General features: G+C 44.3%; 1 protein-coding gene across 1 annotated transcript; it reads right to left on the reverse strand.

Moving 5' to 3' along the window:
• Positions 1-45493: 45493 nt before the first annotated feature.
• Positions 45494-49395, reverse strand: LOC134563418 (basic proline-rich protein-like). The gene has a single exon (XM_063421331.1). The coding sequence runs from the start codon at positions 48307-48309 to the stop codon at positions 46222-46224; it is 2088 nt and encodes a 695-aa protein (XP_063277401.1). The 5' UTR covers positions 48310-49395; the 3' UTR covers positions 45494-46221.
• Between the last annotated feature and the right edge of the window lie 94784 nt (positions 49396-144179).

A 144179-nucleotide genomic window follows, 5' to 3' on the forward strand; every position in this document is an offset into this window, starting at 1 on the left:
AAACGTGCAGTTTCTCACGCTGGTGAATTGTAAACACAGGACCATGTTTTGTAAATATTGGCAATGTTATGAATACTTTCTCCAAGACAAGGGGAGGTTGAATGACAGCCTCCTGGACCAATGTGACAGGAGAGGTGGCGATACCCTTCTCCAATCCATGGTCACCTTGCCACAGATATATAATGGAAAAATAAACTAAGGGCAGGGTCTTCTGCCCTGCTGCTGTTGTTGCATCCAGATCTGTGTCCCCGGTCTGTGTTCCTGGTTGGGCCTCCATGGTGATAGGTCAAACTTTAAAGAATGCTTAAATCCCCTCCCCAAAAAATGAACAGTGCAAAATCCTAGTTATTCCTTGGCTTCATCACATGGCGTCAAGATTTTTTCTAGGGTCAGATTTGAACCCTCAGTAGTGGGAAACCCCAATCTCTGTACAGCATTGGGAAGAAATGGCAGGGTTTGCATCATCAGAGTTAAAACAACTTCACTGAGGCAAGTTTATGGACCTGATTATTTTTCCATATGAGTAAGAGATGATTTAGAAATTCAGAAAATAAACCAAAAAGCTATTTTTTATCTTTTAGTTAAAATTATCAGTAAGTTATTAAAAAATATGATTCTTCTCAGTATTTTAACACAGTAGTAGAGACTAATAGATGTGAAAACCACATTTACTAAGAACATAATTAATAACAGATCAAAATCTAGGACCAGACTGACCACCTCTTACACACAGGGGAGAACCTCATATTTGTAAATTTCAACTGATTGAGATCATCTGTACACATGGGCAGCCAAGTAAGGAAGGGTGAACCTATACCTCTATCTTGGCCCCTATTTTAACTTCAGGCTGCTATATGCAAATATAAGTGACAAACACAAAGTCTTCGAAGCATTTAACAGACCTCTATAGGTCACACGCTGTGTTTGGGTAAGTAGGCCTTACATAGAAGGGATCAAATGACTGCCACTTGGTGAGCTCTCCTGCAAGGCACCCTCTTATGATGGAGAGGCCAGAAGGTCTCTGTCTCCCTCTGAATTTATGATCTACCCACACACACTGAGCAGGCCAGCCTTGTCACTGCATGGCTAACTTCCCATCCCCTAGTAAAAGCAATAAAGAAAACTCCTCTGTGTCTCAGAAGTCACTAATGTCCATTTGATGACAATGCTAGCTTTTCCAACAGAACTCCTATTATTAGCCTACTCCCTTCTCTCACTTACAAAAAAAGAACACAACAGTAAGGAATTGACCAAACCTTACATTTCCACAATCAATAAGTTGTACATTCTCCCTTTATATCAATATATGGTGTGTCAACAATAAAGTTTTGATTGTTTGTTTGGGGGTGTTGTTGTTGGTGATGGGGTTGGGGTTTTTGTTTGTTTTGGGTATTTTAAAAATTTGATTGTGTGTGCATTTGTTCTGGTTTGTGTTTAATAGTGCTAAGACACACTTCTGCTTCCTAAAAGGGGCAGAACACTATTTATCTCCCAGAGCAGCATAGATCTTCCTTCATTATTCTTTGGGAAAAAAGGCAGACATACATTGTCCTGACCTTTTTTGTTTTTTATGATAGGAAGGAAAAACAATTATTCTTGCCATGTTCTGAAGTTTTTAAGCTTACAGAAGTGTTTATAGATAGAATGGCTTTTATTTTGATTATGTTTTCTTAATAACAAAGAACAAGCAATAGCACTGCAGATAATGCAAGGAGGTAGCAGAAAAAATCCACGCTGATGAATATGAAAAAATCATATCAGTATTCCTTCCTCACAACACAGGAAACACCTATTGTCCATACCACTTTTCATTATGAGCTCTGAAACAGGATTAGAAGAGTGCTCAACCGGACTATTTAACCTTCACTGAAAGAGATAGACTAACCCAGAAAGTTCCCACTCTGTCACTACCTGTGCCCTCCAAACCATCTCCCTCCCATGGTATGAAATATAACTGGTATTTCTTTCCTTCCCAGTGATTTAATGTTCTGTAGATAAATTTAATCCTCCCACTGTCTCCCACATAGCTTTTTTGCAAAAACTTGAAGCCAGGAAAGACTTCTTAAAAGGAATATAGATTTGCTATTATAAAGGAAGGTAACAGCCCTACTGCCCCTAAAGCTGTGTTCAGAGGGGTAGTTCACTAAACTTTGCATCAGCACGTATTGCTCTGTATGTTTCTTGTAGGTTTAACATTAAAATATTCCTTGGCAAAACAACTAATGGTAGTGGCAAAGAATTGTGATACACACATATTTTGTCATTTTACATAATATTCATAAATGTGTTTTATACCAGAATCTCTAATGTAAGGGGAGAATGAAACAATGACATTTTTTGCTTCACCTTTAAAGATAATGAGACTTCTTAACCCTGCAGAAGTTTTTCTCTCTGATGAGAAAAGAACGGGCTATTTCTTACAATTGCCAAAGGACTGAGGTCTGCCAAGGAGGCTCATTTTGCTTACATCATCTTAAAGGAATGATCCACCATGGTATATACTGGCCAGCACAGCATCTTGAAACTTTGCAGCTGAAATTGAATGCCAGAGCTCACTGTGGCAAAATATAAGAAAGTTATTTACAGTGATAAATATGACAATAAAGATGAGGGCATAGTTTTGGCACAGAAGAAAATTCAACCCTTAACTTTCTTTACATTTGTCAATATCTGGTTTAGTACAATTATTCACTTAACAAGGCTTTTATTTATTCGTTTTAAGAAAGAAGATAAGGGCCTCAAGCATTTAATTACTAAGGCAGACTAAAGGGGAAGAAGAAACCTCTTTAAACCACATCTAAAAAAAAAAAAAAAAAAAAGAAAAAAACCTTTTCAAATATGCTCTTAAACTGTCCCAGATTTTTTTTAATGATGTTTTATCTTTTCTCTGGAAATTCTCCTTCTGTTTCTCCAGAATTTGTACAATACAAACTCTAGACAGAAAACTAATCAGCTAGCAATATGCACCTACACAAATGTATGCACAAGTTCATTACTAGATACTTTAATACTTATATATTCTGTGCCATGGGAAGCACACATTCCATGTACTATGTAGAGGGATAGATAAGCCACTACTTAAGTGGAGAGTACTAAAGAGGAAAATTATGTCTTGAAATATGAATGGGTGATTATATTTAGACTCTGAAAGATCCACTGAAGAAGGAATCATCTGCTTTACTAAGTAAGCTCCTGGAATAAACATTGGATGTACAGTATTCATCTGCAATCTAGCAAATCATTGCAATGTAGGACATTCTGTGGATTATGAATGTGCATTAAATTAAATATTGTTACAGAGTTTTTCTCCCACCTTAGGATGCACTCAAAACTTTCCTCCTTGCTGTCTGACAGTATGTTGCCATGCTATAAAAGCCCTAATGCCCATTTCAACGATTAGCTGTACATCAGCATTACTACTTCAAATCCACAAGTTTCACATCAAGCATTAAATGGGATGAATATTGACCTGCTAAAGAGGATTGAAATATTCCCCCTGCAGCCTCCCGGAGTTCCTAGGCTAGGATGATTCCCCTCTGCAATTTCACCTGGTAAATCAGTGTGTGACCTCACATGCATGATGTAGAACAGATGCTCTTGATGAGAAACTAAATAAATTAGCCTTGAAAGCAATCTGAAGAGATGTTCATTCTCTATTTCTTTTAGCACAGCCTGCTCCGCTCTGGACACTACTCCCGCCATATAGGCAGAGTCAGTTACCAAATTAATTGGTTCTGAGAACCTCTCAAAAGCTCTTACCACTGCAGCCAGTTCAGCCACTTGGGGGGATCCCTCCAAAAACTCAACATCAGCTTCCCAATGCTGAGTCCGTGGGCTTCTCCAAGTCATCACCGACTTATTGGAAGCCCCAGATGCGTCTGTGAAGACTGTGAGAACTTTGAGTGGTCTTCGACTCCTCACGAGGAATGAGGTGGAATTCCTCATTGAAAAACTTGTGGGACGGGGCATGGACTGATATTTGTCTCCTGTAGCCGTCCAGAGATAATTGGAGACTGGCATTGCTCTGGAGCAAATGCTCAAACATCTCTTTGGTCAGTCCCTCAGGAGAGTTCTTCCCTCCTCAGAAAGTCTGACCGGAAGGTGAATACATGCAAAGTCACAACCAGCCAATACACACAATCTCACCCTGGCCTTCTGAATCAGCTGAGCCATCAACTCCTGTGGCTCTGTGATGGTCTTGGATCTGTGGTGAGAGACGAAGACCCACTCTATGATCAAGAGTGACTCTCTCTGCTCCTCGATCCATTGGAAAATCAATCCATGCAAATGTGGCAGCTTTCCTAGAAATGGAAATGGAATGAAAAAGCTCACACTGATGAGCCTGCCTCTCTGACAAGTCCTTCTGTACCTTTTCGATTGCCATCTTTGCCTCTGGGGTCAGTTCCCTGGGAGAAGCCAGATGCCTCTCCCCCTTCAATAAATTGAAGAGGGGTTCTACATCCTCATTTCTGAAGCCTAGACAGGGTCTTACCCAATTCAAAGACCCACACTGGGAGTGGAGATCAGCTAGGGTTTTTGGTTTGCAATCAATTTCTAAGTTCTGCAGAACAACGGTCCTTGCAGTGATTTGCAAACCCAGGTACTTCCAAGGTGGCATCCTTTGAACTTTGTCTTCCTGCAATTGAAATCCAGCAGAGGTTAAAACTTTAACCACTAGGTCAAGCGTGTGTTGGAGTATAGTCATTGGAGGCACACACAAGCACATCATCCATGTAGTGCAGGATGATGGCTTCCTTTCTCTCCGTGGTACTGGGGACAGCAATGAGTCTATGTATTGTTGGCATATGAAAGGACTTGACTCGAGGCCCTGAGGCAGAACTCTCCAGTGATAACGCTTCATTGGGGCTTCTCGATTAACAGTGGGAACCGAGAATGCAAACTGTGGGGCATCGTCAGGGTGCAGTGGAATTTGGAATAAACATCCTTGATGTCTAGGACAGCCAATTGCCAGTCTCGAGGGAGCATTGTTGGAGTAGGCATTCCTGGTTGGAGTGGTCCCATGTCTTCTACAATTTTTTTTATTTCCTGGAGATCATGGAGCAACCTCCACTTGTCCTTCCCCGGTTTCTTTATTACAAAGACTGGGGAATTCCAAGGGCTTGTTGTCTCTTCTATGTGTCCTTGAGCCAATTGCTCCTCCACAAGCTCCTCAAGTGCCTTGAGCTTCTCTTTGCTCAAAGGCCACTGTGCTACCCACCTTGGGGTATTCTCCAACCACTTTAACTTTTGGGTAGGGTGCTCCACAGTGGCTATTTTAAAAAATCCTGGGGTGTCTTAGGAATGACCAATTGGACTCCCTACTGGGACATGGTGTCTCACCCACAGGGGGGCCTTAAAGTCTACTGCGAATGGACGGACACTTGCCAATTTTCCATCTGGTCCATCTGTTTTTTGAAGTCTTTGCCAATGTGATTCCTCCTATGCCCTGAAGTTTGCCAGGCACAGGTTGCAATTCCCAATGTGATGGCCACATGGTCTTAGGTATAAACGTTATGTGTGCCCCCTTGTCCAGGACGCCTTCCACATGGAGGCGGTCTGACTCACGGACTAGGTTGCATGCCATAGAGGGTTTATCCTCTCCCACCACCTCTGCCCAGTAGACTTCTGGTGATTTTCCTTCTGCTGTGATCTCTGCTTGAACGAGAATGGCCTGGGCAAGAATTTGCCCCTCTACCAGGTAAAAGGGTGGGTGCGTGCAGCGTTCTAACAACATGATGCCTGTTATCTTTCCCTTAATGGTCATGGGAGCTACCTCAATCGCCAAGGGTGTGTGTGCTGTGTCCCCAGTAACAAAATACTCACTGTCCAGTCCCATGTGGTAAACCATCAGGTCCTGTGAGATGTTTGACAGGTCCACTGTAATGACTTTCCAATCAGTAGATCTGAAATGAAAAGCTTTGGTAGTCACGAGCCTGAATCAGCCTCATGGCTGCCAAACCTTGTTAGCTGAACATTTGACGTTTTTATTTTTCTGCACTCCCACACCATGTGACCCGTTGTCGTGGTTGAGGGGGAGGTGAATTTTCTAAGAAGTTGTGGGCAAACTAATCAGTGGTCAGGTTTTATGCTGGCACCTGGAGTAGCCACTGGGAGGTTTGGACACGCCTCTGAGGACACAAGGGGTTAAAAGCAAGGACTCCCAGAGGGTCTTCTTCTTTTTGGGTTCCAGTTTCAGCAGAGAAACATCTTCGCCTCCTCCCCTGCCCAGCTTACAAGGCTGGGTGGGGGAGGGGAACCATGCGGCCAGGCTGAGGTAAGCCGGTTCCTAGGGGGAGGAAGAGAGTGAACAGGACTGGAGCTGAGCTGTCCCTATCCAGGATGGAGGGGTAGAGAACTGTAGAAGTGCCTTCCGTCCCATCTCCCGCCCCCCTCTCCCCCCCGGGAGAAGGTGCCCAGCGAGTGTGGGAGTGCCTGAGCCTGCGAGTGCCTGAGCCTGCGAGTGCCTGAGCCTGCAGCCCTGCCGGGAGCCAAGAACTATCAACTCTTTCTGAGGCAGAAGGAAACTTTTCCCAGACACTGATTCTCATGGCTAGCAGTTTCAGAAGAGAGAGACAGCCTGGGACCGAAATGATAAAGGAAGATGAAAAGAACCTCAGATGGGCAGATATGAGGAGGAGTAGCTTTTAGGCTGGACTTTTCTTGCATAATGTTAGCCATAGACTGAACTCAAGTCTCTTTTGAACATAAACTGCATTTGGGTAGATGCAGCTGCCTCTACTTTTGCTGCAGTGACTAGCACTTTAAGAGTGGAGCGAACAGAGAAGAGAGGGAGAGGGTGTGGTGGCGCCCTCTGCCCTCAGGGAAGATCTGTTCTTTGAAACCCTCGGCCCCAGGGGAAAGATGGGGAGAGCTCGGCATGCAAGCGTCCTTAAGAGCCCTATATGCAGCTTTGGCCCATAGAGTGGTGAGAGCACTGGACATGGAAAAGAGAGTGTCACCACGGTAGACTTCTCTGCGTAGTGCCATGGGTGACATAGAAACACATAAGGAGTAGACCTGTGTTTTCTGAAGAGCAGTCTGTAGTGTAAGAGAGACACCTCTCTCCCTTGCTGAACTGAAGATTCGTTTTTTTGAGTAGTGATTGTTTGATTTAAAACCTAAGGTTTTAGTCTATAGAGAGTAACTTGTAAGAAGTAGAAATTGGGGGAGGAGAAGAAATGTTCTGGGAGGTTTTCATTTCTGTGTTTGTGTGTTTAGAGTTTTGGGGTTTTTTTCTTTTCTATTTCTGTTCCTATGTAATGTAATAAAGTTTTGTTTTCTGTTTTCAAGTTTTAGTCCTACTCTGCTCTGTTCTTAATCACATCCCACAGTAGTTGTTAAGAAAAAACACATGTATTCATGGGTGCATTAACATCTGGCCAGTGCCAACCCATGACACTCGTCGTCCCCCCTTTTTTTTAAGAGAGAGGCATTTTCCAGTGTGAATCCCACTATATTTATATCTTTGCGCGTCGTTGTATTAACAGCGGGTACGCTCTGTAAATTCAGTTTTTTTGTTTGTTGAACTTCTTCTGTTTCTGGTTTTGGGGGCAGGTTCTCATGAAGCGTCCTGGTTTCTTGCAACCGAGGCAGATGATGTGCTGCAGCTGGTCTGGTGACATTGCCTCCTTGGATTTGGTACAGCAGCTGCCGTGGGCTGTGGGTGTGCCTGTCCTGGATTCCTTTCAGGTGCACAGAACAATTCTGCCTTCTTTTAACAAGCTTCTATCATCTGTGACAGACTTGGGATGGTTCGAGGGGAAGGCTAAGAATAATTCTACACAGGTCTCATTAGCATTCCTCTGAGCCATCTCCCTAATCAATTCTGCCTGCACCACAGGGTCTTGTACTTGTTTTCCATCTGTGTTCTCAGACGGTCCACAAACTGCAAGAAATTCTCTGAAGCAAATTGCTTTATGTTAACATAACTGCCCTTCCCTTCTATTGCTGGTAGCTGATAAAACATTTTCTCTGCAACAGCACAGATCCTAAGTAATATTGGCTTGGATAACACTCGAGTTTGTTTTTCTGGACAATGCCAGACACCTTCACCACACAGGTGATCAAGTGTGATATCATGTCCATCACTGTCTTTTGCTTCACCAGGAGTTTGTTGAATCTCGTGTAACACTGTTTGCAAAGCTCTTTTCCACATGCTTTCCCACAGATCATACTCTGAGGGAGATAACAGACATCTAAATAAGTCTTTGATGTCGCTGGGTACCATCTCATGTGAATTGAAGGTTGCCCTCATCATTCCTTTGAAAATCTCACTGGATCTCCCAAATTCTCGCTGTATTTTACAGATCTCCTTTTTATCTTGATAGGATAACGGCTGATAAGCCCTTGCGCCATTTCTCCAACCAAGATAAGTGACAGGTGCTGCAGAGGTAATTCTTTCATCAACATTTTTCTGAGTTCCTAAAAATTCTGCTGCTCTCCAAGTGCCCAAGGAAACAGGGGGTATATCCTCCCCCATGCTTCGGGTCTGGCAAGAGGCAGCCCTCTCCCTCTCTCCCAGGGTCCTGGGAGAGGCTGCTCAAGTCCCCTTGCCATGAGGAAACCAGCCCCCCTGCCGGGGTTGTGGGCTGCAAGGGGCCCACCCCCTTCCCTGCTCTCGCGGCAGCTCAGAGGGAGGCACTGGAAGGAGGGATGGGACGGAACTGCCGAGGGCACAAAGGGATTGGGCAAGGGATATGGGGTAGGGGTGGGGATTGGAGGGAAGGAAGGATTATGGGAAGAAGGAGCGAGCATATGGTGTTCGCCATTGCCCTCCAGCACATGTTTTGCAGTTCCCAGGGAGCCTGCCACATTGCCAGGGCTCTGGGAGGAGGGCATTTCACCTTTGGAGCAGTCAGAACTGTGTTCTTGAGAAAAACCAGGTGTGGTAAAAGGGTACAGGGGGGATGTTCCGATATCAGAACCAGGATACTGTGGGGGAGCAGGGGAATCAGAAAAAGGATTATTTGGAGAATTTATCTGTAGCTGTCTGCTTTTTTCTGCTTCTAACAGCTGCTTGCGAGCTTGTAAAAATATTGGAATAAATAGAGAAGCTTTTTTATCACCATTTTCGACTTTCAAAGTCATTAACTGTCCGATTTGATCCCAAAATGAAACAAAATCCATATTTTGAAATGCAGACTCTGGTAGTTCAGCTGAAAGCCAGCAGACAAAATGTGTTAGTAATTTTTTAGGGACTGTAACATTAATTTAAATATTTTAAGCTGTTTTAATACACTTTTTTGGTGAACAGATAGGTGTGCGCCCATATTCCTGATATTTTAAAAGCTATTTGTCCAATATCTACCTCCAGATGTTATGAACAAGTTTCCCGGTCAAAAAAAAAAAAAAAAGAAAAAAAGGCTGGGCTGTCCCTGTCCTAGGGTGTTTTTCCTGTTTAACCCCCCCACACCCCAGCCAGTTTGAGTAGGGAGGGAGCTGTCCTGAAGAAAAGTTGCCTGGCAACTTTTCCCTACCTAACTGAAATGTGAAAAGAAGCTGCCCACGCCTAGATAGCCCTATTGTCCTTTGTAACTACCTCATTCAGCAGGAGTAACCTTGGCTACGACCAGGACAAATGCATATGCATTTGGATATGCAGATAGGGCCGCCTCTGTGGATCCTGGGAGGTTTTTTTAGGGAAACTGACCCCAAGACAAGAAGCTAGATGCGTCAGAGGAGAATTAGATAGTGCCCTAGGCTAGCACGAAGTGGATGCACCCCCTGGCCTGGTTTGAAGATTCACCATGACCTATGAGGAGTTTGGATGGAATGGGAACCAGCCAGACGAAGTGACTTAGGCAGAGAACGGGGAACTCTCGAAGGTTTCCCTGAGGATAAAGAGCTGACTCTGCACCCCTGCAGCAGACTGCTCATCCGCCCTGCCTCCTGATGGCTGACCAGAGAGAACTCCTAGCCGTTCCTATGGGAACAAGGACTCAGCATCTACTGCTTGCAGTGGAATGATGAAGTGGGACAGAACCTGATCCTTCGGATGGCTGCAGCAGCGTGGAGAACTCCGATCGGACTCTGCAATCCTGCTGATAACTTTAAAAATGAGCTGATCACTTTAACAAACAGCTGAATATTAATAAAGGTATATGCCCTGTTCTTTTCACAGACACAAAAAAAATTGGACGACTGTCCTTATCGCCGCCATGCCTCAGTGGGGTTGGGCTGGGGGAGCGAGTGTCTTGCCACTTTTTTCTGGCTCCTTGGCCACAGGGGGGTGTCCCACCCCCTTAGCCTGGCTTCTGCGACTCATCCCGTGTTGTGTTCACCCCAAAAACGCGGACTCTGCCAGCCGGGGCGGCTCCGTATGCACAGAGCTCTGGTTCGGCAGAAAAAAACCGAACTGCGTTTAATACAAACAGGCATCCGCTGGGTCCTACATTTCATATGCTATATATTTTTCCACAAATAAAAATCCCATTTAATTTTTTCCCACTAGTTTAGCTTTACTATGGAAAACATTCTATTTCATAAATATACTGATAATAATTTATTGAGCTGAGATTCAATTTTATCAAGCTAAACTACCCCTAAAAAATAATAAATAGTACTTAATCATTTAAGCTGAAGCCTTTGAACTACTACATTTGTGATAGAAGGTCCAATCTGATGTATTGAGTGAAAGTTTGAATTTCTACATCTTGTCTGCTAAATCAGGAAACATAATCTCAATCTTATGATTCAGAAAATCTGAAAATATGAAGCTTCAGAAAAACCACCCCCCCCACACAAAACATTAGAACAGGTCTTAGATATCTATTTTGCATTATAGCTACTTCTATTTGTTTGAGTTTTTCACTAGAAGAAAATGCTATTTGTTGTGGTGTGGGTTTTTGCTTTGAGTCTCCAGGCTAGCTTTCTATTTAATTTGTGTGTTGTTGTTGTTTAAATTTATGGGGGGGGCCCCGGGGAGTGCCCCCCGGAGACCCCCGGGGGTCCTTGGGTTCGTGGGTGTTCCCGTGCTGGCAGGCAAAGAGACTCAGATGCCGGTGGGATGCTGATGAGGTGAGGGTTTATTCACTGAGGGAGAGGGGAAGGGAAAGGGGGGGAAGGGAAGAGAGGGAAAAAGGGAGCATCAGGAGGCCTCCAGGGGTAGAGGGGCAAGAGGGGCAGAGCCTTCTGCCTTAGCATTCTTATCACAGAGGTTCAAAGGGGCGCGGTAACATTCTCCAGCCAATGAGGTTACAGATACAGGATACTGCAGGGAGGATACAGACTTGGGATAAACCATACATTTTCCAGGGGTGAACCAGAGCAAACCATTTCCATAAAATGCAATCCCACAGTGTGTTATGATTTAAATTATACATGCCGTTATGTGTCAATTCTCTGTATCCCTGCCTCTGTTTCTAGAACCTTCCTTGCCAATCTTCCCTTGCTCGATATATCATTTGCTGTTTTATATCATTACACTGCTTCTGCTATTCCCATTGGATCTAGTTCTGTATTCCCTGCCCTAGACTCCTCCCTGAGTGCATTCTCATTGGTTGTTTGCTTTGTATCGCCCTGTCTATAAAACCCACGGCGGGACATGTGCTCCCAGTCTTTGGGGTCCAGCTTTTAGTTGTTATGCTTCAGTTATACCTGTAATAAATCTCCTTAGTTTACCCCAAGACTCATCTCGCCTCTGATACATCTCTGCGCCCCAAAAGCAACTGCCGAGACCACCGAAGTCCAGAGAGGGGAGGAAAAGTCTCCCCCGGGGGGATGTGTCGCTCCCTGATGCTGCTGTGTGCATCCTGGGAAAAGCACACCGTAACAGCTATTCATATACACTTTGTAACCACTGTAAAATAAATACCACAGTTTGCAAGTACTTATATTTTCCTTCCTGGATCTAAGAACTGATGGGAACTTCTCCCAGGCTTTCTTGGCAAATGGTTACTTGGGCCCCAGTGTCAAAGATTAGATTGACAGCCAGAGAGCTAGGGCCAGTAAGCTGTGAAATTCTCAGAGCCCCTTGGTTTCATTTTGATTGCAAAAGATCTGTCCTCATGCCTACTGCAGTGCAAACTGGATCAGTGTATATGTTGTTTCTTACCATTTCCTGTGTAAACATAAACTACTTAGTCTGTTCAAAGATGCTTTGTAGAGTCATGAAAACCTCCCTATTCTGTATCTAGATAGGGCAACAAAATTCCTGGTTTACTCCAAATTTCAAGATTTTTTGTCTCTTATTCTAACTCATTTGCCATTTGACTCATTGTCATTTTCTAGGACAAGGTGTCATGGGTTAGCACTGGCCAGATGTTAGTGCACCCATGAATATATGTTTTTTCTCTAACAACTCCTGTGGGATGTGATCAGGAACAGAGCAGAGCAGGCTTAAATCTTGAAAACAAAAAAACCCACCAAAACTTTATTAATTACATAAGAACAGGGACAGAAATACTCTTAAACACACACAGAGACAGAAATAAAAACTTCTTAGAACATTTCTTCTCCCAGTTTCTACCTCCCCACCCATCACTCTTCAAAGACCAACTCTTGGGTTTTAGATCAAACAATCACCACTCAAAAACAAACTAATCTTCAATTCAGCAAGGGAGAGAGGAGTCTCTCTCGCACCACAGACTGTTCCTCAGAAAACACGGGTCCACCCCTTATGTGTTTCCATGTCACCCATAGCACCGCCCGGAGAAGTCTGCTAAGGTGACACTCTCTTTTTCCTATGTCCAGCGCTCTCACCGCTGTCTCATAGGCCACAACTACATACAGGGCTTTTTAAGGATGCTGCATGCCAAGCTCTCCCCTTTTCACCCAGGGGCTGGGGTTCCAGGAGCAGGTCTGCCCTGAGGGCAGAGGGCACCACCTCACCCTCCCCCTCTTTTCTCTGCTCGCTCCACTCTTCAAGTGCCAGTCACTGTAGCAAAAGCAAGGGGCAGCTGCATCCACCCAAAAATGCAGTTTATGTTCAAAAGAGACTCAAGTTCAGTCCATGGCTGACATTATGCAAGAAAAGTCCAGCTCCAAGGCTACTCCTCTCATTCTTCCATCGAGTTCCTTCCAATCATGCTTTATCATCTCGGTCCCAGGCCGCTTCCCTCTCTCCGAAAACCACCAGTCATGAGAATCAATGTCTAAGAAAAGTTTCTTTCTGCCAAGCAAGGGTTAACAGTTTCTTCTCGGCAGGGTGCAGGCTGAGGCACTCCCAGGCTCGGCAAACCCCCACATGGCTGGGCAACTTCTCCCGGAGTTTGGGGGGGAGGAGGGGGGTGAGCACACACAGAAGGCACTTCTACAGTTTTCCACCCCTCCATCCTGGACGGGGCAGCTCAGTTCCAGTCCTGTCCCCTCTCTTCTCCCCCCCCGGGGGCTCCGGCTTACCTGAGCCGACCACGTGTTTCCCCTCCCCCACCCAGCCTCGTGGCCCGGGCAGGGGAAGGAGGCCTGACACGTCCCTCTGCTAGAACCAGGATCCGAAAAAGAGGCCGAGCTCCCCAGACTCTTGCTTTTAACTCTTTGTGTCCTCAGAGGCGTGTCCAAACCTCCGAGTGACCAATCCAGGTGTTAGCAGAAAAGCTGATCACTGATTGGACTGCCCACATCTCCCTGGAAAATTTCACCTCCCCCCCAACCACGACACAAGGTCAGATAGATGACTTTGCCAGATGCTATAAATTGCTTAGATTCTAATATTAATTTTACTGCTTTGCAAAGTCTCTTCAGTATTGGCAGGAAAAAAACTGAAAACACCAGGTTGTAAATCTCATTTGTGCCTTTCTTTCCTGCCAGATACTCTAATGGAAGCCACAATTCTTCACATACTGATATTGAGATGTACTAAAAAACAAATCGATAATATTTTGTCCTATTGAATTTTGCCATTGATCTAGCTTATTCATACTTTGTCTGTATATTTTTATTCCATATTTCCCTTTCCCTCTCTGAATCACAGATGGTCTACCATCAGCTGTAGTGCTTCTGTAAATCACTGCAGCTCAGCAGATCTATTCCTGGGACAGGTGGTGTCAAAGCATTCTTCCTAATAGGCTGAATTTTAGTTTAATTCCATCATCATATATTTCCAAGTGATTTACTGTTTGGGTTGAATGTACATGAAACTCAGTTTAATTGTGTAGAGCCTGATTAGCAAGAGAGGTTAGCAAATGTGATACTGATCTACAAGAAGGGTTGGATGGACAATCTGGTAAATTACAGGTCTGTCAGTTTGACGAGGAAGGAACAGATCACCCTGAGAGCCATCACATGGCACATGCAGGACCACCAGGGGATCAGGCCCAGGCTACATGGATTCATGAAAGACAGGTCCTGCTTGAACAATCTGATCTGCTTTTATGGAAAGGTGTTGGTTGGTTGGTGGGTGAGGGAAAGTCTGTGGATGTGTCCACCTGGACAGTAGTAAAGGCTTTGATAGTTTCCCACAGCATTTTCCTGAAGAAAGTGTCTGCTCATGGCTTGGATGCCTACACTGCTGGGTAGAAAACTGGCTTGATGGGCAGGCCCAGAGTTGGTGAATGGAGTTACATCCAGTTGGTGGCCAGTCACTAGTGGGGTTCCCCTGGGGTTCTCTATGTTGGAGCCAGTTGTGTATATCTTGATTGATTATCTGGATGAGGGGATCAAGTGCACCTTTACTGAGTTCACAGATGGCCCTAAGTTGGTTGAGAGTGTTGACATGCTGAAGGGTAAGAAGGGTCAGCAGAGGGATCTGGACAGGCTAGATCTGTGGACCATGGATCCAGCCTTATGAGGTTCAATAAGGCAAAGTACCTTACGTTTGCTTAGGTGCTTTTAGAGTGCTGGCTGCCATGGTAGTAGTCAGTAACAGCCCAGTCCTCCCACATGGGCCAGTTTTTGGACAGAATAGCAAGGTGTCTGTCAGCCAGAATCTACATTTGCTTTGCCTTTTTGTAAAGGTATGATTTACAAATAAAATACTCCTCTCTGAGATGAGCTCATTTTGGTTTAGGAATGTACTACTCCTTTGAGGGTGGGTTTGTTCCCATTAAAATTTGATTATGGCCCTAATCCATCACTGTCAGATGCCATGCTCTCACTCAAATCCTATAAGGCTTTATTTTACAAGCTACTTCTGCAGACTTGCAGTTGTCCTCTTTTACAAATGAAAAAATAAGAGTTTAGAGAAAAGTGCCCTTTTTTTGTCTTTCTAAGAAGCAATTAAAAAGTCTAAAACAGAAAGTGAACTTCCCCCAATAGAGTGGTGAAATGCCTACCCTAAGTGACAGGGTAGTTGAACCTCCCAAAGAGCTTTTGAGACCCCGAGATAGGGGCTCCAGCTTCTGCGTGGGTTTCTAATTAGTCATAAAAACCTACGATGGGTACCAACTGAAATTATCCCCCTGCAGCCTCCCAGAGTTCCTAGGCTAGCTCAGATCTTAGAGGGCTCTGGAGGAATGTTTCAGGGACAAGGCAAAAGATTCCAAAAGAGGCTCTAACCCCCAGATGTAGTACAAGATGTTTATTCTCAATGGTTTCCAGGGGGGGAAAGAGGATGAATGAGGAAGAACAGGGCCTTATCTAGGCTCCTGCCAAGGAAGAGATAGTTGGAACTCAGCCAATAGGGTCAGAAAGGGGAGGAAGGGTTAAACTACATGGTTACAGACTCCAGGGGTCTCTGGGGAGGGAAAAACCATTCCCCAGAGAAATACAACAGAGGATTTATTTATTTATAGCTCTGTTGCTATGGTTTTCGGACGGCACAGAAATAACAACATGACTCTCCATGATGGTAAAGATGAGAGCAAACTTTATTCTTCTAAATTCTAGTTTTATAGAGTAGTTCGGTACAAAGAACAGGATTGGTTATTCAGCATCTACACCCTTTAGTAAACATTTCTTTCCAGTAAACACGTTGGAAAAACACCACCTGCGGATGGTTTCTCACTTCCCAAGGTTTGTTTGAATTCCTCCTTTAGATTTCTCAGGCTAACATGAGAAAGTTGTTCGCCTGCCTTTCACACAGACACTGGAAGAGCCTGAAGCCTAAGTTCAGACCAATGTCAGGCCCACATCGCTCTATCCAAAGATCAACTGCTAGCAGCTTTTGGTGGATCTGTTGAGCTCTCACAGCACAAAGCTACTGCATACATGACACCAGACTTGACATTTCAGTTCTGGAAGAAAACCAAACAGTAAATTCACTGCAATAATCTTAGGTAAATGAGATGATCACTGGAAAAGCAGAGACAGTTAAGTGGTCTATCAGAAAAGTCCAAAGGATGATACTGAATTGTTGCCACATAGTAACCTCTCTCATGACAACATGGCACAAGATCACCATATCAGATGCCAGTATCTTTGCCTTAAAAAAGCACCATGACTTCAGATTATCTTGGAACACTTCACAATTATGTTCTGAGCTGAAAATTTTATACTCAGCATGATTATAATCAGATACATATCAATATCACAATATTTACCCATGCATTCCTTTTTTTGTTCTATTCAGTCAATAACACACTAATAACTGTATAATGCATTCAAGAAACAGATATTTATTTCAACCCTCCCAGCACAGGTAGGAGGTTTCTTGTGATGTTAGTGCTGTCCTCAAAATGTTCTTTTCACTGTATTTCAGTAGGGATAATTTTTTAATCTTTGGCACTGATAAAGTAGGGAAACCTACAAATGACTGGATAAGGACTGCAAGCAGGTTAGAGATGAACTGGTGAATTGCCTTGCCTTTTATACTCAGATGGCAGGGGCATGAGAGCATGCTTTGTTTCCACTAACTTTGACAAGGAGTGTTTAAAATGTCACTGTAAGAAGCCATGACATTTTTGCTGTGTCACACAAGAAGCTGAAAAAGTCAGTCAAAACATTACCTCAGTGTTATGATTTCATCAAGACATATCATTTCAGTAACTAACATCGTTCTAGTAATTTGTTAAATGTTTCACTTTTATCTGTCTGATTTCTCTGCACCAACTTTCCCTTATGAGAGTATTATTTTAAAGAACACATGGAGAAGAAACAGAAACAATGACATATAATGAGAATATTTGCTGCTGTTAAAGATTGCCTCATTTCTGTCTTCTCATACGACCTCAGTTCTCAAAAAAACCTTCCAAAAAAAAAACATCAGGAAAAAACCTGAACAGCATGTTATCGAGTTCAGATCTGAAAACCAATGCTTTGTTTTGTTTGCTCGAACTCTGTGAATTTCTAAATGTCCTTGCCACAAGGAGCACAAGTTCAATTAGGTTTTTGTCTGTAGAACAGTGTCTGCTTCACCAAGGGTAGAGGACTTTGGGCCAGCTCCAGGTGTCAATGAAAGAGGAACAAAATGTATTTCAAAATTAGCCTTGCATCAAAACAAACTCAATCTCTTTTGTTGTTTGGTTTTTTTTAAATATATCTTCCATTTTATCTGTATAAAAAATAAGGCAGACTTCTGAAGGCAGCGTTTATATGTTCAAATATACTTCAAATGCAGAAACTTATATTTATAAAATCAATTAAATTAAACAACTCAAAAGAAGTTTAAGAGGGTAACTTGAAATCTTTCCTGGGTAATCTCTGCTTGGTTAAATATCTTTAATGGGCTATTATTACTGCAGAGCCATCAAAAAGTTTTCTCTTCCAACAGCCTGTTTCATTCTTTTGGAAAAACAAAACAAAACAAAATGAAACTATATAACCATAAGTAAATAGTGTTAGGAGAGTCAGTTTTACATTGCCTGAAGCTTTCAGGCTATTTGTATCTGGAACACATGAAATGACACCAAATTCATATCCTGAGAAGTAAGAATCTTTTTCCTGTCATTCATATTCTCATAACATGGCTCTCTATAAACTACCTTCTAGGAACAGTGTCTACATTTGCAACATGATTTGGTAAAAACTTATTTTAAGTCACTAAATCTTTCAAGTTTTTCCACTACTAAATGAATTGAAAATAACAGAGTGTAATATAAGGAAAGCTTACATATAAAGATCATGTCAATAAATATTTCTGTAGTTTGTTGGGAGTATCTGTCAGAAGGAAAAATATCAGGAATATTTGCTTAACTCTGGTGTAGTACATAATGCTTTTACCTAACAATAATTCCTTTCTTCACTAACAATTCATAACACTTAACTGTCTGAAAAAGCTTGCACTGCTTATGGTTTGAATATAACTGCAAAATTTCAGGTGTGGTGAAACGCTATATTCTATCTTTTATCCTGACATGGTCCTTTTGACATCCTTACAGTAATTTCTGCCTCTGTAACTTGATGTACTATTTAATTTTAAAAGGTGTAAGCTCTTTCTTCTTCCTGACCTTCCCCTCAACCCTTTGCACTAAATTCCCAAACTGTTGCAAAATGCTCTCATTTAAAAATTATTTTATAGTGAGTTTTAAATTAACGTTTTTATTCTCCCCCCCTGCCTCCCCTGGATTTACTTACTCATCCTTAGATCACATCTAATTTGCATGCAGAAAATGAGAAAAACAAAGATGCCACAAAGCAATACTCGGTTGTGAAACAGAGACACTGGTCATCCTTGGAATAATCACCAACAAGGGTATGACCAAAGGCCAAACTCTTCTGCCAGGCTTCCACCAAGTCATGTGAAAAAGAACCTGTCCTGGTTTGAGGGGAAGTGAGTTTTTTCAAGAGGCTGTGGTCAAACCAATCAGTGGTCAGGTTTGAATGTTGGCACTTTTAGTGGCCACTGAGGGGTTGGACACGCCTCCAAGGACACAAGGGGTTAAAAGCAAGGCCTCCTAGAGGGACTTCCTCTTTTCTGGCTCCGCTTTCAGGAGAGGAGAACCTTTTTGCCTCCTCCCCTGCTCAGCTTTAGTCTGAGTGGGGGAGGGGAACCACGCGGCCGGGCTGAGGGGAACCATGCGGCCAGGCTGAAGTAAGGTGGGGCCCCAGGGGGGGAAGAGAGTGGACAGGACTGGAGCGGAGCTGGCCCCATCCAGGATGGAGGGGTGGAGAACTTTGGAGGTGCCTTCCGTCCCATCCCCCCCCCCCTCCCCCAAGGAGAGAGACTGCTGCTTCAGTGTTTCGAACACTGGCAGCAGGCAGCAGCAAAGAAAGAGCGGGGGGAGGGGAGAGGAGAAGAGGAGAAGTTCCCGGCTGTGTAAAGAGGTGCCGAGTCCGGAACCCTGCCGGGAGCCAGGAACTGTTAACCCTTTCTTGGCAGAAGGAAACTTTTTTCCCAGACATTGATTCTCATGGTTAGTGGTTTCAGAAGAGAAAGAGAAACAGCCTGGGTCCAAGATGATAAAGTATGATTGAAAAGAAGCCTGGATGGGCAAAGATCGAAGAGGAGTAGCTTCTGAGCTGGACTTTTCTTGCATAATGTTAGCCATAGACTGAACTCAAGTCTCTTTTGAACATAAACTGCATTTGGGTGGATGCGGCTGCCTCTGCTTTTGCTACAGTGACTGGCACTTTAAGAGTGGAGCGAACAGAGAAGAGAGGAAGAGGGTGTGGTGGCGCCCTCTGCCCTCAGGGAAGACCTGCCCTTAGAACCCTCGGCCCCAGGGGAAAAATGGGGAGAGTTCGGCATGCAAGCATCCTTAAAAGAGCCCTATAGCAGCTTTGGCCCATGGACAGTGGTGAGAGCACTGGACATGGAAAAGAGAGTGTCACCCAGGCAGACTTCTCTGGGCAGTGCCACGGGTGACATGGAAACACATAAGGGGTGGACCCGTGTTTTCTGAGGAGCAGTCTGTGGTGCGAGAGAGGCTCCTCTCTCCCTTGCTGAATTGAAGATTAGTTTTTTTGAGTGGTGATTGATTTATAAACCCAAGGGTTTGGTCTATGGAGGGTAACATGTAGGGGGTGGAAATTGGGGGAGGTGAAGAAATGTTCTGGGAAGGTTTCATTTCTGTTCTGTGTGTGTGTTTAGAGTTTTCCTTTCTATTTCTGTTCCTATATAATGTAATAAAGTTTTGTTCTCTGTTTTCAAATTTTAAGCCTGCTATGCTCTGTTCTTGACCACATCTCACAGTAGCTCATTAGGAAAAACATACACTCATGGGTGCATTAACATCTGACCAGTGCTAACCCATGACAGAACCTCAGTGAGCTATTTATAACAGTGCAACTTATTCAGGCAGCAGCATCTCTCAAATGTGCCATATTAACATGTAAATCACAGATACTTTTGCAAGTCATATTTCCATACAACAGAACATTTTCTGTTTTGGTAGCAAACAACAATTTATGTAACTTTATGTGCCAATTAGGAATTTTGTGAAATGTCAGTCTGTCCCATTCCATCTTCTCACCCCCAAGTACTCAGGTTTTAAAGAATGATCGTAATCCAAACAGCACTGTATGATGAACTCTGTGTAATACATTGTGCTGGTTTGAAAGCAAAACCAGTGAGAGACTCCAAGTCAGAAATACAATTTAATAGGAGAGAAAAAAAAGTAAAATAAAATAATAGCAATAGTACAAAAGACCACTGAAAGAGTCAGAATACAACCTGACACCCTGTTAGTTAGGGTGGTGGTAGCAGTCCAGATGAGGCGGTCTTGTTGAAGCAGTGATCCCATAGAAAGGTCTGGTAGCTCTTGTCCTCTGGGAATCCAGTGGGTAAGGGCTCCTTTGCTGTCCCAAATCCCAGATTATATCCAGGTGGGAATGCTTGGCTCCTCCCTCTGCATGGAGCATCTCAGAATGGAATGATGTAATTTTATGAGTCATGCAGTAGGTCCCTGATTGCCCATTAAACAGAGATATCTCTTGGAGGGAGTTACCTATGAGTCATGCGGCAAGGCATTGATGGCCCAGTAACAGAGGATAGTCCGGCGGGAGGGGACAAGGGAAACACTGCCCCACCTAGTTTCAACAGCTCGTAAAGATGGTGATAGAATACATACTTTGGGCACATCTTACATTGTAACCTAGGACATAATCCACCCCTTATTCTATTACCATCTACATCATACCTGAATCAATACACACTTACAGATATACATATATATATATCCAGAATGAAACCTTACACCCAGTTCTCACTCAAAATTAGGTCTCTTTGTGGTACGCAATGGGTTTCCCCATCTTTCTGCAATACCCACCAAGTGTAACCAGGTCCTTGAGCAAAAACAATCCCACGGATGGGTTTGCCTTTGCCTGAGGTGGAATTAATCCAAACAGCCTTTCCTAAAATACCTTTCATGTGTACCACCAGGACTTCATCCACTGTGTGCAAGGGTTCAGACTGGGCAGGACCAGCTTGGTTGATGGAGCCTTGAGTGTTCACCATCCAGGTGGCTTTGGCTAAGTTCACTTCCCAATTCTTGAAGGTCCCCCCACCAAGTGCCTTTAGGGTGGTCTTCAGTAGTCCATTGCACCGTTCAACTTTCCCGGCAGCTGGTGCATGATAAGGGATGTGATATATCCATTCTATGTTCTCCGGCCCAGGTGTTTATAAGGCCATTCTTGAAATGGGTCCCGTTGTCTGACTCGATTCTCTCAGGGGTGCCACGTCTCCACAGGACTTGCTTTTCCAGGCCCAGGATGGTGTTCCGGGCAGTAGCGTGAGGCACAGGGTAGGTCTCCAACCATCCAGTGGTGGCTTCTACCATGGTCAGCACATAGCGCTTGCCTTGGCGGGTTTGGGGAAGGGTGATGCAGTCAATTTGCCAGGCCTCCCCATACCTGTACTTCAACCATCGTCCACCGTACCACAGAGGCTTCACCCGCTTGTCTTGCTTCATTGCAATGCAGGTCTCACAGTTGTGCATGACCTGTGAGATGTTGTCTATAGTAAGGTCCACCCCTCGATCACGGGCCCATCGGTATGTTGCATCTCTCTCCTGATGACCAGAAGCATCATGGGCCAACGAGCCAGGAATAATTCTCCCTTGTGCTGCCAGTCTAGATCCACCTGTGATACTTTCACCTTGGCCACTTTGTCCACTTGCTCGTTGTTGCAATGCTCTTCATTAGCCCGACTCTTGGGTACGTGCGCATCCACATGTCGAACCTTCACGGTCAGTTTCTCTACCCGGGTGGAGATGTCCTGCCAAATCTCAGCGGCCCAGATGGGCTTCCCTCTGCGCTGCCAGCTGGCCTTTTTCCAGCGATTCAGCTATCCCCACAGGGCATTAGCTACCATCCAGGAGTCGGTGTAGAGATAGAGCCTCGGTCACTTCTCTCGTTTGGCAATATCCAAAGCCAGCTGGACAGCTTTAAGCTCTGCAACCTGACTCGATCCACCTTGTCCCTCGGTAGCTTGTGCAACTTGTCGTGCGGGGCTCCATACTGCAGCTTTCCATTTCTGGTTAGCGCCTACAATTCGACAGGAACCATCAGTGAAGAGGGCATATTGTCTTTCAGTCTGCGGTAGCTCATTATATGGTGGGGCTTCCTCAGCACATGTCACTTGCTACTCTTCTTCTTCAGAAGATAATCCAAAAGTCTCACCTTCAGGCCAGTTTATTATAATTTCTAGAATCCCAGGGCGAATCAGGTTTCCAATACAGGCACGCTGTGTAATGAGGGCAATCCATTTGCTCCATGTGGTGTCGGTGGCATGATGCACGGAAGGAACCTTTCCCTTGAACATCCACCCCGGCACTGCTAGTCGGGGTGCCAGAAGCAGCTGCGTTTCAGTGCCAATTACTTCTGAGGCCGCTTGAACTCCTTCATAGGCTGCCAAGATTTCCTTCTCTGGGGAAGTCTAGTTGGCTTCAGACCCTCTGTAGCTTTGGCTCCAGAATCCCAGTGGTCGACCCTGAGTCTCACCAGGCACCTTCTTCCAAAGGCTCCAGGACAGGCCATGGTTCCCGGCTGCAGAGTAGAGCACGTTCTTCACCTCTGGTCCCATCCTGACTGGGCCAAGGGCTACTGCATGAGCGATCTCCTGCTTGATCTGGGCAAAGGCTTGCTGCTGTTCAGGGCCCCAGTGGAAATTGTTCTTCTTGTGGGTTACCAGATAGAGTGGGCTCACAATCTGGCTATACTCGGGAATGTGCATTCTCCAAAAGCCTATGGCACCCAGGAAAGCTCGTGTTTCCTTCTTGTTGGTCGGTGGGGACATGGCGGTGATCTTGTTGATTACCTCTGTTGGGATCTGGTGACGTCGATCTCGCCACTTGACTCCTAGAAACTGAATTTCTTGAGCCGGTCCCTTAATCTTACTTCGCTTAATGGCAAAACCAGCTTTCAGCAGAATCTGGTTAATTTTCTCTCCTTTCTCAAAGACTTCTCCTGGTGTGTTCCCCCATACAATGATGTCATCGATATACTGTTCAGGAGCCTCACCCTTTTCCAGTGCAGCCTGGATCAGTCCATGGCAGATGGTGGGACTGTGCCTCCACCCCTGGGGCAGTCGGTTCCAGGTGTACTGCACGCCCCTCCCGGTGAAGGCAAACTGGGGCCTGCATTCTGCTGCCAAAGGAATGGAGAAGAAGGCATTGGCAATATCGATGGTCGCATACCACTTTGCTGCCTTGGACTCCAGCTCATACTGAAGCTCCAACATGTCTGGCACAGCAGCACTCAATGGTGATGTGACTTCATTCAGACCACAGTAATCCACCGTCAGTCTCCATTCTCCACTGGACTTACGCACTGGCCATATAGGGCTGTTGAAAGGAGAATGAGCCTTGCTGACCACTCCTTGGCTTTCCAGTTTACGAATCATCTCATGGATAGGAATCACAGAGTCTCTGTCGGTGCGGTATTGCTCACGGTGCACTATTGCTGTGGCGATTGGTACTTGTTGTTCTTCAACTCTCAGCAGTCCCACAGCAGAGGGGTCGTCTGAGAGACCAGGCAAGGTACTCAGTGGTCTGATATCTTCTGTCTACAGCATATCTTCTGTCTCTACAACAGCTATCCCAAAAGCCCAACGATATCCTTTTGAGTCTTTGAAATATCCATTTCTGAGTTAATAAATCATAGTAAAATCAGGTGGCTTAAAGCCAACAATATCTACTTAGTAATGGAAGGGAGGGAAAGATTTATAGAGAAATAGACTCTCTGGATTTTGCTTTAAAGAGGCTCACACAGTGCAGTGGGAAGATCTTGCTCTGATTTCCAAGTGGACACATCCGTGTCATGCTGACTCACTTCATCCTTCCCCCAACATTGCTCCTCACTTACTGCAGGTGATACCTCTTCTCCAAAATCATCTTGTTTGACTTCCCACTGGATTTTTTTGCTGATCAACTCTCCAGCATTTGAGCTGAAAAGGAGAGAGTAGAGATCAAAATATGATCAGAGTATTGTTCCTGAAATTTCACAAAAACATCCCACACTTGATTTTAAACTTAAAGAAGAATACTTGAAAAGATACTCCCAAAACTGGCTTCTTAGCCCTCACAAGCCATGCTATGAATTATTCGAAATGTCATACATTTCCCAGATCCAAAATCCAGCTGCACAGAAGGGAGAAAATGTACTTCAGCATTTAAGATGGGAAGAATGTTTTTTTTGCTTTAAATATCAAGTGTAAAACTGTTTGCTCTCTTCTCATTGGAGATTCAGGGGAGCAGGATATTAGAGACCATTGCTGCTGCACAGATCTGAGAAAACTCCTTTCTTGTTTTAGAGCTTGCCCATGGTGACCAAAGGCACTTAGCCAGGCAAAAGTATTAGTGCAAAGTTAAGATGCAGCACTTTCACGTTAAGCATGCTTGCAGCTTCATCAACAGATAGTGTGATGACAACTACATGCGTGTAAAAACTGGCACGATACACTTATTTCTTAGGAATCACATTCTGAAGGCATAGATAAATAACTAATGCTGAGGTTCTTCAGTTCTCAGTTAACTTTGTTTATGTCATTCACTCTGACTAAGGGGAAAAGATTTCTCTTTTTTGTTTGGTTATACAAAGTTTATGGTTGTCATTGCTGGGACCATCTTGGTTCAGGATTTAGCTTGGGAAAACTGCAGCAAAATTTCCTAATCTAATTAAAACCAAACCTCCACTTCTCCACACTAAAAAACAAACTACAAAACATCTTCCTATGCCAGGTTTTTAAAGCCAATTTTGTTATTAAAAATACCTGAGTGTCAGGCTGGTGCCGCACCACCAAAAGCTTTTTAAAATTAAAAGCATCTTACAGTGTGACAATCCAACGCACAAATAAACCACTGCCACGCTGCCAAAACAAAACCAGATTAGCAGAACCTCGCACGGAAGGAGAGCCTTTCCCCTTTGCTGGGTGCACTCTCCCGCAGCCCCGTGAGGAAGGAGCTAGCGCTGCCCGTGAGGGACCCCAGACGCGGCGCCACTTTCCCGGCCGCCAGTTCTCGGAGAGGCGGCCCCGCTGCCGGAGGGGCCCGGGGGGCAGCGGGACGAAAGCAGGAGGTGTCCGGGAGCATCGGCCGCTGCCCGGGCACCGCGCTCGGCCTTGGTTCGGCCGCGATTTGCGGCCGCTGGCCCTGCGCATTCCCGGCCCAGGCACGAGATGGCAGCACCCACTTGCGGAATGGAGGGCAGCGGGCCCCGGGAGCGGGCACGGCCCGGGGCTCAGCTCCCGCCTGGAGACCTCAGCGCCGGGATACGCAGGGTAGGAACAGGATTAATATAAGAAATTACACCCCCTAACCACAGTGAAACACAGACTGGAGACAAATTCACCACAGCAAAACTGACAGAAATAACGTGAAGTCTACCATTTCAGATGGAGATAAATATTTAAGTATCACTTACTGCCAGGGAAGAGGATGGGATTTTCTCCACTGACCTCAGTAGCAGTAGGGTTGAGTGCAAAGAAGTGGGGCCATATGTTTTTCACGGATATCCTGCTTTCTGCAAAAAAATTACTCTTTTCTTTACATGACAATTTATTTTCTTGGAACTTATTTGCAGTATCAAACAGCAGCAATGAAGTCTTTCAAAATGATGGCTAAAAGCCAGTCTCAATAATATTTATTTAGGTATGATCATGATGATAATAATAAACAAATGAGAGTTCTTACCAAATAATTCAAGTTTGTTCACATTTTGTCTATATTTGGTCTAGTTCATTTTACAGATTTTTTTGTGACATAAAACAACGTGACTAGCACATATAGTTACCAGTCCACAGTTTTCCATCTCTGCTCTGCTTTAAAAAGGTAGAAAGATATTAATGTGAAATACCTTTACATAAAACTGTCTTGCAAACAAACATTTGTTGCAAGCCCTACAATTGGTGAGCTACCATGCAAACAAGAGGTTCTCAGCTGCTGCCACCCTGTCCTTCCAGAGGCACGGCAGGGGCCTGGCCTGAGCACTAATCGCCCATGACCCCGCTGCAGCTCTCCCAACACACAAATCCCTGCAAAAACAGCTGCAGGCAGAACCCACTAATTTTTATGCCTTTGCTTCAGAGTATTGCCCATCCAGGGGACAATCACTGGAATCCCATCTTGTGTAGGTACAACTCACGCAGGTGCTGTTAGAAGGAAGCACAAGCAAGAAGGAATCCACCTAGGAAGCAGCACCCACTCACTACCACAGTGAAGGAATGCACACTGCTGGAGGGTGTTGCGATCTCCCTGCTTCATCAAACTCGGAACAACGAGGCCCAGAGGATGTGGAAGCACAGAGTATGCTGATGAATGAAAGCACATTGTTCTTACATACACAACAACTGATGACAAATAATCATAGCTAAGGTTTTTCATGTATCAACACAAGCATTGGATTATGCTTTTCTGGCAAGAAATGTAAACTCACTAACTATACTCCACATTGTCTTTACAAGTAGCCAAGAAAGTGTTATTCCAGAATTCATAGTTAGACTTGGTAATATTTTGCAAGGAACAGTCTGCTGGCAGACTACAAGGATGTACAGTCTGTACAGTGTCTCGGTCTGTGGTTTGACTCTAGCTCTTAGCCAGAATATTCCACTGTCAATCAATTCTAAACAGAAAAAGGCACTGCTCTGGCTATTAAAGAAAAACAAGAACATGTTTGAATTAAGAAGTTCAGATGAAAAAATCAGAAAAAATGTATAAAACCCTCAAGTTAATCAAGAAATAAATTATTGGAGAAAAAGTGTAAATAATAAGCATCTTTTTTCCAACACGATCCCTAAAACTAGAACAGAAAAGAGCAAAAATCCTCAATATCTTTGGACCAAAATTCCAGTAAAAATATTATTTTGTTGGGTGGGTGGGGAGAAAAAATTAAAATCAACTAACACCCTCTTTTTGCCCTGATCCCACAGCTTCTTCTGCAAGAGAGTGATGTGTTCCATGTTCAAGAAGAGTCCTAATAACACTACGTGGGTTCAGCCTGTCTTCAGTGCATTTAATTGCTGTTTAAATCCCATTTATCACTAATATATGAGACTCCCTGAGTGGGTGGGGGCCCCCAAAATCTGTATTTGCTTCTAAAATATTTTTAAGTCTCTAATAGACCATGCATAGTGTGTCAAGCAGATCTAAAAGATGCAACTGGAAAATAGTACATTAAGCTTTCGTATCAACACCCATTTGGTAATGGTTTGTAATATGGGCTGTTTGAAATACTGGTACAAACTCAGCAAAAGATGATGTAAGATTAAATAAAGAGGGTCAGAAGTTTAGGGAGAAGTACTGAACAGTAGCAGAGGAGCACAGCAGCTGTTACACAGCACACAGCAACACCACAGAATACTTTATGACAGGAAGTGAAGAAAATTCCACAATCCACCTGAAGCTAGAATGGGAATTATGTAGGCAAAATATAGTTATTAAAATTGGAATGCAACCAAGACTTCAGGGGCTAATAGTGCTTTTCTTGCAAGAGATAACAAAAAAATCCCAAAGCATCTTCATTGACCACAAACGACAAGACCACAGCTTTACATCTCAATTGCAAGACATAGCTTTTTCCATGATAAATTGTCACAAGAACGTGATCTTTCTGGGATGTGATTTCCTGGCCAGAAGGCTCCATTTCCTTCCAAAAACTGCAAAAAGAGTTAGTGATTTCAGGATTTTTTAAAAAAAGTAATTTTTCTAATATATATATCTCTATAAATATACATTCCTTTATATATGTATATACACACACCAACATATATAGATAATGTATATTAAAAAATCCTCTTTAAACCTATTGCCAGTGTTTAAAAAATAATTGCTCACTCTCAATGGTCTCAATGAAATGAAGTTTGGCAGTCACAATGTGAAAATGTTTACTATATATTGAGTTCATTAAATTTCTTTATGCTAAAATTTTATTTCATGCCTAGAAATTGACTTAATTTTACAGCCCAAATATTCAGTTGAACAAGGACTTAAAATATCTCACAGAAAAATTAAACTACACAGAGTGTGTAGTGTTATATGTCTGCATCTATTCAACACATACGTGTCATGCACAAATATTTAAGTATATAAATGTGCAGATTCTGAAAGTACATTTGCATTAGGACCATAAATACTCTCAGAAGTGGAACACACACATTTATGCAGCATGTATTTGTTTATACAAGTATGACTAGAGTACATAAATGTAGATAAGCCTCATGTTTATTACATTGCAGGTGCTTTACTGTAATATAAAAGATTCTTTTATGATGAAATTTGAGATTAACATGTTTCAAGGAAAACTACATGGAAAACAACTGTCTAGCTCATCTCAGGACTGAACAGATAATGGGTGCTCTTCCAGTTTGTCAAATCCCTTTTACAGCCACTGTATGTACTAGAGAAAAATAATTTTTTGCAGATATTTATTTAAAACCAAACTTGTTCTTGTATTTTGCTGCATTGAAAGATACCAATCTCTTTCAGAGACATAAAGCAGCTGTAAAGCAGCGTTGATTGCCATAACATCTTACCACATAAAGAAGAAACATGCAACGGTAGGCACATAGTTGTCTTTAAAAATGGCAATTCTTCTGAATGCATTTTGTTATTAATAACATCGGGTGGCTTAGAAACTTCAATAAAATTGTACCCATAGTAAAACCTGCTAAAGCAGCAGAAAGAATTTATTTTTCTTTTCTTTAAATGTAGCATAATAAATCCTGAATATGTTAGAAAAGAATTATTCATATGTATAAAAAAAACCCCAGCCACTATATAGCCTTTCATTACTTGAAAATATTAATTTTCCTTGCTTTATTCAGTGCTTTGAATAAGATCCACTCCTAATGCAATTAATGCTGGACAAATAGATGCAACATTTAAGACTTTGATTTTGCAACCTTAGTGGCTTTCTTTTATCGTCAAGGGGAATTTTTAAGATACACATCGAGTAAATACAGAAATATTGGGACTTCTTCACTGTATCCTTCTCCTCATAAATTTATTGCCTTAATATTTTTTTGACTATCACACTAAGTCCACAGTCTGGAGCTTAATTTGGAAGTACACACAAACAGTTACTAGAGTCTATCAGATTCCTGTATCCCTAGTTCTTGGCTATGTCAGGTTGTCCAGGTACACACACGCCAGTGAACATACGCTGTGCCTTCCCACTGCAGGCTGGCCAGGTGAGAGCCAGATTCTGCCTGGGAGTTGTGTGACCACAGTAGCTTGTGACAGCTTAGGCTTGGGGAGCTCATGCTTACATCATCCACACATCTCATCGTGAGAACTGCTACCAGAAGGTGCAATTACAGACTTGTCTACAGACATACAAGAGAGTTTTAGCCACAGGGAGTCTCTGTGGGACTCTACCCTCTCGGTACAATTACTGAATTTTCCTCACAAACGGACTTTTAGGTGTACACTTGAAATCTGGATGTTATGAGAATGGATACATTCTCAGAGTTTTGGAAGTGTGCCCATTATGCTGACTGCCCAGGCTAGCATCACACACTGCTCTTGTGCCCAAACTGTGGCAATGCTTTTTGTTGTCATTTCTAAGACAATAATTCTTTTGATGCCTGCAGAAAGGGGCATAAATAACTAGGGTTCAGTTTCATTCCCCAAATTAGTTGTGCTTACAGTCTGTTGGAAATTTAGCAAGCATTATTTGTAACTATGAATCAGGAACATAAACATTTACATGACCTTGGCATTCACACCACAATTATCTATAAATTCTGACTCAACTCATGATTATTTCTCATCTTTTTGAAGTGCAAGCATATAGAGGCTTTCACAAGGCTAACCAGAAAACTGTCCACAACTTAAAATTGCCTTAAGCAATATTTGCAATACAGAAGATCTGGTCCTCTGTTCCTAAGGACAGCTATTCCTAAAATAATCTGATAGAAATACATAGGAGAGCAGACTCAAGTGAAGATTATTCACTCAAGGACAGAGTTTGAGATAGGGTACTAGTTTGTAATTTATTATTTTAGACTGCAAATCACAAAATACTTGATTTCTTTGTTATTATTGAGCTTTATAGCCTTTTAAGTCCTCAGTTGTCCTGTTTTGTGTTTCATTTTAAATTCTTTGCTTCTGCTGTTTTGCCCTTCCCATACCAGTCATTCCTGTTTTCCTTACCTATATATTTTTGCATAGCTCAAGCAGAGTTGGGATGTTTACAGATGGCAGGTACAGGGGTGAGGGGATGAGCCCACACAAAAAGGAACTTGTTGGTTCAACCAGCAAGTGAGCAAACAGCAGATTTGGACTGCTCATCACAGAGCAAGGGCCTGGACAAGATGACAGCAGCAGTCTGCTTGAAAGCAGGTTGGGACCATTACTGGTAATTACAGTTAATCTGCAACAATTGTCTTGACCAAGATACAGATAAACATTGATCACTAATCTAACAGGACCTAATGAGTGTAATGGAGGATGAAGACAGCCTGATTAAACTTGCAAGGTACTGAATGACCTGAGCAGATGAGGCATTATAATTCCCACTTCACTCTCCCTCTCCCTCCCTCCTTCCCCCTCCCCCTTCTGCCTCCAGTCCCCAGTGCTGATGAAAACGAGTCCTGTAGCTTTGTGGTAATACAGACTCTGTCACTATATGCTCTCTGTGGTAGATAGTGGAATTAAACCTTGCACTCTGGTGTGACTGGATAAATATCTACACTTCAATTTTTTTAAAGTAACTCATATTGTGCTATACAGCAATTTCTTAAAACCAATTAATAATTGTCGATGTGCTCACTGAGAGCCGACGGGCTCTGTCACGACTAGCCCAGAGCAGCGACAGGCGCCGTAAGGGGGTCAGTCTGCGAGCAACGCAGGCAGTACTAACCCTGTGGGTTCTTTGCCTAGCAGAGGCTTGTGTGAGCGATGGAGATTCGACAGGCAGTGGAAGGAAAGGAGGAAACAATTCCAGACGAACAGAGAGTTTATTACAAACACCTCTCCAGCCCCGAACTGTTCGGCGTGAGGAGGGTGCAGGGGGTTTTTGTCCGAAGGATTCGGAGGGGGGGCAAAGGGGGTGGCCAGCCACTGCCAGCCAACCAGGGCAGGTTGCCAAGGGATATGGGGGCAGTAGAACATAACTTGGACCAATCAGGAGAAAATAGGAGGGATTTACAAAGGCGGGAGAAATGACAGGCAGCTAACCGTGTGCTGCATAACAGGTGCAGGAGTCATGTGAGTTAAACAAAGGAACAGTCCAGGGGTGGGGTAGAGAGAACCCAACCAGTACAAAATTATACAAAGCATATCCGATTAAATTAACACACTGCCACATCTCCTCGTTTTCTTTTTACTAAAAAGAACAAAACTGAGGGGGGTCCGGCAGATGCTCAGAGTCCAGGTAACATTCGGCGAATCAAGGTTGCTGAGCTGGCCACTAATCGTCTGCGAGGCTTTCACCGTCACCTTCTTCCTCAAGCTCCTTTTCAAGCTCCTTCAACTCGTCTTCAGGAGCCGTGGCCTTGGCGACCCGAGCAGCAGTCAGAGAGGGGGCAGATGTGGAACTTAAAACCAACTTAATTAACGATCTCCTGATTAGTCCGAAAGCAAGACAAACAATTAAAATAATAAACAAAATCAACAGACATTTTTTTAAAATGGGCCCGGCCCATCCAGATAAACCCCAACCTTTAAAAATGTTGCTCATCCAATCACCTGTCTCTCTTTTGATGTCACTGATCATATCTTGCATCTGTGCAATGAGTTTTCGAGTGCTCTCAGCCCGAGTCGACAGATTAAAACAACATAGACCCTCAAACTCCTCATACGTGTGATCGTGGAGAAGTATGATGTAGTCTATGGCTGCCCGATTTTGGAGGGAAGCTTGCCTCATTATTTCTTCGTCTTGCAGGAGGTTGAATAGGGTTCTGGAGGTTAAATTTGCTTGTTTCGCCACCCAACATTTTAAATGTCCCAATTCCCCCACGGCCTTAGCAATGGAGACCCATGGGCCAAAATTTGTGATTGCGACCTCTTTAGTTTTGTTCCAATGAATAATTTCCGAATCGCAATCTGGGTCCAATTTTCTAAGGTCTCTTTTGGAAACTGCCAATCCATGTGCACCACTTTGTCTCTTTTGCTTTTCTTTCCAATCTGTAATTTGCATCTTGTTGGGTGTGAACAGCCCTACCTTCCCTAGGGTGCACGGACCTCCAGAAAGACGAGAGGGGATACCTGCCCAAGCCCGATCTCTGCAGATCAGAAAGACTCCCTCGGGTAACTTTTTGGGGTGGTTGTGAATTTGAGGGGGAAGAACTCCCTTGGCCAACTTCTTGCACCACGAGTGGGCTCTATCTAGCACTTTAGATTGAAAAGCATGCTTGGTGTAGTTGTCTAAAGCGTCGGCCGAATTGGTAAGACGAATGCAGGCGGGAGCTGTAGTTGCTCCGAGGAGCCGCAGCTCTCGGGGTTCCTCCTTCATATTTGGCAGGGAAAGCACAAAATTCTTCCAGCCAATAAAAGGATTAACTTGGGGGGTCTTACTGATGCAGTGGGCACAATGGAGAAGTCTTTCAGGCATTTCCCACTGTCTAAAGGGAATCCCCATGAGGCATGTGGACATCGGGTCTGAGGCTGATGCTTGATTGAGACAGATGTGATCCTGTCCCATAGATTCCACGAGCAGAGCCCACACATTGGCTCGCGGCTGAGGGACGGTCCAAGCTTGGGTGAATGTTAGCAGCTTGGTCAGAAAGAGCACGGTCGGGAGGCTTAGCATCTTGGGTCCAGGTCTGAAAAACAAAACTGGGGGGCAAAAGATTATTAATTTGGGTCACAAAAATAGGTAAAGGACAGGTCATGGTCCCATTCCCACAGGATGGGAAGAGAGGGTCTGGAGGAGACTCGCCTTCGACGGCGGAATGCCGCCGAAGCCACCTGGGGGATGCTGTCGTCACGCTCCCTCTTCCTTTTAATGAATGGTTTTACCCATTTGGCAGGTATCCATTTGATCCCGGTAGGCGTGAGGACACAGGCGTACCCACACCCCCACGTCACCAGGTCAAATGGACCCTCCACTTTCCCTGACTCAGGCGATCTCACCAGCACCGGGGGCTTGGGATCGAACTGCCACTCCTTATTGCACCCAAAGTGTATGGTAATGGGTGGATTGGGACTTTCGAAAGAACAATTTAGAAAATTGATGACATAAAGGGCTCGGGCCAATCTGATTGCCGGCGGTTCCACCTTTAACACCTGTTGCTGTTGTTTAAGGACCCTCTTGATCTCTTGGTGGGTCCTCTCTACTATTGCTTGGCCTGTGGGGGAGTGGGGGATGCCTGTTTTGTGCTCCACTCCCCATTGCTGCAGGAAGCCAGCAAATTCCTTGGACTTGTACGCAGGGCCGTTGTCTGTTTTGATCCCCTTGGGGATGCCCATGAATGAGAAGACCTGAACAAAGTGTTGGATAGCATGTTGGGCCCTCTCGCCTGTGTGCGCAGAGGCATAGACAGCGCCAGAGAAGGTATCGACGGAGACGTGAACGTACTTCAGTCTCCCAAAGGATGGAATGTGGGTGACATCCGTCTGCCAGAGTTCACAGCTCTCCAACCCGCGAGGGTTGACTCCGGCATGCAGGGTAGGCACAGTGTGGGACTGACAGGAAGGACACGAGCCGACAATCGCCTTAGCTTGTTGACGTGTGAGGTTAAAACGTCTAGCTAAGCTAGGCACGTTCTGATGGAACAGCTGATGGCTGAGCTTGGCCTGCTCAAAAACGTCAGGCAATGGGGCTATCGCTACAGGGGCAGCAAGAGCGTCAGGCCTCCTGTTACCCTCAGCAATAAACCCAGGCAAATCGGTATGCGACCTGGTATGCATCACATAAAACGGTTGCTCTCGGTGGGAGACAAGTTTGACCAATTTCGAGAGCTGCTCATACAGAGCTGTGTTGGACACCTCTTGTAAAATTGCCTGATCTGCTCTAGATACCACCCCCGCTACGTATGCGGAGTAGGTTACAATATTGAGAGGTCCAGGGAATCTCTCAAGTGCCCTGACGACAGCGGCCAACTCGGCTATTTGAGGTGAACCCTCAACCACTTTAATATCTGCCTCCCACTGCCGAGTTTCAGGGTCCTCCCAAGTAATTACTGACTTGTGAGAACTCCCGGACGGGTCTGTAAAAACTGTCATTGCATTGAGAAGTCTCCTGCTCTGGACACTCCTTAAAGCCAATTTAAAAGTTACGTCCGAATTAAATAGTTTGTGGGCCAGCTGATGAATTGAAATTTGGCCCGTAAAGGAATCTAGAGCGAATTGAAGTGCTTCATTTTCCTGAAGCAGGTGCTCCAACATGGGTTTGGTCATTTGGCCGGTTGACAATCCAATTGGCATGTGAATACATTCGAAGTCGCACCCTGCCAAATCTTTCATCCGCGTTCTTGCTTTGCGGATGAGCTCAGCCATAAGCTCTTGTGGCTGTGTCATTCTTTTGGGCCGATGGTGGCTGAGAAAGACCCACTCTATAATAAGAAGAGGGTCCTTTCTGCCTTGGCCCTTGGTGTTGTGTGCTGATGTTTTTGCACCTGTGTCCCATTGAAAAATGATCCCATGTAGATGTGGCAGCTTACCCAGAATGATGAACCGAAAGGGAAGCTCGGGATCGCATCTGTGTGCCTGTCGCGATGTCATTGCCTGCTGGACCTTCTCCAACGCTGCTTTTGCCTCTGCGGTAAGCACCCTAGGAGAACTGAGCTCCCCTCCCCCTTTCAATAAATTGAAAGGAGGGGCTAGATCCTCGGTGGTAAGACCTAGCCAGGGCCTTACCCAATTCAAGGCACCGCAAAGTTGATTGGCGTCTGCAAGGGTACGGACATTTGTCCGAATTTCCAATTTTTGAGGCACAATGGTCCTCTTACCAATCTCCAGGCCCAGGTACTTCCAGGGTGCCATCCTTTGGATCTTATCTTGTTGCAGCTCGAACCCTGCAGCAACTAACGAATTGGTTACAAGGTCAAGCGCTCGCGTAAGTTCATCTTCGGTCGGTGCGCAAACGAGGATGTCATCCATATAGTGGTGGATGACAACCCCCTCCGTGGCTGCACGCACAGGGGACAGCAAGGAAGAGACGTACTGCTGACACATCACCGGGGAGGCCTTCATCCCTTGCGGGAGCACCTTCCAGTGGTACCTCTTCCTTGGGGCCGCTCGGTTGATGGAAGGAACCGAGAAGGCGAAACGCGGGGCATCGTCCGGGTGTAGAGGAATTTGGAAAAAGCAATCTTTTATGTCAATTACAGCCAGATTCCAATTTCGTGGCAGCATGGTTGGGGAAGGCATCCCAGGTTGGAGAGACCCCATATCTTCAATTACCTTGTTAATTTGGCGGAGGTCGTGGAGGAGGCGCCATTGTTTTTTGTCACTCTTTCGAATGACAAAAACGGGCGAGTTCCATGGAGAATTGGTCTCCACGATGTGACCTTTAGCTAATTGCTCCTCCACGAGCTCTTCAAGCGCCTGTAATTTCTCTTTTGTCAGCGGCCACTGCTCAAGCCAGACTGGTTTATCTGTTGTTCAATTCAGTTTCAGGGTCAGGCGCTTCTCAGCAGCCGCTGCCTGAAAATTTTGCGAGGGGTCGGGAATGTCAATTGTGACCCCCCACTGGGCCATGAGGTCTCTTCCAAGCAGGGGTTCCTTGTAATCTAAAACAAAAGGACGGATGGCAGCCAATTGTCCTTTTGGCCCCGTAATTTTTACCACGTTTTTTGACTGTTTTGCGGATTGGAACCCTCCTACACCTTGGATCTGTCCGTCCACGTCCTCCAGGGCCCAGTGCGACGGCCATTCCGCAGTTGGAATAAGTGTAACATCTGCTCCCTTGTCGAAAACAAGATCTTTATCTAATGACTCATCCCCCACAGTGAGCGTACATCGCACCAAGGGCTTACGGGTGTAAATGTGATGTACAGCATTTACAGTAAAGGTAAGATGTTCTGGGTCACCATATGGGATTGCTTGTGCGATGACCTGGCCCTCGGGTAAAAATGTGGGCGGATGAGTGCAGCGCAGCCAGAGAATGAGGGCCCTGGGGTTGTTGTGAAGTGTCCCCGGGACTACCTCAATCTCCTGCGGAGTATATTTGCAATCACCGACAACGATGAACTTACCTTCGCCGGTCATTGGCCACCGATGTAACTTCTTTGGGTCTATGGTGATGAAATGAAAGTCCCTATCAGTCAGGTACAATGGTCTGGTGAGATGCAACCTGTAGGGTTCAAAAAAGGAAGAGGTGGTGAGAATAGGTTTTGCTATATCATGTTCAGGTGATGTCGAGTCTGGTGTAGAATTTCCATCCAATTGATCCCCTTTGGAGTTCCCTGCCTGGTCCACCTGATTGGGGTCGTCGCGCTGGGTGGACCCGGGCTCCCCTTTCAGTTTTTTTGCTGTGCCTGGGAAGGCACCGGTGTTCTTGGAGGTGTAGATGGAGAATGCTGTAGTAAAGGTTTCCTATGGCAGTTGGCAGTCCAGTGTCCTCCTTCTTTGAAGAAGAAGCAGCGACCAGGGCGGTTGCCAAAGGAGGGTCGCCGCTGAGGTGGACGATGTCGAGGCTGTTGGGTTGATTCTGCAGCACGCACAGCCTTGGGCGGAAAGGTTGCCTGGGAGGGTGGTGGTGGGTTCCTCCGGGCAAGGAAGGGCACCTTCATCTGGCACACATGGAGCACTGACTGGAGAGTGCGGGGCGGATCTAGGGGAAGACTCAAAATTGCCTGTTTACACAGGTCGTTAGCATTACCGAAAACAAGCTCCCCTATAACACCTTCCCGTGCACTCTCTGTCTTAACTTGAACCTCCACTGCTCCGGTGAGCCGCTCTACAAAGGCAACAAACGACTCAGAAGGCCCTTGCCTAATGGTGGTATAGGGTGGTGATGGTGCATCTGGCTGCAAACAGAAGAAAGCCTTGCAAGCTATATCTTTTATAATAGAGAGGACTGCCGAGGGTATTAGGGCTGCCTGGGACTCAGGGGAAACATAGGAACCTTCACCAGCAAGCAACTCAAGGGAAAGGGGATTGCCCTGTTCATCGATGGCTGGAAAGGGCAACTGAGGCATTGCTTCTCGCAGGGCCTGTTTGAATGCTGCATCCCAGAGCTTAAACTCTGTGCCATTCATCAGGCAAGAGAAAAGCTGCCGGAGGTCTGCTGGAACAACATGGACACCTGCGAGATCAGCAGTGAGGAGGCCACGGAAGTAGGGACTCTCCCTGCCATATTCCTTGTGCACCTTGCATAAATCCCGAATGATGCTTTGGGAAAAAGCATGCCAATTGGGTTTTGGTGTGTCACCACCACGTGTTCTGCGGTAGGTGACAGGCGCAGCAGAGAGAGTGACCTCCGGTTCACCTTCGCTCATTTCTTCCGGCTCCCAACCATGGGAACCGGAAATGAGGGTGTGGGAAAATTGCTGGAAAGATGGCGTCCTTCCGGGGTGGGGAGAGGGACTCGGCCCTGACTCAGGGGCGTGTCGAGGGGCAGGGTGAGTGGGCGGGACCTTTGGGGAAGAGGGAGGGGTCCGGGAAGGGGCTATAGGAGGGACTGGGGGAGGAGCTGAGGGAAGGAAGGGGTTGGAGGAAAGAAAAGGGTTCAGGGGATGGGGGAAGGGTGGCGGCCACGTGGAGGAGTGGACGCCATTAAGTGGATCACCGCCGCCACTTGGTGGCCGGTGTGACGCATTTAAATTAAACTGAACCTTGGGTTTGCAATTTGGGGAAGCAGGGGGAAGGAAAGGTCCTTGATCAGCTTGGCCAGAGCTTTCCGAGGGGTCCCCAGCAGTCTGTCCAAGGCTACTGAGGCTCGGGGGCCGGGAATTTTTCTGAAAGCCTGGGCTAACAACTCCCTGAGTCGCTGTTTTCCTCAAAATTCCCCTTCTCGGGGCAGAGGGACTGGGACTGGGTTGAAGGGAAACGGGGGCTAGCTGGGTTTCTAGAGAGCTTTTCTGCACTCCCTTTTTCGTCGCTGCCGTCTTTAATTGCAAAATTAAAAAAGCTAATTTCTATGTGTTCTTTTCCCGGCGTTGCCTAATTGTAAAAGTTTCTTTTCCACCAGCTCCCAAAACCGGGAGGTGTGTACCATCGGCGGGGACACCCTCGGGTAGTGCAGGAAAACCCATCTGACCAGCTTTTTTAAACAATCCTTAGAGAACTTAACCTTATTAGCTTCTAACAACGCAACTGTAAAACACTCCTTTCTGGGAAGCAGACAGAGAAGCACCCATTCTGCCTGCGTAATTTCTGGAGCCAGCGAACGAAAAGTTGCAAAGAAAAAAAACGCCGCCGCGCGCCTTTTAAACCGATTAAAACATGCGACTGACCGCCACCGCAAAAAGCCGGCGCACACGGCTCGAAACCGAAACTGGCTGGCCGGCGAAAAACCGCACCTGCCGGCAGCCCCTTGAGCCCGCGCTCGCTCACAAAAATAAAAGCCTTAAATCAACCGAGGGAACGGAAAACTGCCAGGGGAGATGAACCCAGGACAGGGGGCCAAAAAACCCGATTCCCGGGGGTCGCGCGACCTCAGCCTGGGGGGCTGTCCCCCACAGGCTGCCACAAGGGGAACCCCGTCCCCACTGACCCGCCCCGCGGTCTAGGGGGGTCTGCTTACTTACGAAACCCTGGCGTAGGTGCTCTAAAGCTGCTCCAGAAGATCCACTGCCGGAGAGAGACCGTCTTTGGGACGCGGCGGAGACGGCTACCCCCCTCTCCCCAGGGAGCGGTCCCTCGCGGAGGGCGCTCAGCCCGGGCCGATGTGACGTCCACGGATTATTTCAGGTGGGCTCAGCTCCTTGCTGAGACGCACCAATCCTGCCCGTGGGCTCCGTAAAGGCGCTGAAAGCCCCTTTCCAGTGCCGCACGGTGGGCGCCGCAACGCTGTCGATGTGCTCACTGAGAGCCAACGGGCTCTGTCACGACTAGCCCAGAGCAGCGACAGGCGCCGTAAGGGGGTCAGTCTGTGAGCAATGCAGGCAGTACTGACGCTGTGGGTTCTTTGCCTAGCAGAGGCTTGTGTGAGCGATGGAGATTCGACAGGCAGTGGAAGGAAAGGAGGAAACAATTAAAGACGAACAGAGAGTTTATTACAAACACCTCTCCAGCCCCGAACTGTTCGGCGCGAGGAGGGTGCAGGGGGTTTTTGTCCGAAGGATTCGGAGGGGGGGCAAAGGGGGTGGCCAGCCACTGCCAGCCAACCAGGGCAGGTTGCCAAGGGATATGGGGGCAGTAGAACATAACTTGGACCAATCAGGAGAAAATAGGAGGGATTTACAAAGGCGGGAGAAATGACAGGCAGCTAACCGTGTGCTGCATAACAGGTGCAGGAGTCATGTGAGTTAAACAAAGGAACAGTCCAGGGGTGGGGTACAGAGAACCCAACGAGTACAAAATTATACAAAGCATAACTGATTAAATTAACACACTGCCACAAATAATGTTGTTCAGCAGCCAATGGCTATTGCAATACCCAGATCATTTTTAAAGCATTTTGGAGAGGTAAAGAATATCTAAGCATTTAAAAATAATTGAAAAAGGTGCATGCTTTTCTGTCTTGTTGTCAGTAGTGCTCTTTCCACTAGAGGCTAAACTGATCAGAGGCTCTTTTACCTAATGAAATTTCTGTGTGGATACAAACAATTTTAATCATTAAGACCCTTGTTAAGTATATAGTATTCTCATAAAATATTTTGTGTCATTTTTGCAGGTAATTAATTCTATACAAATTTTGATCTGAAAAATTTCTGATTAAAAATAAAAATCTGAGAAAAATGCCAAATTACTTCTGGCATTTATTTAAAAATTGCTGCAATAACTGCACATTTTACAAATTTTACATTTGAAAAGGTATTGCTTTACACAGTTGTCCTGGTTTGAGGGGAAGTGAGTTTTTTTCAAGAGGCTGTGGTCAAACCAATCAGTGGTCAGGTTTGAATGTTAGCATTTTTAGTGGCCACTGAGAGGTTGGACACGCCTCTGAGGACACAAGGGGTTAAAAGCAAGGACTCCCAGAAGGTCTGCCTCTTTTGGGTTCTGGTTTCAGCAGGGAAACATCTTCTCTCCCCTGCCCAGTTACTAGGCTGGGTGGGGGAGGGGAGCCACGTGGCCGGGTGGAGGAGAACCACGCGGCCGAGCTGAAGTAAGCTGGGGCCCCGGGGGGGGGAAGAGAGTGGACAGGACTCGAGCGGAGCTGGCCCCATCCAGGATGGAGGGGTAGAAAACTGCGGAGGTGCCTTCTATGTCCTCCCCACCACCCCACCCCCTTCCTCTGGGAGAAGGTGCCCAGCTGCATGTGAGAGTTGCCGAGCCTGGGAGTGCCTGAGCTCACAGCCCTGCAGAGAGCCAGGAACTGTTAACCCTTTCTTGGCAGAAAGAAACTTTTTCCCAGACATTGATTCTCATGGCTAGTGGTTTCAGAAGAGAAAGAGAAACAGCCTGGGACCGAGATGCTAAAGTTAGAAAATGAAAAGAATCCTGGATGGGCAAAGAATGAGAGGAGTGGCTTTCTTAGCTGGACTTTTCTTGCATAATGTTAGCCATAGACTGAACTCAAGTCTCTTTTGAACATAAACTGCATTTGGGTAGATGCAGCTGCCTCTGCTTTTGCTACAGTGACTGGCACTTTAAGAGTGGAGCGAACAGAGAAGAGAGGAAGAGGGTGTGGTGGCGCCCTCTGCCCTCAGGGAAGACCTGCCCTTAGAACCCTCGGCCCCAGGGGAAAAATGGGGAGAGTTCGGCATGCAAGCATCCTTAAAAGAGCCCTATAGCAGCTTTGGCCCATGGACAGTGGTGAGAGCACTGGACATGGAAAAGAGAGTGTCACCCAGGCAGACTTCTCTGGGCAGTGCCACGGGTGACATGGAAACACATAAGGGGTGGACCCGTGTTTTCTGAGGAGCAGTCTGTGGTGCGAGAGAGGCTCCTCTCTCCCTTGCTGAATTGAAGATTAGTTTTTTTGAGTAGTGATTGTTTGATTTAAAACCCAAGGGTTTGGTCTATGGAGGGTAACATGTAGGGGGTGGAAATTGGGGGAGGAGAAGAAATGTTCTGGGAAGGTTTCATTTCTGTTTTGTGTGTGTGTTTAGAGTTTTCCTTTCTATTTCTGTTCCTATGTAATGTAATAAAGTTTTGTTCTCTGTTTTCAAATTTTAAGCCTGCTATGCTCTGTTCTTGACCACATCTCACAGTAGCTCATTAGGAAAAACATACACTCATGGGTGCATTAACATCTGACCAGTGTTAACCCATGACAACAGTATAAGCTTTAAAACAAGTAGTAGTAGTAGCCTTTCAGGAAAAACGTGCTATAAAATGATTTTATATATTGACTCTTCAGGATTAAGAAAGTGAATGAGCAAAAGAATTAAATACAGATTTCTAGACTTTCCCAAAATGTAAGTACAGATGTATATACTATTTACTGAAACACAGCCCTATCAATACCTCTTCTACTTCAAAGGAAGAGTAATTTGGCCAAAACTAGAAGAAAACCTGGGCTTCTGGTGTGACACAAGACATCCAAACATCTAAAAGCCATCCAGCATTTGGTACACCTGTGTTTTGTCAGGCCATAATGATATGTTTCTCAGCCTAGCCCTATTTTCACATATGCTTCACACTGCACCTATAGATCCTTTACAAAAATGGCATAGCTAGTTTTAGCAGGAATGAATAGGTGCATGCAAATCCTTATTTAGCAGAGCATCTCTGCTGAGTCTCACTTTGCCTATTTTGGGTTTTTTTTGTGTCTGATTTTGATATAATTTTTACTGAGCTGAAAGGACATACTTATAAATGACATAAATATTATTACCCATTTTGCACTAAAGGCATAGCCTGATGCAGCCCAGTCTTTCCCTGCTCTGCCTCTTTCTCAGTCATAAATCTCCCATTTTCCTATTTAAATCCTGCCCAGGCTCTACCATGAGACCCCAAAGCCCATCCTGCAGTTCCTGTTTCAAACCCCTAAAGAGCAGGAAATCATGCTATATCTTATTTTCTGATTAAAATAAGCCAGGTTCGTTCTCACAACATTGAATGGTGCTGAAGCTTCAGCTACAAACAAGTGTGCCAGAGAAATTCTTCCCATCAAAAGGGACAAACTGATTATGGAGAATCACACACACAAGCCTACAACCAGTCTCCTCTGCGTGATATAGTCAAGGCCAACTCTCATGTTATCCAAAGAGTTCAGCAGCATCGGGGTCATAATCTAATTCTGGTACCAGTGTACTGGCTTGTGTCCTCTAGAAAAGGCACTGCAAAGAACCTCAAATACGCTCAGATTTCTCTGTTGATATATCATGCTGAATGAGTGAAGGGTAAGAAAAAGCAGCTCCAGGAAGAAATGGAGTTTTCCATGAAGCAGCCAAGAATCTCAATTTGAGCACCAGTTCAGGCCAGCTGTGCACCTCATCTACATTTACCTTTTAGGCAAACCAGAAGAACGGTGTTTAGAGTCTGGGCAATCTTTAGGCAAATCTCAGACAAAAAAACCCATCTATTAAGGTTTGGGGTAAAAGATGAACAATAAGCTGGGGTTTAGTTTTTCACCTGAACATCTCTCTGCAAGAAATATGGGACAGAAAAAGGTAATGCCTACTGTATGTTAACTCTAAAAAATAGGACCTGTAACCAACATAGAGAGACAAAACAGATTTTGGAAAACTGCTAAGATTATGTCAGATTATTGTTAAGCGGTCCAAGATATTTATGAAGTCTACTAGAAGTACCGAAAAAACCCAGTACGCATAGAAGGCATCCCATGGTTTTAGCTTTATTTTATGAATAAAAACAAAATCAAAGCAAAATGAAAACAAAAACCCCCAACCAACAAAAACTGCCACAAACCCACTAAATTTCAATGATCTAGAAAGTATCCATTTTTTACACTTGCCTAGAAAAGCAATAAAAGCAACTGAAGTGTGCCTACATTCAATCCAGAAGTTACTTTTTAAGTACATGATTTGTTCTGGAAATGTATTTCTTCTTAAATATAATGTAAAAGATGGAAAATTGACTCCTTTGTTGCTGCTAAGGTTTCCCCTCCTACTTGGTCATTCTCTCTCAAACCTTTTCAGTTTATTTTTAACTGGGACATCATTTCATGCTTCTCTACTAGATTGAAAAACCCTTTTATTTTCCACCCCTCTTCTTCACATAAAGACATTTAACATTGTAATTAAATGATATCTGTGTTTCTTTCTATAAATTAGAGTTCCTTAATTCCCTCGCCACAGCACATTCTCTCCCTTTGTCCCTAATTCATTTTTATGTCCTTTTTGCCCTCTCCAGTTTTTCAACACCATTTTAAATGTGCTGACATCAAAACAGAGTAAACTGCATCAGAATCACTTAGTGTTTAGATTGCTATATACTTAACCACAGAGATGACCTAGTTTTGCCTCAATTTTTCATGCAAAATTTAAATATTGCAAAAGTATGATCCAGAAAAATGAAGATTTTGCACTAGAAATTACAATGAAGAGAGGATACACTGCCAATAAGTCTTTCTCTGTGTGTGAATTGAGCTAATTTTGATACTAGTCATGTTCAGTACGAAAAACATGGGTGAAGGAGTATCTCCGTCAGGGTAGAACCGGCGACAAAGTATCTCTATAAGCAATGTGCAGGGGTATCACGTGGTTTATTGTGAAGGCCTTGCTTGTAGCTGCTGGGCACAGCTAAAGCAGGCCAGGAGAGCAGGAACAGCGAACCGAGCCGAGAGAGAGAGAGCCCCAAATCCCGCACATTAAATATCTTTCTAAGTTGAAGAGTATGAGTTGGACTAACCAATCTAATACAAGATGACAACATATACAGCCAATAGAAATGTCCCACCACCCAAGGCAAGCAGAAGGGGATTGTTTAATCAAACGATCTGTCCCTCAGCTTAGCAGAAGTATATTGTTTAATCAAGGGGGCTGGCCCTCAGCTTAGCAGGTCGTTGCTCACAAGCTGATGGCCCTGCACCCCACACCCTAAATCTCAAAGCATGCTTTCATTTCTATCTCGCTTGTTGAACTCAGACTCCCAGAATCTAAACCACTACATTTGTAAGGTCTTTCTACTTCATCCTTCCCAACATCTCCCCCGTTCTGATGAACAATTAAAATACTAGAAACTGCTTTACTCATAATTTTCTGTACACACTGAAGTATGCAGGGAACTGCTACTAAAACTACAACTATTATTATTACTATTAAAATGAACAGGCTTATTTTGCAAAGTTCCTTTAGCTAAGGTACAAAGCTCCAACTATCAAACAAACAATTTAGCTATTGTCTTTTAAAAGTGTTGTTGATTTGGAGGTTGCCAAAGTTTGCCAGGATCTTGGTGGTAGTAGGTCTGGGTCAGTACTTGGGATCTGACTGGTAATGTAGCGGAGGGTTGTGGAGTTGGGGCATTCATAAATTTTGCCTCGGGTGCTTGGGATGCTACTATTTGTTTCGTCACGTGACGGCATTGCGCGCTCGCTTTGGAGTTTTTTGGAGAGTGGGTTTGCCTTGTGTCACGCTTAGCTCGACATTGCCAGGCATGATGTTTCCCTTTCTTGCAGGCATGGCAGCGATGCGGTGCTTGTGCACCCCTTTTAATTTCTGGGCAATTTCTCACAATATGACCAGGTTTTTTACAAAAGTAGCAAGGTGCTGAGGTAACAGAAGTTTGCATAACAGCCATGGTGTTGTTTTGTTGCTGGGAGTTCAGGTGCAAAGCAGCTAGAATTTCAGTCAGTTTTTGGTCTCGTGCCTCTGCTTGTGTTGCCTGAGCCGTAAGAGCTCGTTCAATTTTTTCTCCTAAAGTCTTTCCAAGTTCATTTGCTTGGATAGCAGCTACTTGCTGTGGACTTCCAATTCTGTTGCAGGCTTCAATCATTTCAGGTACTGTGGGTCTTTGTTTTCCTAGGGCTTTGATTACTCTTTTACATTCAGCATTGGCGTTATTTTCAATAATGTCTCTTATCATAATTGGGCGAGCTATATCATCGCCACATTGCCTTTCTGCTGCTTGTATCACTCGGTCTGCAAATGCAGTAAATGGTTCAGACAGCTCTTGACTGATCAGATTGTAGGCTTTTTCAAAACTTCCTGCAGGCTGAATCTGTAAAAAGGCTCTACGAGCCATTTTTTTAATGTCATCAAATACTATTTTGGGTAGGTTCACTTGATCTTCATTTCGGTCATCAGGATGCTCACCAGTCAACTTAGATATGGTAAGGGTGCGAAGGGTTGCATCAGTGCTTTGCCTGTAAGTGGTCAAAACTCCTGTAAGCATTCTTCTCCATATGTGTTCCCACAGCATATATTGTGAATCTGTGAGAATTACACTGGCAAGATTTTTACAGTCATTTGGTGTCAGTGTGTGTTCTTCTATCATACTTTTAAGCAATTGTTTAAAATAGGGTGAGCAAATGCCACTGTCTTTCACTGCTTTTCGTAGTTCTTTTATTTCATGAGGTGGGATAGCTGTCCATGTTCTTGGACCTTCGGCTTGCTGGCTGAATAGCACAGGCATAGCTAGAGGATTCAGACTTTCCTCTTTGCAAATCAAGCGTTTGACTTCATGCCAGTCTGTGAACTGGGAATTGTCGAAGCACTTCTGGGGGTTTTGTACTTTTGGGATTGATGTTAGTGAATAATCAGGGTTTAATGTCTCATTTTGGGTTGAGAAGTCTGTCCCAAACACAGGGACAGGGGGGCCTGTAGAGCTGTTTGGGAACAGACTTAGTTGTTTTTCAGGGTTCTCTTGTATTTGAATCAAAGGGTTGTCATTTGCAGGGACAAAATAGTTCTCTGTCTGTCCTGTATTCATTGAAGCAGCTGTTGTATTCCACTCTCCCCCTTTTCGTTGCACAGTTTGTGTGTTTGGCTGGGACTGTATGGACGAGCTGTGATACAATGAAGTCTCATTTGGTGCTAGGGGTGCGGAGGGCGGGAACGCAGCTGGGTGACCGAGGAGATTCGGTGGCTGGGGTAGGGCAGCAGGCATCGGAGGCAGAGGAGCTGACAGTGAAGGCACATCAGCTGTTAGCTGGGCAGGGTCGTGCGGTGGTGAGGGGTCTCTCAAAGATGTGGCTGTGCCCGGGACGGCGGCGTATGGCAGAGAGGGTGGCGCAGAAGGATGCGTCCAAAGCGGTGCAGGAATCGGCTGTAGTGGTGTCGTCTGTGGACTCGGCGGGTGGCGGCGGAGGGATGTTTGGGGGCTGCAGATGCGTGGGTGCCGTGTGCTGGTGCCGTGGTGGTGGCGTGGCGGGCCGAGCTGCGGGAGGGATTATTTGCGGAGAGGCTGCAGCTGGGGCTGTCGGAGCAGGAACTGGCCGGGCTGGCGGCGCGGATGGATACAGTTCTGGAATTGCGAATATCGGCTCTGGTGGCGGCGGCGGCCGTGCAGCCTGGCATGGGGGCGGCGGGCACAGGGATGCCGGGTGGGGCTGCACCGTGGCAGGCGGCAGGTCGGGACCGGCAGGCTGTGTCAGAGCCGCGGCAAAGGCTGCGGGAGGCGGAGGCGGGTCGGGACCGGCAGGCTGTGTCAGAGCCGCGACAAAGGCTGCGGGAGGCGGAGGCGGGTCGGGACCGGCAGGCTGTGTCAGAGCCGCGGCAAAGGCTGCGGGGGGCGGAGGCGGGGTGTGCTGGTTCCAGGGAAGCGGTAACTGCGCATGCGCGGGCCACTCCAGCGGTTCCGCGTGATGCGGGACAATGGCCCACGTGCTAGGCAGGGCTTGCCTGTCTGTGTCCATCAGCGCCGCAGCCGGGACTGGGGGCGCGGGGGGCAGCGCGGCCGCGGGCGGGAACGGGGCATCGGCGGTGGCAAGAAGCGGCGGGGCGACTCCACGCAGCAGCTCAGCCGCAGAGGGCTGCGGCGGAGCCGGCACGGCCCGGGACGGAACGGCGAGCAGCGGCGGCGCGGCGAACAACGGAGGCGCTCCGGGGGGACCGGGGGCGGGAGGCTGGGCTGCCGCTGCGGGCGCGGAGGGAGGCACGGCTCTGGGCGCGGCGGCCGCAGGCGTAGGGGTCCGTGCGGGCATGAGCGGAGCCGCTGGGGCGGCGGGACCGGGGGGTCGGGCCGGAGCGGCGGCGGGAAGGGGGGAGGGCGCCGTTTCCAACACGGGAACAGCCGCGGCGAGTACCGGGGCTGGCGGAGGGCGGTGCGCCGGGGCACCGGCCGCAGCTGGGGCTGCGGTGTTCAGCGCAGCTTCTACGAGGTCCCGCGCAGCAGCGCCGGGACAAGGGAGCTCTGCCGGCACGCCGGGGCACGGAAACCTCGGCGGTACACCGTGACAGGGGAACCGCGCCGCAACGCCTGGACCCGGGAACCGCGTAGGAGCCCCGAGGGGGACAAAGGGAGCAGCGGGCACGGGCATAGGGGGCGCTGGGGGAGGGGAAGCGGCGTGGCGCCGTGGGGGACACGTGGTGGTTGAGGCCGCGGCCAGGGGAGGTGGGACGACAGCAGCTGGCAGACACGTGCGTGGGCAGGGGCAAGCGGCCAGCCCGGCGGGACTTAGAGGGGCTGATAGGGGCGCAGGGACGGCGGTGGGCGGGCTCGCTGGGGCAGAAGTGAGGAGGGGGACCGCGACAACGCCGGTGGAACCGGGGGCCGACACCGCGGGAGCCGGGGCAGCAGGGAGCAGCGGGATGGCGCGGATCGGGGTGGAGGGGGGGGTAGTGGGGGCAGGTGGGGTGCTAGGGGCCGCGGGGAGAGGGGACGGGGCGGCAGGGGCTAGCGGGATGGTGGGTACCGGAGCCACGAGGTTCGGCTGGAAGGCGGTGGGCGTGTCCTGCTGCAAACTCGCGGCGGGAACGGCGTTCTTCAAAGCAGCTACCGCGGGTCGCTCCTTCGCAGCAAGGATTTCTACAAGCGCCCTGCAGGCTGGGACGAGCTCACCGGCCGCGAAATCACGGCGGGAAATGTTATTAAAGAGCTTAATTCCAACTGTGTCCCAAAATTCTTTGGTGAATACAGCTGACCGGTCAACATTTGGGAAATTAATCAAAGTCCATTCTAAGAGGTTTTTTAGCTCTTCTTTTGGTAACTTACTTTGACTAGAGTACAATAAATGCTTTAGTTGCTTATAAAGATATTTATCACCGGTAGAGTGTGATTGCCCCATTATTAGACTGATTTTTTTTTTTCTCACCTGTGTGTCGCCAAAGCAAGGTCCTTAGCTCGAACGGCGTGGGAGTGCTGGCCGGGCACTCCCGTCGGCGTGGACGCTGCTTCACGTCCCTCTTCAGAGCACTGGCTTCGGCTTGCCGTGCTGGGGACGTCCCACTCAGAGCTGTAGTGCGGGCGGTGCTTTCAGCAACACTCGCGTGTGCTCTGACACGTAGCAGATTCCCTCAGCAGAGCTCCGGCACGCCGCTGCCAGCAACGGCGAGACAGGGCTCGAGGGTAGCTACGCAAATCCTCAGGAGAGCTCCAAGGAGCCGCTGCTCAGCGGCGGCCCCGTGCTCGAGGACTGCCAGGTAGATTCCCCTGAGAGCTCGAGGAGGCTGCTACGGCAGTAACAGCTTCCCGTGCTCCAGGTGTACCTCGGCAGATTTTAAGAGCTCCAGCTATGGTGCTGCGCTGCAGCCCTAAGCTGTGCTCGCGACACTTTCAGGTGGCTAAAACTGGTTATTTAGTTACCGTCCATGGAGCAATCTCCTACGGGTGGAAAAGGCTGGATCAGTCGTTCATCCACGGCTGGGCGCCAATTGAAGGAGAGTTCCCGTGACGGTAGAATCGGCGACAAAGTATCTCTATAAGCAATGTGCAGGGGTATCACGTGGTTTATTGTGAAGGCCTTGCTTGTAGCTGCTGGGCACAGCTAAAGCAGGCCAGGAGAGCAGGAACAGCGAACCGAGCCGAGAGAGAGAGAGCCCCAAATCCCGCACATTAAATATCTTTCTAAGTTGAAGAGTATGAGTTGGACTAACCAATCTAATACAAGATGACAACATATACAGCCAATAGAAATGTCCCACCACCCAAGGCAAGCAGAAGGGGATTGTTTAATCAAACGATCTGTCCCTCAGCTTAGCAGAAGTATATTGTTTAATCAAGGGGGCTGGCCCTCAGCTTAGCAGGTCGTTGCTCACAAGCTGATGGCCCTGCACCCCACACCCTAAATCTCAAAGCATGCTTTCATTTCTATCTCGCTTGTTGAACTCAGACTCCCAGAATCTAAACCACTACATTTGTAAGGTCTTTCTACTTCATCCTTCCCAACACATGGGGTTTAAGAAACAAGAAAATTTACTCAAGATGTATCTCATAAGTCAAACATTTTTAAGGATTTAAAGAAGCCCATTTACTATTGTCAACCTATTATTGCAAAATGCACACAACTGAGATTCCTATCTCTGTGTAGAACATGAAAGAGAGTAGGTTTAGATTAGATATTAGGAAAAAATTCTCAACTGTGCAGGTAGTGAGGCACTGAACAGGTTGCCCAGAGATGTTGTGGATGGCTCATGCCCTGCCAGTGTTTAAATCCAGTTTGGATGGAGCTCTAACAAGCCTGGTCTAGTGTCCCTGTCCATGGCAGGGGAGTTAGAGCTAGATCTTTAAGGTTCTTTCCAACCCTGGCCATTCTATGATAATATGCTCCCTGACATCCACAAGAGTGAAGAGTTATGCCTGACCTTGTAGATTCTGTGCATCTCACTGGTTTGGGCAGCATTCTTTCCTCTGTTTAAATCAGAGGTCAGTCTGAAGCAACTACAAAAGTTTTGGATACCCTGTGAACCATTCTGAAGAAAACCTTAAGCCCTTACAAAGACCTTAAGGTCTTAAGGCCTTATATCCAAGCATTGACAGGGTGGAAGCAGTATCAGTCATGTTTGTTATTAAATGTTCCAATGGTTTTCACAGCTTTTTCATCTTGGAATTTAATTATTCTCTACGCCACCTTGATTGAAATTGTACCAGCACAAGATTATTTCAGTACAGTTATCCCTGATTCACATCATGCAAAAGTATATAAATGTTCACAGGACTGAATTAGTGTACCTACACCAGTTTTACATGACATGCTTGTGGGGATTGCTTGAAAGAATGGAGCTTCTCAATATATATTTGTGGAATTGGAGATGCAATGTTTGAACTTTCTTCCAGAGCATCTAGTATAGGCTAACATGAAAGTAAGACAAATTTAGTAGATCTTATTTCAGTTGCTAAGCAAATTAATTCATTAATCTTGCTATTTGCTTATGTGCAGTTTATTCCCAGTTTAGTTTTCCAGGTTGTGCTCTATCTCTTTACAGCTTTTCAAATATGCCTGTCTTGCATTTCAGTGCTTCTTTTTATCCAAGTCTTACTAGAATGATAAATTTTCTGAATTGTGAAGAGGTTCTCACTTTTACATGAGGGAAGTGTTATTAAATAGACAACAAACCCTGTCTGGACATATCCAAACACATTCCATACTTTTGAAGGTAAAAGCAATTGTTAAATGTCCCTTGAATAATATGCAATTTTTAATGAACAAGACAGTTGCAGTTTTACTGAGTCCTACAAAAACTAAACTGAAACCAAGAAAGCAAAAAAACAGAGGCTCAGTCATGTGAAGACTGAATGTAACAGAAGTAACAGGAAAAAAAAGAAAATCTAAAAATGCAACCACAGAAACACCCCTGACCTCAAGTTGCAAGAGAAATGGGATGAAAATGAGTACTAATGGACTAGTGAGCTAGAAGGACACCTGCTTTTTTCAAATTTCTTGGCTTGCCATGTAAAGGACCAAAAGAATGCATATACCAACTGAATGTTTATTTTTCATATTTTCTTTTTAAATGTGATATATCAGAATCTGCTTTTTAAAAGTAATTGACAAAGTCTGTAGGCTCTGCTTACATAAATATTGTTGCAATAGTCCTCAATTCACTGCATCTGGAAATGATGAAATCAGTTGGCTTTTAACTTGGATAGCAAATCACCATGATGTATTTGTGTGAATATATACAAAATTCATTTTTTTGTCCCTCCATGATGAATGTTTCACTGTACAGAAGGAATAACTGATAATGATGCATATTTGGCCTTGACAAGATGCTCAAGGTGAACTGCAACAGCAGTTTCCAAGGGAGAGAGCAGGATAAACTATGCTTAATTTTGGCTGCAAGTGAGCCTGAAACATGAACTTCCAAAAACAGGGATTATTTTCAGATTGGAAAAGAACTCAAATCTTGGTCAAACCTCTTTTAACCTGAATCTTTAGGCAGAAGTCACAATTCAGACAGACTTCTGTAGGAGCCTAGTCACACTGTGCTTCAGAGAAGGATCAAAAACACTGAGCCCGTTGCCTTCCCCCCCAGAAAAAAAAGTACAGGAGAAGAGATTAGGACCATAATTTGATATAAGAAATCATAGAATCACTTAGGTTGGAAGAGACTTCAAAGATAAGGTCTCCTCTGAGCCTCCTTTTCTTCAGAGTGTACCAGCCCAGCTCCCTAGCCACTCCTAAACTTTTTGCCCTAAACTTCTGTGATCATGATTCATCTTAAACAAGGTAAATATAATCTGATGCATACAGTCATCTTATTCACTGTATAAGTCTTACAGTGTTTATAAATTCCACTTCAGACTGGGAAAAAAAATCTATTTGACCAAATAATTTACTCCATTATTTTAAAAAACATTTTCTTATTCAAAGGCTGATGTCACAGTGGACACGGGAAGAACTACACGAGGACACGCTGGTGAGCGAAGCAGGAAAAAGAGAGAGAGTTTATTTACAAAACCTAGTTTTATACATTTCCTATGGTGCCCGTGGATTGGAGGATGGAATTCCACCTCTCAATCCACGTTGGTTGAGCTAACTGTCAATTACATTTTTCTTTTTACCTAGAAATATGTAAACAATAAAAGACAGTTAGCAAAACATAGCCAGTGTTTATAGTAAAAAGTGTAATAAGGTGAAACTTCTAACTCTAATATGAAAAACATAACAGAAAGCTTAAAAAAGTCTTCAAAACCAGAGTGACAGGCTGAGGAATTACTATATATAGATATAGTTTAAGTAGTCTATATTCATTTTGATTTTAAGCAAACACATTTTTGGTCACTATTTTTCCTTTACAAATGGAAACCATCTGTCATATTTTTCTTTTTCAGAAGCTAGAAAAAAAATCTTAGTAGTTGCGTTTTCTTACACTTGAGTTAAAAAAAAGAAATCTGATGGATTTTTTTAATGGTTAAACAATACCAGTGTTTCCTGAAGGTAATTTTATGGGTATACTTTCATTTTAGAAATTCCTGACAAAGAGTCAATTGGAAATAACTGAATCAATTATAGTGTGTTCATAATTGTCTAATACCCTATTAGTTCAGAAATAACTAATCCCAAAAAAGGGAGAGTGATGAATTTTCTTTGTTTTATTTGAACTCTTCTTACAATTATAAAGGCAAGCCTACTGGCTCAGAGATTTGTGTTGCCATGTGCCAGTACTGGAATGCCTGTAATTAGCTTACTGCCTGCCACAGCAAGCCTCTAATTCTTCCAAGAAACATTAAATATTTTAGTGTGGTTGCATCCCCTGTCCCCTGTTGTCATTTAAATCACCCTACATTCTCTCTAACCTGCTCTGGGATGCTGTGCAGTACACTAGACATCGAATTTTAGCTTAGTATGAGGGCTGTGTGTATATAATTTTTCATATGCTTCAGTTGGTTTGTGTAGAGGTAGACCAGGTCCACTTGCCAACACTCACATCTGAAATGAAGGATATTCTTGGTCTCATTCTACTTGTTTGTTCTGTCTGGTACATTCTGCCTGTGAACTCTGTTACAACTACATTTTACAGGGTCCTCTCCTAGCAAAGTTTCCGTTGATATATTATTATTATATGGCCATTTATATAGACACAACTGTGTTATTTCCATTTTATTGCAAGGACATAAAAGTTGGAAAATTACCAAAAGTACAGAAAGGAGACTAAGAGCCTTTGAAAGAAAATGCCTTAGGGAAATACTGGGTATTAAATGAAGTTGATTTATAGCTGTTGCCAGAATTTGTCAAAGCTTGAACACTCCTAAATACAAAGTTATCCAGAAGAAAAGGTAGAAATACTTATGTTAACAATACCAGCCATATCATTGTTAGATATACTCTAATCATTGCCATCATACATGCTGGCATGATCAGTGAGATGGTCCCAGCCAGAATGCTCCCTCCACCCTAGTCCCACACAGTTCTTACAGAGGAAGAACAAATTAAAAATAGGAACCTGGAGGTTGCACAAACAGAAAAGCCCTTGTAGTACAACACAGAATAAGATCTGTTTGCCTAGGAAGGGTTCAGATTTGTAATATCAGAACCAACAGCAGTATTAGGCGTGTAGGAAAATGAGAACATGCAAAACTGGTATTCCTTTCCAGAAATCTCTCTCATCCGTACCAATAAGTTCGGACTCTATCTGCCCATTAGGGCATGGCTTGTCTAGGTTACAGCGATGAAAACAGGCAACAGCAGCTGACCTGAAAAACAAGTCACTTGTAAACTCTTTGTCCACATCAATACTGTCCATCCCTGGAAGTGTTCAAAGCCAGATTGTATGCAGCTTTGAACAACTTGGTCTTATGAAGGATGTCCCTGTCCAGGGCAGCAGGGTTGGAATTAGATGGTCTTTAAAGTCCCTTCCAACCCACACCATTCTATGATTCCATAACTGCAAAAAAACATGGCTTAGCATTTAGTAATTCATATGATCTTGCTGTCACAGCAGGGATAAAGCAACTGCATGGAGTAGGGAACTAGAGTACTCTCACAATAGAGTAGGGAAGCCTTTATAACTGAATTGTGCCTCAGACCCTCAATCTGCACATCAGTAATTTAGGAGAAAAAAAAATACCTCCCCCCATATATCTATCTTCTGATAACCATTAAGTCATGTCTCCCCACATTTTTACATTTCTTTCTCAGCTACTTCTCACAGTCATTATTACCTTCCTTTCTCCATAGCCAGCTCCTCTTTCATTTATGCTGTTTGGAGACTGGCTTCCATAGATGTATCCTTTGAAGACTTCAGTTGCCCATTTAAGGCAAGGAATTAACTCTTGCTCCTATTAAGTATTTCATTCACTGATAGGCATTGATGTTTTGTCCTTCTGAAAGCACTCTGTACATGTCTCAAGCCTCTGGGCAACGCTTTAATGTACATAAATTCAGAAAAACAAATGGTAGAGATCAGCATCACAGAGGCCAAATTAATAAAATAGAGCCTAATGACTTCAAGTTGGACAGTCTCAACACTTAAGTTCTCAGAATAAGAGAATTTTCTCACAGATTAGAAGGCTAATAGTTCTTGGGAAATCGTCTTTTCAGAGCGCTTGCTTTACCTTCTATTCTATATTATGCAATGCTCCAAATCATGCAAAACACTATATGTCTGAGACAGAGTCAGCTGCACTTGGGACTTGCTGGTAATTGAAAACAGGTTCTGAAGCAATGATTATCACACAGTAAAACTACAGTACTCCATATGCTGCACAGACCCAGCCAGTAACACTAGCCATTTTCTTTTCATCTGAGAGAATAGAACCATGCACTTGAATTTTTTTTTTTTTTGGCAGTCAAGCAGTAAAGGCACTGCGAAATGCACTTAATTTTCAATCTGTGTTGATATCTCCTGGATTTACTAATCATCAAATATCAACTCTGCAGTAAAACAAGACACATGGTTACAAGGTCCAAGACCATAACTCAAAAGACTATTACTCATTATACAACTGTAAGCTTCCTAAAAAAGTTTCCATCTACTTTGGCCGAGTGTCAGGTATTCAAAGGTGTGATTCTCTGATTCTGAGAAAGAGGTTTCAGCTTGAATTGTGTACCTGGATTTCACAAAACATTGCATCAGATTTCTCAAAACAGTTCAAATTCCAATACAAATTCACTTATGCACATTTTTGCTTTAACACTCCTGAAGATCTCCTCTAAGCATAATTCATGTCTTGAGATTACAGCAAGAGAAACAACCAACTAAAATTTCTTTCCTGGATTTGGAAGGAAGCTGCAGCTGATTGTATTTGGTAAGACACCTAGAAATTTGCACGGCCCTTCCCAAAAGAACCAAGTTAAGACACTTTTAAATGATCCAATTTCCCTTTCCATTAGAGAAGTACAATTCAGAGGAGATAATCAAAAAGTTACCTCAATGGATGCCTGGCTATTGTGCTCCCAGATATTTCCTCCATCACCTTAAGCAACTCACAAAGCAGAGCTCTGTAAAAATGGGGTTGCAGGATCCAAGTGCTCCGTCTTTATTTCCAGGTTTAAGTCATTGCCTACTCAATAGAAAATGTCCTTTCCCCTCTCAGCTCTGCAGATTTCCCTGAATGCTTGTCGTTCATTGTTATTGCTACTACTAGTTGGTATTTCAAAAGCTGAGCAAGGCCATGGTTAACCTCTTTAAAATGTTATTGCCACCCATGGCTGGCATGGAAAGATAGAAATAAGAAAATTGCATGGATGATACAGAAGGTCTGAACTCCCTTTCAAATAGCTGCCGTGGCTTTCCAGAGTGAGCAGGATTAAAGAGTAGTAAGAATTGATTTTCTCACAAGAGTCGGGTATAGCTATCCACACAGCAATCAGGTTTCTGGAGCAAGACAACATAATTTGTAGAATGACTTGATTTTTCAGGCCAGGACTTCACCTGATACATATCTGTGCTTTTTTTTTTGTCATTGTCTAGTGAACAAAGAAAGTGGCAGCTGAAAGTTGGAAGTCTGATGTGTGAGTGTGTCAGTGTGTTAATTTAATCAGTTATGCTTTGTATAATTTTGTACTCGTTGGGTTGTCTGTACCCCACCCCCGATTGTTCCTTTGTTTAACTCACATGACTCCTGCACCTGTTATGCAGCACACGGTTAGCTGCCTGTTATTTCTCCCGCCTTTGTAAAATCCCGCCCACTCTCTCCTGATTAGCCCAAAATATGTTCCCCTACCCTCAGATCCCCTCGCAACCTGCCTTGGTTGGCTAGCAGCGGCTGATCACCCCCTTTGCCCCCCCCTCCAACTCCCTTGGACAAAAACCCCCTGCACCCCTCTCCACCCAAACAGTCCCGAGCTGGAGAGGTGTTTGTAATAAACCCTCTGTTTGTCTGGAATTTGTTTCCTCCTTTCCTTCCACTGCCTGTCGAATCTCCATCGCTCACACAAGCCTCTGCTAGGCAAAGAACTCACAGGAGTCAGTATTGCTCGCAGACTGACCCCCCCTACGACGCCTGTCGCTGCTCTGGGCTGGCCGTGACAGAGCCCGTTGGCTCTCAGTGAGCACATCGACATGTGAGACAGTTTCATAGACAATTATTGAAAAGATCTTTTGGCATTTGAATTGAATTTTACATGAATAATTTCCATATGTCTGTGTGTGTTTGCACTTGTAATCCTAAAATTCTCACAATGTGAATGTAAATTCTGTATTACTACAATTTATAGAACAGTATAAATTTGATAACTGAATTTCTTCCTTAAGTATTAGCATCACAAAACAGCTGTGTTGAAGATATTTTAAGTAAGAGCTTTTTACATCTCTCACAGTTTTGCTAAGATGCAGTTCATTTTATTACTAAAGTTTGAACTTCCTAAAACACCTTAAAATTTCTACTCTGAATTTCAGCTGTCTCTAAAGACATTTTTAGGTGGTATGCCAATACTGATGAAATGCAAATTATTTCCTTGAGGATTTCCATTAGTCTGTAGCTTTCTCTGCTTATTAGCCATACGTCATTGGTTTTGCTGGAGTGAATTTAAAGGTAAATAATAAAATTTGCAAAACTGAATCCTCCCATAAACTTCTTTTTTCAGCCATTTTGAATTTAGGGATGAACTAAGATAATGTGTTTGGCCTCTCAGCTCTCATTGGTTAGTTATTTTTTTTTTAGCTACAGAGCCAAACAATTGTCAATGACTTCTTTTGCATAAACTTGTTAACCTGAGAGCTAGAGCATTTAATGAAACAGAAAAAAGTAGTTTCAGACTTTTAAAATGGTCCAGATGCTTTTCATGATTTTATAGCCAGCTTTTTCCTATTTAAAAAGTTTTTCAATTTTTTCCTTTGCATGGTCTTTTTCACAGAAAAAAATAGAAGGAAACTTGGAATTGAAATTATTTGGGGAAAGAAAAAGGTTTAAATAAGCAAAGTCAATGATATAAAAAATAAATCCTCATTCTCTTGGCTGCAGAAATGTCTTTAAAAACCTCTGATGTTATTGAAACACTAATGGATAAAAAATTTCCCTGGAAAGTAGTTTTTTCGTCTTGACAGTAGCTATGCAAGTTGAGTAAGTCTGGACCTGTTTCCATGACTTACACTGACAGAAGGCAGGGGAAGAGTTAACAACACCTTTTTTCTTCACCTTGGAAAATAAGGAAACAAAAGGACACTGGAGAGATTAGAAACTAGATCCCAGGATTTAACAATCTTAAAAAGAACAGTTCCATCCCCGAAGTACTGCAGCTTCCAAGCTCTGAAAAAGAGCTACCTATGATGTGCAAAAGTACAATTTACCATATAAAATGCCCACTCTAGTGAAAATAGTTCACTGAATGACTGAATCCAAGCTGAAGCCTCATTTTTTTCTGGCTTAGATGTCCATCACTTGAATGCACACAAGATTTTACACATTCCTGCTGCATTAGCGTAGTACTGCGTGTGCTAGAGAACTTTAGCATTTGTGGGATAACCAATCAATGAAATAGAGAGCATCATAACTTCTATTCAGTTTAATGGGAAAAACATCAATTTTTTTCTGACGAAACCTGAAGTTATAAAAGCAGGCATAAGAGCAAGTATATCACCAAGTTGCAGATATATTGCTATTGGAAGAACTCAGGTTCATTTTCCTTCTGCTGTCAGCAGAAGTTTTTAGGTAAGGATAGTTTTGATTATGCTTTATTAAGCACTTATTTCATTAAGGAGTTGGTCAAGGGAGTTGCTAATCTGGATTCAAACCATAGCTCTATCACAGAAATCCTTTGAGCTCCTGGGCAAAACACTAAACTTTGCTAGGCTCTGGTTCCAAGTTTGTAAAATAAGAATAACAAGTCTTCACTATCCAACATTTTACACATCTTCTGTACCTACATTGCAAGTTTTGTGGAGAAAGACTCTATTTGTATAGTGCACGGCACAATGAGGTCTGGATAATCTATGCTTATGCATATGGAAATTCTTAGAGGCTCTGTCTACTTACAGTTCCTAGAGTACTGCTTCAAACACAAGCTCTGGGTAAGTCATATCTCCCTTTTGACAGTCTCACAAATCCTTGTGATACACATTATTCACACTAGCACCATTTCTGATGTACCCAGTTCTCTTGGGAACTACCTCTGAATGTCATATTTACAGACTTGCACTAAAGTATATTGAAATAGGTATCAAGCCCAGGGAGCTAAATGCTGCAGTGGGTTAATGCATTAACCTCTCACATCTGAAGACCCGAGGTGAAACCCTGGTTCTGTTGAAGTCCACAGCAAAGTCTCAATGATGTCAACTGAGCCAGAAACCAACAGTAGAAGTTCAAGCACTGCTCCAGTCATGAATAAAACAATTCTTTAGCAGCAGCCAAGTGTCCAGCAAGCACTCACACTTTGCACTGAACTACCAAAGGGCCTGACACATCACAATTATTTGGCATGGCAACATCTTCCCAAGAGCTGGAATATCAGAGAGGGTTTGACATTGTGACATGAGATGCTACAAAAGTTCTTCGAGAAGCCTTTTACTTGTCTCTTACCAATACTCTCAAGCTTTATGCTTCTGCCTTTGCACAGACAACCCATACACATGTATCCCATATCCTTTCCAGCAGACCCAAATCTAAATATGATGACTGCCTGAATTAGAAAAGAATTTTCTCTAGAGGGGAGGAAACAAATTCCTTAGCATGATTTATTTGATCAAGAATTTTAAAATAAATTTAACATGAACTGAAGAATTTAAAACTGCCATACATTTAGCTTACAAAACAGTGTGCATCACGTCTTACTCTAAAGCTTGAAATAACCTCTAGAGAACAGTAGAAGAAATACTCAAGATTTTTTGTATTTGAAAGTAAGTCATGACCCCATTCTGTCCAAGATTGAGAATCTGCATCAAAAATAATGCACTTTCCCTCTGTGACCACTCAGTATGATTTCCATAACAATTTCTGAGTGAGAGCTATTTTAAGAAAATATACCCTAAGAAACATCAAACTCAGGACATCAACTTCCAGAAGAAAGTAATCTCTCCAATAACTTCCTGACACTGCAGATATTCACTGACCCAGACAACATATTTGTTCCCTGTACATGGTTAAGTCCAGCATGGTGTGAAAAGATCCCTCTTCTCTTTATAAAATTTAGGAAGAGAACTTATGAAGATTTGGGATGTTTCTCTATGAATTCAAAGGTTCAAAGGAATTATTGCAAATATAAGGTTAAAAATGTACTATGTTTATTAATATTTAAACAGAAATAAAAAGCTGTTTGGGAAAGTGTTTTGCAGCAGCTGTAATATCCAAAAGAAGCTGAATAACAGTTATTATATATTGCCCCCAGATACAATTTCTGAAGCTGTGTAGACCCATTTCTCACTTTAAAATTAATGAGGTTATTATTCTTTCTGCTTTAAAAAAGGGGCATTCCCAGGCACTCAGTGGAGCTTTATCCTAAGGAATGTGTATTTGAGAGGAATATTACAAATTTGAACCTCTTTTAACTTTTCCAGCCAAGGAGTCAAGGCCCATTTCATGGTCATACAATTTGTTATATTCATTTTGAGGACAGCACAATTCCTTGTGGCAGAATCAGAATTTAGCAGGAGGAGGAGGATGTTAAGCCTGAACATCAATGTAACCATGTAAGTGTTTGGGTGTTTTTTTGTTGGTTTTTTTTTTTTTTTGACTGAACTCCACCTACCTTGATTTAAATGATTCTAAATTTAAAGCTTTCACCACTTTTTTAGGGAAAGCTTATTGCATCCTGATGGAAATGACATCAATTATCTGAATACATCATAGGATGTTAGAATATTTGGGGAAGAAACAGAACCACAAAACCCACAGATTTTTGTTGTAACCAAGTGCTTTAAGTCTTCAAGCTGTCTGTATAGCTACTTTTTAAAAAAACGTGAGTCCCAGAGGTATAACCTGGGTCATGTGAAAAAACCCATCTAGCACGTTATTGAACAGAATTCTCTTTGTTCACATAATTCAATAGCATATAAGAAGGGCATGCATTTAAACAATTCTGATTTCTCATTGGAGCTTGCCTCTCTGTTGCCATGTCTGTGACACTGCAGCTAGTGTGTTAGACATTGTGGAAAGAAATCTCTTAGTGACAAAAAATATATCTATTAAATGGTTCCCAAAATCAGAGCGTTAGGTTTGCATAACTGAATTTTGGGCATCTAAACCAATTTTATTCTTATAGCTTGGATAAAACTAATGTAGCACAGTGTTATATTCCTGTGTACTTTATACTCTGACTGGTTTGTTCTAGGTGGTTCATCCTCCCTACAAACACAGGAGTCTGTAGGAGGAACTACAGTTTCTTGGATCTCGAGAAATTATTTTGAAAGTGTTCTGTGGATTGAAAATCTCCCTGTTGAGCTGATGAATCATTTAAAACTGTTGTCACTAAGGGCTGTTAGTATTTTGGCTAGAGCCGTCTGTTGATATGAACCACACACACATGTGTATACATACACATCCACAAAGGAAATGAAAAGAAATTAACTATTTAGCAAAGGCAACATGAAATCATATTTTAACATTTTAAGAAAAATCCATTGCAGACTGATTGCCAGAGGTCGCATTTTGAAGCGAACTCCTGATTACGTCAATCTTTTTCTTATAGCTTTGACTCATCTGGACTTGGATGCAAACTTCAGGCCCAAGATAGAAACAGATATTGCTGAATATACTGGATTAACAATTAAACAGACTGGGACATTGAACTTACATATAGGGCTTCTTGACCTCATATAAAATGATTTTTACAGTCCAATACATTCATACATTCAGGAGTTTCACAAGCATTGGAGAGGATGCAATTTCCATATCTGCTGATATAGGGGGTAAAGTCTGGGCTTCAAGCTAAATTATTCACTGCTATCTTAATACATCATGTAGAGATTAAAAAAAATAGAAAAGTAGCATGTAAACTTCTGTAAAAATTAAGTTTCTTTCTACATCATGTTTTCTACTGCATCAGGATATACTGCTTTTAGCAGTGCTGAATTAAATGTAACCTGGTCTGTCAAGAACTGCCAGTAGAAGCACACATCCTTGAGGGAAGTTGTCCCATTTCCTGGCTGGGTACAGCAGGAGGAACAGCTTCCCAAGTGTTTGCTGTTCACTGAACAGAGCAGGAGGGGTTTTCAAGACCTCATGGCCCAGGGCCTGTTGTGAGAACCCTTCACCAAGCTGCTGACCATAACAGTGTGTCTTTTTCAGAGTGTAGCTGCAGCCTAATTAAATCCCAGTCAGCCTCTCTAGTGGAGAAACTGCTTGAGAAGAATTCAGGCAAAGCAATCAAGCCACACATCCACACACGTTACTGGCTAGCTCAAGCAAGGAGAGGCAGAAGGCCCTCAGCCACAGATTAGTTCCAGCAAGGTTTATTCATGTGCCGAAGGGAAATCTGGAGCCGTAAAGAGGAAGGACCATGTGGTTTTCTCGGTTATATAGTGTCTCAGGTTCGTGGGTAGTACAAGGGGCAGGGCAAGGGGGCAAGTGACCATAGAGAAGACAGAAACTGGATCCCAGGCCCCACAGCCAATGGGGGACCAGGGAAAGGGGACACCATGGGAAGATGATGGACATTGGGAAACCCAGGGAGCAGACTGAGAAAAGATTGCAAAGAACCATGGGGGAAAACCTTGTTAGATGTGGAAGGTGTATCTTTAATCTTCACTTCCAGGGCAAGGCAGTTGGGAATTCTTTTAAGGGCACAAGGGACTCCACAACTCCTCCATTTTTACTAACTATGAAGGCTTCCCCAATGGATTTCTGCAAACACTTAGCAAGGCAGGGAAACACAAGCAAGATGATAAAAACAATGATTACAATTAAAAAGATCCCTTTAACAATGGACAAAACCCATCCTCTCAATCCCCAGTGTCCAAAAAGTTCACTGATCCAGTCTGAGTTTTCAGTCTTTAATTCCTTCACTTGCTCTCTTAGCTTCTGGATGTGTGTGTGGATGGATTCTGAGTGAGTAGAGGGGTTGAAACAGCACATCCCATCAAAGTCCTGGCAGCCATGTCCATGGGCGAGCAGCAGATAGTCGATGACTGCACAGTTTTGTAAAGTTGCATGCCTGGTAATCTCAGTGTCACTAAGGAGGTCACTGAGTGCAGCAGAGGTAGCATTTGCCTACTTACTAAGCCAGCATTCCAGGTGAGAAAGCTCACTGAGGGCCTTGGCTGCAGCTACCCAAGGTAAAAGTAGGGAGACCACGACCCTCTTTCCTTTATTCCAATTATAAATTTGGCTATCACAATTTTCATCAAATTCAGAATATGACCTCTTTTGGCATGCCAATTTCCCTTTCTGTTTCCAATTTTGAACTAAGGTTATGTTTGGGGTGAGGGTAGTAAGCTGGCCAAGGCTACAGGGGCCCCCTTGAAGGCGTGAGGAGATCCCAGCCCATACTCGGTCTCCACAGATAAGAAACACTCCCCAAGGAAACACTTTGGGATGGACTGAGGACACACAAAGTGTAGGGCTGGTGTAAGTGCACCAATTTAAGGGGGTGTATTCTTTGTTGAATGGGGTTGCATTCTTTTTATGGACGGACCTAATGAGTTCAAAGTGGGTCAAGAGTGCATTAGGGGGTTGATATTGAAAGTGAATGCCGTAATGAGCCTTGGAGGACCCCAACAGCTCTAATTCTTGGGGCTCCTCTGATGTTTATGCTAGGGTCTGGGTCCACTTGTCCCAAGTGTCTACCGGATTGGGTTTCTTATCTGCGAATGGGAATCCATTTGCTGCTAAGGGAATCCCCACCAGGCATGTTGGCAGCGGGTTGTCCACACTGCCCATGGACAGGCATAGATTGTCCTGCTGTAAGGTCTTGGCTAGTGTCACCCAGATATTCTGGTTGGGCTAAGGGATGATCCATGCACCAGCTGATGTAAATGTGAGGATCATGCAGAGTCCTATTTGGAGTAGCTGGGGACTCCCTGCCGCAGGAGACATGGCAGGATGCTTGGGGATGATGGGTTGATCTGTGAGTCTGAAAAGATAAATTTGAGACTTTTATAACTTTCTCAGCCCCTCTTATCTTCCCACCTTAACCCCTCAGTTTATACTGAGCAGACAGGGTATGGGAAAACAAGAGGGGATAACAGTGCAACAACTGAAGAAGGGTAGCAGTAAGACCAATAAAAAGTAACTGTGCAAAACAATTTGTGAGTGAAGTTCAGCAGACAGTCTTATGATCATTTGTGTACTGGAGGGTCGTCTTTTCTTGCAACAAATATCTTCTTTTATACTCCTTTTCCTTCTTCTGCTCCTCGCCTCCCAAGTTTGGTCTCTTTGTTGTTCCTGAGGTTCAGAAGTGTCTGCGGATGCTGCCTTTAGGGGTTCGATGTAAGGCTTCACGTTCCTGCCTGGAACCCATCTTGGGCCAGAATATGTGGATACGCAAGCATAGCCTCTCCCCTACTGTGGTGATGGGTTTGTGTTAAGCTGTTTTGAGTTCTGTATTTCAATGGTTCTTCCCTGTTTCCCCCCACTCGATGCGTCAGGTGCTGTCCAAGCATGTCCCCCTTTTTGTCTCCTTGTCTACTTCTCCTACACCTGCCCTGTCCCTAGGAGTTTTGGTCAGCTGTCCATCTTTCCCCTGACCCTGTCCTATGTTATGGAAAAACCCCTGTCCATCTGTCCTGGGACCAATCACCTGCTTGTTTCACCCCACCCCCCCCACCCCTTGGTTTTTAAAGCAGGGGTGGGCTTTGTTCCTGGCTCCTTTTCGTACCCCCCTCTTGGGGAATAAAGGTCTCTCAGAAATTGTATGAAAAGAGTCTTCTCTAGTCCTTGCTCCGAAGTCCAGACACCGCAACACCTGTTGCTGTAGAAGAACAGCCTTGTGCTGCACCATTACCTAAATCTGCTGGCAGATTTGGGATTTGTCCTTGGTACAGCTGGGAGTCAGAGCTAGCTGGGATTCTTCCGGTCATGTCAACTGGTGCCCATCGCCGTGGGGCAGAAAAAAACTCAGACAAAATAAACTGCTTTGGATAGCTGCTCACTGCAGTGAGAGAGCTGAGGAACCTCAGCATCAGCAAAGCCAAGCCATCCCGGCCATGTGCAAGACAGCTGCTGTGCGTGCTGCTCCCCCTGACTGGGAGAGAGCCTCCACGGGGCCGGTCTGCTGTCACCATCGCCACAGAGCTGCACCACCGCTGCCAACCACCACGGCCAGCCCACGCAGAGCCCGAGACACCGTTGACCACCGCTGCCGGCCAGCGCAGAGCCCAAGCCGCCGCTGACCACCGCCACCGCGTGTGCCGTCACCATTGTCGCAGCCTGCGCCGCTGCCATGTGCACTGTCACCGCCGTGGCCGGCCCGCACCTGCCGCCGTGGCCAGCCCGCGCCACACTCCGTTTCAAGTGACTGCCACTGCCGCGCAACCGCGGCTTCTGCAGTGGCTGCAAGCACGCAGACCTCGCCAGCCACATGACTGCTGCCGCACTGCACGGCCGCTGTTTGAGACGGCTGCAAGCCATGTGCTTCCCCATGCTGCCCTCCTGCCATGCTGGACGGTCACTGCGGGTCTCTCGCCACTTGCTGTGGACTGCAGAACCGAGGATTTACAGTTTGTGGAATGTCAGTGCCTCTGTGGAGCCACCATGCCTTTTGGTCATGGTAGCCAACAGGGGAAGGAGAGACAGCCCTGCAGCAGCACCCACAGGCTCTCTCCCGGCTTCGGGGACCTCACTTGCAGCTTTTATTTTCAGGATCATCAGCTGGTGAGTTGCCTGACTGCGCGGCAGGCAGGGGTACTGGTGTTTTCCACAACGGAAGGGGGTGGCACAGGGCGCACGCAGCGGATGCACCGCAGGCTGCCAAGAAAGCCGCAGACACAGCTGCGTACCTCGGACAAGATCCTTGGGCTTTCCTTTTTATGAAAAATATGGGATGTTAATTCGTGTTCTTATGGGTTATGGTATGTTAAAAATTATAAAAACCACTGTATATATGTCATATGAGAATATAACCTTAGTTTCAGTCTGCCTTGGAATACACTGAGACGGAGGCAGGCACCACCCTGGAATTTCCAATTAGAAAAGAGACAAAGGATTTATGGGAAAACCCTGGCCTTCTCTTTGGCATCAGAAAGAAGGACACATTAAGATGAGCAATCAGTCCTTCCTCCCATGGGTGGCAGAGCCATCAAAGCACCATCATCAGAGCACTGGTAGAATCATCAGAGCACCATCATCGTCCAAATCTCTGGAGATGAACTCTTTCCATTCATAAACTTTGGTGTCCATTCACTCACGGGAAACCAGAAATTGACACCTTGCAGCAGAGGAGGAAACTCTTTTCAGCTAAGCCGGAGACGACTATGAATTCGAATAACCAGCCCTGGAAACAAAAGGAATATGGAGAAATCTTGTGCCAGAGGCAGAATAAAGTGTATAAAATCTAAGCCTCAAACAAGGCCAATTCGTGAACTCTGGGGGGACGGCAGTGTGCCGCGTACTGTGTCCCAGTTCGCCCATTGAATATCCCGGGTATACTGTCAACGTAACTCCGCTGGGGGGGGTTTTGCCAAAATTCTGTAATTCGATCCTTTTTGATAAACCAAAAATTATATTTCTAATTGGACTACTGTATTGGAATTTATAACACTTCTTGTTTCGTTTTCTCATATTACTGCAAGTGACTCTGCAGTCTCAATGGGAGCTAAACACTCTGCAGAATCCAGAGAAGTGTTTTTCCAAGTTAAAGATTCCCTGGTTGTGGGAAAAATGCATTTTTCTCAGGCTTTGTTAAAAAGGTTTATTTGCTGGTTGTTTCTTAATTTTCCAGGTGTGTCTCCTAAAGATTTTAAAAGTGCAGCTTTTTGAAATGTTGTGAATTTTAAAATTATTGATTTAACCAAAAAAAGGGGACCCTTCTGGAGATGATTTCTATTCTTTGCTTGCTAAAATCCAAGCTGTAGTTAGTGAGCAAGAAAAAGACCCAGAAAAAATGAAAAAACAACCAACCCAGTGTTCCCCAGCTCCTCCTAATACCCCTCTTTCCCAAACCTCTTGTCCCAATCCCTCATCCCCAAAGCCTTCTCAGCACCCCTGCCCCTGCAGCAAAGTGCCCGCTGCCAAAGAAATTTCCCTAAACCCTGTACCTATTCCCTTTGTCCCAGTTCAAAATCCCCAAATTGAATCTAGTTTGCCTTCCACCCTCCAAAATGGCTCCCAGGGGGAACAAAATGGCCGAGGCCTCATGGCTTGGTTTCGACCATGTGCTCCTTCTTCCCACAATCCCTTTCTTCCTGTGTCCTCCCCTCTGACCAACCCCTTCCTGTCACCTAACCCCTCCTACCTTCTGGGTACCACCCCTTCCTTTGAGTCAGCCCCTTCAGCTCCTTCTCCTGTGTCAGTCAACCTGACTTCTCCCCTGTCTCCACCCAGGGTTCCACCCCAATGACATCACTGGGAATCTCCACCCCCTTTGCTGACTCCACCCATATTTCTGCCCCCTCCTTATGTAGCTCCACCCACCCACATTCTACTTCCAGTTCCCATGGTCCCACATCTGGTTCCCGCGGTCCAGAACCCAGAAGTGACTGGTTCAAGAGCCAAAACCCACAACAAGAATTAGAAGCCATTCCTTTTGCTGCCCCTGTTTCATACAGTCAAAGGGCAGCCCATCCAAAATGGGAACCTTTCTCTTACCAAAGCAAAAAGGAGCTTTGCAAAGCTCAGAAAGAATTTGGTAGAAAAAGTGAATTTTTAAAAGCTTTATAAAAGCCATTTTTTCATTAAATGTGTTCGTTCCTAGTGACCTCAAAGATTTATTTTCATGCCTCCTTTCCCCCCACAGAATATATTCTGTGGGACAGGACATGGAAGAGGTTACTCAAGGACCTCCTTCCTGAGCTTTGGCGAATCCCCGAATGTGCAGTTGATGCACTAAAAAATCCAATTACAGTAGACCATAGAAGTAGCGAAGGAGATTGGGATCAAGCATGCAAGCAAGCTGGGGGTATGCCTAAGCCTGTTTTCTACCATGTGAAAAGAGCTGCCAAAAAGGCTTTTCAAATTATGCCCACCAAAGATGCTAGACAAAGTTATGTTTCTATTAAAGTCTCCTTCTGAGCCCTTTCTAGATTTTATAGACAGACTTTGTGCTGTGGTGGAGAGTCAAATAGAAGACCTAGAGTTACAACAAAAGATGATCCTAGAAGTGGTGCAAACCAATGCCAATGAGGTTTGCAAGAGAGTCATCCTAGGACTCCTTGTTCATCCACCACCGACCCTGGATCTCCTCGCTGAGATGTGCACGAAGCGAGCCATCATAGACCCAGAAGAATTGCGAAAAGGACCTGGGCTTGGAAGCAGCACTGCAGCACCAGCCACCATCCCACCTCAACCACCAGTGGCTCGGAGAGTCACATGTCACCAGTGTGGGCGGGAGGGACACATAACACGGTTCTGTCCTTTCAAAAACAAAACGTCACACACACCAAGGGGGGAGAGGGGAGTAGAAGGGGAGCCTGCTCCAACATCTAAAAACTAAAAGGGGAGTGTGAACCTCTACCGCGCGACAAAAAAAATGGGACAGGTTGCCAGGTTATGGAGGTTGAAAAAGATTGTGATTCTTTAAATGTGCAGGATCCTCAAAAACTTTCTGGTTTCATTACCACAAAAAGTAAGTGTGAGCCTTTTAAGCTCAAACTTACTACTCCCATAGTGTTTTCTTCTCCTGACTGGCACACAATAACATTTGACCTTGAACAGGTTTCAATCTTTCACCAGGCTGACAGTGAGTATCTTGTTGTTGGAGACATAAAACACAAACCCTCTGAGGTCGAGATTGTCCCTGGCATTTTACCATCACAGCCGGAGCAAATCGTTCTCCTGGCACGTTGTGTCCATCCTCCCTTTTTCCTTCCTCTAGACGTCAAGTAATAGCGCAAGCAATTCCAATTCCCAATTTACTGTCATCACCACCCAAACTTCATGATGATACTGATCTTTTTGTTTATTGGGCTGAAGTTTTGGGTGAACAAAAGCCTTTGATATGGTGTGCGCTCAAAAAAGGAAGGAGACTTTGTTCACATGCGAGGAATGATGGACACCGAGTCAAATGTAACTCTTATACCACCACACAAATGGCCATCACACTGGGAGCTGCAACCCGTGGCTAGCAGGTTTTCAGGCGTCAGGGAGACAAAATTGTCCAAGAGATCAAAGAGCATTGTTCAAATTGAAGGACCGGATGAAAAATTGGCTTCTTTACGTCCATTTGTTGTCGATTCTGGTTATACCCTCTGGGGAAGAGATGCCATGTCTCAGTGGGGGGTTGAATTACAAATTCCAAAAAAACCACCAGGATTTTTAGTTGCGGCCACTGAAGAGCGCTCCATCCAAAAACTGAATTGGCTGACAGATACTCCAGTTTGGCTGGACCAGTTGCCGCTGAACAAGCAAAAATTGAAGGTGCTCAATGAGCTCGTGGAGGAGCAACTAGCTAAAGGCCACATTGTCAAAACTAACAGCCCATGAAATTCTCCAGTGTTTGTCATCAAAAAAACAGGGAAAGACAAGTGGCACTTCCTCCACGATCTGCGAAAAATCAATGAAGTCATTGAGGACATGGGGTCCCTTCAACCGGGTATGCCATCCCCTTCGATGCTCCCCCAAAATTGGAATCTAGTTGTCATCGTTATAAAAGATTGTTTCTTCCAAATTCCCCTAGACCCAGCCGATGCTCCAGTTTCCTTTCTCTGTACCTTCCATCAATAGGGAAGCTCCCTGGAAGCGCTACCACTGGAAGGTTTTACTGCACGGGATGGAAAACAGTCCAACTATTTGTCAGTGGTACATTTCCAAAATACTGTCCCCAGTGCGTGCTATAGCACAAGAAGCTGTCATTCCTCACTATATGGATGACATGCTAGTGGGTGCCCCTAATAGTGACATGCTTGCAGAAGTACTAGATGAAACTATCACTGCTCTGACCGCTGCGGGATTTGAGTTGCAGCAAGAAAAATTGCAGAGGCTGCTGCCTTGGAAGTGCTTAGGGCTTGAGATTGCCAACCGAACAATAACACCCCAAAAGTTGGTGATCAATGATAGGCCTAAGACTTTGAGAGACCTCCAACACCTGTGTGGGTCCTTGAATTGGGTCAGGCCCTGGCTAGGCCTCACTACAGAAGACCCAACCCCCCACTTCAATTTGTTAAAGGGGCGACAAGAGCTAGATTCTCTGAGGCCTCTGACTCAGGAGGCCCAGCAAGTATTAGAGAAGGTACAGTCAGTAATGTCAAGCCAGCAAGCCCATCAATGTGGGCCAGACCTCCCATTAAATTTCATCATTCTGGGGAAATTGCCACACCTCCATGGGCTCATTTTTCAGTGGGACAAGGACCAGAAGGACCCTTTCTTGATCATAGAGTGGGTGTTCCTTGGTCACCAAACGTCCAAAAGTATCACCAAACCACAAGAGTTGATGGCCCAGCTGATCAGCAAAGCTAGGCTCAAAATGCAACTGCTAGTGGGGTGTGAGATTACATGCATTCATGTACCAATTTAATTGTCAACTGGAATGCTCACAAACGAAGCTTTAGAGCAATTGCTTCATGAAAATGAAATGTTACAGTTTGCTCTAGACAGCTACTCAGGGAAAATTTCAATTCATTGTCCTAGCCACAAATTGTTCAACTCTGAATTTAATTTGATCCCAAAAGAAAAGCAAAGTTGCAAGCCTCTCATAGCCTTGACAATTTTCACAGATGCGTTCGGAAGGTCCCACAAGTCTGTAATGACTTGGAAAGATCCTCAGACTCAGCAGTGGGAAACAGATGTAGAGATAGTTGAGGGTTCCCCTCAAGTTGCTGAGTTGGCTGCAGTAGTCAGGGTCTTTGACAAGTTCTCTGAACCAATTAATATTGTTACTGATTTGGCCTGTGTATCAGGGGTAGTGTCAACAGCTGAAAATGCAGTTCTCAAAGAAGTTTCAAATCCAGTCATTTTTAACTTGCTCTCAAAACTAATCCATCTAGTCTCCGACCAAGAGCAACCGTATGACACAATGCATGTAAGATCACACACAGATTTTCCAGGTTTCATTGCAAGGGGCAACTGCAGAGCAGATGCCCTAGCCACTCCTGTGCAGCTAGCTGGCCTTCCTAACATCTTCCAACAGGCCAAGTTAAGCCATCAACAGTTCCATCAAAATGTTCCAGGTCTGATCCGCCAATTCTAAGGCGAGATCAAGCCAAAGCAATCATAGATACTTGTCCAAACTGCCAAAAGTTCTCCCTACCATCGTTAGGATCAGGAGTTAATCCAAGAGGACTTGGCAGTTGTGAAGACTGGCAAACAGATGTCACCCACATACCCCAGTTTGGAAAGTTTAAATATGCCCACGTTTCAGTTGATACCTTCTCTGGTGCAGTTTATGCCTCAGCTCACACAGGGGAGAAGACCACAGATGCACAGAAACACCTTGTGCAGGCCTTCTCCACCTTGGGGATCCCCAAAATGATCAAAACTTATAATGGTCCGACCTATGCCTCCAAGGAGTTCAGTAATTTCCTGCAAGAGTGTGGGGCTTGAACATTGCAAGGGTATCCTTACTCCCTCGCCAGTCAGGCAGTAATAAAAAGAACCCATCACGCTCTCAAAAAAACCCTAGAACAACAGAGAGGAGATGTTAAAATCAACAGTCCACACCAACTGCTTTGTGAAGCTGTTTTTACAATGAACTTTCTCAACTGTTCATTTGAAAATCTCAACCCTCCTGTTGCCAGACATTTCAACCAGAGTCAGCGATTGAAGTTTGAAGAGAGACCACCAGTCCTGGTGAAAGACCCTGAGACCTGGAAGGTCCAGGGGCCCTTTGATTTAGTCACTTGGGGTCGAGGATACGCCTGCGTGTCCACCCCCTCAGGTTTGAAATGGGTCCTGCAAAAATGGGTCAAACCTTGTGTTCTACCTAAAGGAAAAGACACCCTAAATGCAGATCCACCTTCACCTTCCCTACCCAATGATGTAGCCATTGCTTCCCCTCGAAGATGACGCAAAAGAAGTAGAGAACCCGAATCCTGTGTTTTCCCTGATCCAGAGTGTTTAATAAGTCCTTCTGATGAGTGTTAAATGTTATTTTCCTACTTACATGTGTATTTTGTTTTAGACATCCTCCTATTCCCCAAGATGAAACCAGAACTCCTGTAGTTTTTGTTCCTGCTAACGCTGTCAGCAGAGCATGAACAAGAGCATGATGACTTCAGAGTGATGCCTTGCCTCAATTTATCCAGCAGAGGCCAAAGCATCTTCGATTCCATTCAAGAAATGAAGAACACGATTGAAGAAATTAAGCGAGAATCAGGAGACTGGCTGAAAAACATCTTTAGAGACTGGGGGTTGCCAGGGTGGATGTCATCAGTTGTAAAAGATATTTTAATAGTTTTTCTCATTATCCTTTTAATTTCCCTAACCTTTAAAGTGCTGAAAGGTGTTCTAGCTAAAAGAGCCAAAAAATGGTCTCCTTCCAAATTCAGTGTGGCTGCCGTTGAATGATGGCGGGGAGAGCCACAGACAGGAGTTTGAAGAGTTAGTTCTCTCTCTCCTTTCATTTCAAATTAAAAAAAAAAAGGAGGAATTGTGGTGGTGGGTTTTTGTTGGGCTGTTTTGAGTTCTGTATCTCAGTGGTTCTTCCCTGTTTCCCCCCGCTCGATGCGTCGGGTGCTGTCCAAGCATGCCCCCCTTTTTGTCTCCTTGTCTGCTTCTCCTACACCTGTCCTGTCCCTAGAAGCTTCGGTCAGCTCTCCATCTCTCTCCTGACCCTGCCCTATGTTATGGAAAAACCCCTGTCCATCTGTCCTGGGGCCAATCACCTGCTTGTTCTACACCCCCCACCCCTTGGTTTTTGAAGCGGGTAGAGGCTTTGTTCCTGGCTCCTTTTCGTACCCCCCTCTTGGGGAATAAAGGTCTCTCAGAAATTGTATGAAAATAGTCTTCTCTAGTCCTTGCTCCGAAGTCTAGGCACCGTAACACCTTTTTGCCATAGAAGAACAGCCTTGTGCTGCACCATTACCTAAATCATCTGGCAGATCTGGGATTTTTCCTTGGTACAGCCGGGAGTCAGAGCTTGCTGGGATTTTATGGGCCATGTCACCCCACATTTTTATTTGAATGGGCCCATTATTTCCTTGGATTCAGGGTCTTCGATCAGCACAGGTTTTTTTTCTGAGAGCAGAGCTCTGCTCATTTTTGAAATGTGACTCAGTGGGGGGGTTAGGCTCTTTAAATGAATTTTTAAGAAAATTGATCACATAAAGAGCCTTGCATATTCTTTCTGCATTTGATAGTGTTTCCACACCCCCACGGTCCTGATCAAGGACTCTCTTGAGGGTGCGGTGAGCTCCTTCTGCAATGGTTTGCCGTGTTGGGGAGTAGGGTATGCCAGTGTGGCATTTCACCCTCCAGTGATCTAGAAACTTTCTGAGATTTTGTGAACTATAAGCAGTGTAATAAATGCTATGGGATATTTCCTGTTATAAAATTTTAAAACGGGATTTTTTGTGTTATAAGGTTGTAAGTACATAAAAATAAGTTTAACCGAACAAGCCCGGGCTTGTTGCAGTGAAACCAGTAAGCCTGGGCTTGTAGCAATTACGTTTTAGGTCAAACAAAAGCTGCTGCCAGAATGAGGTTGGAGAGGTGAGAAGCACTGCCATCACCCACAAGAATGGAGGGTGGACTAAGTAATCAAGAAAAGATATTAGTCTTGGCAGCAAACTCAACGGCAATATCGGAGCAGACCCACTGTTATACAGGACCTGGGATAATTTGTGTGTTAAGAATATATATTTGTGAAGTATACATGTATAAAATAAATATAACCAGCAAGCTGGGGTTTGCAACAGGAAACTGGGCAAACTCCGGCTTGTATAAGTTGCTTTTCAGCGAAACAAAAACTGTGGCCGGGTGGAGTTGATGGGGAGAAGTACGGCCATTAAACAAAAGAAAGGAAGAAGGAGCAACTCTTTCTGGACAAGAAGGACTGTTAAGTGCCCTAGAGATATCGATCTCAGCAGGACTATCTGGGGAGACACACCTCTATTCATTAATTCAACTCCCTATTCAGATGCCCTGAATAACCAAACATATTATTCATCTCTCCCAGGAAAATCTATTCTGCTGCTGGGAGGACCAACCGAAAACCCAAAGTTATTATTCATCTTTCTCCTAAGAGCCTATTCAGAAGATGGGGCAGGAGAATAAGACAAAGAACTTTGGGTGCCATGGGCGAAATAAAGTGTATTTAAGGGGGACCCCGGGACAGTTCCCCTTTTGTGAACTCTGGGGGATTGCAGTGCCATAGAGGCTGCTTTCTGTTCACCCGTTGACGATCCCGGGCATCATCACCATATCTCCGCTTGTTTGTTTTACTGAAATTCTGTAATTTTATTTTAATAAACAAAATCATATTTTAATTGGCAAAGTGGATTGGCATTTATAACAGCAGAATCATTGTCTGTTTTGATGGCTTGGGGGACACATAGGGTGGAAAACGCAAGGAGGAGGTGTCTGATGGCATCCTTTGCTTTTTCTCCTGAGTGGGCTGATGCAAAGATAGCCCCAGAAAATGTATCTATGGAGACATGAATGTATTTTTGCCTCCCAAAAGGTGCATAATATGTTACATCTGTTTGCCATAACTGTAAGATTTCTAGCCTTCGGGGGTTAACCCCAGCCCCCATAGAGGGTAAGGCAAAATCCTGGTAATTGGGACAGGAACCCATGATTGCCCTTTCCTGTTCTCTCGTGATTTTAAATATACGGATTAGGGCTGGTACATTTTGATGAAAAAACTGATGGCTCAGTATGGCCTGATTAAAGACTTCTGGTAAGGAGGTTTGCACTGCCATGGCAGTGATTTTGAAAAAGATTTCCAGTCCTGGTGGAACTTAGTGAATTTCACTTACAACTCAGTAACAAACACAACTACAGCTTTTGTGTTAACTATCAGCAATGCTTCAGTGTATACAATATTCCCCATCATCGCATTAGGACTGAACCATGACGGAGCTACTCTCTACCCTCTCGAGCATAGAGTGGGCCCGTCAAGTCAGTGAAAAATGGCAAACTGTTAACTTAGAGTCCTGCATTGTCCGAGAACAAGGGTTTATCTGGGAAAGTAACTCAACTGTAGCTCAAGACATTTGTTTAGACACAGAGCAGAACATCTGTCACTTTGAAATACATCCTAATGAAGCTTCTGAAACAGTTCTTGTGTATGTAGGCAATGGATGTGCGTGCTTCAGGACTGCTTGTGATGTAGTAGCCATAGAAAATGTTATATTAGAAACTAAGAACCATTTGAATTTTTGTGTTTCTAACTTTACCAAAATCGCAGCTTGTGATTTTTCCTATTCAGCTCCAGTTACGTCTTACCAGCTTTTACAATCTAATTACACTCTAATCCACAAGCTATGGCCTACTCCGATTGGGATGAACCTCACTTTAATAAAACAATTGTTGCTTCATCAAGATTTAATTAGAATTTTAGAGAAAATTAAGAAAAATGGACAAAAGACTTTGATAACTGTCCATCATAATGTGGAGGAAATCCATCGTGTTCTGGAAAGAGTAAAGCGAGATGCTGAGCACAGATGGATGGATACTCTCTTTGGGTGGTCCCCCACAGCTAAGGGTGTCCTGAGTAAATTGTGTCAACCCATCGTTGTTCTTTTGATTTTAGTTTGGAATGGCTTTGTTTTGTCACCAATCTCATTCTTTATGAATTGGAGAGTGATGAAACAGCTGAAACGGTTAACCTCTGTAATGCATGCACACAATGTAGTGTACATACCCCCTTCAACAGATATACTTAGAGGTGTTGACACAAGACAAACTATACAAGTAGGCCATGGCCGCGGACTGTGAAATGGATTTTTTGCTGAAGTAAGATAAGAAATTTTTAGATATGCATATTTTTAAGCTAATTATGTATTTTTGATTTTATGTGATTTGCTATGATCACTTTTAAAATTTGTTCATGTTATTTGAAAATTGTCTTAATTAATATTACCATGATTTTTGTTTTATTTGAAAATTGTTTTAATTAATATTATCATGAATTTTTATTTGAAAAATTGTTTTAATTAATATTACTATGATTTTTGTTTTATTATTTGACTTTGTAAATCAATTATCATTATGATTTGGTTTAGAATTTTATTAATCAATATTGATTATTATTGTAATTTGTTTTGAAGTTTTATCATTGTGATTTGTTTTACGATTTTAATAATCAGTATTAATCATTGTTGTCCTTCTCTTGTTTTCCTTTGTCTCCCTCTATTCTCTTCTCTCTATCTGTCTCTGTTTTCTGGGATATGCTACTGACAATGAGTCCTGAAGACTTTGTAACAACACGACGAACTCGGCTGATGAAGCTCTCTTGATGACAATCGTGAGTCATGGGGTGGTGTAAGAGTCGATCCGAAGATCCCTCATCTGTCTCGTGATTGTCAGAGGCTGAGACCCCAAGACCCTAAACCACAACACAGGAGTTCTGGCCTGACTAAGGTGGGACCCAGGTTTCTCCCTGCAGGTTCACTCACTGGACCAAGATGCCCCCCTCAGAAACCTGTGCAGAAACAATGGACTGTCACAGTATCTGGGCCGTGTTTGCGGAGGCTGTGTTTGCTCCAAACTGACTGTGCTGACCAAGTCCAGCATGCCCTGCTCCTTCCTTCTGCAACACTCACGAGATCTCCCCCCTCTCACTGGCCTGTTGCCTCTTGCCTCAAAAAAGGACTATAATAAGCACCCCAAAAAGAGAGCCTCTGAGGCCTCCCCAACGGACAAGACGGATCTATTGATGCATGCCACGAGGACTGCGAAGGTGGTCTATTGGCTCCAGTGTCATGAGGACTTGCATCTGCTGTTGGTAGCTATAACCCCCCTTTTCCTCTTTTCTCTCTCTCTCTCTTTCCCTTCTATTGCATATTGTGTGTATCAATATAGATATATTGATTTTTCTGGAGCTAAGTTCTCATTGCCTCTTTTTGCACTTTGAAATCAAAACGAACCATCACGACCGTCCATCTGATCGTGACAAAGTCATAACCAGCTTGTGGGATTTCCCTGAACCATCAATAAACACAGTCAGTGCTTTAAGAGGAGTCCTACTTTTCAATGAGTTTGGGATTAAATTAAAGCAGGTTTTGAATAGTTTATGTTTTGGTGGGTGGATGGAGATTTGACCTGGGTAGCTGTCAAGGGCGAACTGGAGGTGTTCATTGGTTTGGAGCACATGTTCTATATTGACTAATGTAGTTGGGAGATATATACATGTGAATTCACATTCTGCTAAGGCCTTGAGGCGAGCTCTGGCCTTTATGATAAGCTGAGCCATGAGCTCTTGAGGTGTTGTGCTGGTCTTGTTTGGTTTGTGTGAAATGAAAACCCATTCTATTATTAAGATCTGATCCTTCAGATTAGGGTCCCACTGAAAAATGAGCCTGTGAAACCTGGGTGTCTTACCCAAAATGATAAATTGGAAAAGCAGGGCAGGATCAACATGGTGAGCCTGTCTTGTGGACAGTGCCTCTGATACCTTTCGGATCACTTCCTGGGCCTCCAGTGTGATGGTCCAAGGGGAGTCGAGGTCAGCAGGGCCTCTCAGGAGGTTGAAAAGGGGTGCAAGTTCCTCGGTTGTGATTACTATCAGGTTACGCACCCAGTTTATGCTGCCACAGAGTTACCGGAGGTCTTTTAGGGTCCTTGGGTTGTCCTTGATGGTAATCTGCTGGGGTGCGATCGTCCATTGGCCGATTCAGAGTCCAAGGTAGGTCCACGGACAGGTGTGCTGGATCTTCTCCGTAGCAATTTCACATCCTGCTTCCTCAATGGCTTGGGTAGTCTTTTGAGAACAGTCTCTAGATAACAGTCAGTCTCAGTGCAAATTAGTATATCATCCATATAATGAAAAATGATAGCATCTGGGAACCTTTCTCGAATAGGTGAGAGAACACAAGCAACATACATTTGGCAAAGGGCAGGAGAGCATTTTAGACCTTGGGGAAGGACTTGCCATTGATATCTTTTTACAGGGGCTTGTCAATAAATTGAGGGCACTGTAAATGCAAGTCTTGGAACATGTCTAGGATGGAGTGGGATATTTAAAAAAAAATCTTTAATATCAATGACTGCCAATTTCCAATCTCATGGGAGCATTGAGGGTGAGGGCAGGCCAGGCTGAAGGGAGCCCATGTCCTCCAGGATTTCGTTTACTTTCTTGAGGTCTTGTAGGAGTCTCCATTTGTCCTTGCCTGTTTTGCGAATGACAAAGACAGGGGTGTTCCAAGAGCTAGTGGATGGAACTATGTGACCCTTACTAATTGCTCCTCTGCTAGGGATTCAAGCGCCTTTTATTTGACTTCTGTCATGGGCCACTGTTCTACATAAATGGGCTCATCAGATTTCCATATGAGGTGAGGTCAGGCGCTCCACAGTGGCCCCAGCTAAAAATCCCGTGGTTGTGAAGGGATTCCTAACCTAGCTCCCCATTGCAACAACACTTCTCTGCCCCATAAAATGACAGGAGCTTTTATCACAAAGGGTCTTACTGTAGCAATTTGACCATCTGGACCTTCAATGACAATTGACCTTTTGCTACATATAGAGGTGGCTGCTCCTCCAATCCCAGAGATGACTCCATGGACTGGCACTAGCTCTCAGCCTTGTGGCCACTTGTATTGAGCCACAATCATCACATCTGAGCCTGTGTCTGCTACCCCTGGAAGAGAAACTTTGATACCTTGGTAAGACAAACTGCACTCTAATATAGGTCTTTCCTCGCCCTGCATCTCTACCCAAAAAACTGTAGGATTTTCTGGCAAGACATCAGTCCAGGAGGGTACGAGAAAGGCTTGGGCAATTGGTGTGCCCACAGTCAAAAGCCAGGGTGGGTCTGTACACATCACAGTCACAGTGATCTCTTGCCATGGCCCCATAGTTTGTACTTCTGGGATTACATGTAAACTATCTGGTCCATTTATAGCATCTCCTAGGATCAAAACATCCCTTGGTCCATCAGGAGGTCCATATTTACCAGTTGGAATTTGGTAATGTGCTCCAACGTCAAAGTCAATGGAAAGAGTGCTTACCAGTGATCTCCTTGTCCCCGACTGGACCCAGTGGTATGCCTTGGAGAGCCTGCACTGTTCTTGCATGTGGGTGTGGTCGTAGATAATTTCTCGGTGCCTTGACACTCCACGACTTTGGGAAAAGAGGGACGAACTGGCTTGGCATTTGGTGTCATAGCATGACATAGTGTCTCACACTCAGCTAGAAGCTTTTTTTGCTGCTGCTTACGCTGTACCTGCTGGTGATATTGCAACTGGGGACAGTGTTTAAAAAGTTCTTTACAGTCTGAGCATGCAGGACAGTGACAGTCATTGTCAAGGTGTACCTGTGAAAGGCTAATGTGTTCAAACTTGGGGTGGCCCATTTCACCGCACCTATAGCACCTCATATTTTGTTTATTCTGCGCAACAAAGGCTTCAGCTGTCCCTTTACTGACAGCCATGGCTACTACATGTTCTGTGGTGGTAACACATGTACGAGCCTCCACCATTTGCTGTATGGAGGGTTCTGGCTCTGGGGGCAGTCCTCCTATGATTTTCTTACACTCAGTGTTTGCATTGCCAACTGCTAGCTTGTTGAACAGTTCCTCTCTAGCCTGTGGGTTGTCAACTTGTTTGTCTATAGTGTCTTTTAATCTATCTATAAATTTAATAAATGTTTCATCTGACCCTTGGCGAATATCAGAGAAACTTTGTAGTGGGGTGATACCGTCTGGTGTTTGGAAAAAAGCACTTTGGGCAGGATTATTAATGTCATCTAACACAGCTTTGGGTAGATGTTGGGCCTGATCCCGAAGTTTATCGAATTGTCCCTCTCCACTGAGATGCTCCACTGTGATCTAGAGAAGTCCTGCCCCTTCCTAGCAGATATCTGTCTTTCAAACCAAGACAACTGTGAAGTGAGCTCAGCTAGGTTCACCTTTGTAATTATTTAATAATGCTTTTAGTTGCTTTTTCCAAATTGATTCCCAGAGAAGAAGCTCTCTAGGTTTTACAAGAAGGGATATAACATGCTGTCATGGGTTGGCGCTGGCCAAATGCCAATGCACCCATGAGTGTATATTTTTCCTAATGAACTAATGTGAGATGTGGTCAAAAACAGAGCAGAGCAGGCCTAAAACTTGAAATAGAAAAAAAACTTTATTAAACTACATAACAACAGAGAATAGAAAAGAAAAGAAAACCTAAACACCCAGAAACAGAAAGGAAAACCTCACAGAACATTTCTTCTCCTCCCCCAATTTCCATCCCTTACATACTCGAACGGTTAACACTTGCACATTACCCTCGTCTTACTTGCTTAAACCAAAACCCTGGGTTCCCAAAGTCATCATCACTCAAAAAAACCCCCAATCTTCAATCCATCCAGGGAGAGAGGAGTCTCTCTCGCACCACAGACCCCCCACAGGAAGCACAGGTCCACCCTACCGTGTTCCCACGTCACCCATGGCACCACCTGGAGAAGTCTGCCAGGGTGACACCCTCCTTTCCATGTCCATGTCCAGTGCTCTCACCACCATCCATGGACCAAAACTGCATATAGGGCTCTTTTAAGGATGTTTGGCCAAGTACCAAAAACCAGCCATCTTCTCATATTGGGACAAGCAATCCCCCCCACATTTTCCCCTGGGGCCGAGGGTTCCAAGAACAGGCCACAAAGTCTTTGGTTTCGAGCCAAATTCATCCACCCAAATACAGTCTTATTTATGTTCAGGAGAGTTCAGGGTCCCTCTATGGCTAACATTATGCAAGAAAAGTCCAGCTCAAAAGCTACTCCTCTTCATCTCTGCCCATCGAGGGGTTCTTTTCATCGTCCTTTATCATCTCGGTCCCAGGCTGTCTCTCTCTCTTCTGAAACCACCAGCCATGAGAATCAATGTCTGGGAATAGTTTTCTTCTGCCTCAGAAAGAGTTAAAAGCTTCTGGCTCCCGACAGGGTCACAGGCTCAGGCACTCGCAGGCACGGCAACTCCCACACACCGCTGGGCACCTCCTCCCTGGCGGGGGGGGAGGAGATGGGACGAGGGGGTGGGGGTGGAAGGCACCTCCAAAGTTTTCCACCCCTCCATCCTGGATGGGGCTGGCTCAGGTCCAGTCCAGTTCTCTCTCTTTGCCCCCCCCCCCGGGGGCACTGGCCTACCTAAGCCTGACCACCTGGCCCCCATCCCCCACCCAGCCTGGTAAGCTGGGCAGGGGAGGAGGAAAAAGATGCTCCTCTCCTGAAAGCGGAACCAGGGTGACGATCGGGCGGGAGGGGAAAGGGACCGGAGGGAGGGACAGAAGGACCCAGGGGGTGGCAGGGAAGACCCGGTGCAGCCGTGGTGGGGATAGGGCTTGCCCCTGCCACTTGGGGAGGCAGTGGGGTCGCGGGGTACCTGAAGGCTGGGGGAGCGGGGAGGGGGGGAACAGCCAGTGCAGGGGCTGTGGCTGACAGAGCGGCGGCAGCATGCAGGACTGAAAGGAGCAGGGCATATGCCTTTATTAATATTCAGCTCTTTATTAAAGTGATCATCTCTTTATTAAAGTCATCAGCAGGATTGCAGAGTCTGATCGGAGCTTTCCACACTGCTGCAGCCATCCGAAGGAGCAGGTGCTGTCCCAGTTCATCGTTCCACTGCAAACAGCAGGTGCCGAGTCCTTGTTCCCATAGGAACAGCTAGGAGTTCTCTCTGGTCAACCAACAGAAGGCAGAGCGGTGGGAGTCTGTCACTAATGTGCAGAGTCAGCTCTTTGCCCTCAGGGAAAAACCTCCAGAGTTTCCTGTTTTCTGTCTCAGTCACTTGAGCTGGCTCGCTCCTATTCTATTCAGACTCTTAATAGATTATGGCGAGTCTTCGAACCAGGCCAGAGGGGTGCGTCCACTCCTTCCTTGGCCAGGGCACCACCTGGATCTTTTCACTGTGTCCAGTCTTCCATTTTGGGGTGCCTTTCATCCCCAAAGAACTTTCTCCCAGCATGCTGTGTGTTCGTCTTATTTGCATATGCCCTCCTCAAGTAGGCAGCATGGGGGGGGAAACTAGGTAAGCTCTGATTACAGTAGGCACAGCTAGGACAATCACTTTGCTTTTAACATGCTAACGTAGGAATGCAGGACCTGCAGGATGGCTGCTCAGCCCTGCCAGGGATGGGGGTCACCTGTCTCTTCGGGGGCAGGGCTTGCGACATCAGCCACAGCTCTCAGCCGGCCGGCAGGGCCACCACTTCCGGGGGCCAGCAGCCTCATCCCAGCTATGGGGTTCTCTGCAAAATGGAAAAACTCCCATTTTTCTAAAAGGCTGGGTGATGGCACAAATTGGGAGGAGGGGGGTTGCATTCTGAGAGCTCTTTTAATATGCTAATGGGTGCTCTGTGTTTTCCTCTGGGGGGATAGTGCAACTGTCTCACTATGCGGCTAGGACAGGGATAGCCCAGCCCCTCCCGACCGGGAAATTTGTTCATAACAGGGCTACTCCGGCAGGGGGTCGGGGGGCTGGGATGCAGGGAAGGGACGCAGCCGGGACTGGCACAAAAAAGGCAGAAAGTACAGGAGGGGAGGCAGGAGTAACCAGGATTGTTGCCATTTTTATAAATGGCCAGTCAATTTCCAAATTAATAAAATAATTTTTATTAATTGAAGAGATTACAGGTCAAAAATTTGGGCAAACCAGCAATCGAAAGTGCAATGCTGATAACCTGGGATCAGCACTGTGTGAACCACGGTCACAGACTCAGTTGCGCTGAGACCTCCCCCTCTTCACAAATTTTACCCATTTCGGCGTCCCCTTAAATAGACCTTATTTAGCCCGCGGTCCCCCAGTTCTTTGTTCTATTCAGCAAAATCACCCGTTAAACCGATTCTTCAAAGAGAGATGAAGAATCATTTCAGTTTTTCATTCAGTTCCTTCCTTCACTGTATAGACATTCCGGGGAAAGATGAATACTATTGTTGGGGTTTGAATTGATGAATAGAGGTGTGTCTCCTTCGATGCAGTTGCCGAGATAACTCTTAATGACTGAGCAATCAACCGTCCTCCTTGCTTAGAAAGAGTTGCTCTGTCGTCTTCTAGTTAATGGCTGTAGTTCTTCGCTAATAACTACACCCAGCCATAGTTTTGTTCTTCTGAAAAGCAATCTCTACAAGCCTGGGCTTGCCTGATTTTCTCATTGCAAACTCCGGCTTGCATGTTACATTTATTTTATACATATAAACTGCACAAATATGTTATTAAAACACGAATTATCCTAGGTAATTTATAACACCATGGAAACACTTTGCTCAGCTGGGGAAACCGGCAGGGTAGAACAGCAAGGCACAGGAAGGGAGCAAGTAGGGAAGGGATCAGCTGGGTTTGGGAGGGCTGGGGTGGCCAGCACGTGGCCCGAATCGTGTGCAGGGGGGGTGGGGGAGGGTGCGGAGGTAGGGGAAACCAGTGCTGGGAGGGGAGGGGCTGGGGCAGGGGGAAGGGGACGAGCTAGGGGGAGGGGCGATGGTGGGAATTTGAGATAGGGGCAGGGCTAGGGGGAAGGGCCAGTGCAGAGGGAGGGGACACCGCAGGGGCGGGGAGAGGTGGCGCAGAGGCAGTGACAGGGGCAGAGCTGACCCCAGGGGGAACACCAACCCCGGGGACAAGGCCCGCCGCAAGAACGGGGCCACATTGTGGGGAGAGGGAGGAGAAGGGCGGCGGGGGGTCCCATATGCCATTTTGGGTGAGCAAAGCAGGTAAAATTTGCGCCAGTTCATTTAAAACAGCAGGTCTGGCCACATGGCCAGTTTCATAATTTCTCATAGAAGAGGATGTTAGTACAGGGTAGATGGGGTTGGGGCAGGGGTGAAGGTCAGAATCAAGACTAGCCCGGCCAGCACTAGCCTTGGAATCGGGTAGGAAGGAGCTGGAAACAGCAGGAAGCTGATAGCAAGCCTGAGCTATATTTGAGCTGTTTCTATTTTCAGACTCATTCCAAGGGGAACCTGGGGGAGGAACAGGGGGATAGTTGCAATGTAGCTGGGGTGGAGATTTAGAAACTTTAGAGCCCTTTCCCAAATCTTTAATAACTACATAGATAGAATGGTAGAGTGGATAGAATTTCCCAACAAGAAATTCCCCTTGAACCTGTAGAGTATATAAGGCTTTCCCGACTTTATCCCAAAATTCTTTAGATAGGACAGACTCAGAAGTTACACCCAGAATATATTTAAAAATCCAACAAAAAATAAGTTTTAGATCCCTTTTAGAGAAAGTAACATTATTCTTAACAATGGCATTATATACAAGGGAAAAAACTTCTTGCTGCTCCTGGGATATTCCACCACACATGGAGCCCTCTCCCTCCCACGTGATTTAAAATGAAAAAAGAAAAAAATATATAAATAGATGACCTACACCAGAAATACTCACCCCTGTCCAGTGGGTCAAAAGTAAAAGAATCACGTGGAAGTAATGCTGAAGGAAAGCAGTCTTCCTTAATCCTAAGAAGGTTGTTGGTTTTCCCCCCAGAGAGTTGTTCCAGAAAACTGGAATTTCTCTCTCGGGGCAGTGGTGCTTGAAAGCAACTTAAAATCCAGACCAGAGGTACTGGAGACACTTGCCGGACAGCTAATGAGAAGCTCTGAGGTTCAAGAGACCACGGCTGTGTGCCATTTGTAACAATATGTCTTTTTCAGTGTAGCTGCAGCCTAATTAAATCCCAGTCAGCCTGTCTAGTGGAGAAACTGCTTGAGAAGAATTCAGGCAAAGCAATCAAGCCACACATCCACACACACGTTACTGGCTAGCTCAAGCAAGGAGAGGCAGAAGGCCCTCAGCCACAGATTAGTTCCAGCAAGGTTTATTCATGTGCCGAAGGGAAATCTGGAGCCGTAAAGAGGAAGGACCATGTGGTTTTCTCGGTTATATAGTGTCTCAGGTTCGTGGGTAGTACAAGGGGCAGGGCAAGGGGGCAAGTGACCATAGAGAAGACAGAAACTGGACCCCAGGCCCCACAGCCAATGGGGGACCAGGGAAAGGGGACACCATGGGAAGATGATGGACATTGGGAAACCCAGGGAGCAGACTGAGAAAAGATTGCAAAGAACCATGGGGGGAAACCTTGTTACATGTGGAAGGTGTTATGAACAAACTTCCCGGTCCTGGAGGGGGCTGGGCTATCCCTGTCCTAGCCCCCATAGTGAGACAGTCGCACCATCCCCCCCAGAGGAAAACACAGAGCACCCATTAGCATATTAAAAGAGCTCTGAGCTCTCAGAATGAAACCCCTTTCCTCCCAATTTGTGCCGTCATCCAGCCTTTTAGAAAAATGGGAGTTTTTCCACTTTGCAGAGAACCCCATAGCTGGGGTGAGGCTGCTGTCCCTCGAAAGCGGCTGACCCCCTCCCGGCTAGAGGTAACCCCCACACCCCAGCAAGTTTGAGGATGGAGGGAAGCTGCCCTGAAGGAAAGTCACCCGGCAGCATTCTCCTACCTCATTAAAATGTGAAAAGGAGCAGCTCATGCCTAGATAGCCCTGTCATTGTTCTCTGTAACTACCTTTTTTTCAGCAAGGATACCCTCTGCTGTGACCAGGACAAATGCATGTGCATTTGTATATGCAAATAAAACCGACCCTGTGAATCCTGGGAGGGTTTTTTAGAGGAACTGCACCCCAAGATGAAAAACTAGATGCATCAGAGGAGAATTAGATAGTGTCCTGGCCAAGCAAGAAGTGGACGCACGCCCTGGCCTGGTTTGAAGATTCACCATGACCTTGAAGAGTCTGAATGGAATGGGAACCAGCTAGCTGAAGTGGCTGAGACAGACAACAGGAAACTCTCGTTTTTTCCTGAGGGAAAAGAGCTGACGTCTGCTATGCTGGACTCCAGCGACAGACTCCTCACCGCTCTGCCCTCTGATGGTTGACCAGAGAGGGCTTCTAGCTGTTCCTGTGGAGACAAGGACTCGGCACCTACTGCGGGCAGCTGAGTGGAGAACTGCAACAGCACCTGCTCCTTCGGATTACCACAGCAGCGTGAAGAACTCCTGTCGGACTTTTGCAAGGCAAGGCAGTTGGGAATTCTTTTAAGGGCACTAGGGACTTCACAGCTGACAACACTTCCAGGTTGGTGGCCTGCAGAGACAAAAGAAGAAATCAGGTCCCCACTGCAGGGACACTCAACACACAGGCACTGATGTGCTGGCAGCAGCCAGGCTGAGCTCCTACATGAGAATGGCAGAGTTCTACTGAGTATAAATATACCACAGGACCTCTGATGCCAGAGTATTAAAACATAATTACCATAAACCAAAGTAAATATTCTAATGTGGACAGCAATCAGTTGTTCATAACTGATAACAGCAGACTCCTTCCATCCATTAAATCCCATCTTTTCAACATTATTGACAAACAACTGCACTGCGATTAATATTTATTATAGAGACTAACTTTTCCAAAGCTTCTATCTCCAACAGAATCTGAGCATTTCAAACATTTTTCTTTCTGAATACCTGAAGAAAGCATCAATAATGAGAGGTCTGGTCCTGCCACCAGTGAAATCCACAGCCAAAACTCTCCAACATTTCAACAGAAGGGAGGACATTAGATTCTTTGACTAAGCAGAAAAAAACCCCAAAATCCCAACAAATAACACCTGGCAAAAATCAGCTGAACATTATGATCTTTATACCTGAGTGTCAAAAGGTCATTCTGTATTTTTAAAAATTTTATATACAAAATCAACCAACTAAATTTAAAATTTATGAACTTTTAAGCTTTAGGGAAAAAAGTTGCCATTTTCAGTGAAATAGTTTTTAAAAAACAGATTTGAAACATTTTCATAGGTTTTGAAAGCCAACAGAAGCCAGTGTAGATTTCGGGTTTTTTCCATTCAGGTGACTGTTTTCCATTCATTCCTTCACTTCTACACTTACCAAAATTTACAGGTTTTGAAGCACCTGCTTTAATTTAATGTGATTGTAAATACAGGAAGCTCAGCATTTTATCAAGCATAGTATCCTAACAGCTTTTGCCAAGTTCAGATATAAGAGCATATCTATCAATTATACATTTTTGCAGACCAGAGAGGGAATTGCATTCTTCCATAGCCAGTTTTGAGATAAACTGCTTGTGCTATAGAAGGAAACACTGAATCCTTTCTGGAATTGTTTATTTACTCTATTTTAATTATAGTAATTGCTCAGCAAACATCATCATCCTCATCCTTCAAAGCTGCACTCATGTCTGCACATGCAGGTGTGTGATCGATACTCTTGTACATAAGAAATGCTAGGAGAATGAGACCAGAAAAAGACAACCTATCATTCTGAAAATTAATGTTCTCTTAATGACCACAAAATAGACTGTCAAGAACAAGTTAACTTGTGATACACTAAATAGCAATAACACAATTTCGAACTGCCTTTCCATGTAGCACAAAAAGAATGTACATGCCATGGTTTACTTGTAACTCACACAACATTACAAAAATGTGCATAGCTCAAATTCTGAGGTTTTGTTTGCATCATTTCCATGCCTGTAGAACCACATTGTCCTAGGGTGACTTTATGATGCTTGTATCCTCAATCATCTGTTCTGTCTGTGCTGTATATTGAGTTCTGTGCCTTTAAGACTGGCTCTGAGAGCAAAGCAAAGAACGAAGAAGCGCCAAGTTCGTTTTGGAAACAGCTCTCACTCCTGCACATTCCTCTCTGGACTGTGATCGTCTGAAGCACAGACCGGCAGCTGGGACAGAGATCTTTTTTTGCTTTTTAGCTAGTTTTAGCTAGGTAGGGCAGAGAAGTTCCCTGGACTGGTTTTTTCCTTTTACTTAGGACTCTGAATCCGCTCTAGACTGAAAACCCCAGAAGAGCACTGAGGGCTTGCACCTGTGGCCCACCAGGCCTGGACCTCCGGAGGGACTGGAACTGATAAAAAACTGAGTAAGCTGAGCTACCCACAGCAAAAATTTTTTCAAGTTTGCCACCCCTCTTCAGAGCAGCAAGAAGTTTTATTGTTTCATATTATTCATTCTTTATGCTTGTAAGCATATTGATTGCTAAATAAATAGTTTTTTCCATTTTTCTCCAAAAAAGTTCTTTTCCCAGACTAGCTAAAGAGAGAAGCCTTTTGAGTTTGCTTTCCAAAAAGACCCTATTCAGAAGTTTCCTCCCAAATTTGCCCTAAACCAAAACACACATACAAGTTAAAACCTGTTTCCTGAAAGTAACTAGATATACAGATATATAATCTATGACATGTGAAAGAAAAAACAATGAAAATTAATATATTGTTCTTATGAAGCCAGACAAAAGGGTCTATTACTTTTAGACAGCAATATTTGTGTCTAACTTTACTTCAGCTGGAGGACTGAGTTACAGTACTTTATCTGAACCTTTATGTATTAATTTCATTCCTTGGAAAAGAGGTTAATGCTTACAGGCAGCTTTCAATTCACACTGAACAATAGTAGAGTAGCTAAAAGCAAAAAGAGTGCTTTGCTGGTTTCACCCAGCAGAACTGCTTCCAGAGTCCCAGTAGCATCTGTACAGAAGAGCTGTGGCACTCACACACTGGGCAGCTCTGCAGCCCAATGGTCCTGGTAATGTTCAGGTGAGCACATCATTCTAACATAGCACCTTTAAGAAAGGAACAGTTATACTGAAAGTTTTACTTGAGGATGTTACTGGATTACAGTGCACTCAAACCACTTCAAACACATTGAGGAATGATAAAACCCCAAGGAATACTTAAATTTTTCCTGACTGTTAGCAGGACATGCAGGTGTGGAGCTGTTGCTCACTGTGGTAGCTGCCTGTCCAACCACTCACAAGTGTCCCATTTGTGGGCCTAGACACACCATGCCTTCAGAAAGCTGAAGGTGACATGACACTTTCAGGTATGAGGACAGGAAACCTGTCGTCATGTCACTAATTGCTGAGAGGGTTGCTGTGAAACACCTTTGAACTGGAATCACCTTCCTGGTAAATGCAAGGGCAAAGGAAATTTGGCATCACACCACAGAACAATCGGGCAGCAGGAGCTGCATCAGATTTACCAGCACTGAGCAGAGTGCAGCTGGGTCTGAACTCCAGGTCCCTGAAAGGCCACTTCTTTGACCACCTGAGGGATTTCCTCAGCAGCTCCCACTGGCCCTGCTCCACACTCTTCTGTGCTCAGGGCAACAATGCCAAGCAAGGGCTCTGGGAAACACTGTGGCTGTTCACTGGGCTTGTTTTGCCAAAACAGTCTCCTTTTCCAAAGCCCCTCTGCTTCAGTTCTGCATCCAAGTTTGTAAAACAAGGCACAGGGAAGTGATTGAGTGTCCATGAAGTTCAAGGAATGGAAACCAGATACCAAAAACTGAAGCAAATTACTTAATAAAGGAAAATGTTGACTCCTCCCTTTTTTGACTGACTTTAAGATTCAATTCTATAAAGAAAATTTTCAAAGTACTTTATTTAAATTAGAACCAAATAACCGCTTTGAATATTTTTGAAACACATTTCATACTAGCATCTAGAAAGACACCTCAGAATGGAAAAAAAATTCAAATGCTACAGCCAAGGCTGGTCATGGAAGAAGTTATATAGCCTTGACTGTGGTTTGTGGATGAGTGTTGTCCTCCAAATTTTCTCCAAAGAGACTGATATACAAGGGGTGCTCTTTTTCTGAGCTGGAATTGGGATCGAAAACATTTGTGTACTTAGGATAGAATCAGAATTTACAAAGGTCTTTTGAACAAAGAATAAAATTTCATGAAGAAACAAGTGACACAGGTTTATTTATCCTTTTATCCTTCTCATCCAGTAAGATCACTGGTTTAATATTTTTATTAACTAGGAGCTAAATGTTTTCCATGTATTTCTGCAGATATGTCATAGCTCATAACTTTATGACTGGGGATATGGCAAATATAGCATGCACAAAACTATTATTTATATTCCCATATCAGAAGGGTGCCCATGCAATCAGTAGCTAATCTTCCTGTAAAGGCATGTTTTCTGTGAACAGGAAAACAGTTTAAAGGTTCTAATGAACATTTCACATTCCTGAAATATCACAGTCCATCTCCTGACCCATAAAGAAAATATTTTTTAAAATTTGCATTATTAATAGTAGATTATATCCAAGACAATGTATTTGCAATTATGTATTTTCTAAACTAATTAGAACACCTCAAATGTTTCATCTACTAATTTCCTTCAATTTGACAAAAGGTGTGTCATAAGTTAGCACTGGCCAGATGTTATTGCACCTATGAGTATGGTTTTTTTAGCAACTATTGTGAGATGTGATCAGGAACAGAGCAGAGCAGGCTCAAAACTTGAAAACAGAAGACAAAAACTTTATTACATTACATAAAAACAGAAATAGGAAAGAAAAAAAACCCCAACACCTTAAACACACACACAAAAGAAAAACAGAGATGAAAACTTCCCAGAGCATTTCTTCTCCTCCCCCTAATTTTCACCCCTTACATGTTACCCTCCATGGACTAAAACCTTGGGTTTAAAATCAAACAATCACCACTCAAAAAACTAATCTTTAATTTAGCAAGGGAGAGAGGAGTCTTTCTTACACCACAGACTGCTCTTCAGAAAACACAGGTCCACCTTTTATGTGTTTCTGTGTCACCCGTGGCACCACCTGGCTGCCGTGGTGACACTCTCTTCTCCATGTCCAGTGCTCTCACCACTGTCCATGGGCTAAAGCTGCATACAGGGCTCTTTTTAAGGATGCTTGCATGCCGGGCTCTCCCCATTTTTCCCCTGGGGCCGAGGGTTTCTTCTCTGAGGGCAGAGGGCACCACCACACCCTCCTCCTCTCTGTTCACTTCACTGCAGCAAGTCGAGCTAGGCTACATCCACCCCAAAATGCAGTTTATGTTCAAAAGAGTCTCAAGTTCAGTCTATGGCTAACATTATGCAAGAAAAGTCCAGCTTAAAAAGTCACTCTTCTTCATCCCTGCCCATCTGGGATTCTTTTCATCTTTCTTTTATTATCTCAGTCCCAAGCTGTTTCTCTCTCTCTTCTGAAGCTACTAGCCATGAGAGTTAATGTCTGAGAAAAGTTTCTTTCTGCCTCAGAAAGGGTTAACAGTTCTTGGCTCCCAGCAGGGGGCTGCAAGTTCAGGCATTCCCTGCCTCGGCAGCTCCCAGTCGCAGCTGGGCATCTTCTCCCGGGGGGGCTGGGGGGGGGCTGGGGGGGGGAGGGGGGAGGAAGGAAGGCACCTCCACAGTTTTCCACCCCTCCATCCTGGATGGGGCCAGCTCAGCTCAAAGCTTGTTCACTCTCTTCCCCCTGGGGCTCCAGCTCACCTCAGCTCGGCTGCATGGTTCTCCTCTAGCTCGGCCATGTGGTTCCCCTCCCCCACCCAGCCTTGAAAGCTGGGCGGGGGAGGTGTTGCTCTGCTGAAGCCGGAATCCAAAAGAGGCAGACCCTCTGGCAGTCCCCTCTTTTACCCCTTGTGTCCTCGGAGGCGTGTCTAACCTCTCAGTGGCTACTCCAAGTGCCAGCATAAAACCTGACTGCTGATTGGTTTGCTCACAACTCCCTGAAAAATTCACCTGCCCCTCAAACCGAGACAAGGTGTTTACAGATATAATGTCAGATATATGTCTGTCTAATCTGCAAAACGAGCTTTAATGCATGGAGATACATCATGTTATTATAGGAAATTTAAAAGTCAGTTGGTGACAACAGTCTTCTTGACTGTCCTGTGATATAATTTGAAAGTTACCTAAAATGGGAAATGTAGCACTTTTGCCCCAGTATCATGACTGGTGTGTTCTCGATTAATATAAACATGTGACATTCTCAAATGTTCTCCCCACCATAAAGCCATCCATGGCCAGCTGGGTGATGTTAAATAAGAACTAATCATAAACATCTGCTTAAGTGTGCATAAATGTTGTTTTTATTACAGAGTTTCCTAAAAGAAAATATACTGTCAAGCTACATATACATATTCTAGTCATCCTTTTTTTTTTTCTTCCTAACCACACAGCTCCATTAATATACTTCAGTCTATAGAGGAACATATCATTTGATCTGACACAAAGACTAACAAGCATGTTATGTTTGAGTTTTGGGTTCCCTTTTCTAGCACTTAAAGAGGTCAAATCCCTTTTATCAATCTATTCAGGTTGACAACACCTTTTTCGTTTCTGCCAGTCCTCCCGTGGCATTTGCACTCTGGGGGAGGAACAGCTGACCCACTGCCTGCACCCCACACACACTTCTCCAGCACCACTGAAAGTGCTCAATGATTTTTGAAACTCAGTTTAGGAGTGGAATCTGATGTAATGTGTTACAGTGGATACAAATTCCTGATTGCCTTGTTTTAAAGTATTACACTTTCCTATTGCAGACTAGACCAGGTTCAGCATTGGACTGCTGTAAATCCTGCAGCTTCACGGCAGCCACATCTCCAGGTGCATCAGCCCAGCCATGAACACATCATAGACCATATTAGCATAAATCCTATGAGGTTTGACTCTCTTATCTAACTTTTCATGCCTCATCTTTAATTTACAAAGCAGAGAGGAAAACTTGCTTAATCTAAATGTGTGTCCTAAGTGCAATGAGTCCGACTCCTACCTTCTGGAGTCATCCTACAGGAAAGGAGCAGCAGTGCCCTAAAAGAGACATCCTTGTACCAATTCTGTACAACTGTAAGACTCCCTATTACCCAGATAGGGGCTGGCTGAAATCCACAGTACAGTTCAGGTGTAGCCACAGTGGTAACAGTACAAAAGGCGGGATTTTACAAAATTGTTTCATCAGCTATTTTTATGCCTCCAAATTTCACACTGAGAAGTTTTTTATTAAATTTTTACTCTTTCAGAAGCTGGATTTTTTCTTCCTTTACAACCAAAGTAAGTATGTGAAAGTGAAATCTAAACTTTCCCATCACTATTGACCATTTCTCTCACAAAACACAAAAATGTAGTAAAACGGGAAAGACAGCTTGAAGAAGATCCTGTCCAAGCAACTATCAGTCAGCTGGGCTACAATTCCCTAACAGTGTTACATAGTATCTCACAATAGTTTAGAAAGATAAAACCTCTTTTATTAAATTGATTTGCTGATCTACAAACCCACTAATATTCATATTATCATAAAAGACCAGGCTGGAGAGAGAGAGTCCTAAGGAAATGTGATACTTTGTAAAATTTCACCAAGGTAAACTCTTAGCCATTAATTTAGAGCAGGTGTGGTCTACTAACTATCTTTCATCACATTTCATTTCTAAATATCAACTTTAACTTCTGAGTTCTGCTTTCGGGGCAAAACTGTCCTTCTTTCCCAAAAAGTGCCCAGGAAGGAATACAGTCTGACAATGAAGGAAAATACAGTGAGACTAGAGGGGAAAAGCATTTCATGGATCCAAGTGGTAGATTGATAGTTTCAGACCATGATCGGAGGACACATAGCTGCTTTTCCAGACTTTACTGCTTTTTTCTTTAATCTTTAAAACTCTTCTTTACTCAGACCTTTTAACTTTGCCTGAGATTAGTGATTAATACTGATCCATTTTCACACAGGTTTTGTGCAAGCCCCATGAGGAAGAGTCTAGAGGTTTTGCACACGTGTCTGTCTCACCTTCGCAGGCAGAGCAGCAGCGATGTGACAGACTGGGTGGCCCTGGCAGCCACTGCATGCTCTCACAGGGACACAACTAACACTGCTGTCCTCTTTAGGCAGTGGTCAGCTTAGCCCCACTGAGGGCTAAGGGCTGTGGGCCCCTCCAGAGGTGTGGGCTGGTGCTACACAGGTGTCATTCTCACATGTATGGAAAAAATAATTATCCTATGTCTTGTCACATGAGCATGACATGTTATGGAATGAAGTTTGAGCTATCCCAAACTGGGCCTAGGGTTTGGGCCTGCTGGGCCTCAGTCTTAGGCCTGCGTGAAAGTAGATAAGCCTGTGGCGCAGTTAGAATTTAGAGTTAAGGTGTGTGCATGCTTTAGATAGGACAGTTAGAGTAGAATCACGATAGCTGCCTTAAACTAAGATTGTTTTCATTCTTTCTCATGCTGAATGCCAATTAGAAAACACCTGCAACTTTAAACTGTCTGAAACTGTATAAAACCAGCCATTTCGAGAATAAAGAGGAGAACATATGATCTGACCATATTTGTTGTACCTTGCGTTGCTCTGTTCCAGCTTCCATATAGTTAAGAGAGACCCTGGGTTTGATGTCTAAATCTTTCCTGATACAGAAGATTATTTTCATTGACTAGTAAGTTGCACTGAATGCAAAATTTTGCTGGGAGAAGGATATAAGATACTACTATAGGACTTGAAGACTAGTCAGGATTCTGAATCAGTAAGACCTGCTTCTGCCTATTGATGGCACAAAATGAAAGCTCAAACCAAAGAGCAATCAAGGATATATCACAGGCTTTGCCAGCTTTAGGTTTGGGACTTCTAGAAGGAAGTTTGCTTATAGTACAAAAAGGCAGCAAATCTCCTACTCCTTTGAAATTTGATCATGTCAACTTCTTTTAAAGAGCATATAAGCCACACTTTTAAAGCAAGTTGTTGGAGTCTAGAACATCCCTCTAGCCACCCTGGAGGGTTTAGAGACCAGACAAGGGAGTCTAAGATCTGTACAGGGGGGTCAGTTAGACCCACACAGATCCCAGGAAGACACTAACTCTGATTGCTGTCCATGGGAGTGAACACTCACATGCAAGAAGAATCACAAATCCTAAGAATTTAAAATAAGTAGTAGATAGTTTATTATAAAATATAAATATAGAAATTAAGATTCTTAGTATATGGGGCTGAAGAAGCAAGATGGAGGAATTGGGGAGTAGCCCCTGTCCTCCTAGTTCTTGCTCTCGTCCCCCATCTTGTGCTGAGTTAGGTTTTAGAGATTGGCTTAGAGTAGAACTAACATGTTAGTAAAGGTAGTAAGTATTAGTAAAATTTTGTAAATAAAAAATACGTCTCAGACAGTAGTTGAGTCAAGAGAACCGTACATAAAGTGCGGGGCTCTCTGATCCACCCAGTCTGCCGCGTGTCCTGCTCTGCGGAGATACCTTGCAGAGCTGAGAAAGAACTAAAATAAAGTACCCTGCCAGAGAGGCCTGGCAAAGTTGAAAAAAGACTGAGATAATGAAGAATAAACAACCTTGGAAATGTGCACCGGCAGACTCAACTTGTCGTCTCTACCTCTGGTGTGTAACACTTAAGGCAAAGAGAAGACTAAAAACCTTATTACCTCTGGGAACAGCAACCCAGAGGAAACCCTCAGAGAACAGCAACCCTAAGGAAAAACCTTATTTCCTTGGGGCCAGCAACCCCAAGGAGAATCTCAAAGAAAGAATAACCTTGAGAGCAAGTGTTCTGTCTGAATGACTTAGAAAACTCATTCAACAAGCTTTCTAAAATCAGCCTGTTGACAGGAATTTTATATGTGCAACAACAAAATGTTTCTGATGTACTAGATATCTTCCAAATACCAATTTCTAGTAAAAAATAATTTTAAAAAATGACAACCTCAAGTCAACTACTTTCAAAGAGGACATCAAGGGCCAAATACCAATCCCCTGAAAGCACAGCAATTCTCCCACAGATGTGAACGGGACTAGAATCTGGCCCTCTACGAAATGCATTTCACACTTTCAGCAGCTTGGGATCTTTATCTATATTCAGTGAAACAGCACTGTGAATACTCTTCAGTACCACAGTTTGCATGAAATCATCAGCCAAAATTAACTAACAAGACTGTGAAAGAAAGCGAACATGTGTCCAGCTGCTTACTCCTTCCATTTGAACTTTACTTGGTGTATTCTCTTCAGTCAAATCAATTAATCAAGCACTGTAATTTGAACTGCAGGAAAATGTATGGGAAGAATTTATACAGGGGGTGCCTGCTATCAAAAAGGGCTATTCACAAAATGAGTCTTGCTGAACCCATCTCTGTGTAATTCTTAGAAACCAGGGTGTGCGATGATGATTGAGTAAACATGTGTGACTCAGTGTCTAAAGCATGGTTATGACAGCCTCTGGCAGAAGTGTTACTAACTGCGCTGCCTCAAGTATTTTCCTGGACAAAAGATCACATGCTGAGTCAAACACTGTCGTGGTTGCGGGGGCAGGTGAATTTTTCCAGGGGGACGTGGGCAAGCCAATCAGTGATCAGCTTTTCTGCTGGCACCTGGATTGGTCACTCGGAGGTTTGGACACCCCTCTGAGGACACAAAGAGTTAAAAGCAGGACTCCAGGGGGGTTCGGTCTCTTTTTGGATTCCGGTTTAAGCGGACAGACGTCTCAGGCCTCCTTCCCCCGCCTAGCCACAAGGCTGGGTGGGGGAGGGGAAACACGTGGTCGGGCTCAGGTAAGCCGGAGCCCCGGGGGGGAGAAAAGAGTGGACAGGACTCTGGAACTAAGCTGCCCCATCCAGGATGGAGGGGTGGAAAACTGTGGAAGTGCCTTCTGTGTGTGCTCACCCCCCCCTCCCCCGGGAGAAGGTGCCCAGCCACGTGGGAGTTGCCCAGCCTAGGAGTGCCTGAGCCTGCAGCCCTGCCGAGAGCTAGAAACTCTTAACCCTTGCTTGGCAGAAAGAAACTTTTCTTAGACATTGATTCTCATAACTGGTAGTTTCAGAAGAGAGAGAGAAACAGCCTGAGACCGAGATGATAAAGGAAGATGAAAAATCCTGGATGGGCAAAGAATGAGAGGAGTAGCTTTCTGAGCTGGACTTTTCTTGCATAATGTTAGCCATAGACTGAACTTGAGTCTCTTTTAAACATAAACTGCATTTTGGGGTGGATGTGGCCAGCTCGACTTGCTGCAGTGGAGCGAACAGAGAAGAGAGGAAGAGGGTGTGGTGGTGCTCTCTGCCCTCAGAGAAGAAACCCTCGGCCCCAAGGGGAAAAATGGGGAGAGCTCGGCATGCAAGCATCCTTAAAAGAGCCCTGTATGCAGCTTCAGCCTATGGACAGCGGTGAGAGCGCTGGACATAGGAAAAAGAGAGTGTCACCCTGGCAGACTTCTCCGGGCGGTGCCACGGGTGACATGGAAACACATAAGGGGTGGACCTGTGTATTCTGAGGAACAGTCTGTGGTGCGAGAGAGAATCCTCTCTCCCTTGCTGAATTGAAGATTGAGTTTTTTTGAGTGGTGATTGTTTGATTTAAAACCCAAAGGTTTGGTCTGTGGAGAGTAATGTGTGGGGGGTGGAAACTGGGGGAAGAGAAGAAATGTTCTGAGAAGATTTTATTTCTGTCTCTGTGTGTGTTTAAGAGTTTTCTGTCTCTGTTCTTATGTAATGTAATAAAGTTTTGGGGTTTTTTTGTTTTCAAGATTTAAGCCTGCTCTGCTCTGTTCCTGATCACATCCCACAGTAGTTGTTAGGGAAAAAACATATATTCACGAGTGCATTAACATCTGGCCAGTGTTAACCCATGACAAACACCATGGGAAAAATTAATGATTTTTCATGCTTCTGCAGTTTTCCTTCGCAGTCCCATCCCACTAGAGTTTGTAGACAATTGTTGCAGTTTTATTTACCAGCAGTTTTAAAAGCTCACACGACATAACCCAAGTACAGCAGTGCATCAGTATTGCAGAGGTGCAGCATGGAGCATATCCAGGTTTCACGTGTTGTTTGTAGGAGGTGTGGGGGTTTGTCACTGTACCAGTAACATCTGCCCACTCTTGACACAGGCTCAGCACCACTTCAGGGTAAAGAAAACTGTGTATCCTTCTCTAGAGACCAATTACCAGGTGAGGACAGTCAAACCACATATTGTCCAAATCACTCCTGCCCTTTTGCCCTGGCATATGTTCTACTGCCCCGGATGTTTACAGGAGCATGGGGCTTCCTCTGCTAGCAACATCTGCACAGGTATGTCTGCACTGAAAAGAAAAAAAATCCTCCCATTTGAAAAGTATCCAAAGCAGACACCTTTGTAGTCTCTGTTCAGCTTGTACCACTGAGGAAATGACTTGCTCTGTGCTCCCAATTCAAACACAAGCTAAAGGGAAAACACATCATTTAAGTCTAACACATTAGATGCTACAGGTAAGGGCATTTAAGAGTTTAGAAAGACCAAGTTTTTAAGTGAATTAAAGTACATCTCAAGATAAATATGTAATGAGGATGCACAAGAACAATCTGTAATTTGATTTAAAATATAATAGATGTTTTACTAACAGAATAAAGCAGGAGTACTTTTTCCTCCTAGATGTTACACATGCAGGTCAGAATGTTGTATGCATCAACAACAAAATACCAACTGTCTGTTGCTTTAGACAACCCAGATGTGACAGTGACAGTGTCCACAGTTGTTGTCCCAGAATCAGCAGTGTATCTGAAGATTGCTCACAGCTATACTGCTCTAAGTATAACTTGTCAAGCATTGTGCTCATAAACTGAAATAAAGTCAACACAATCTTGCCCTTTACAAAGAACAAGGTGACTCTTTCTCACCAATACTTTCAGGAAACTCTGCTGTAGGCATTTCACACGGCAGAGCTGAGCCTGCACCTCTCTGCATGGCAATGAGCAACACAACCTAAAACTTACAATCACAGAAATGATCGAGAGGTAGAAAGGGTGATATCTACATATGTGGAGTCATTACAGTTAATCTTGTTAGCTGAGGAAAGTCAATTTAGATTAAAATATTATAGAAAATCAGACTGAAATATTAGGTAAATCAAACTGTTACATAACACACAGTACTGCCATGGCGTGGTTTCCCTCAAATTTGTGCTCTACATCTTTAGTGATTCCCACTTAGCTTTGTCCCCTAATGACTCTTCCCTTTCAAAAGCTGCAGTTGCCAAGTGGGCAAGCAACATGCATGTTGTGACTTGGGGAGGTATGGAAATATAGTGGCTTTTTGCATTTCTTTGATAAAACTTGTGCAAGCGTCATCTCTCAGATCTTCAGCTTTTGTCAGCTTGAATCAAAATGGGCCAGAGGGTGCAAACTCATATGTGGGTTGGAAACAGAGGGAACTGGCAAGGATAAGCAAATGTAACTCTGCTAAAATAGGTCTAAAAACAAGCAAACAAACAAAAAAAAAAAACCCAAACCAAAAAAAACCCGCCAAAATCAAACAACACAAAACCCCCCAAACCCCTACCAAACACTCAAAAAAACCTCACCTTCACAACCAAAGCAATTTGATGGTCTTTTTATGATCCTCCTTGGATATTTGCCTATAACATAACTATCCCATAGAGTTTGACATGTGTTTACATGCCAGTCTTTATACAGAAGAGTGAGACTGAGACAGAACAAGCTTCCCTGGAAGGACAGAGAGAAAAAGATCCCAATAAAAGTGCAGTGCCCAAGAGCATTTGCACCCTGTTCTTTAATGCAAGCAGAAGCATGCACAGTTTATGAAAAGGTGAGACAACTATGCTCATTCCTCAAACTGTCATTTGCACATTTGTAGTAAGAATGCCCTTTCATTGTGGAAAGAAGATTATCAAAATAAACAACTAAGAGCCTCAACTCATGGCTCTGCTGCAAGTGGCTTGTTGCAACTCAGATGATGCAAAGCAGCTGCAAGCCTGACTGACTTGGAGTGTGAAAACTGAGTTTATGGACAGACTGCATTACCAGAATTAAGCTGCTGGAGTTTATCAGCAAATCTTTCTCTTTTCCTTTTCAATGTTGCCCAATTGTTTCTTGACTTACTACCACTGTCCGCTAAATAGTCCTATCCCTTTTCTATACCTGATTTTTTTTTTTAATTAAACCCTTTCTTCCCCTCTCCCAGTGTTTTTCAGGCAGCTCTAATTTACTCATTTTGGGAAACAAGTCCTCTATTCTCAAATCAGTTGGACTTCTTAATTTATTATAAAAATTAGCTCTTTTTTAAAAATGTAAATTGCCAGAAACTCAATACCAGTTTACAGAGGTGAAGTTGAAATAGAAATCACTAGGTATTCTTAATATTTCATTTATTAGTCAAATCTGAAGCAGCATATTGCAACTCTAGTACATATGATTACTTCTGACCTGAAAATGGTGATAAATAGTTGATTAATAATTGAGAAAAGACTAGTTATTTCTCAAACTTTGGCAGAGAAGAGTATTCATGCTTGTGTAAGTAAAGAGCTTTTAATTTTTAATAATCAAAGCAAAAGCATATAATTTAGCACATGATGATATAATATGTACTGAAACATATATTCTGGTGCTCACTAGAGTAGCAGGACTCCTGTCAGCAGCTATTTTTTGGAAATTGAGGTATATTTTTGGTTTTCTTTTTACCTAAACTATTTTTGCTTCCTTAAGTCACTGATGAAAAGGGCCTGTTTCTTCTTTTGAAGTTTCAATTTGTGCAGGAATCTACTGGCCATGCACAACCACTGGAGGATTGATGGTTAATTAGCTTTGTTTCAGCTTTGAACAGACAATGTTTAAACTGTCTCTAACATCAATAAGATGATTGCCATGAGGATGATTAGCAGCACACCACAGTAGAAAGCTTTCATCATTCCTGTTGACCTAGTTCTTCATTTTTTTGGCCTTTCATCAAAAACTACAGTGAATGCAGAATGACTAAGTATTGCCATTTCCAACAAAAGTACAAATTGTTCTCTTCTTTGCTGTGCACTCAATGGGGAGAAGAAAACTTATTTTGAGAGAAAATAGATCAACACCACAAAGTCTTCATTTATGGACCATAAAGGTGGCAGCAGTGCAATACACCCCAAACTGTTACTCCAAATTGCCTTTGATTTCTCGCTCCTGCAAGGAAACTTCTAGAGTGAAAGGTTACTTCAGATTTCCCTAGTCAATAGTCAGCCTGTGACATGTACTCCTGGCACCCTGAAAGCAACTGGTACTTTGCTGTTGAGCAGGAGATCCCAAGGTTTTGCCAGTAACTCTGCTGTACCTGTCAGTCACCCACCCTACAGTGACAAAGGACTTTCAAAAGTAGATTAAATTCCCCACTTGCAACAGTCTGAGGTTAAGAGTATCTAAGTAGACCAAAAACTAATTGTCACCAGGGAACTGACCCAAGTAACCTCTTAAAAAGATAAAAAGAATTTTTCCCACCCATACTGACAAACCTGTTAACAAAGGAAGCTAATATTGTATAAAGGTACACATTTGGAAAAATCATTCAACTTTTGAGAGTTGAAAAACCTCAAAAATGGTCAAAAGAACTCATTCTGCTCAAAATTGGTAACCCATTCCTTCCCCTCAGTACAGATTTAGATTTTTTTCTAGAGTGTAACAAATCAGAGATGCCACCTAAAAATAAGCTGTAGACACAAATAACACCTTGTACTGGCATCACATAATGTCATAATTACCAAAATGCCTCAGGTAAGTGGTCAGAAACATAATTCCAAGTCTGTTTTTGTGCGAAGAGCACTTACACACCTGAATTCATATCAGAAACTTTTATTTGCTGCTAAGGCCCAAGTCTACAGCATTTGGCTTAGCCTTCACTGATGCCTTTGGGCTGGGTTTTCTGTTTTGTTTGATAGCATTGAGTGGTGCTGGGATCTCTTCATGGGGTGATGGGGGTAGGGCAGTCTTGTCCTGGCAGGGAATTGAAGGACACTGTCTCCAAACTCCAGGCCCCAGCATAAACAACGTGGAAGAGAAGGGCAAGCAGGGAGGATGGTGTTCTGTGATTTGGGGTTGTTGATTGGACAGTGGGTTGTTATATGCAAATGAATGGAATCTTGTAAAAGGGGTAAGATCTCGGGACAAGCCCCTTTTGTCTCCATCTTGGAAACATCTGGGCTAGGCCACTTCTGTGGCTCTGGAGACGCCAGGGCATAGTGTTGAATAAATACTCACTTTGTTCTTTTCACTCTGTCTAGCCTCTGTTTCAGCCTGTCAAGGCATCACACTGCTAATTTTAAACTGGAGTAACAAAAAATTAGCAGTTGCCTCATAATTAACTGCCTAATTAATCTCAGGGTTGAGTATTTTAAAGAAAGTATTTCAAATATTAATTTTAGTGGGAAGGGATGTCTCACCACAGAGTTCTTACTTTCCGTTCTTGTCTGTATGATTGACTATAATATGCATTTGTACACAAATGAGTGTTAAAGATGTTTTCCATCCAAGGGTTTAGGTAATTAAGCACATGAAATAATAGCAAAAGTCTCAGCAAAAAAATAAACTGGAGCACTTCGTCTTGAGAGCTTGGGCATGAAAGCCCTACTGGTAAACCCCCAATTGCTAATGCTGTGGTAGAGAAATACTGGAAGTATTTAAGGCAGGAGCAGCTATGCCAGGTAGTATTCTTTTGTGTGCAAAACCATCCATCTGCAGAAGCTGCTGTGTGTTTTACAGACATCTTTCCATGCTAGTAAATTCTGGCATGTCAGGGAGATGAGTTGCAGACCTCTTCTCTCTGTCAAAAGAAAATAGACTATAAGAGAAAAAAATGAGTAAAGATTGCACCAAAAATGACGTGAGGCTCTGTTGAAACTAGACAATAATAAGGTCACTTTGAAAAAGGGCAGTGGATAGGACAGTTTCAACATTTGAAGAGTTGAATAAGTTGCCTAGCCCCATTTCTGCTGCTGGTTACACTGGTGTATTATCGGGATTTCTCCCGATAACTCCGAGGGTCCAGCCAGCGGAGAAATGGCTTAATAAAATAGCGAGACGGCTTCCCAGGATATGCTTTGTAAAATAAAAGTTTTAATAACAGGAAAAATAATAAACGTTACAAAATGAAAAGAGATAAGCTGAGCACAGTGTACCAAGCACAGCTACACAGGCTAAGGCACTCCCAAAAAGCCTCGTGTACCCTTATGCAGGCCCTTTAGTACTCGATGGTCTAGGTGGGCTTTTTTGGCTCTTGGCCCAATGAGATGGACACTAGACTTTGAGGTGCACTTCTAAAGTCCTATCACTGTGTCTGTCCTGGTACTGAGCCAATTACAGCGAGCAGGCTATAGAAAATTCTAGCTTCACTTCCTTATATGGAAACACCTGCTCGGGTACAGAAATGCACGACTACATCTCACCCTGTAAAATCATATTAAAAAAAGAAAAAAAAAAGAGAAATAGTTACTTTGAAAAATTCTCACTTTTGTTCATAATTGTGATTGTGTCAATAACTTATTGTTAACAATTTGGTTTATAGTTAAGCTATAGTTTTATGGATTACAAAATTTTAAATTTGGTACTTTCTTTTTATTAGCCAATCTTTTAAAATTAATAATTAGTCTCAAATTACATATGAATCTTATTTTACTTTTTGTTTGGGGAGATTTTTTTAAGTGAACTATATTTTCTTTTTCTTCTACATAAAGATTTGATAATAACCTTTAACATACAACAACGAACAATTTTGACATGACAATAATAACTTCAGAAATTTTAACAGTGCAACTTTTATAAAACTTAAGTCTCTGCTTCAAACGTATTTCAGTGTCTATAGTGCTGGGCTGTGTCAGAATGCAAAAGTCTTCTTGAAGCTACCATCCACGGTCATCTAGCATCTTTGGTGTTTTCTTCTTCAGGTGTGCTCTGCTGCTCTTTTATCTGCTGTAATTGCGGCTTCACATTCTTTGCAGGGATCCATTTGGGGCCAGCATCTGTGGAAACACACGCAAAGCCTCTCCCTCAAGTTATGAGGGGATGAGGTCCTGAAACGTTTCCTGTTTCAGGGTCTTTGATGAACACCGGTGGCCGCTCCTTAAGTTTTGCTTGTGTAGTGTTACTGAAGTGTCTGAAAATTGGGGGCATCTGTTCCATAAATGAGTTGTTTAAAAAATTAAATACATATACAGCTTTATTTAGCCTTTCTACAGTAGAGAGCACTTCTACTCCTCCCTTTTGTTTTTCTAAAAGTGTTTTCAGTGACCTGTGTGCTCTTTCTACTATAGACTGACCTGTTGATGAGTGAGGTATTCCTCTAGTATGTTTGACTCCCCAAACGTTGAGAAACTGGTGTAATTTCTGGGATATATATGCTGGTCCATTATCTGTCTTAATTTCCTGTGGGATGCCTAGTGTAGCAAATGCATGAAGAAAGTGTTTGATTGCATCTCTGGTTTTTTCACCATTATGTGCTGAAGCATAAATTGCTCCAGAAAAGGTGTCTATGGATAAATGTATATGTTTGAATTTGCCAAAAGACTGATATTGTGTTACATCAGTTTGCCATAGTTGGAGGCTATTCAAGCCTCTGGGATTTACTCCTGTTGCTATGGCTGGGATTTCTAATTTTTGACAGTCTGAACATGTCTGAACAATTGCTTTTGCTTGGTTTTGTGAGATACCAAACATCTTTGTCAGTGCAGATGCGTTCTGATGAAAGAACGCGTGGCTTATTCGGGCTTGTTCAATAGCATTAGGCAATGTGTTCTGTATTGTCATTGCTAGATGGTCTGCGACTGCATTACCTTCTGCCATAAAACCTGGGAGGATAGTGTGTGATCTAATATGTGTGATGAAATACGGCTGCTGTCGGGATGAAAGAAGAAAGATTAGTTTCTTAAGTAAACAGTATAACTGATCATTTGGAACTTCTTTGAGCAGAGATCTCTCTGCTCTTTCTACCACACCTGCAACATAGAAAGAGTCAGTTACTAAGTTAAATGGAAACATAAACTTACAAAACACACGCACAACAGCTGCTAGCTCCACTATCTGGGTGGAGCCTTCTACTTTCTCAATGTCCGATTTCCATTCTTTGGTGTTAGGATCTTGCTAGGTAATTACAGATTTTTGGGATTTCCCTGAGCCATCTGTAAAAAAGGTGATTGCCTCTAAGGGTGTATAACTCCTTAGAGGTTTTTTAATTAATTTTAAAGGTGAGTTCAATAGTCTGTGTTTAGGGTAGTGACTCGAAATTTTTCCTGCAAAGTCTGCAAGCACAATTTGCAAGACTTCTGAGTTTTGAATCAACCATTCTAAGTATATGGATTTGACTGGCAAAAATATTTCTGAGAAATCTTTGCCTGAAAGGGAAAACATTCGAGATCGGGCTTTCATTATGAGTTGAGACATAATTTCAGGGCATGTTGTTATGGTTTTACTCATCTGTCGGGACAAAAAGACCCATTCTAGTATTACCAGGTGGTCTTTCCGTGCCAAATCCCATTGGAACATTAATCCATGAAGTTGGGGGCTTTCTCCTAAAACTGCAAATAAAAAAGAGAGGTCAGGATTATAACGGTGTGCTTGACGCGACTGAATGGCTTCAAACACTTTTTCTAAAGCATTCTGAGCTTCTTTGGTGAGTTCCCGTGGGGAGTTTAATGCTGTGTCTCCTTTTAATAAATCAAATAAAGGGATTAAGTCTTGATTTGTGATACCTAACAGAGGTCTGATCCAGTTGATAGTTCCTACGAGTTGTTGCATCTCATTAAGAGTTTTTGGATTGCAAAGTAGCTGGAGTCTTTGTGGTGTAATGGTCTGTTCAGTAATTCTGTAACCTAAATACCTCCATGGAGGGAGTTGTTGTATTTTTTCTTGGACTATAGTAAATCCTGCTTTCTGCACTGCCGAGATGACATGATCTGATGTTTCTTTTATAGATGTTTCTTCTTCAGCTGCTATCAAAATGTCATCCATGTAGTGCAGTATGAGGGAATGTGGATGTTGTGCACGAACTGGAGAGAGTATTTTTGCAACAAACCATTGACATATGCTGGGCGAGTTGCGCATTCCTTGCGGCAAGACTCTCTAATGATATCTTTTTAACGGAGCTTGTTGATTGATAGATGGAACGGAGAAAGCAAACCGTTGTGCGTCATCAGGGTGCAAACGAATACTAAAAAAACAGTCTTTTAAATCAATAACAGTTAAAGTCCAGTCCTTAGGGATCATGACAGGTGATGGTAAACCTGGTTGCAACGACCCCATTTTAACAATAATTTCGTTAATCTTTCGAAGATCGTGTAACAACCTCCATTTTTCACTGTTTGGCTTTTTAATTACAAAAACGGGGGTGTTCCATGGGCTAGTAGTTGGGACTAGGTGTCCTTTTTCTAATTGTTCTTGTACTAACTGTTCTAGAACTGCAAGTTTGTTTGCTGGCAAAGGCCATTGATTTTCCCAGATAGGTGTGTCAGAAGTCCATGTTAGTTTTAAAGTATCTTTTTCATCTACAGCCCGTTTTAGAAATTTGTCTCTATCTTCAGACCCCATTGTGACAGGATGTCTCTTCCCCACAGCACTATATCTGCTCTTACAATGAATGGTTTGGTAGTTGCAATGCGACCCTCGGGGCCCTCAAATGTCACTGGGTGCAAGCTGCGAAAGCTGTCACAGTGACCTCCAGTACCTGCCAGCTGATCCAGCGTAGGTACAATGGCCCAGTCTTGCGGCCAGAGGTCTCTCGAAATCAGCGAAACATCCGCGCCCGTGTCGATCAGGCCTGTGAGGGTGATGGTCTTCCCGAGGTGCTTGAGGGTGCAGCTGAGATATGGCCGCCCGCGGCTGATCTCTCTCGTCCAAGCGATGAGGGATGTGTTGCTGAGAGATTCTGGTAGGAGAAAAGCTTGCGCTATGATTAGTCCTTTGGGTAAGAAACATGGGGGGTCAGGACAGATAACTAAAACAGTAATTTCTTGTGAGGATGTTACAGACAGTACGGTTGGTAATACATAAAAACCTTCAGCATTATTATTACTGACTCCCATTATTAAAAATTCACGGGATTGTGGTAGAGGTCCTAACTGTCCTGTAGAAATTGTATGGTGAATACAGTTTGTTAGCATTACTGGGTGGGCTGTGCACAGCTCCAGTCGGGTACCTGGGGGCATTGTGGCTGGTAACTCGGATATGAGTTGCTGCAGCTGTGGACCTGGTGGTCTGAGGTGTTTTCTGGCATGCTGGACAGGGCTTCTTGTGTCTGAGCGCTCCACTGTCTCGCGCTCCTCTGCCCGTTTCCCGAACTCTGCCATTTGAAATCCTGTGCTGGACGAGAACTGTTAGCATTTTGCAAACGATTCTTACAATTACAGTGTTTTAAGGGTGGCTTCCTCTGAAGCTGTGGGCAACTGTTTCTGAAGTGTCCTTTTCTCCCACAAAAGTGGCAAACCCCTTTTTTACTCTGCTGATTATCTACAACTCCTTTAAACGCAGCAAGGGCTTCTGCTAGAGTCTGTGCTTGAAGCTCTGCAACCTTTTCTTGTTGTTTTAGGGTGTTTCCTTGTGCTGTGGTGATAGCATTGGCTAGAACTTCAGCTTGCAGTGCTGCTGCATGTTCAGGGGTATTTAAGCGGTTACATGCTTCAACTAGCTGGGCTATTGTTGGCTCCGGATCTTGGGGAAGAGCACGTAGTATTTTTTTGCAGCTTGCATTTGCATTGGAAATTGCTAAGCGTTTTAATAGTTCTTCTCGTGCTTGCTCTAAAGCTACTTGTTTGTCCAGAGCTAATTTCAAGCGGTCTAGGAACCTGATATAGGGTTCATCAGGACCTTGCTTTACTTCAGAAAAATCTAAGTCAGGCTTATTGCCATCAGGTACTTGTAACAATGCTGTCTTGGCCATTTCTTTTATATCATTTAGAACTGGCCTTGTGAGGGTTTGCACTTGTCTTTGTGGATCTACATTCACTCCTTCCCCTACAAGCTGCTCAAGTGTTAAGGCTGCAGTGACTGGATTTGTGGCATAGTCTCTTAAAAGCTGATTTAAAGCACGCTTCTATGCCAATTCCCATAAAGAATATTCAGTAGGAGACAGGAGAGATGTCATTATTTGTTTTAGATCATGAGGTGTTAGTACATTGGCAGCAAAGGTGGCTTGCAATAAACCTCTAAAAAAGGTAGAGTCTCTGCCATATAACTTTGCAGTTTTGCAAAGTTCTTTAATTTCAGAGAAACTTATTTGTTCCCACTGGGGGTTTAACTCTGCTCTATTATATCGGACTGGGAAGACTTTGAGTTTTGAAAGGATATCCCACTCCCTGTCTCGTGCTGCTTCCTTCCTTATCTTGTGCCAGGGGTCTATGCTGGCTGATGAATCCTCTGAATCATCAGAGAAACTGCAGGACGTGTGGGAAACCTTCTGATTTTTCATTAGGACCATAATAGTTGACTTCAGTTACACTGTAAATAAAGAGCCTTGAACAGCTAATCTCTTCATAATCAATGGCTTTGGTATATGCCCAACCAAAACCTCCTGACACCTTCTTATGTTCAACTGTAATTTTTCCAACAGGTCCCCTCCCCCCTCCATGTTCCAGGCTGGTGATAACTCAGGAGTGACACTAAGTGCCTACCACACAGCCCATTGTCACCTCCAAACCCCAGCAGAAGTCTCAGCATCCCAAATGTTTCACTCATCTTTCAGTAAAGTCAGGCAGCCCTATGCAGCTTTGAAAATGAGCCAAGATTGTAGGTACTGGTAAAATCACTGTGTACAGAGGTTAAATTCAGGGAGAAACTTCTCAGTTACAGGTTATAGAGCTTCCACACTTTGCATCTAATGTAGCCAAGACCACCTTTTCTGGACTACACACTGACCTTCTGAGAAGACCCTTTGAAATTGGACTGAGAGGTGCACAAACAGTCAGATAATCAGATTTTTTTTCTGTGGGAATTCCATTGAGGAAGGGGTGGTTTTCTCTGAGGTTAGAACCACAGAAATACACAAACAAGAGATCTCAGTGATGTAAGGTGGCAGATAACATTTTCTGTGCATGCCTTTCCTCTCTTACTGGGGTTCCTGGTAATATTGTCAAAGTGTTTCTTCTATGCAACAAGCACCTAAGTTAGACATAGATATTTACAAGGGCATGAAATTTTCATTAAAATGATGCTATGAGACCAGTATTTTTGTACAGATGTGCAAATACCATTATGAACATAAATTAAGCATGGATTTGTTTCAGTGAATTAAATATTTTCTGATTTCCTCATGTATTTGGCACTAAACAGGGAATCACGGCACAACCAATGACCTCAGACATGGTGTTGAAAGTGTAAAAGTAGGATGAGTACATAGCTGGTTTTTGTAAATAGAAGTTAATTTTATTATACAATTACATGCAAGAAAAAACAGCAACTTCTTCAAAGGACCAAAACCACCTTTAAAAAGACTACACAAAGATTGGGAAAAAATATTCTGTTTATGAATAACTTGCTCTTGTTATACACATCTGATAAAAAACTAGTTAGCTAGCACTAACATTTCTAACAATAAAAGTTATAAGAATCCATTCACATTGTAAATGTAGATGCACATAGCTGTAGGGGGTCAATATGCATTTACTCACATGAGAATTTTGTGCCTTCATCACTTCCATGGATATCTAAGACATCTATATGTTCATGATTATCTGCAGCTAGCTAACACAATCCGAAAGTTTTAGGGACCCAACAATCAACCAGCCAATCTTACTTGTGGTTTGCTGTGTCAAAGTTTTTTATTTGAAAATGTAACTACGTGTTGCACTGGTAAATCTTTTAAAAAAAACCAAAAAAACAAAAAAACAAAAAAACAAAAAACCACAGGGAGAATTTTGTCAATATGCTTTTTAAAAGGAAAAGACTATAACAGACTAACTCACCCATTACTTTATGGTTCCTTTATAACAAGAGCCTCTTTTATCTCAGCACAGCTTTGGTACTCTGTAATTAAGGGGACAGGTCTGTGGGATTCACATAATCATACCAAGAAAACAAGTATCTGATAAATATCAGTATGCCATTATTTGGCTCATTCAAGGTTACTGATCAGCCCCACCTATTTTTAAAGATTATTAGCAACATTTATTTTTTACTATTTTTTTTTAGATTTTGACTAGTTTGACAAGAAATTCTGTCAATATTGCCCTCTACATGACAAGAAAAAAAACCACTTTAACCTGAACGGATTGTCAGAGCCCAACACTAACACAAAACTTTGCCCTATAAGCACAAACGCTTGCTGCTCTGAGGGTATATCTGACCTTCTGTAGGGTTTCACAGATTTCAAAGAAATGAAGTATATGAAGAGGCACAGGAGTGGGAAGGAAGGAAATTGTATCTTGGCTCCTGTGGGTTTTGGCCCAGGAGATGTGACCTGCACTGGTTGGTGAAAAAAACCTTGCTTTTTGTTTCTAGTTTTACTACAAACCATGAAAGTCTAATTTTCAGCAGTTTTACTCTCTATCTCCCATCCAAAATACTGTGTGTGAGATTTAAACAGCTGGGGAAAAATGTTGTCTATCATACGTAAACAGGCTGACTCAGCTGTCAAAATATTTTGTTTCCTTGAAAGGAATTAGTGTACAAAAATATCATTAGACTGTTTGAGTCAGAAGATGGGGAGGAATATTACAAAGATCATTGACAATGACATTGAAATAGGGAAACATAATTATGAATTGGAAAAAAATACATATATAATCACCTATTCATGATTTGCAAGAAGTTCAGAAAATAAAGCAAGAGATAGAAATGGCTATGGGAAAGGTACGTACATAGTTATAGCTGCATTTCACATAAATTGGCCTTTTCGTAGTGATATGAAAGAGCACAGCTTCTTCAGTAGATAGAAGGATTTAAAAAAAAACACAGTGTATCTTATACAGTAGTTTTTCTTTGTTTCCCTCTTCACACTTGATTAAAAAAAAATAAATCTGCTTTTAGATGGAATTCTCTGAGCATAGAGGTCTGGTTTGAATACTTTAAGCATCTTATTGCAATATGCCCCAAAATTTAAGTATGTTTTCACTAATTTTTGTCACCTAGTCTCTTAACTTTAAAAACCCCCCAATGAAGCAAACCAAAACCAAAATCCCAACACCATGAGATTTTCACAGGTTTATTGTCAGAGTCCAGGGCATCCCTCTGGCTGCCCTGGATGGTCCGGGGGGGTTGGGACCCTGGCAGGGGGGTGTGAGACCCTGGCACAGGGCCCAAAGTGATACGGTCTTTGATCTCAGCCCATGGGAAAAATTACCAGCATTGCACAAAGAACTACAGACCCCAAGAGTTTGATGTAAATAGTAGTTAATCACCGGGTGCTAATGGGGAAGGCAAGATGGAGGAATCAGGGTGTGGCCCTGTTCTTCTTCCTTCTTGTCCTTGTCCTCCATCTTCTGCTGTGGTGGGTCACAAGGGATTGGTTTAGTACAGAAGTGACATGTCTAGTATAGGTAGTAGGTATTGGTAATTAACTGTAAATAAGAAATGCATTGTAGACAATGGTTGGGTCAGAGAAAGGGCACAAAAGGTCCAGTGTGCCCGACCTGGGGGGAGTTGCCTCGTGCTCTTGCCGCAGCAAGGACCTTTGCTGGGCACAGAAAGAACTTAGAGATAAGAGACATTAAACAACCTTGAGAAACCTGAGCTGGCGAACTCCAACTCTTTCTTCTGCTTCTGGCATGGGCTTTAAAGGAAAAAAGACTCAAAACCTATATTTCTCAGGAAAACCCTCCTGAGAGTTTATCTCCAATTAGAATTTCTGTGATAAAACTTAGATGTCTATTTTGTATAATGTTGCATGAGGGTTTCCAAGTATACTTTCAATGAATTAAAAGAAGCTTTTGCGGTACAATACAAGCCCTGCGTGAAACACAGGCAAGTCACCTGAAACACGACAAAGCTCAAACAGTAATAAAAAGGTCCATTAAGATACACTGAGGTATTGAGTAATACATCAAGGCATAAGAAGAATAAACACAGATTAAGCATAGCCTTTAAGCCTAATGACATCATGCCTCAAATTATAACACTGATAAACAAACACCAGAGCTCAATCATGGACTACTTTATCATTGCTTAAACTGTAACAAACAAAATATTCCTGGTGTGGAACAAGGCAGACAGCAGGGATTCTAGGCATAGCCTTGCAGATGTCTAAACAAAAAAAGTTATATTTTACACAAGCCAGCATTCTACTTTTTGCTTGTTTGCTTTTTGTTGGTTTTAACCTTTTCTAAATATTTTTATATTGACGTAGGAGACTTGAGCCATATATAACAAATTAAGAAACAGAATACTGACAATAATCACACATTATGCTTTATTCCCTGAATAGGAACCCTGAAAGATAGCTTTCAGTGTTTTAAAGGAATGCCAGGGATATTAAAATAATTGTGTGTATTCAAAAATTTGGTTCCTTTCAGTATTAAGTCTTGGCTGTGTGTGAAGCCATTGCAAAGCAATGTAAGGGAGGGATTGAGCAGTTCTGCCCTTGATATCAAAGCAAGGACTCAATCTAATAGTTTCCACAACAAGGTTCATTTAAGAAGTGTTTCCTCCTTTGTAAAGTCTGCGAGGCAGCAGCCATCTTGTGGGCCTGACATTGGTCTGAACATAGGCTTCAGGCTCTGCCCGTGTCTGTGTGAAAGGCAGACGAGCAACTTTCTCATGTTAGCCTGAGAAATCTAAAGGAGGAATTCAAACAAACCTTGGGAAGTGAGAAACCATCCGCAGGTGGTGTTTTTTCCAACATGTTTACTGGAAAGAAATGTTTACTAAAGGGTGTAGACGCTGAATAACCAATCATGTTCTTTGTACCAAACTACTCTATAAAAGTAGAATTTAGAAGAATAAAGTTTGCTCTCATCTTTACCATCATGGAGAGTCATGTTATTTCTGTGCTGTCCGAAAACCATAACAACACCATCTCACATAATAAACATCACTATAGGCCAGATTGATGAAAAAAATTGGTATGATACATCCAAAAGAGAGGAGGAGAGGCCACTGGTGCCCTTTAAGCTGTACTAATCCAATGGTAAAGAATGGATCTGGGCCAGTGCAAGCTTCTGCAAGGGTTCAAGTGACTCAGCAGATCCAAAACCGGCTGAGTAGTGTCACGATCCGATGGACAGTCGTGATGGTTCGTTTTGATTTCAAAGTGCAAAAAGAGGCAATGAGAACTTCGCTCAAGTAAAATCAATGTATCTTTATTGATGCACACAATATGCGATAGAAGAGAAGGGAAAGAGAGAGAGAGAGAAAAGAGGAAAAGCTACTGACAGCAGACACGAGTCCTCATGACGCTGGAGCCAATAGACCACCTTCACAGTCCTCGTGGCGTGCGCCAATAGATCCGTCTTGTCCGTCGGGGAGATCTCGGAGGCTCTCTTTTTTGGGGAGCTTATGTAGTAATTTTCGAGGCTAGGGGCAGCAGGCCAGGAGGGGGGGTACCTTGTGAGTGCCGCAGGTGTTCTTGCACATGAAGGAGTGGGACAGGCTGGGCTTTGCAGCAAGTACAGCACAGTCAGTCAGAGCAAACACAGCCTCCACAAACACGGCCCAGGAACCATAACAGCCCCCCATTGTTCCTGCACAGGTTTCTGAGGAGGGCGTCTTGGTCCAATGGGTGCACCTGCAGGGAGAAACCTGGGTCCCACCTCAGTCAGGCCAGAACTCCTGTGCTGCGGCCCAGGGTCCTTAGGGTCTTTGCCTCTGGCAATTGTGAGACAGATGAGGGATCTTTGGACTGACTCTTACAAGTAGTAAGACCTAAATATAAAATTAAGAAGGGTAGCAAAAGGCAGGCATGTCCAGTTAACAGTGATTTCTTTTCAGGGCTTTCATCTGAGCTCTAGAAACTCAAGAGTTTTAAGCACAAGCTCAGTGAGTAATGTTATATTAATTTGCTGCAACACTTAAAGGATGTTTCCTCATCTATTAGCTTCCTTGCTAATCAGAAATATTTACCATACTGGCCCAGATGACTGCTGAGAAAAGCACAATTTAAATCACTGTGAATTGGTTCTTAAGGGTCTTTTGCACAGTGACTTAAGAGTCAGTTTTTGCACAAACTCCCTTTAAAGTTCATTTCCATCCAGCTTGTCAGCTTCGGTGAGCAGTTGGAGTCAGCTTGCTTTGCCAGGCAGGGAAATTAATATTTATTCCATTTTGCTTCCATGAACTTCCAATGAGGGTTATCCTTGCAAGTGTCTCTACACCTGTGCCACTGTTTTCTTTTCAATCCTTCCTCTTTGCCTGAGTGATAATAAAAAAACTTAACCAAGTCTACCCATGGATGGAGTCCACTTTATTTTACTAACTCATGCTCTCCTTCCAGCTGACAGCCCATCCTTTCTTTATATTAGTGGATGAAGGGGCTGCCTTATCCTGCTACCAATGAACTCTAAAGAAACCCCCAAATCAGCAAATGGAGCCCTGAAGGCCTCACAGTTTTGTTTTATAGATGAAAAATAATACCAATAGATGTCACTTTAGATTTCTTTGTAAGTATTACGCATGAACAAATGTTACTCCCTCGTTACCCAGTGGTGTGAGATTGCTCATCTCATCACAGAGAAATGACATATATGAGAAAAGTGAAATAGTTTGCCAAGTTGCTGAAAGACCAAAGGGGCCCAAATGTTTTAAGTTTTCTTCTCTGACTTCAGCAACAGTTTAGAGAATCCCCAGGATGTAAAGAATTAACTAGATGCCATGAGTATTAACCATGATGCATAGACCACAGTGTGGTTAAAGACAACAGGAATTAAAAAAACCTCCAAAACATAACATGAATTTTAAGGCATATTTGAGGACTGTGCTTCAAAGAGAAAGGCTTTGCTACCCAAGTAGCTCCATATCTTCCCATAATTAAATGTTAACACAATATTTAGATGGATATTCTATTAAAGAAAAGAACAAAACTTTACCCATTGTAAAACTAGCAGCTATTTCTAGACACCTCAGACCTGAGTTTGGCTATATAAAGTAACCTGTGTAAATAACATAGAATTTTTGGAGTGATGAAGATACACACAGAAATAGTTATAGAGGAAAAACTCTTCGAGGAGTTCCAGATCAATATTTTGGGCAGTTCACCAGCATTTGGACTTCTAACTAACGAGCTTCACTTTTATTACTAAATTATTAAGAAACACACTCAGCATATTCAAGTTCCTTTAATGAACACAGACATATGCCAAGAGACCCCAGCTAGCTCTAATTCCCAGTGTGCCAGGGGTTGTTCCCAAAATCTGCCAGCAGATTTAGGTGACGGTGCAGAACAGAGTTGTTCTTCTACGGCAAAAAGGTGTTACGGTGCCTAGACTTCGGAGCAAGGACTAGAGAAGACTATTTTCATACAATTTCTGAGAGACCTTTATTCCCCAAGAGGGGGGTACGAAAAGGAGCCAGGAACAAAGCCTCTGCCCGCTTCAAAAACCAAGGGGTGGGGGGTGTAGAACAAGCAGGTGATTGGCCCCAGGACAGATGGACAGGGGTTTTTCCATAACATAGGGCAGGGTCAGGAGAGAGATGGAGAGCTGACCGAAGCTTCTAGGGACAGGACAGGTGTAGGAGAAGCAGACAAGGAGACAAAAAGGGGGGCATGCTTGGACAGCACCCGACGCATCGAGCGGGGGGAAACAGGGAAGAACCACTGAGATACAGAACTCAAAACAGCCCAACAAAAACCCACCACCACAATTCCTCCTTTTTTTTTTTAATTTGAAATGAAAGGAGAGAGAGAACTAACTCTTCAAACTCCTGTCTGTGGCTCTCCCCGCCATCATTCAACGGCAGCCACACTGAATTTGGAAGGAGACCATTTTTTGGCTCTTTTAGCTAGAACACCTTTCAGCACTTTAAAGGTTAGGGAAATTAAAAGGATAATGAGAAAAACTATTAAAATATCTTTTACAACTGATGACATCCACCCTGGCAACCCCCAGTCTCTAAAGATGTTTTTCAGCCAGTCTCCTGATTCTCGCTTAATTTCTTCAATCGTGTTCTTCATTTCTTGAATGGAATCGAAGATACTTTGGCCTCTGCTGGATAAATTGAGGCAAGGCATCACTCTGAAGTCATCATGCTCTTGTTCATGCTCTGCTGACAGCGTTAGCAGGAACAAAAACTACAGGAGTTCTGGTTTCATCTTGGGGAATAGGAGGATGTCTAAAACAAAATACACATGTAAGTAGGAAAATAACATTTAACACTCATCAGAAGGACTTATTAAACACTCTGGATCAGGGAAAACACAGGATTCGGGTTCTCTACTTCTTTTGCGTCATCTTCGAGGGGAAGCAATGGCTACATCATTGGGTAGGGAAGGTGAAGGTGGATCTGCATTTAGGGTGTCTTTTCCTTTAGGTAGAACACAAGGTTTGACCCATTTTTGCAGGACCCATTTCAAACCTGAGGGGGTGGACACGCAGGCGTATCCTCGACCCCAAGTGACTAAATCAAAGGGCCCCTGGACCTTCCAGGTCTCAGGGTCTTTCACCAGGACTGGTGGTCTCTCTTCAAACTTCAATCGCTGACTCTGGTTGAAATGTCTGGCAACAGGAGGGTTGAGATTTTCAAATGAACAGTTGAGAAAGTTCATTGTAAAAACAGCTTCACAAAGCAGTTGGTGTGGACTGTTGATTTTAACATCTCCTCTCTGTTGTTCTAGGGTTTTTTTGAGAGCGTGATGGGTTCTTTTTATTACTGCCTGACTGGCGAGGGAGTAAGGATACCCTTGCAATGTTCAAGCCCCACACTCTTGCAGGAAATTACTGAACTCCTTGGAGGCATAGGTCGGACCATTATAAGTTTTGATCATTTTGGGGATCCCCAAGGTGGAGAAGGCCTGCACAAGGTGTTTCTGTGCATCTGTGGTCTTCTCCCCTGTGTGAGCTGAGGCATAAACTGCACCAGAGAAGGTATCAACTGAAACGTGGGCATATTTAAACTTTCCAAACTGGGGTATGTGGGTGACATCTGTTTGCCAGTCTTCACAACTGCCAAGTCCTCTTGGATTAACTCCTGATCCTAACGATGGTAGGGAGAACTTTTGGCAGTTTGGACAAGTATCTATGATTGCTTTGGCTTGATCTCGCCTTAGAATTGGCGGATCAGACCTGGAACATTTTGATGGAACTGTTGATGGCTTAACTTGGCCTGTTGGAAGATGTTAGGAAGGCCAGCTAGCTGCACAGGAGTGGCTAGGGCATCTGCTCTGCAGTTGCCCCTTGCAATGAAACCTGGAAAATCTGTGTGTGATCTTACATGCATTGTGTCATACGGTTGCTCTTGGTCGGAGACTAGATGGATTAGTTTTGAGAGCAAGTTAAAAATGACTGGATTTGAAACTTCTTTGAGAACTGCATTTTCAGCTGTTGACACTACCCCTGATACACAGGCCAAATCAGTAACAATATTAATTGGTTCAGAGAACTTGTCAAAGACCCTGACTACTGCAGCCAACTCAGCAACTTGAGGGGAACCCTCAACTATCTCTACATCTGTTTCCCACTGCTGAGTCTGAGGATCTTTCCAAGTCATTACAGACTTGTGGGACCTTCCGAACGCATCTGTGAAAATTGTCAAGGCTATGAGAGGCTTGCAACTTTGCTTTTCTTTTGGGATCAAATTAAATTCAGAGTTGAACAATTTGTGGCTAGGACAATGAATTGAAATTTTCCCTGAGTAGCTGTCTAGAGCAAACTGTAACATTTCATTTTCATGAAGCAATTGCTCTAAAGCTTCGTTTGTGAGCATTCCAGTTGACAATTAAATTGGTACATGAATGCATGTAATCTCACACCCCACTAGCAGTTGCATTTTGAGCCTAGCTTTGCTGATCAGCTGGGCCATCAACTCTTGTGGTTTGGTGATACTTTTGGACGTTTGGTGACCAAGGAACACCCACTCTATGATCAAGAAAGGGTCCTTCTGGTCCTTGTCCCACTGAAAAATGAGCCCATGGAGGTGTGGCAATTTCCCCAGAATGATGAAATTTAATGGGAGGTCTGGCCCACATTGATGGGCTTGCTGGCTTGACATTACTGACTGTACCTTCTCTAATACTTGCTGGGCCTCCTGAGTCAGAGGCCTCAGAGAATCTAGCTCTTGTCGCCCCTTTAACAAATTGAAGTGGGGGGTTGGGTCTTCTGTAGTGAGGCCTAGCCAGGGCCTGACCCAATTCAAGGACCCACACAGGTGTTGGAGGTCTCTCAAAGTCTTAGGCCTATCATTGATCACCAACTTTTGGGGTGTTATTGTTCGGTTGGCAATCTCAAGCCCTAAGCACTTCCAAGGCAGCAGCCTCTGCAATTTTTCTTGCTGCAACTCAAATCCCGCAGCGGTCAGAGCAGTGATAGTTTCATCTAGTACTTCTGCAAGCATGTCACTATTAGGGGCACCCACTAGCATGTCATCCATATAGTGAGGAATGACAGCTTCTTGTGCTATAGCACGCACTGGGGACAGTATTTTGGAAATGTACCACTGACAAATAGTTGGACTGTTTTCCATCCCGTGCAGTAAAACCTTCCAGTGGTAGCGCTTCCAGGGAGCTTCCCTATTGATGGAAGGTACAGAGAAAGGAAACTGGAGCATCGGCTGGGTCTAGGGGAATTTGGAAGAAACAATCTTTTATATCGATGACAACTAGATTCCAATTTTGGGGGAGCATCGAAGGGGATGGCATACCCGGTTGAAGGGACCCCATGTCCTCAATGACTTCATTGATTTTTCGCAGATCGTGGAGGAAGTGCCACTTGTCTTTCCCTGTTTTTTTGATGACAAACACTGGAGAATTTCATGGGCTGTTAGTTTTGACAATGTGGCCTTTAGCTAGTTGCTCCTCCACGAGCTCATTGAGCACCTTCAATTTTTGCTTGTTCAGCGGCAACTGGTCCAGCCAAACTGGAGTATCTGTCAGCCAATTCAGTTTTTGGATGGAGCGCTCTTCAGTGGCCGCAACTAAAAATCCTGGTGGTTTTTTTGGAATTTGTAATTCAACCCCCCACTGAGACATGGCATCTCTTCCCCAGAGGGTATAACCAGAATCGACAACAAATGGACGTAAAGAAGCCAATTTTTCATCCGGTCCTTCAATTTGAACAATGCTCTTTGATCTCTTGGACAATTTTGTCTCCCTGACGCCTGAAAACCTGCTAGCCACGGGTTGCAGCTCCCAGTGTGATGGCCATTTGTGTGGTGGTATAAGAGTTACATTTGACTCGGTGTCCATCATTCCTCGCATGTGAACAAAGTCTCCTTCCTTTTTTGAGCGCACACCATATCAAAGGCTTTTGTTCACCCAAAACTTCAGCCCAATAAACAAAAAGATCAGTATCATCATGAAGTTTGGGTGGTGATGACAGTAAATTGGGAATTGGAATTGCTTGCGCTATTACTTGACGTCTAGAGGAAGGAAAAAGGGAGGATGGACACAACGTGCCAGGAGAACGATTTGCTCCGGCTGTGATGGTAAAATGCCAGGGACAATCTCGACCTCAGAGGGTTTGTGTTTTATGTCTCCAACAACAAGATACTCACTGTCAGCCTGGTGAAAGATTGAAACCTGTTCAAGGTCAAATGTTATTGTGTGCCAGTCAGGAGAAGAAAACACTATGGGAGTAGTAAGTTTGAGCTTAAAAGGCTCACACTTACTTTTTGTGGTAATGAAACCAGAAAGTTTTTGAGGATCCTGCACATTTAAAGAATCACAATCTTTTTCAACCTCCATAACCTGGCAACCTGTCCCATTTTTTTTGTCGCGCGGTAGAGGTTCACACTCCCCTTTTAGTTTTTAGATGTTGGAGCAGGCTCCCCTTCTACTCCCCTCTCCCCCCTTGGTGTGTGTGACGTTTTGTTTTTGAAAGGACAGAACCGTGTTATGTGTCCCTCCCGCCCACACTGGTGACATGTGACTCTCCGAGCCACTGGTGGTTGAGGTGGGATGGTGGCTGGTGCTGCAGTGCTGCTTCCAAGCCCAGGTCCTTTTCGCAATTCTTCTGGGTCTATGATGGCTCGCTTCGTGCACATCTCAGCGAGGAGATCCAGGGTCGGTGGTGGATGAACAAGGAGTCCTAGGATGACTCTCTTGCAAACCTCATTGGCATTGGTTTGCACCACTTCTAGGATCATCTTTTGTTGTAACTCTAGGTCTTCTATTTGACTCTCCACCACAGCACAAAGTCTGTCTATAAAATCTAGAAAGGGCTCAGAAGGAGACTTTAATAGAAACATAACTTTGTCTAGCATCTTTGGTGGGCATAATTTGAAAAGCCTTTTTGGCAGCTCTTTTCACATGGTAGAAAACAGGCTTAGGCATACCCCCAGCTTGCTTGCATGCTTGATCCCAATCTCCTTCGCTACTTCTATGGTCTACTGTAATTGGATTTTTTAGTGCATCAACTGCACATTCGGGGATTCGCCAAAGCTCAGGAAGGAGGTCCTTGAGTAACCTCTTCCATGTCCTGTCCCACAGAATATATTCTGTGGGGGGAAAGGAGGCATGAAAATAAATCTTTGAGGTCACTAGGAACGAACACATTTAATGAAAAAATGGCTTTTATAAAGCTTTTAAAAATTCACTTTTTCTACCAAATTCTTTCTGAGCTTTGCAAAGCTCCTTTTTGCTTTGGTAAGAGAAAGGTTCCCATTTTGGATGGGCTGCCCTTTGACTGTATGAAACAGGGGCAGCAAAAGGAATGGCTTCTAATTCTTGTTGTGGGTTTTGGCTCTTGAACCAGTCACTTCTGGGTTCTGGACCGCGGGAACCAGATGTGGGACCATGGGAACTGGAAGTAGAATGTGGGTGGGTGGAGCTACATAAGGAGGGGGCAGAAATATGGGTGGAGTCAGCAAAGGGGGTGGAGATTCCCAGTGATGTCATTGGGGTGGAACCCTGGGTGGAGACAGGGGAGAAGTCAGGTTGACTGACACAGGAGAAGGAGCTGAAGGGGCTGACTCAAAGGAAGGGGTGGTACCCAGAAGGTAGGAGGGGTTAGGTGACAGGAAGGGGTTGGTCAGAGGGGAGGACACAGGAAGAAAGGGATTGTGGGAAGAAGGAGCACATGGTCGAAACCAAGCCATGAGGCCTCGGCCATTTTGTTCCCCCTGGGAGCCATTTTGGAGGGTGGAAGGCAAACTAGATTCAATTTGGGGATTTTGAACTGGGACAAAGGGAATAGGTACAGGGTTTAGGGAAATTTCTTTGGCAGCGGGCACTTTGCTGCAGGGGCAGGGGTGCTGAGAAGGCTTTGGGGATGAGGGATTGGGACAAGAGGTTTGGGAAAGAGGGGTATTAGGAGGAGCTGGGGAACACTGGGTTGGTTGTTTTTTCATTTTTTCTGGGTCTTTTTCTTGCTCACTAACTACAGCTTGGATTTTAGCAAGCAAAGAATAGAAATCATCTCCAGAAGGGTCCCCTTTTTTTGGTTAAATCAATAATTTTAAAATTCACAACATTTCAAAAAGCTGCACTTTTAAAATCTTTAGGAGACACACCTGGAAAATTAAGAAACAACCAGCAAATAAACCTTTTTAACAAAGCCTGAGAAAAATGCATTTTTCCCACAACCAGGGAATCTTTAACTTGGAAAAACACTTCTCTGGATTCTGCAGAGTGTTTAGCTCCCATTGAGACTGCAGAGTCACTTATCCTCCCTCACTTGCAGCAAAACAAGAAAAAAAAGGAAATCCCAGGGATCTCGTCCGGCGTATGCAGCCAACCCTGTGGCTTTCTTGGCAGCCCTCGGCACGTCCACCGCGTGGGCCCTTTGCCCTCCCCCTTCCCTTGTGGAAAACACCCGTACCCCTGCCTGCCGCGCAGTCAGGCAACTCACCAGCTGATGATCCTGGAAATAAAAGCTGCAAGTGAGGTCCCCAAAGCCAGGAGAGAGCCTTTGGGTGGTGCTGCAGGGCTGCCTCTCCTTTCCCTGCCAGCTTGCCGCAACCAAAAAGGGGGCTGGCTCCACTGAGGCACTGATGTTCCACAAACTGGAAGTCTTTGGTGCCGTGGTTTGTGGCAAGTGACGACAGACTGGCGGTGATCGTCTGGCATGGCGGGTGGGCGGCACAGGCGAAGATGCGGTGGGTGCGGTCTGCATGCTTGGCAGGCACCATGGCAGCTGCTGTCTACAGTGGCAGTGGTCGCTTGGAGCAGAGTGCCTGTTGCGGCGACAGCTCAGCGCAGGCTGGCCGCGGCAGTGACAGTGGAGCAGCTCTGCGCAGGTTGGCTGCGGCTGCAGCAGAAGCGGCTCTGTGCAGTCTCTCTCCTGGCTGGGGGAAGCGGCACGCATGGCTGCTCTCTTGCACATGGCCAGGGTGGCGTGGCTCTGCTGACGCCGTGGTCTCTCAGCTCTCTCACTGCGGTGAGTGGCTATCCAAAGGAGTTTTTTCGTCTGGGGTCTTATTGCCCCCAGGCAATGAGTGCCAGCTGACACATGCCAGGAGACCCTACCTAGCTCTAATTCCCGGTGTGCCAGGGGCCTTTCCCAAAATCTGCCAGCAGATTTAGGTGACGGTGCAGAACAGAGTTGTTCTTCTACGGCAAGAGGTGTTGCAGTGTCTAGACTTCAGAGCAAGGACTAGAGAAGGCTCTCTTTCCTATGAATCTCAGAGACATTTATTCTTCAAGACGGTGGGGGGGATGAAAAAGAGCGCGAGACAAAGCCCGCGCCTGCTTTTAAAACCAAGGGGTGGGGAGTGCTAAACAAGCAGGTGATTGGCCCCAGGACAGATAGACAGGGGTTTTTCCATAACATAGGGCAGGATCAGGGGAAAGATGGACAGCTGACTGAAGCTTCTATGGACAGGGCAGGGGTAGGAGAGGTACACAAAGAGACAAAGGGGGGACATGCCTGGACGGCACCCGACCCATCGAGTATGGGGAAACAGGGAAGAACCACTGAGATACAGAACTCAAAACAGCTTAACAAAAACCCACCACCACAGAATACAAGATCACCATTCCTGATTCTTCAGAAAAACATGTATTGAACTTTTGCTTTTTAAATGAACAATATTAATTTGTATATAAAGGGAAAACCATTAACACCTTCTGTAAGTTTTGTAATATATAAGCAGCCTTTATTCATATTAGGAAAATATTTTTATAACATTACAGTACATTTTTGGCTCCTGTGTGTGTACACACATACCAAGAGACTGTAAAGAACTGCTGCTGCTTTTCCAGCCGTGCTGTACCCTAGTTTAGGAGTCTCATTGTAAAAGATCCTCTCCCTTGGTATCTGTGGTGTCAGATTGACAGAGATCCATGAAATATCACTGATTATTTGCAAACCTGCTTTAAAAACCAGGTTCCACTAAGCACACACTGTTCCATGTTTGACTGTCAAATGTGTTTGCTTTTTATCTATGTGAAATAATTGGCCAACACATCCCAAAGAGAGAAGCAGACTTTTTGCAAAATTTCATAATCTCTAACTAAATATATATATAAAGTAAATTAAGACATCCAGGAACACATCCAGGTATTGAACTGAGATGTGATTTTGCTGCAATGGCCCCTTGGTTCGCTGCAGATACCTTTCCCCCCCTTGAGTTACCCAAACATAAGTGGAGGATTACCACATACCCTCTTTGCTTCCAGAGGACTGTGAAAAACTTACTGCATTTAAATGGCAATATACTTACATATATATACACATACTCTTTTACTCTTTCAAGATATGAATACTTTAATAACTTCAGCACCCAATGCATCCTAAGTTTGATAATTATAACCCACCATTTACCATGGGTAGAAAAACAACCAAACCACTCTAGATTTACCATGGGTAAGAAAAACTGTCTCCCAGTAGCTGTTTTAAAGGTGCTGCTTTGTGGTTATTTTTAGTAGTACACCCTAGTTCATGCATTACAGGCAATACCACTGCTTTTGATCTAATCTCCCTCACAATCAATAACTGTCTTGGCTTCTGTGAACAGCCTTCCCAATTTGTATCTTTTAAACTGAAAAATTAAAATTAGCTAAGCCTCTTCAGAAATTGTCCTGATCCTCTCATCATTTAGTCTCATCTTCATTTGCTTTCTTTCCCATTTCATTGACATATTTTCCTATTGGTTCTATGACAATTTATCTTCCTTCAGTGTTTTTTGGGGATTTCTTTGTGGGTTTTTTTTCCCTCCCCTTCCAGTGACTGGATGAGAAAGCCCCCTCCCACTCTTCAGTAATTAAAACAGTGCTTAAATGACTTAAGATTGGTAAACTCATCCCAACCCAGGCCTGAAGGTAGATGACCCCTGATCCTGCATCCTTGCCCTGGCAAGGTTGGTGTTTGTATTTGCCTTCCATGAAAAGGAACTCAAGTGTTGGGGCTGGGGACTTGCAAGGATGATCTCCAGCCTGGATCACTAGGAGATACACCTGCCAGTACAGACTGCAGCAGCCTCCATTGCTGGCACTTTCCAAAAAAACTTATGGGAGTTGTATGTAACTGAATTTCTTAGAGATTGTGGGCATAATGTGCTGTGGAATGAGATTTCAGCTATCCCAAACTGGGCCTCAGATTTGGGCCTGCTAGGCCTCAGCTTTTGGCCTGTGTAGAAGTAGATAAGCTTGTGGTGCAGCTAGAAATTGGGTTAAGGTATGGGTATCAATAGAATGGGGCAATTACTGTAAAGACACGGTAGCTGCCTTAAACTGTGATTGTTTACATATTTGTCCACGCTCACTGCCAATAGAAATGCACCTGTTATTGTAAACTGTTCTTACTGTATATAACCAGCCATCTCGTGAATAAAGAGAACGTATGTTATAACCATATTGGTCGGACCTGCATTGCTCTGTCTCCAACCCCAAGATAGAGTCCCAACCTTCATTCTGGCACCTGAAACTGGGACCTGTTTTTCTTTTTTATTTTTTGCTTCAATGCAGATACTTGGACGTTTTGATACGGATTTTATTTGATTTTATTACGCTTTGATGTGGAGCTTAAATGCAGAAAGGCCCTGCCGTTTTGGAGTTTGTTTTGTGTATCTGGATTCGGTCTGAACTGAATACACGGATATTCCTCAGCTTACAGGGCTGAGGGTTGGAGAACACTTGTTGCCTTGTTTCACCTGAAGGACAACAGCGACATGCTGTGGGGAAGGTAAGCAACAACCGCAGATTGCAACGAAAGGCTCTAAAAAGATGGAAAAAGATTATCGTGCTGTCCTGCAGCTTTTAGCTACAATTGCCTCAAAGAGGGGCAAAAAATAAAGGACACTGATATAGACCAGTTAACCCTATGGGCTCGGAAAAAAGGAAAATTGAACCAACCATCGCTTTTCTTTAGTGAAGCAGAATGGAAAGAGATAGGTGAATTATTATGGGACTCTGTTGTTTCGCAAGGGAAAGAAGCAAAGATTTGCTCAGAATTAGGCGTGATTTGGAAAAAGGTGATAAATACCTTGCAAACATTCGCTGCAGAACGCAGAGCCGCCCCGAGCCGCAATTTTAGCCTTAGAGAGAATGACTCCTTGTCCTTCTGACTTAGGAGTGTCTCTCTCTGAGATAAAAGAACCAAAGAAAACATCCAGGGTAGCCAGATTCTTCAGAATAAATTCCATGCATCCCGTCAAAGGGAACGCAGCTCCCCTTTGTTCGTCCCTCCGCGACGTGGTAGATGTAGCTGACCATGCGGTCCGAGGGCAGGAAATGCTTTCGTCGCTGCCCGGGGAAAGTGAGAGCAAACAGGAAGTGTCTCAGCCACCAGACTCAAGGGGCGGAGTGAAAGACGAGGAGGCAGGCGGGGCCGAAGGCGGAGCGGGGCAGGGGCAAGTGACGCAGCAAAGAGGCGGACCTCAGGGCAGTGCTGAGAGCGGGGTGGTGTTAGATTTCTCCTCGCCGGAAAAGGAGCTGACGTCATCAGCACATGTGATCAAAACAAACATGGCTGCGCCCATGCCGGACCCTGAGAATGCAAATTTGGTTCAATCTGAGACCCCTGCACCCCTGCAGCCTGCATCAGCAAGACCCGTCACCCATCCACAAGCATCCCGCTACCCCCTGCCAGAATCTGACTCTGACGGAGAGGCTTCTGAGCCAAAAAAGATGCAGAGGTCGGATGAATTACAGCAAATAATAGCTAAGCTCACTGAGCTGTCTAATCGCCAGAGTCAATTAGAACAATGGACAATTGAAGCATCCAGGATTTCTCCATGAAAAGCACATGACTTGCAAACCTTTTCATCTTTACACAGTAAGCAGGCACTGCCGCCTGCTGCCCAGCAGATGGCGCTGCCTGCCAACCAAATAGACCCCATCCAGAGTTGCTGGTCCGTGGCGAAGAAAAGTGCCATTCTGGACGGGGATTATGCAGCTGCAAATTTAATAGCCTGCCCGGTGTTAATTGAGCAGAACACCGCGAAATGGCAACCCCACAAATGGAAAGTTTTACAATCTGCTAAACAAACTGTAACTGAACATGGAATCAGATCGGAAGCCACGAAAAATATCATACAATATATTTTTACAGCTGATCTCCTTTGCCCGGCGGACAGTGAGAGCATAGCGACCCTCCTGCTCAGCCCCTCACAATTTCTTATTTTTGAAAGGGAATGGAGACGTCTTGCAACTGAAGAAGCCAACAAACACCAAACAGTAGGAGATCCATTCTATGGAATACAGCCTGACATGCTCACGGGGCATGGAGCCTATGCCATGACAAATGTACAATTAACTTTTCCAATTGAAATTTACCAGCTGTCCCAGGCATTAGCCCACAAAGCCTTGCTACAGGTGCCAGATAAGAAAAAGCCTGCGTCATATGCCAATATTAAGCAGGGAGCTACAGAACCATACGGCCAGTTCATCGATCATCTATCTACAGCTCTGAAAGATGCCCCAGAACTGCCTGCAGATGTGCAAGAGCATTGTCATGGGTTGGCACTGGCCAGATGTTAATGCACCCATGAATATATGTTTTTTCTCTAACAACTCCTGTGGGATGTGATCAGGAACAGAGCAGAGCAGGCTTAAATCTTGAAAACAAAAAAACCCACCAAAACTTTATTAATTACATAAGAACAGGGACAGAAATACTCTTAAACACACACAGAGACAGAAATAAAAACTTCTTAGAACATTTCTTCTCCCAGTTTCTACCTCCCCACCCATCACTTTTCACAGACCAACCTTTGGGTTTTAGATCAAACAATCACCACTCAAAAAAACTAATCTTCAATTCAGCAAGGGAGAGAGGAGTCTCTCTGGCACCACAGACTGTTCTCCAGAACACACAGGTCTACTCCTTATGTGTTCCCATGTCACCCGTGGCACCGCCCAGAGAAGTCTGCCAGGGTGACTCTCTCTTTTTCCTATGTCCGGCGCTCTCACCGCTGTCTCATAGGCCAAAACTACATACAGGGCTTTTTAAGGATGCTGCATGCCGAGCTCTCCCCTTTTTACCCAGGGGCCGGGGTTCCAGGAGCAGGTCTCCCCTGAGGGCAGAGGGCACCACCTCACCCTCCCCCTCTTTTCTCTGCTCGCTCCACTCTTCAAGTGCCAGTCACTGTAGCAAAAGCAAGGGCAGCTGCATCCACCCAAAAATGCAGTGTATGTTCAAAAGAGACTTAAGTTCAGTCCATGGCTGACATTATGCAAGAGAAGTCCAGCTCAGAAGGCTACTCCTCTCATTCTTCCATCGGGTTCCTTCCAATCATGCTTTATCATCTCAGTCTCAGGCCGCTTCCCTCTCTCCGAAACCACCAGTCATGAGAATCAATGTCTAAGAAAAGTTTCTTTCTGCTACACAAGGGTTAACAGTTTTTTTCTCGGCAGGGTGCAGGCTCAGGCACTCCCAGGCTCCACAACTCCCACGTGGCTGGGCACCTTCTCCCGGAGTTTGGGGGGGGGGGGGGTGAGCACACACAGAAGGCACTTCCACAGTTTTCCACCCCTCCATCCTGGACGGGGCAGCTCAGTTCCAGTCCTGTCCCCTCTCTTCTCCCCCCCCCGGGGGCTCCGGCTTACCTGAGCCGACCACGTGTTTCCCCTCCCCCACCCAGCCTCGTGGCTGGGCAGGGAAGGAGGCCTGACACGTCTCTCTGCTGAAACCGGGATCTGAAAAGAGGCCGAACCCCCTAGACTCCTGCTTTTAACTCTTTGTGTCCTCAGAGGCGTGTCCAAACCTCCGAGTGACCAATCTAGGTGCCAGCAGAAAAGCTGATTACTGATTGGACTGCCCACATCCCCCTGGAAAAAAAATTCACCTCCCTTGCAACCACGACAAGCATTTATTTCGTTCCCTTGCATTTGAAAATGCCAATGCACGCACCAAAACCATACTGGCCTCCCTTCCCCAAGGTTGTGGGGTTGATGAAATGTTAGTGAGAGCAACCAGAGCAGAACAAAATAATCAGACGGCAGCTTTTACAGCAGCTATGCAAGATGCAATGCAACAACAAGGACATATTATCGCAGCTGCATTGACAGGAAAAGGTATCAGCTATTCCAACAGCAACAAAAAACCACCATCTAGCATCATTTGCTTCTGCTGTGGTGATATAGGCCATTTTAAGCCAACTTGTCAAAAGACTGTGTGGTGTCACAAATGTAATGCAGACACCCATGCCACTGAAGCTTGCAAAAAACAGGGAAACTTCAAAGCCAGCGCGCTAAGGCAGCGCGCCAAGACACAAATCAATGCCTTGACCCACAAGATCCCAAAAACGGTTTCTTAAATAAAAACAGGCCTGCTACATGGGGGAGTCTCGGCATAGATATAACAACAGCAGAAGTCACCTTACAAGACAAGGAAGTAACCCTGATTCCCACCGATGTACATGGACGAATGTATAGTATGATTTCTCTAGTTGGAGGTTTATTATTAGGAAGATCCTCCACAGGCAAACAAGGTGTAATCGTAGTTCCAGAAGTCATCGATGCAGATTACACTGGACAAGTGAAAATAATGGCTTATGCTTTGCAGCCACCTGTGACTATTCCAAAAGGGAGCAAAATTGCTCAAATTATCCCGTTTGAAAATATTCTACCGTATCATCAGCTACCGAAACAGCCAACTGAACTAGAAAGAGGAAATGGAAACTTTGGATCAATGTTTTCCTTACAGTGAGCCTAAAAGATCGCCCATGAATCACAGTGAAATTACAACGCGATGACGAAATCGTCACCAGATCACCACTTCTCGACACGGGCGCGGACATATCCATAATAAATCAACTGTATTGGCCGCCTGATTGGCCTCTCCAATCTCCCTACACCCACGTGGTGGGGGTGGGTGGCATGAGTTTCCCCGTAATGAGCGTGGACCCTATCCATATTATCTTTGAAGACAATCAAGTCATTGTGGCTCAACCCTATGTTATGCCAATGCCTGAAGAGATTCCAGGATTATTAGGCAGAGATGTGCTCTCCCAGATAGGGATGGTCCTAACCACTAACCAGCATTTTCCTTGATGGCCACTGCAGAGCAGCCACCCATTTTAAAAATCACCTGGTTGACTGCAACTCCTGTATGGGTCGAGCAGTGGCAAATGACAGAAAAAAGGCTGTAAATTACCAAGCAATTAGTACAAGAACAACTAGAAGCAGGTCATATTCGACCCTCAGTGAGTCCATGGAACACACCAATTTTTGTGATCCCCAAAAAATCAGGAAAATGGAGATTATTACATGATCTTCACAAAGTCAAAGAACAAATGCAAACAATGGGTGCCTTACAGCCAGGCTTGCCAGCACCAACTATGATCCCTCAAGGGTGGGACATTGTGATTATCGATTTAAAGGACTGCTTCTTCACCATCCCGCTCCATCCACAGGACACTCAACACTTTGCTTTCACTGTGCCATCCATCAACAGAGCAGCCCCTGCACAACGATATGAATGGGCAGTCCTTCCCCAGGGGGGTCGTAACTCATCGACCATGTGCCAATTATTTGTTAGTTGGGCTTTGCAACCCATTCGTCAGCATTTTTCTAGTGCAATGATCTATCATTATGTCGATGACACTCTTATTGCCACCAAAACGCCATTGACAGAAGCAGAGTTAAACTGGTTGATAGTACAATTGATCATCGTGGACTGAATATAGCCCCAGAAAAAATACAGTGATCAGCTCCTTGGAAATACTTAGGTTGGCTGATCATGAGTGCACAAACTCGCCCACAGAAAATTACTTTACATACTAACATTTCCACCTTACATGATGCTCAGAGACTCTTTGGGGACTTGCAATGGGTTTGTACCATTGTAGGAATCACCAATGATGATTTGCAACCGTTCCTACGGTGGCTTCATGGTAGTGATGCCAGCAGTCCTCGAATGTGTACCCCTGAACAACAAAAAGCTTTAAATCAAGTGTCAGAAAAGTTACAATGTGGTTGGAGTGCTCGTCAGATAGAACACCTTCCACTGTCCCTTTTTCTTTCCAACGCTGATGCCTGTCCATTTGCCATCATTTTTCAATGGCAAAAGAAAAAGGGGGAACACCTGTCTAAGTTTAAGTTGACAGCAAGTGTAATAGAATGGGTGTTTTTACCTATACAACCAAAAAGTCGTGTCATGACCAGAACAGACGCTCTTGCTGCACTCATAAAAAAGGGTAGGGACAGAATTATAGAGATAGATGGGAAGGAACCAGCAGACATCAGCATTCCTGTGAGAAGTGAAGATTTAGAGTGGAAGCTGAGACATTCTGTTGCATTACAAGAAGCATTGCTAGGTTTTACAGGTGTGGTTCACAATCAGCAGCCAAAAGGCCCAATGTGGACTCTAATTACACGTTACCAATGGCTGGAAAGACCTTTGTGCTCCTTGACACCAGTAAAAGGCAGAACAGTTTTTACAGATGCTGGCCGAAAAGTAAAAAGAGCTGTGTGTGTATGGCAACAACAAGGAGAATGGATGCAACATTTACTTCAGAGCGAAGCAGGAGACAGTCTGCAAACCCTTGAACTGAGAGCAGTGTGCTGGGCTTTACAAACTTGAAACAAAGAACATCTCAATGTTGTTTCAGACTCTTTATATGTGGTTGGAGTTGTGCAAAGAATTGAGGATGCACTCATCAGGACTACTCAAAATCAGCACCTTGGAGAACTTCTTCTGCAGCTGAGAAGTATACTGAGACAGCGTCAGCATGCCTTTTGTGTTATGCACATTCGTAGTCATCAGTGCAACAGTGGTTTAGGAGAAGGCACGTTGTCCATATCCCTCCTGAAAACAAATTTGTAAGGGCTTGAGATAGCCATGAGAATTTTCATCAGAATGCTAGGGCCTTGCGTCGTCAATTTCAAATATCTATGAATGATGCACAGGGGATCGTGCATGCCTGCCCTCAATGTAGCCATCATGGGCCTGGCCTTGGTCTAGGCATGAACCCAAGAGGAATGAAAGCTTTAGAATTGTGGCAGATGGATATAACTCATGTTCCGGAATTCGGAAGATTGAAATATGTCCACGTCACTGTTGATACCTATTCTAAATTTATCTGGGCCACAGCGCAATCAGGAGAAAGAGCTTTGCATGTTGAAAGACACCTGACTTTGTTTTGCAGTGATGGGAGTGCCTGCAGAAATTAAGACCGACAATGGTCCAGCCTATGCCGGTCAGCAAGTTGCTAGATTTCTGCAGAAGTGGGGAGTCAAGCATATCACCGGGATTCCTCACTCTCCTACTGGTCAAGCCATCGTAGAAAGGGCTAATCGGATGCTGAAAGAATATCTAGCAAGGCAAAAACAGAGTGATGAAACTGACATAACTAGCCAATTATCCAAAGTACTGTTTACTTTAAACTATTTGTGTTTAGCAGAAGGAAGAGAAGAGCCTGCGGTTGTTATCCACCACCATGCAGTGAAAGAAGGAAGACCGCAAGCAATTCCAGAGCTTTATGTATATCAAAAATATGCAAACGGATGAATGGCAGGGACCGAGTCCTGTGTTATTTAATGGTCGCGGTTATATGTGTGTTTCCACAGGAGAAGCAGGACCTGTTTGGGTGCCGAGCCGATTTACCCATGCGTGTCCGCAGTCAGAGATACCAGCTAACAGTGATAACCACGGTGACAGCGGTGAATTACCTGAAGCACCTTAAGAAGACCCAGAGACTGTTGAAAATTAATCGTTATAGCAGAAATATAGTTATACTGTTACAGTTATATGATTAGGGTTGTGATAAGTCACTGTTAGGATTTAAGTTTAGGTAATAGGCAAGTGTTATTTGTTTTGTTTTCTATAAGACAACTAAAATGATGAGCAGAATGTTAGGTGTTGGGATATTTGTTTTAATTAATGTTCTAATGGAAACAGGATCAGGAATGCTTGAAATTGACCCAAGACAAAATATGTGTGTCACTTGGGCCAACCAGAGCAAACAAGATTCCTTTTGTTTGTCTTTAGCCACACCATCTAATCCTTTTCGGACTTGCTTGATTGGGGTCCCAGTGGACTCCATGACAGAGTTCAGAACCTGGTCTCAAATCAGAATTGATCCAAAAAGTGTTTTAGGAACACAAGCTGCTGTCATTGCACAAAATCTTAAAGTTGCTAGTACAGAGCCTCACGAACTTGATCTTCTAGGCTCTGTGCCGGGAAATTACTGTTTAATTTTTGGACATTTTATGATAAATTTGAGCTTGCTAATTATAGACAAACGACAACTAAAAGATGACAGCATTTGGTTACCTCCCCATTCCCCATTGTACTACAATTACACTGAATATTGCAACAAATGGACTAAGTCTGTGACACCATTAACAAGTGTTGCTAAGAAGTTGCCACCAGGGATCTTCCTCATTTGTGGAGATAGAGCCTGGTCTGCAATGCCCCAAAAAGGTATAGGAGGACCGTGTTATTTCGGTAAATTGACATTGTTTGCTCCTAGCATTCAAGCTTTAGGATTGTCTCAAAAGACCCGATGAGTCAAACGCAGTATGTCTCAACTAGGCCCCAACTGTAAAGATCGAGTTAACTTATGGCAACCTGCAGCTGTAATCTCAGCATCCGTTTTTGCCCTAGGAGTTGCTTCAGCACAAGCTCTCACGCAATTAAAACATTTAGCCTGCTGGACAGGAAAACAGATTAACATAACATCCAATTTGCTAAGTGAGCTTGCCAAAGATGTTAATGATATTCGTCATGCGGTGCTCCAAAACAGAGCCGCTGTGGACTTCCTCCTTTTGGCACAAGGACATGGATGTGAGGAATTCGAGGGCATATGCTGCATGGATTTATCAGATCATTCACGATCGATTTACAAGCAGTTATCACAGTTGAAAGAGAACATGAAAAATCTTGTAGTTGTAGACACTCTGACAAATGGCTTAGATCATGGGGTTTTACTGGGTGGATCAAGGATTTGATTCATTTTAGCATAGTAGTACTCATTGTTATCATAGCTATCTTAATTATCGTGCCTTGTTTAATACGATGTATGCAAAAATTAGCCAGCCATGCCTTAGCATCAGTTTGGATAGCTCAAAAAGAAAAAGAGGGAACTGTAACTGAATTTCTTAGAGATTGTGGGCATAATGTGCTGTGGAATGAGATTTCAGCTATCCCAAACTGGGCCTCAGATTTGGGCCTGCTAGGCCTCAGCTTTTGGCCTGTGTAGAAGTAGATAAGCTTGTGGTGCAGCTAGAAATTGGGTTAAGGTATGGGTATCAATAGAATGGGGCAATTACTGTAAAGACACGGTAGCTGCCTTAAACTGTGATTTACATATTTGTCCATGCTCACTGCCAATAGAAATGCACCTGTTATTGTAAACTGTTCTTACTGTATATAACCAGCCATCTCGTGAAAAAAGAGGAGAATGTATGTTATAACCACATTGGTCGGACCTGCATTGCTCTGTCTCCAATCCCAAGATAGAGTCCCAACCTTCAGTTGTAGTTCACTGTCTTCCCTCCTCCTTATGAACACTTTGAATGTGATATGTTATTCGGCATTGCTCCTTCCATTAAAGGAACAATGCTGAATAACATATCACATTCAAGGTATTCATAAGTTTCCTTATTATAATCATGTCAGATTCTTTTTGCAGCCAGTCATACTTAAACACCTGCCACCCTGTGGGTGGTGCCTGAGCCCTTCCCAGAAGGGCCAGGCTGTGCTCACCACCTTCCTATCCCCTGCTTGCAAGACCAGCCTGAAGCCACTGTGCACAGCTCAACAAGTTTGTGCCGAGTCCCTTTAAACTCAGGGTAAGTTCTGTCTGGCCCTGTCAATTTGTAGCACCCATTTTACAGATTTGATCCAAAATATCTTTTTTCCTGGAACTTTGACTTTGTGTGTACCCTCATGTGTCCCTAAAGCCACAAGACTTCATGGCCAGAGCATCACAGTGCCTCCAGAGCAAGTCCTGCTTGCTGAAAGATACTCAATTTGGCTTTAATCATCTTTCATTATGGCCCTCACAATCCTAAATGGTTTTTTTTCCTCTTCAATTATTCACCAGGCTTAGACAATTCTGCAATTCTCTGTGTCATTGGGTTTAAGTAATTTATTATTAACAATATTCAGTTATTTGTTTTTTCATCTTTACCTATTAGACCGCAAGATAGTATTTTAATTTTATCTAATTAAGCCTGTTTTTCTTTTTTGGACATCACTTCTACAGTTTAAGGAGTGTCTTTTCACCTGTAATAGATTCCTATGAGGATAGTACAATTAGTGTTCATAGTTATCCTGGATTTAAATACAAGAATATGACTCCTTTTCTGATTGATACCATGCCTATCCTGTTAAGCAGAAGCTCCACCACAGAAAGGTCTATTGAATCAAGATGTAGATCACTGGTGAGGACTGATAGAGAAAATAATGTATCTGCAGCTTTAAACGGGATAAAATACCATTCTATATGGACCAAGATTCTTTAGAAGGATACAGTTTGGTTGGGGTTTTTTTTTTTGATGAAAAGTGGCCTAATTATTGACCTCCCTGCCATGACAGAGTTAGACAATACATTTTTCTAAGTTTTACTGCTAAAGCCCAATGATGTGTAAAATGAGCCTTGAGTAAGATTATTAGATGCTATCAACTTTTCAAAGCAAGTGTGTGACAAGATCTGATAATGTGTTGAGGATTAATGCATCTGTCCTTCTTGCATCTCTGCTCTCCTGGAGAGAAAGCAACCGTCAGACCTAGTGAAGAGATCACAGTTTCTGAGCAACAGTAACAACACAAATATGCTCCTGGCATTGGCTTGGCAGCAGAAAAAATAATATGTTGAAATAATAACCACTGATAGAAGAAAGAGCCACATCACAAAAACTTAACACAGAAATATTAGCTTCACTCTCCATGAGAAATCTTGCTACACATATGTCGTGGTTGCGGGGGGAGGTCAATTTTTCCAGGGGGATGTGGGCAGGCCAATCAGTGATCAGCTTTTCTGCTGGCACCTAGATTGGTCACTCGGAAGTTTAGACACGCCTCTGAGGACACAAAGAGTTAAAAGCAAGACTTCAGGGGGGTTCGACCTCTTTTGGGTTCCGGTTTCAGCAGTAGAAACATCTCCTCTCCCCTGCTCAGCTTTGGGCTGAGTAGGGGAGGGGGAAGCCACGTGGCCAAGCTCAGGACAACCACGCGGTGAAACTAAAGTAAGCTAGGCCCCCGGGGAGAGAAGAGAATAGACAGGACTCTGGAACTGAGCTGCCCCATCCAGGATGGAAGGGTAGAAAACTGTGGAAGTGCCTTCTGTGTGTGCTCACCCCCCTCCCCCCCCAAACTCCGGGAGAAGGTGCCCAGCCACATGGGAGTTGCCCAGCCTGGGAGTGCCTGAACCTGCAGCCCTGCCGAGAGCTAGAAGCTCTTAACCCTTGCGTGGCAGAAAGAAACTTTTCTTAGACATTGATTCTCATGACTAGTAGTTTCGGAGGAGAGAGGGAAGCGGCCTAGGACTGAGATGATAAAGCACGATTAGAAAGAACCCGATGGGCAAAGAATGAGAGAAGTAGCTTTCTGAGCTAGACTTTTCTTGCATAATGTTAGCCATAGACTGAACTTAAGTCTCTTTTGAACATAAACTACATTTAAGTAAATACAGCTGCCCCTACTTTTGCTACAGTGACTGGCACTTTAAGAGTAGAGCGAGCAGAGAAGAAAGAGAGAAAGTGTAGTAGCGCCCTCTGCCCTCAGGGGAGACCTGCTCTTAGAACCTTGGCCCCTGGGGAAAAAGGGGGAGAGCTCGGCATGCAAGTATCCTTAAAAGAGCCCTGTATGCAGCTTCAGCCTATAGACAGCAGTGAGAGCGCTGGACATAAGAAAAAGAGAGTGTCACCCTGGCAGACTTCTTCGGGCGGTGCAACGGGTGACATAACACATAAAGGGTAGACCCGTGTTTTCTGAAGAACAGTCTGTGGTGCGAGAGAGACTCCTCTCTCCCTTGCTAAATTGAAGATTAGGGTTTTTTTGAGTAGTGACTGTTTGATTTAAAACCCAAAAGTTTAGTCTATAGAGAGTAATGTGTGTGTGGGGGGGGTAGAAACTAGGAAAAGAAAAGAAATGTTCTGAGAAGTTTTTATTTCTGTCTCTGTGTGTGTTTAAGAGTTTTCTGTCTCTGTTCTTATGTAATGTAATAAAGTTTTGAGGTTTTTTTGTTTTCAAGATTTAAGCCTGCTCTGCTCTGTTCCTGATCACATCCCACAGTAATTGTTAAAGAAAAAGCATATATTCACGAGTGCATTAACATCTAGCCAGTGCTAACCCATGACAACATACAATTATTGCATAGTGTTGCGGTGTGCGTTTCCCAGGACACACAAGGCAGCATTGGGGTGCGACACATTCCCCCGGGGAGACTCTTTCTCCCTGCTCAGGAACTTCGATGGTCTCAGCGGTTGCTTTTGGGGCGCTGAGATGAAGCAGAGGTGAGATGGGTCTTTGGGTAAACTGAGGAGATTTATTAATGGTACAACTGAAGAATAAAAACTAAAAGGTGAACCCCAAGGGCCGGGAGCACATGTCCTGCCGTGGATTTTATACACAGGCAACACAAAGCAAACGACCAATGAGAATGCACTCAGGGAGGAGTTCAAGGCAGAGATACAGAACTGAATCCAATGGGACTAGCAAAAGCAGTGTAATGATATAAAACAGCAAATGATATATCGAGCAAGGGAAGATTGGCAAGGAAAATTCTAGCAAAAGAGGCAGGGATACAGAGAATTGACACATAATGGCATGTATAATTTAAATCATAACACACAAATGAAATAGAAAGCTAGCCATAAAACTCAAAGCAAAAACCTACACCACCACAGCATAGCAAAGTGCATTCAGAGGACAAATATCACTGATACGAAAAACATGGAATGAAGTGCGAGAATAAATGAGGAGAGATTGAGTTCTGTGGAAGTTATCCACAGAAATTACTACATTACCTAAAAATTATAACATGACCCAGTAAAATGCCAAAAAAAATCTTCTAGTTAGTGTACTGGATGTTTTAAATAACCCATAAAAAGATCATAATTTGTATTAGATTATGTAGGGCTTTTTCCTAAAGGATCAGTTGCCACTTTGAGTTAAGCACAGTAGACTTAATTTAAACAAGTCGCAACAGCTGGAAACCCTCTGGACTAATAGCTAATTCACATTATTTATCATCTTGATTTCAGGCAATTGCTTGCCATTTTGTAATTTGTGAATTGCAGGCTGATGAACACAAGCCTCCTAGAGCTTAACTCAGTGTTGCTTAAATTCAGAAAGTGGAACTTAGTGGACAAATCTCCATACGCAAACCAAGCAGTCAAAATTTAAGTGATCTAATGTAACAAAGGAACAAAATGAAATTATTTCTTTCAGTATTCTTTCTTTGTCTATCCTTAACTGCTAGCTTTGAGAAGTGTAAATTAAGAGCTAAAATGATTTATTTTTAAAAAATTAAGTGCATGGATACGTTTTCATTTCTTTATGTACCTTCACTTCCTGCTTTCTTCCCCTTGAAAGGGCTATTTCAACAAGAGCAAATAAATATCTGTAATTGCAAATGAAAATGTTAATATAACATTTATACAGTTCTGTAGCTGAGCTCTGGTAAAACCGGGGACTAGAGTAACGTGAGACCAACCAGTATGGTTTCTAGCACGCACTCCGATTTATTTCCGCGAGATGGCGGGTTATATACAGAGTGAATAGTTTACAGTTAGCAGGTGCACTGTGATAGGCAGTGGACATACAGAAGCATGTAAACAATCCAGGGTTAAGGTAGCTACGGAGACTTAGTGCCATTACCTCTATGCTGCGAGTGTCCATACCTTAACACATTCCTAGTAGCAGATAAGTTTATCTGCTACTACGTATGCTGAACGTTCTGCGGCCTACTAGACCCAGGCCTGAGGCCTAGTTCGGCCTAGTTTGGAATAGCTCAAATGGTATCTGTGAGCATATCATGTCCACGATACCTGAGGAACTCGGCCACAGTTCCCCCTTTTTCTTTTTGGGCTATCCAAACCGACGTTAAGGCACGGCTGGCTAATTTGCGCATACATTGCATTAAGCAAGGCACTATTATTAAAACTATTATGACAGCAATAAAGATCATTATACCAAAACGAATTAAATCCACAATCCACCCGGTGAGATTCCAAGATTTCAGCCAATTGTCAAACGGAGTGTTTTCAACTACAAGGTGTTTCATGTTGTCCCTCAACTGCGCTAACTGCTGATGTATCGACCGCGAGTGGTCTGATAAATTCATGCAGCACATGCCTTCAAACTCTTCGCATTCATGCCCCTGAGCCAAAAGAAGGAAGTCAATCGCGGCTCGGTTCTGGAGCACTGAATGGCGAGTGCCACTAACATCTTCAGCAAGCTCACTCAACAACTTCGTCGTTATATTAATCTGTTTTCCTGTCCAGCAGGCTAAATGTTTCAGTTGTGTGAGGGCTTGTGCTGAAGCAACTCCTGGGGCAAAAACGGATGCTGAGATCACGGCTGCAGGCTGCCATAACTTAACTTGATCTCTGCAGTTGGGGCCTAGTTGAGACATACTGCGTTTGACTCGTCGGGCCTTTTGTGGCAAGCCTAGAACCTGATGAATGCTAAGTGCAAACAGGGTTAGTTTACCAAAATAACACGGTCCTCCTACACTGTTTGGAGGTACTGTGGACCATGCTCTATCTCCACAAACTAGAAAGATTCCTGGTGGCAATCTCTTAGCAGCTGTTGTCAATTGTGTGACAGATCTGACCCAATTATTACAATACTCAGTGTAATTGTAATACAATGGTGAATGAGGAGACAACCACGTATCATGGCTTTTCAGCTGCTGCTCGTCTATGATCAATAGACTTGAATTTACTGCAAAGCGCCCAAAGACAAGACAATAGTTTCCTGGCACAGAACCTAAAAGATCAAACTCCTGAGGCTCTGGACCAGTAGTTCTAAGGTTTCGCGCTATGGCAGCAGCTTGTGGCCCTAAAGCACCTTTTGGGTCAATGCTGACAGGGGTTGAAAACTCGAACTCTGCCATGGAGGTCAGTGGAACTCCAATCAAGCAAGTTCTAAAAGGATTAGATGGCGTAGCTAGAGATAAACAAAAGGAATCCTGTTTAGTTTGTTTGGCCCAAGTAACCCACATGTTCTCCCTTGTGTCAATGTTAAACATCCCTGTTCTTGTTTCTACTACCATGCTGATTAAAACAAACACCCTCATGCTTAACATTTCACCCATTGTGAAAAGCAAACAGTGTAGCACACAGGCTATTAACTTAAAACCTTAACCAATAACTTATCGTGTCTCTAAGTGTCAAGCTATTGCAGTGCAATGATATATTATTATTAAAACAGTCAATTTTCAGCACTCTCTGCATCTTCTTGAGGTGCTTCAGGTAAGTCGTCGCTGTCTCTGTGAGTGTCTCTAGGAGTGTCACCGCCGGTTGGTATCTTTTCTTGTGGACACGCACGAGTAAAGCAACTCGGCACCCAGACAGGTCCTGCTTCTCCTGTGGAAACACATATAACCGCGACCATTAAACAAGACTGGACTGGGTCCCTGCCATTCACCCGTTCGCATGTCCTTATGATATACGTAAAGTCCTGGGATTGCTTGTGGTCTCCCTTCTTTCACAGCCTGGTGGTGGATGACAACTGCAGGCTCTTCTCGTCCTTCTGCTAGGCATAAGTAATTTAAAGTGAACAGTACTTTAGATAAGCGATTGGTCACATCCAGGTCATTATTTTGTTTTTGCTTTGCGAGATACTCTTTCAGCGTCCGATGAGCCCGTTCCACAACGGCTTGGCCAGTAGGAGAGGGAGGAATCCCGGGAGTATGTTTGACTCCCCACTTCTGCAGAAACCTAGCAACTCGTTGTCCCGCATAAGCTGGACCATTGTCAGTCTTGATTTCTGCAGGCACTCCCATCACTGAAAAGCAAACCATCAAATGTCTCTCAGCATGCAGAGCTCTTTCCCCAGTTTGTGCCGTGGCCCAAATGAATTTGGAGTAGGTGTCAATAGTGACATGAACATATTTCAACCTTCCAAACTCTGGGATGTGTGTTACATCCATCTGCCACAGTTCCAGGGCTCTCATGCCTCGAGGATTCGTGCCTAGGCCAAGACCTGGCCCATGATGACTGCATTGAGGGCAGGCATGCACAATCCCTTGCGCATCGTTCATAGATATTTGAAATTGCCGACGCAAAGCTCTAGCATTCTGATGGAAATTCTCGTGGCTGTTGCGAGCTCTTACAAATTTGCTTTCAGGAGGGACATGGGCAACGCAACTGACTGCAGCATCTGCCCGTGCATTGCCTTCTCCCAAACCATTGCTGCACTGATGACTACGAATGTGCATCACGCAAAAGGCATGCTGACGCTGTCTGAATATACTCCTCAGTCGTAGAAATAGTTCTCCGAGGCGTTGATTCTGAGTGGTCTTAATGAGTGCATCTTCGATTCTCTGCACCACTCCAACCACATATAAAGAGTCTGACACCACATTAAGAGGTTCCTTATTCCAGGTTTGCAAAGCCCAACACACTGCTCCCAGTTCCAGGGTCTGCAAGCTGTCTCCAGCTTCACTGTGGATTAAATGCTGCTTCCATTCTCCTTGCTGTTTCCACACACACACAGCTCTTTGTGTCTTTCGGCCAGCATCTGTATAAACTGTTCTGCCTTCCACAGGTGTCATGGAACACAGAGGCTTCTCCAGCCACTGATGGCGTACAATCAGAGTCCACATCGGACCCTTTGGCTGTCGATTGTGAACCACACCTGTAAAACCTAACAATGCTTCTTGCAGCTCCACAGAATGTCTCAGCTTCCAGTCCAGATCTTCATTTCTGATAGGAACACTGATATCTGCCGGTTCTTCCCCATCGATCTCTAAAGTCCTATCTCTCCCTTTCCTGATGAGCACGGCAAGGGCTTCTGTTCGTGTCATAACACGACTCTTCGACTGTACAGGCAAGAACACCCATTCAATCACACCAGCTGTCGACTGTAACCTAGACTGGTGTTCCCCCTTTTTCTTTTGCCACTGAAAAATAATGGCAAAAGGACAGGCATCTGCGTTGGAGAGGAACAGTGACAGTGGGAGGTGTTCTATACGGCGAATGCTCCAACCACGTTGTAGCTTTTCTGACACCTTTATTAAGGCTCGTCGTTGTTCAGGGGTGCATTGTCGAGGGCTACTGGCATCATTACCGTGTAGCCATGGCAGAAGCGGTTGCAAGTCATCATTGGTAATTCCTACAATGGTGCGAACCCATTGCAGGTCTCCAAAAAGTCTCTGAGCATCATATAATGTAGAAATGTTGGTATGTAAAGTGATTTTCTGCGGCCGGATACGTGCACTCGTGATCAACCATCCTAAGTATTTCCACGGAGCTGATCGCTGTATTTTTTCTGGGGCCACAGTCAGACCGCGATGGTTTAACTGTGTGACTAGCCAGTTTAATTCCTCTGTGAGCAGAGGCTCTTTAGTAGCAATGAGGATATCATCAACATAATGATAAATTATTGCATTGGAAAAACGCTGACGAATTGGCTGCAAAGCCCAGTTGACGAAAATCTGGCACATGGTAGGTGAGGTACGACTTCCCTGAGGAAGAGTTACCCATTCATACCGTTGTGCTGAAGCTGCTCTGTTAATAGATGGCACAGTGAAGGCAAAGCGCTGAGTATCTTGAGGATGGAGTGGGATAGTGAAAAAACAGTCCTTCAAATCGATGATCACAATGTCCCACCCTTGAGGAATCATAGTCGGTGCTGGCAAGCCTGGTTGCAGGGCACCCATCGCTTGCATCTGCTCTTTGACCTTGCGAAGGTCATGTAATAGTCTCCATTTCCCTGATTTTTTAGGGATGACAAAAATCGGTGTATTCCACGGACTCACTGAGGGTCGAATGTGACCCGCTTTTAATTGTTCCTGCACCAATTGCTTGGTAATTCGCAGCCTCTTCTCTGTCATTGGCCACTGCTCAACCCACACAGGGGTATCAGTTAACCAGGTGATTTTTAAAATGTGTGGCTGCTCTGCAGTGGCCACTAAGGAAAATGCCGGTCAGTAGTTAAAACCATCCCTATTTGGGAAAGCACATCTCTTCCTAGTAGTCCCAGAATCTCTTCATGCATTGGCACAACATATAGATGAGCCACAACCACTTGTCCATCTTCAAAGATGATCCGAATAGGATCTGCACTTATTGAGGGAACAGTCAGGCCTCCTACGCCCACAACGCGGGTATAGGGGGATTTCAGAGGCCAATGAGAAGGCCAATGTAGTTTATTAATTAAAGATATGTCTGCGCCGGTGTCTGGAAGTGGTACCATGTCAATAATCTCGTCGCCTCGTTGCAGTTTCACTGCAATACGTGGCCGCTCGTGTAAACTCACTGTAAGGAAAACGTTGTGTTCCATAGATTCAAAGCTCCTAGCTCCTCCTCCTGTTTCCGTAGGCAGCATTTGGGACTGACGACGTGGCAGGATGTTCTCAAAGGGGATGATCTGAGCAATCCTGCTCCCCTTTGGGATTGTCACAGGAGGCTGCAGGGCATAAACCATTATTTTTAACTGTCCAGTGTAATCTGCATTGATGACTCCTGGCACCACCATAATACCTTACTTGCTTGTGGAGGCTCCTCCTAATATCAAACCTCCAGCTGAAGAAATTGTATTATAAATGGGTTCAGAGACATCAGTGGGGATTAAGGTTACTTCCTTATCTTGCAAAGTGACTTCTGTTGCTGTTATGTCTACACCAACACTTCTCCACACAGCAGGTCTGTTTTGGTTCAAGGAGTCGTTTTTGGAGTCTGGTAGGCTGAGGCATCGATTTGTGTCTTGGCGCGGTGCCTCGGCCTGCTGGCCGTGAAGTTTTCCTGTTTTCTGCAGATCGCTGTAGCATGAGTGTCCACATTGCATCTGTGACACCAAACAGGCTTCCGGCAGGTCCGCTTAACATGACCTGGTTCACCGCAGCGGTTACAAGGGAAGTTCGTTGGTGGTTTTTTGCTGTTAGTAAAACGGTTAAAGGGTTTCCCTGTCAATGCAGCTGCGATAACATGTCCCTGTTGCTGCATTGCACTTTGCATTGCCGCTGTGAAAGCTGCTGTTTGGTTAGTCTGCTCTGCTCTTGCTGCTCTCACTAGCATTTCGTCCACGCCACAGCCTTGAGGGAGGGAGGCTAATATGGTTTTCATGCGTGCATTAGCATTCTCAAATGCAAGAGAGCGAAACAAATGGTCCCGCACCTCATCAGGCAAATCTGGAGCATCTTTCAAAGCTGTGGAAAGACGATCAATGAGCTGTGCAAACGATTCTGTGGCTCCTTGCTTGACGTTACCATAGGATGGAGGCTTCTTCTTGTCTGGCACCAGCAGCAAAGCTCTGTAGGCCAGTGACAGACAGCTGATGAATCTCACTGGGAAAAGTCAGCTGTACATTCGTCATAGCATAAGCTCCTTGGCCCGTCAGCATATCCGGCTGGATCCCGTAAAATGGATCTCCCACTGTTTGATGCCTATTAGCTTCCTCAGTTGCTAGTCGTTTCCACTCTCTTTCAAAGATGAGCAATTGGGATGGCGTGAGCAGAAGTGCTGCAATATTGGAACTGTCAGCAGGGCACAAGAGGTCAGCTGTAAAAATGTATTGAATAATACTTTTAGAAGCTTCTGCACGAATTCCATACTGGCCAACTGTCTGCTTCGCAGATTGCAATACTTTCCATTCATGTGGTTGCCATTTAGCAACGTTTTGCTCGATCACCACAGGGCAAGCTATAACATTGGCCGCTTCAAAGTCCTTATCTAGGATGGCATTCTTTTTTACCTTTGCCCAGTGGTTGAGAAGTGGATCAGGTTGGTTGGCAGGCAGTGCCATCTGCTGGGCATTGGATGGCAGTGTCTGCTGGTTATGTATAGACGACAAGGGTTGCACATTATATGTTTTCTGTGGGAATGTTTGAGACAGCTCGATTGTCCTTTGCTCTAGTTGATTTTGCCGGTTTGAGAGCTTAGCAAGCTCGGCTATAATTTGCTGTAGTTCCATTGATCTCTGTGGCTTTTCCGGCGATTGCGCTGCACAACGGCCGTCAGGTTCCAATACTTCTTCATCCGAATCAGATTCTGGCAGAGGACAGTGGGACGCTCGTGGATGGGTATCGGGTCCCGCTGATGCAGGCTGCGGGGACGCATGGGTCTCAGATTCAGCTGAACTCGCGGTGCCCGATCGGGACGTGGGCGCTGCCATCTTTTCTGTTTTTGTTTTGGTCAGGTGGGCAGCTGACGTCAGCTCCCGTTCCGGCAGGGAGGGGTTTCACTCCGCTCCGCCGGTGGCACCGCCTCTAAGTCCGCCTCCTTGCTGCGTCACCTGTGCCCGCCCCGCGCCGCTGCCGGCTCCGCCTATCTCCTCCTCTTTCGCTACGCCCCTGGGGTCTGGCGGCTGGCTCTTACCCTCCCCGCGCCATTCTCTCCGAACCGCGGCAAGGGCATTTCCGGCTTCTCGCCCATTTTCTCGATCGCATGGTTGGCCACATCTACCACATTGCGGAGGGACGAACAGAGAGGGGCCACGTTCCCTTTCACCGGATGCGTGGAATTAATCCCGAAAAATCTCGCTACTCTGGATACTTTTTTCTGCTCTTTCGCTTGGGGGGGGACAGCCCCCGGATCAGGAGAGCAAGGAGTTGTTCTCTCCAAAG

Source organism: Prinia subflava, chromosome W, assembly GCF_021018805.1.
Source record: "Prinia subflava isolate CZ2003 ecotype Zambia chromosome W, Cam_Psub_1.2, whole genome shotgun sequence".
Classification (NCBI taxonomy): domain Eukaryota; kingdom Metazoa; phylum Chordata; class Aves; order Passeriformes; family Cisticolidae; genus Prinia; species Prinia subflava.

Coding starts and splice junctions, on each gene's coding strand:
- LOC134563418 (XM_063421331.1), bottom strand. CDS start 48,309: ATGGGGCAATCACACTCTACCGGTGATAAATATCTTTATAAGCAACTA.